This window comes from Sarcophilus harrisii, chromosome 2 (genome assembly GCF_902635505.1).
Source record: "Sarcophilus harrisii chromosome 2, mSarHar1.11, whole genome shotgun sequence".
Lineage (NCBI taxonomy): Eukaryota > Metazoa > Chordata > Mammalia > Dasyuromorphia > Dasyuridae > Sarcophilus > Sarcophilus harrisii.
In genome coordinates this window covers 17,566,141-17,710,319 of record NC_045427.1, presented here as the reverse complement: position 1 = coordinate 17,710,319, position 144,179 = coordinate 17,566,141, and the positions used below count along the sequence as shown (strand labels likewise).

Sequence of the window (144,179 nt, the reverse complement as noted above, 5' to 3'; positions counted from 1 at the left end):
TATGTTAAATTCAATATATGTATACATATTTATACAATTATCTTGCTGCATAAGAAAAATCAAAGAAAAAGAAAAAAAAAATAAAAGCAAAAAGCAAACAACAAAAAGAGTGAGAATGTTATGTTATGATCCACATTAAGTTCCCACAGTCCTCTCTCTGAGCGTAGATGGCTCTCTTCATCATAAGATCATTGGAACTGACCTCAATCATCTCATTGTCATGTTCATCAGAATTGATCCTCATATAATCTTCTTGCCGTGTATAATGATCTCCTGGTTCTGCTCACTTCACTTAGCTTCAGTTCCTATAAGTCTATCCAGTCATTTCTGAAATAAGCCCACTGATCGCTTCTTACAGAATGATAATATTCTATAATATTCATATACTTTAATTTATTCAACCATTCTCCAACTGATGGGCATCCACTCAGTTTCCAGTTTCTTGCTGCTACAAAAAGGGCTGCTACAGATATTTTTGCACATGTGGGTCCCTTTCCCTCATTTATGATCTCTTTGGGATATAAATCCAGTAGAAACAATGAAAAGTTTTAATCATAAACTTCTTAATACTAATGGCCAAAGGGAGAAGATAGTCTTGATGTAAAGTGACCCATTTGGCAATGTCAGGAAAAGTTTTCATCCCATCAAAACTGTCTCAGAATGTAATTAACTGTCTCAGGTGGTGAGGAGCTGCTTGCACTTATACAGAATTTTATGTAGATGTTTGACAATCATTTATCAGCAGAATCAGCAGAATAATCAGAAGGGATTCTCATTTTTCTGTGGTTAGGATGGATGGCCTCTGTGCTCATTTCCAATTCTATGGTTTTGTGATTAGTGATTTAGATGATGGGTAGCTGACCAACAACTTCCCAAATCAACTTTAATGTGTTCCTGGATTCCAAAATCTTAGAATTCTTGGGCTAGATGAGGCTGAGAAAAAGTTTAAAATGATTGTGGTTCTCTATTTAAAATGGAAATTTCATAGATTATTTCAGAAACGACTTTTTTATATGTGGTTTTCCCCCATTACAATATAAACTTTTTAAGGGTAGAGGTATCTTCATTTTGTATTTGAATCTCCAGTGCTTAGCACATAGTAAACACTAAATAAATATTTTTCCTCCCTTTCCCTCCCTCTTTCTTTTCCTTCTTCCTCCCCTTCCTTCCTTCCCTTCCTTCCTTTCCTTTCTTCTATATAGGGGAGAAATTTTCTCCTTGTTTATTTTGATATCCACAGTATATTTACTTAGCTTTCAAAGATGTCTTCTTCCTCTGAGAGCCCCTAAACTTTTTTTTCTTGATTTCTGAGATAGGAGCCATTGCCTTTTCTTTTCTAGATTTCTCTTTTTATAGATTAAATTTCATTTTTTTTTAATTAATGAGGATTTATGTTCCTACCTTCTCACCTCTTTTCTCTTTCTTCCATTTCCATTGGGAAACTAAGAAAAGAATGAAGTCCTTTGAACAAATATAAATTGCCAGCAAAACACATTCCCACAATGGTTATTATGTCCATGCATGTGTATCTCATTTTGCACATGGAATCCATCATCATTCAGTCAGGAGATAGCATTCTTCATCATTAGTCCCCTAGAATCATGGATACTCAGTGTATTCAGTCAACAGTCAATGAACATTTATTAAGCACCTGTGCCAGGTATTGCACTAAATACTGGGAAAAAGGTAAAGAAAGGATATACAGTCATTTCATGGGGGAGACACCATGCGAACAACTCTGTACACACAAGCTATTTTGTTTTGTTGTGTTGTTTCAATCATATCTGACTTGTGACTTCATTTGGGGTTTTCTTGACAAAGATACTGGAGGGATTGGCCATTTCCTTCTCCAGCTCATTTTACAGTTGAGGAAACTGAGGCAGACAGAGTGAGGCAACTTGCCCGTAATCACACAGCTACTGAGTGTCTGAGGCTGGATTTGAACTCAGGAAGATGAGTCATCCTCATTCCCTGCCCACTGCTCTGTTCACTATGGCACTCCATAGCAGTCTTTACACAAGCTATAGACATCATAAATGGAGTATAGTCAGAGGGAGGACAAGATTAAGGAGACCTGGGAAAGGCTTCTTCCAGAAAGTAAGATCGGTTAAGATTTGAAAGAAGCCAGGAGGAGACGATGGTCTTTTAAAGTTGTTGATTTTTATGATGTTTTGCTCACTTCATCCTGAATCAGTTCATATAAACTTCTCAAGAGTTCTCTGAAATTATTTCATCATTTCTTAAGGCACAGTGGTATTTGATTATGCTCATGTACTATTATTTGCTCATTTTCCAATTGTTGGACATCTTTTTTAGTTTCTTAGTCATGATAAAAAGAGCTGCTAAGAATATTTTTTTGTACTTCTGAGTCATTTTCTTCTTTCTTTGATATTTTTGGTGTATAGGTCCAGTAGTAGTATTGTAGGGGGTATGTAAAATTTATTAATTGGGGGGGCATAGCTTCAAACTGCTTTCTAGAATGACCAGATCCATTGGTCTAGCTCCATTAATTGTGCTCTAATGTGCCCATTTCCCGAAGAATCTCTTATATTAGTCATTTTTTTCCTGTTACCTTTGTGATCTGATAGGTATGAGTTAGAACTTGTGATGTGAGTTGCTTCAGTTTGAATTTATCTATAAAGTCAATCCAACAACCATTGATTAAGCATCTAATGTGTGCTGGGCATTGTGTTAAATACTGGGATCACAAAGACAGATTAAAAACAGTACCTGCTCCCAAGGAGTTCACGTTTCAATTATTAGTGATGAAGATTGATAATTTGAATTTCTTGTTTTGAAAACTGGCCAGTTGTGTCTTTTTGCCATTTATTAATTTGGAAAGAGTTGAATCAGTTCCTTTTTTGTCTGGGAAATGAGACCATTAGGGAAACTTGCTGAAAAGATTGCTTTTCTCTTAGTTAGACTCCATCAGATGTCTCTTGGGAGGATTTCTTATCCCAAGTCTTTCGGAAGCTACTGAGCTTTTGAACAAGTGGTTTCCCTCTACTTGACCTGCCATGCTCTCTTCCCCTGTCTTCTCATTCTACCTGTTGAAATCCTAGCTTCCTCCAAGGCTCATGCTTAAAGGTCACATCCTCTGTGAAGATTCTCAGAGGCTCATAACCCCGAAGCGAGGAAGGAAGGGATCTCTAGGATTCTGGGTCCATGAGCCGGACTTCACAGAGGATGTGACCTTTAAGCGTGAGCCTTGGAGGAGGGCTAGGATTTCAATGGGCTTTAGAACTGGAAGGCACCTTTACCCAGCCGTTCTCCACATCCTACTTCCCTCAATATTCACCCCCTCTTGCCCCCACTAGAGGGATTTGATAGTATTTTTGTGCTTTTCTTAATCAACCCACCAACTGGTCAACCAATCATCAAAAACATGGAGCTGAAGGGGACTTGAGAGTCCAACTCAGATTTAAAAAAGGGATTCCTTTTCCCCCTCTTTAAAGTGATCACATGGCTTCCGCTGGAAGTGTTCTATTGAGGAAAAGAGTCCACATCTCCTTCCTTTGGGTGGCTCTGATTGTCAAGTCGAACTCAAATTCAACTCTTGCACCTCGTGCTCCTAATTTGGTCCTCTGGGACTTAACAGAAGAAGCCACATGGCAGCCCCTAGGAAAATAGAAATCCATTATCACATTCCCCTGAACTTTTTCTTCTCCAAACTAAATAGCCCCAGTTCTCTTTAATGATCCTGGAGTGGAAATGAGGCACATTGAAGAGAGCTGGGGTTTACATTTTACTTTGGAATCCTGTGTTTGATACTTTGATACAAAGTTAAGTGACCCAAGGTCCCTGACACTCCCTTTCCCTCAGTTTCCTTATCTGTAAAATAGTAGTAATCATACCTGTGGCACCTACAATATAGATTTGTTGTGAGATAATACATGTAGAGCATTTTTCATACTGAAAAACCCACCATAAAGTCAGATATAATAATGATAATTTTGTATAAAATGGTAGAGGAAGGCTAGATTCAGGGGCTCCCTGTGATCCATCTTAAATGAGTTACTTGATCTCTTCTTGCTGTAGGCAGCCCTCTAAGACCACAGGAGGATGCAAAGTAGAGAGAACTCTGGATTTGGAGTCAAAGGACCTGAATTCAAATTCTGACCTTGTCCCTCACTCCTTAAGAGACCTCCATCTCTTCATTCCTCTTAAAAATCCTTTCAAACAGCCATTAAAGTTCCTTTATGGAATCATAGTGAATTAAGGAACTTGTACCAATTTGTGGTTACTATTACTAGAACTTCCCTGCTTAATGGGAGGGCCGGTCACTCTCTTGGTCATGCTGTTTCATTCAGGACCCTCTAGCCTAGAGATGCCCCCACTTCCCAGTGACTTCATTATTCTGGGTCCTCACCGGAGTCTCTTTCCTTGCTCCTGTCTAGTCTCTTTGTCCCTCCCAGAGCCCAGCAGGCTGAGGAACATTTGCCCAACATGTGCCCTGGAGGCTGGCTGGCTGGCTGGGGGAGCCTGGCCTTCCGGGCAGTGGCATTTGTTCTCATGATCACGGACATGCTTAAGTAATGAAAATGGCCTGTCGGACCGGGGCTCACATGGAGACACTATTTATAGATGTGCAGAAAAGCCCTGATGTGATGACTTACATTATGGCCCATGGAGAATGGAAAATTCTTCAGCTGAGCGAGACCAGAAAAAGCTTTTAAAATTAGGCTCATCAAGATTTCTTCATCAAGGGCTGAAATGAACTTATTCTGGTGAAGGAGCTAGAATACCTTCTCTCCCCCCCTTACCTTCACCCCCTTCTACCAATATATGTGTTTTTATACAAACCTTCCATTTGTAAGAGATAGAGTATTCTGGGAGCTGGAGCAGAAGGAAAATGGCTTTATTCTAGGCCAGAGGAACTAGTTTACCATTTATTAGATGTGTGATCTTGGGTAGATTATACACCTTTTTGGGATTAGTTTCCTCATCTGGAAGATGAGGTTAGTGGACTTATCATACTTCATACATACAATACATGCATGTACACAGACATACATACAGTGGACATACAATACTTCCAGAGTTGCAAGGGTCTTAGAAACCATTTAGGTCAAGGCCTTTGGCCAAAGAGGAAGCATCTGGCCTAGAGAGGAGCCCCTCTTGCCTAAAGTCAGGCCTAAGGCCGTAGCGCTGGAGCTGAAGGGACCTAGGAGGTTTCCATCTGGCAGCAGCTTAGTGGATCTGGAAAATCTGAGCTCAGATGTCCCTCAGACATCAATTCTTCAGCCTCAGTTAGCTTATCTCTAAATTGGAGTAATGATATCACTCATCTCCTAGGGCAGATGAGAGGACCAAATGATAAAACAGGTGTAAAGCATTCTGTAAATTTATGAGTGTCAGCTCTTATTGTTTTGGTCTGTTTTATTCTGTCTCTAATTCTCAAGACTAGGAAGTGGTGAAGATCTGAAAGGTAAGGAGGTCTTTTATAAGTCTCTGTAGGGTTATGATAGGATAGAAATGTATAAGATTTAGAAATCATTGGGTACACAAAAGAGTAAGTTCTATTATCCATAAAACTCCCCAAATCTGAAGAAATGGATTATTCCCGGAGGGAGAGAAAGTAGAGAGGCAGCCGGGGTCCCCCCCAAAGTCCATCAAGTTTATGAAATTTATACCAAAGGCTCTATGAAGATTTGGGGGAAGGAGAATGATGGAGATGAAAAACTAAGATTCCCAAGGGATGTGTGATTAGGGACATGTATAGCAGGCAGAGGTTTTCCTGAAGGCATAAAACTCTGCTGCGGGCTGGGGAAGTGAGGGTGGGGGAAGTCACTGCAGCTGTTTAGTGGTTTCTGCATTTTTCCCCAGGAGCAGCTGCATCCCGGAGCATCCCTCTTCTCTGCCCCCCTCACCACCACATGCAATGTCTATTAGCTAGAAAATCTGCAAAGAGCTTCTGGAATCCATCCAGATCCAAGGCTACTGTATCTCTGAGATGCGATTATTATCATCCTCCCAGTTTGGGTTTCAGGATTTAATTGGACAGGTTTCTGATCCTGTCCAGGGCATAGCAGTATTCCTTTTTCTTCATTGTTCACTTCCTCCAAACAGCATGGGACCTTCCCTTGGAGTGAGATTTTCTTCAGAAGGACCCAAAGAATTATATTCCTTATTTTCAGCAGGCTAACATGAATGTAGCCAGAGGAGGACCGACCCCTTTGGATCTAGAATCAGGGGTCCTGGGCTCAACTCTGCAGATGTGTGAGCTAGATCAAGACACTTACCCTCCATCTGTAAAGTGAGGGGGGTGGGATAATTTCCTCCTAGTTCTCTATCCATAACCTTGACCTTGTGACTAGGGAATACTGGCATGCAATGGAATGGGCTCTGGATTGGGCATTGGAAGACTTGAATTGGAGTGCTGGCTTTGTGATCTTGGGCAACGCCCCTCATGTGTCCAGTTTACCCTCATGTACAACAAGGGATTGGACAAGATGACTTCCAAGCTCCTTTTCAGCTTTCAGATTCATGGAATCCTGGAATTTGAGAGCTGGAAGACATGATTTCAGTCATCTGGCCCAAGTCCCAAATAAAAGGAATCCTGATGAGAACATTTCTGACAAATTGTCATCCGTGGGGTGATTGAAAACCTCCAAGGAGGGATGAGCCATCACTCCCCAAGGCAGTTCTTCCACTTTGGGTTAGTTCTAATTATGAGGAAGTTTTCCTTAACTCGATCTCATTGCCTCTCTCTCACCCATTGTTCCTCATCCTTCTCTCTGGGGCCAAAGGGGACAGCCGAAATTGTCCTCCACCTGTCCCTTGAGTTGCAATACTCTGTGTGTGTGTGTGTGTGTGTGTGTGTGTGTGTGTGTGTGTATGTGTGTGTGTGTGTGTGAAATCACACCATCCCTTGTCTTTTGTTGCTAGATAGACATTATTAACTACTATCACCACCATCATCCTTATCCCCATTACCACCAATTCAGATCTGGGATTTCATCAGACTGGCAAAATCCCAGTGAGGAAACTCCATCCACCAATGCAGTCTAGCAACCATTATTCAATGAATAGTCTTAAAAAATCACAGAATTACAACGTTTTAGAGTGGGAAGACTCATCAGTCATCTGGTTTAATTTCTATCAAAAAAGGATCTCCATTATGGTAGATCCAACAAGAAAATTGCCAGGGGGAGCCAAGAGGCAGAGTTAGGCTCCCAGTAAGTTTTAGAGGTGGAGCTTAACCCAAGGTTTTTTTGATTCCAAAGTCAACTAGGACATAATACTAATTCTCCTTCTTATTGTTTTAACTATTACTGTTATTATTACTTTTACTATATTATTATTATTATTATTATTTTTGGGTCACAGACCACGAAAATAAATCACTTATGTACACCGAGTTTCAGAGATTCCCTGAGCGAATCCTGATTTTTGCTTTGGGGCTGGGTATGCCCTGTTATTATCCTTCTTTGGGCTCTTGTCCCTTCAAGAACAACTGGTCATGCTGAGATGTCTACTTGATGGTCCTTAGCAGGCTATTAACCAAAGGGTACAGATAGATGATGTCCCAATAAAGAGCCAGCCTTGTGATGGAAACTGATCTTGCTTTGGTTGATTTTATAATCCTTCACGTTGTTTCTAAGCTAAGGAGCATTTAAGGAAGACACACGCAGAGTCTGGAGCACACTGAGCTTCAATCAGATAATTAGGAGGAGCCACACTGCTCTGAGTTGGTTTCCATAAGCAGGTAATTACAGCAGAAGCAGTGACCATCTCCCTGCAGGCTCCATTGGGAACAGCGTGTTCACCCAAGCAGAAAACTTAGTAATTTGCCAGAAGAAAGAGCTTTCTGCATACTGATGTTTCAATTTGCAGCAGCAGCAGCCTTGACTGCGTCCTACTTGCCGTCCACAGGGTTACAAAGGCATTCAGTGGTCAGATGGGAAATTCTGCCCATGGGCCAAATGACCATCAGAGACAAGGATGGACGTTTCCTTTGGAAAATGAGGTTCAGCAGAAGACTAGGGGGAAGGAACAGGGTCAAAGAAGAGAAAATCCAGGAAGATCACTCCTTTAGGACCTGAAAGCTGAGAGTGGGAGGGACTGTGAACATTGGCTAATCTAAAAGTTATCAGTCATTTGGCCAATATTGTCATTTCTCCCTGCACACTGTTCCTGATACGTGTCCCTTATTTTCAGCAAGCTAACATGAATGTAGCCAAGGGAGGCCCAAGCCTCTGGATTTGACCAAGCCCTTCATCCAGCCCACAGCCTCAATTCAGTCCCTCATCCTTCGGATCTTGGCCTTCTAGCATTTCAAAGTCAACATGTCTAAAAACTCAGTTATCTCTCTCCTTAAACCTCTCCAAATGCCTAACTTTTCAATAGCTGTTAAGGGTGCTCTCATTCTCCCAGTCACAAAAGCTCGCAGTCTGGGTGAAATCCTTGATTCCTTCCTTGTGTGCATCCCGACAGTCTGGGTCATCTTATTCTTTCTTCTTTCAGCAAATCTCTCATATGTATGCTCTCTTCTCTGTCCATACACCCCCTAGCCCATACTGCTCTGGGGTAGGCTTCATAGTCTCAGCTTTTGACTATTGCACTAATCTTCTGGAAAGCCTCCCTCCCTCTTCTCCTTACCTTACTCACCTGCTGGGGAGCCTCCCTCCCTCCTCTCACACTGTGCTCATCTGCTGGAGAGCCTCCTTGCCTCCTCTCCTTACTGCACTCACCTGCTGGGGAGACTCAGCAGGTTCTTACCTCTCCTTACTTTTTCCTTGACTCAGCTCCTAAAAGGCAGTTCTAATCATGGTACTCATCTGCTCACAGACTCAGTTCCCCATGGCCTTCCACATCAAATATTAAATGTTGTGTTGGACATTTAAGGACTTTCCCAACTGACTTTCCGTTCTTCCTCAGTTCTCCGTTCTCTCCTCTGTCCAGCTCTGCTATCCTATGACCTATTCCTCAGATGTGATCTCCCTCCTTACCTTGAGATTTCTCTAGAGACTTGGTCTCAGTTCCATGTTCTACAGGATATCTTTCCTGGTTCTCTCCCTTCATCCCTGCCCTACAATGAATACATATTGATACTGTGTACAACTTGTGCCTATGTAGTATATTTGGTGATGTTTCCTTATCAGAATGGGAGCTTCCTGAGCACAGAGGCCGCATTTTTTGACCTCTCTTTGTGTCCGGTGCTCAGCATGATGCTTGTGTCACAGTACTTGCTATTCAATCATTTTTCAATCATATCTGACTCTTCATGACCCCATTTGGGATTTTCTTGGCAAAGATACTAGGACAGTTTGCCATTTCTTTCTCCAGCTCATTTTACAGATAAGGAAACTGAGGTAAACAGGGTCACATGACTTGTCCAGGGTGACACAGAATAAGTGCCACATTTGAAAACAGAAAGCTGAATTTTCCTGACTTCAGGCCCAGAGTTGTTTCCCTTGTGCCATCTGACAGTAGTTCCTTATTGATTGATTAATTAACAGCCGCTAACTGGCCTTTCTGTCTGTCTCTTCAATCCATCAAATACTCTATTGACTGGTCATGTCACTTCTTAATCACTGAATCGAGATGGGTTTCTCTTACTCCTAGGATCCAAAATCATCTTCTCTGTTTGATACATAAACTCCAAATGAGCTTTCCATGCATATGATACATCATTCTCCTTCCCTCTTTGGTCTAGGAAAGTTGTCCTTTTTGACATCCCATCTTCAAGCAGCTGTTCAGCAGATGACACAGAAAAAGTAGAGAAACTCAGAAATCCATATACATAGAATTGTATAATATTAGCATATTTTATTTTTTACTACCAGAAACATACACAATTTCTTTTTAAAAATTAAAATAAGAAAAAAAATTAGTCTGGGAAAAGGATACAAATGCTAGCAGATAACACACAAGAGCTAACATTTTTACTTAACTTAACCTACATATAGTCTGTGATCAAATACTTAACCCACATTTAACAATAAGGTATTATAAGCACTCTATGAAAGAAAAAGAAAAAAATAAGACTTCTCTAGTGAAAAGGATGGGATAAAAAATTTTTATGTGAATTTTTTATATTGAAGAGATGCTGCACCCCTAACAAGCATAATATGGAAAGAATCAATGTCATCTTTTTAAGAGCAGGAAGTAAAGATCCAGTTTTGCTTTTTAGCCCCAACTTTAGCATAGAACCTGGCATAAAAATCAGTGTTGAATTAGTGTCTGTTGTTTGATCAAATAATAACTCATCTCTATGTGATGCTTTAAGGTTTGCAAATTGGTTACATTATGTGAGAGAAAGAGCCCTGAGTTTGGAGTCAAGAAAACATTGGTCTGAATTTTGGCACCAATGTTTATTAGCTGTGAGTCACTAACTTCCATTATCTGTAAAATGAATATAATCATCCAGAAGACATCTACTACACAGGGAGGGTCTAATGAATCTGTAAATGGTTTCACAAAACTTCAAGTAACACCTAAATATAAGCTACTGTCAGATATTTTTAATAACCCTGACTTGTCAGTGAGAAAGATTATTCTTATTTCATGATCCAGGAAACCTAAATTGAGAGGAGTTGTCACTTGTTCAGGATTATAAAATAGTAAGTGAAGAGGCAGGGATTCCAATCCAAGTCTTCCTGACTTCTCCATCTTTTCTTCTAAGTAGAGTCAGATTACCGACCCAGATCCTTAGATCCCAAATGCCATTTTATTTCCACTCTGCTACTGCTCTTCAACTCTGAGTGAAATGTAATACTAGTAGGTGATGGTATATATTCCGTGATTGATGAGGGAAGCAGAACCAAATTTCAGTGATCTCCCTGGAGCTCTTTCCTGGACCCCTTGGGAAGGAAGAAATCCATCAGCAACCTGTTTTTTTCTTGTTTTCCTCCAAATCCCTCTCTTCCCCACAGAAGGTGACATTTTTTCTGCTCCCTTTTCCTTAATGAAAGGGATGGGGAAGGAAGATGATTCTCATCTGGACTTTAACACCCCTGTCTGGCCTGCCTTCACCAGTTGCCAATCCTTTCTCACATTGGGGTCTGGAGAGAATCATCCTTCTAACAATTAGCTTGACTTTTCGCCTAGGATGATATAATCGTCCTCTGATCTATTGATTTCTTACTCTGATATTTTATTGGAAATGACATCAGAAAGGATGGTATTCATGCAATCACAATACCTCAGAGCCCTCAATATGGGAAATTTCCAATATCCAGGCAGACTTCTCTGTCCTAATTTAAATTTATTTTTATTTCCAGTTAAGCTTCAATGTTTGTATTTGGGAATTGATTTACAATGCAGGAGGTTGTTGCTGTTGATGTGATGCTATGACAAGCAAGTGAATTGGATGTAAGTGAGGGAGGGCTTGCAAGGTCAGCTGCCTCACTTTCCCCTTCAGAGCCATCTGGACCCAGTGGCCAGGTTAAGGAAGTGAATAAAGTATCTTAGAGATTCTATTGTTGAACAGCACTGTGAAGGGAGATTGGAGAAAGAATAGGCTTTTCTGAACTTCCCTAGTCAGTCTTTGAAGAGGTGTTTTCACCTGATAGCTTCAGTCAGGGAACACTTATGCTGAATTGCACATCCCAGAATGTAACAGTTTTCAACTTCCCCATTATAAATTACAAAACACAAATGTCCTTTTGTTATTGTTGTTTTATAAAGTAATATAGATTAAAAACAATAACAACAAACTTCTCAAAAGACAATTATTAGAAACGTTTTTGCCTAATTATGTGCTAACAAAACTGATAACAAAAAAATATATGCAAAAATATAAAGTACTTAAATTAATGAAAGAAGAAAATGGCTATTTAAATAGTCCCAAATCTGAAAAAGAAATTGAGGAAATCATAAATAATATGTCAAAGAAAAAAACTCTTAAGACCCAGATGGATTCAAAATGAATTCGATCAAACATTCAAAAAACAATTCATTCCAATGCTAGACAGATAATAATAAAAAAAAACCCTATTTCTTTTTTTGAAATACAAATGTGGTTTTGATGCTTAAACTAGAGAGAGATCAAGCAGAGATATAAAACCATGGCCTAATATTCCTAATGAATATATGCCAATTTTAAAATAAAATATTATTAAGATAAATAAAACAACATATTAGAAAGGTCATACATTATGTCCAGTTGAAGTTCATTGTAAAAATGCCCAGTAGTCTATAAATATAAACATCTTAATAACTGTAATAATAGAAATCTAACAAGGTGCAGAATTTTTTGAGAAAATCTAAGTCATTGTTATTAAAGACTAGAAATTATAGCAACAAGTGGATCTTTTCCTAATGTAGCAAGTAAATATATCCCAATCAAAGATCACTTATTGTAATGAGGGAAAAGTTCAAGGCCTTTCCAATAAGACAAGATGGGGGGGGGAAAGCAAAAAGGCCCATTATAATTCCTACTACTAACAATGTTAGAAATGCTAGTTGTAGCAATAAGAGAAGAAAAAGAAATTGAGGTAATAAGCATAGGCAAACAAAAAAATTACAGATTATCTCTTTCTTCAAGTAATATAGCAGGATACTTAAAGAATTCTAGAGAAGAAAATAAAAAAGTGATTTAAATAATTAATAACTTTAGCAAAGTTGCAGGATATCACATAAATCTGTATAAATCATCAGCATTCCTAAATATAACAAAAAATACAGCAAGAAGAGCTAGAAAAAGAAATTCTGCTCAACTACAAATGCCATAAAATACTTATGCCTTTCATCCAAAGACTATATAAATTTAACTATATGACAGTATTATCTAAATTAGTTTACTTTAGTATCATATCAAACTCCCAAAATAGTATTTTTTAGAACTAAAAAAAAAAACCAATTCATTGTTGTTCAGTCATTTTTTATTGTGTTTTTTTCTGACCCCATTTGGGTTTTTGTTGGCAAAGATACTGAAGTGATTTGCCATTTCCTTCTTTAGCTTGTTTTATTGGTGAGGAAACTGAGGGAAGCAGGGTTAAGTGACTTGCCCAGGGTGACACAACTAGTAAGTATTTGAGGCCAGATTTGAACTCAGGAAGAGGAGTTCTCCTGTCTCCAGGCTTAGTACTATGTCCATTATGCCACATAACTTTTCTTAAAAAAAAAAATAGAGAGATTGAACAGTGGAATGAAGCAAAATAAACAAAAAACTCCTGAAAATCTGTCTCCAAAGCCAAAACAAAAATATCATTCCCTCTCACCTCCCCACACACAGAATAATATAGTGTTTGATAAACTAAGAACTTTAATTACTGGGGGGAGATTTCCTTATTTACCAAAACTGGACAGTGGTTTGACAGAAATTAGTTTTGAGTCAACACCTCACTCTATAATACACTCAAGACAAGCTCCCAATGACTCTAGGACAGATATAATATGGAACATCATAAATAACATATTAGAGTAGTAAGGTAGAAATTTTGGATTTTTGAGTCAGGGAAGAATTTATGAATACAAGAGTGATAGAGATGTTCACATAGCATGAAACAGACACTTTTGATTTTATAAAAGTAAAAGTTTTTGCACAAACAAGTTTAATCTAGTAAATATTAGAAGGGAGAGACAACTGGAAAAAAGACTTTGTAAAAAGTGCTCTGATAATGGTCTCCTTTTTAAAATATCTAAAGAACAGAATCAAATGTACAAGTCTAAGAGCCATTTTCCAACAGATAAATTATCAAAGGATATAAAAAGTAGTTTTCAAAGGAAGAAATCCAAGCTATGAACAATTATATAAAAATGCTCTAAATTACTAATAATTAGAGAAATGTAAATGAAAGCAACTTTGATGTTCCACGTCCCATTTATTGGACTGGCAAAGATGCAAAAGAAAGAAATAACAAATGTAGGAGGGGCTGTGGGAAAACAGAAACATACTCCTGATGGAGCTAGGAATTGGTTCAGCCATTCTGAAAAATAAGTTGAACTTAAATGCTCAGAAACTTAATATACTGTTCTTTTTCTATACTTCTGCAACCTGGTTCCCAAAGAAGTCAAAGAAAGAAGAAAGAATCTATGTGTACAAAATTGTTTATAGGAATTCTTGTTGTAGTTGCCCAAACTGAAAACTAAAAGGGTGACTTCCTATTGGGGAATGGCTAAACAAACTATGATAAGAACATAATGGAATTTCTTATTCCATAAGAAATGATGAAATGGAACAATTTCAGAAGAGACTGGGAAGATCTTTATGAACTGATGTAGAACAAAGTGAGGAAAACAAGAATAATTTAAGGAATGATAACATTATTATACAGAAATTTTTTTTTGAAAGATCTTAGCCTTTGGTCAACACAGTGATAAATCCAGAACCCCAGAATGTAGAATGAAAGAAAATTCACTTTCCAATAAAGTGGTGAGGTGATGAACTTAAAAGGAAGATGTATGTACACATTTTTAGACATGGCTAATGTAAGAATATCTTTTGATGGACTATGAAGAAATGTATAGAGGGATTTAAAATATCACTCAAAGGGGGTGATAACAATGAGGATAGCTTAATAAACATTTTCATTTCTTGAAAATTAAAAAAAAAATCACCAAAAGCCCTATATTGCTACCTGTAAGGTTGAGAGTCAGGAAGATCTGAATTCAAATTTGGCCTCAGACACTTCCTAGATGTGTGATCCTGGGCAAATCACTTAACCCTGTTTGCCTTGGTTTCCTCATCTGTCAGATGAACCAGAGAAGGAAATGGCAAACTGTCCCAATATCTTTGCCAAAAAAAGTCCCAAATGACGTCCCAAAAAATTGGACATGATTGTACAACAACAACCAATACAAGAATCAATATGAATCAAAATAAGCATTTGTTAAACATCGATTCCATCCTAGGTTTTGTACTAGATGATGGAGATTATGGATAAAAATGGAATCATTGACATAATACATCTGAGTCATGTTCATTCAGCTTCTACTTGAAGATTTATAGGAAGAGATATCTATAATTCCCCAAGTCAGTTCTTTTTCTTGTGTGAAAGCTGTTAAGATTTCCTTAATCCCATTATCATAAACCTAAATTTTTATCTTTTATCTGTTGTTTCTGCTTCTGCCTTCTGATGACAAGCAGAACTAGCCTAATCCCTTGTCTAAGTGAAAGACCTTAAAATACTTAAAATATTCTTGTATATCACTTGAGTTTTCTCTTTTCCAGGCATTTTTGGCTCCTTCAATCCATCATCAAAGATTCCAGGTCTTTTACCAACCTGATTACCCCCTCCTATGAAGATTCCAGTTTCTTAATACTCATATACTCAAATGGATCTGTGGTCTCATTATTTAGGATGCTCCTACTGATAATGCAGGTTTTGGCCCATTCTATATGACTCTTGTCTGTATACTTCCATAAACTTAACACTGGGGGTTTTCTACAGTGTGATGTACTCAGTTTCTCTTGATCTTAAGAGAACACTAGTTGTCCAAGTGACATTCTTCACAATGTTACCAGCCTATTTAAAATTGTAATTTAATTAATTCTAATTCTTTGATGACATCTTTTACTGTTCTCCAGAGTTTTTAATTAGTTTTTTTATAGTAACCCAATTATACACACCATTTGCTTTGCCATTGTTTTTTTAGATACTTTTTACTTTTAAAAAACGATGGACATATTTCATATCTTGCTGATTTACATCAATAATGTTTGAATATTGCTATAAAAAACCCTTTGTTTTCATAGGAAACAGAATCATTAAAAGAACTTTGCACTCTCCCAAAAGCAATCTGGTCCATTCTCCTCTTCCTATTCAAAGCTGGGCTCAATGCATTATAGAAATCTATATTATTTGTATCAGATTCTATCCAAATGAATGTCATAATCTGAGCATTAGGAATTCTTCATCCACTTAGTGTTTCCTGTTTGGATGCTCATGTAAAACTACTTTGAGTAATTATGGATCTCTCCATAGGGATGGGGAAGGAAGATGATTCTCATCTGGACTTTAACACCCCTGTCTGGCCTGTCTTCACCAGTTGCCAATCCTTTCTCACATTGGGGTCTGGAAAGAGAATCATACCTTCTAACAATTAGCTTGACTTTTCGCCTAGGATGATATAATCGATAATCATAAATAAAATAATATAAATATAATAAATAAATAAAATAATGATAAACAAAATAGTCTTTGTATCCCTAGTAAAATATTCTGGGGCTTGATGTACTCAACATAATGACATTTGTAGATATGAAGGCACTTCCATCTTCAGGAAATCCTTTCTAATTACATTCAATGCTGCATTTCCTCTGGCACAATAGCAAATATTCTGGTGAATATATATTTTCCTGTTTTGTGACTTGCCTGATGTTTATGATCAGAAAGTCAATGAAAAGGAGTATCTTTCAAAGAATCTAGAATGACTTTGATGGGATGAGTAATAGTGGTCTTGTTTTACAAGAAGAATTTTTTCCCTACTGAATCAAATGATTTTTTAAATAATAAAAATCAATAATCAGAATGGATTATATATCCTCAACATCTTTCAGTTAGGGGAAGATGTAGTTCATTACCTATAGTACCTGCATTGAAGAATGTCCTCAATTTGTGACTATCATTAAAATGTTATATACTTGGGTCAGGTGTTACTAATGTTTTCTTGGATATTTTATTTCAGAATAATAATTCCCCTACACACACCTTGGTGATCATTCCCTTCCTAGGTGCCTCGAATATAGGTCTTTTGATATCTTCACAATTGTTTTGCCTAAAGTAGTGATCTGTTCTTTATATACTTGGTCCAATTTGACTGTATTTACTTTTTTCTCTAGTGCTTTTTCTGTCTCTCCTACTATCAGATCTAGGACTTTTTTAATGGAGTGTAAGATATAACTAGTTTCTCTTAATGTCATATATGTCACAGGCACAGCATGGAATAAATTTTAAACAGGTAATATAGTGCTGAATTGTGGAGGGCCTTGATGCTATGCTGTGATAGAGTTTTGACTTTTGTCTCTAAGCAGTCAAGAAACATAATAGGGCTTTTGAGATGAGAAATAACGTTATATGACATTACATTATGTTACTACGTTTTGCTCATAGGGAAGTAGATTGGCTTTGGAAGTGACCTTAAAATTCAACCATAATAGGAAATGGGAAATCAATGAGAATTATTTTCAGGCAATCTGTAGCAGATGCAGATTTCCAATCTTGGTTCTCTGCATCCATGGCTTATCCAGTGTTCAGTTTGCTTAGGCCAAGGATTCAAACTAAACAATCTTTTTACTAAAAACACAACATTTCCATACTTTTAGTTAAAGCAGTTTCTAAGACTGTTGAATATTGCTCAGATAGATAAACACAGTCAAAAAACATTCAGGACTGTCCTTATTGAGGAGGTTCTTTATGGTCTTTCTGGTTCTTATAGTCTCCCAGAGTCCTAAAAACTTGCTTTATGGTCTTCTTTAGAGGTCCAAAAGTCAGGTCTAAGATCAATCCATTTATTCTTCCCTCTAATTTTCTTGTTTATAATAATTTGAGGTGGCATTGTGGGAGTGTTGGTGGGGGAGTAATTCATTTCTCTCCATTCCAAAAGTATCCAGACCCATTACACAGTTTTGGAGTTGAGATTTGACTTTCTGGTTCCAAACTCGGGACTCTCTCCACTAGACTATTAGTAAGTAAAAGAATGCTTGAAGGGGGAAAATTAGAAACTGGAAGAATACTCAGGAGGCTAATACAAGAAAACAAAGTGGAAATGAGGAAATAGATGGGAACAGGCGGGATGTGATATATTTTGGATATAAAGTTGAAAGGACTTGTCAAATAAATGATCAGATATAAAAAGAAGAGGGGGAAGGAAGGTCAAAAATAACATCAAGGCTTATAGCATGTGAAACAGAGTGAATTCTAGTGCCCAGGGCTATGATGATGATGATAACTCACCCTTATATCATCATTATCACAACAATTCATTGTTTATAAAAAGCATTCAACTGATGGTTGAGTCATGTAGAATTGTATGTGGAAATAAAGAGGTTGATGAAGGTGTTTCAGGGACAGATCATTGTTATGAGGAACTACAGAAGGGTTATCCTTAAGAAACTCAGCCTTGTTGACCAATGCAGATTATACAAGGATACTACAGAAACTGTCCTACCCCTCATTGCAGACTGTCTAATGCCCATTAAATTCCAAGCAAGACAATTAGGTGACTAGAATTATATATCAGAAGCTCACAATGTTTCTTTTTTTTAAAAAAAGTTTTTATTGATATCTTGCATTTTTATATCATTTTCATTGCTCAATGTGGTTTGCAATGATTCAGAGTGACAGATGACAAATGTTCTTAACAAATCTGGACTTTAAAATATTCTGGAGTATTAAGCAAAGAAACTACTTTGGATCTGCAGAATTATCACATTTAAGCTAGTTGCCTGAATTCACCTGGAAATAACATTGATAAATACCTTAAGAATATTTTTAATTGAAGTCACTATTCCACATGGTCACAATTTTGAAATACACAGAAAAAGCAAGTGTTAGGCTTGGAGTTGGAAAGACCAGAATTCAAATTCTGCTTGACATTTATTACCTGTGTGACCCTAAACATCAATTAGCCTTCCTTGACCTAAATTTTTTCATCTCTAAAAATGAAGGGTTGGTTGGATTTCCTTCTGGCTAAAAAAAAATCTATAATCCATGATCTTGTGAAGGAGACACTTTAAAAATATAAAGACCTAATTCATGTGGGAACCTCTTCCCACATGGGGTATGCATCATCCCTGTTTCCTTATATACTACCTGAATTATACCAAAGGTGTTTGTAGTGAGCCTTTGAAGAATTATTTTTTTTTCCTTGTTGAAGCAATTAGGGTTGAGTGATTTGCCCAGGGTCACACAGGAAGTGTTAAGTGTCTGAGATCAGATTTGAACTCAGGTCCTTCTGACTTCTGGGCTGGTGCTCTATCCATTGCACCACTTAGCTGCCTTGAAGAATTATTTTATACCCTAATGCTTTGATATATCTTAATGCTGGGATTCTTCTCCTATCTGAACAATATTGTCTACAAAACATGTCATCAAAAAATGATGAGTAACATTGTGGGCTTGTTTCTTTCTGAACTCAATTACAAAAGATGAAAATAACAAGATGATGACAATAGTGATAAAGTAATGATGATGATGATGATGATGATGATGACGACGATGACAGTAATGGTGGTGGTAATGATAGCCTACGAATAGTCCAACCAAGAGGATCTGAATTTAGGTAGTTGTTATATGATCAGAGAGAAGGAGCCAAATGTGAGAAATGTGGAGCAAAAAAGATCTGGCAACAGATTTTCCTCCTGTGGCTAGCCTGTCCTAATTCCCTTGTTATTAAGTGATCTCTTTTTACACAAAGGGTGGATAGACTCTGGTCCTGAAGTCAGGAAGACCTGAATTCAAAGTTAGCTTCAGTGTGAACTAACTGTGTGACCCTCTCCATCTTAGTTTTCTCATCTGTAAGTAAGAAGTAGCACCTAATTCTCAGGGTTATAGTGAGGGCTAAATGAAATGTCATACAAAGCACTTAGAAATCTTTAAAGTGTTATATGTTGATTATTATTATCCAATCAATCAACCAGTATTTATTAACTGCTTACTATATTCCAGGAAAAAAGATAGTCCTTGACTTTGAGGGGATTGCTCCAATGGGATGACAACGGGCAAACAGATAAAACAAAGCAAAAGATAGACAGGATACTTAGGAAATAATTAACAGAAGGAAGACACTGGAATTAAGAGGGGCTGGGAAAGACTTCCTGTGGGAGGATTTACAGGAAGCCAGGGAAGTGAGTAGTAGGAGAAAAGGAGGGGAGTGTTCCATGCATGAGAGGCAGACAGAGAAAATGCCCAGAAGTGAAATTGTGAGGGTCCTGTTGGTGGAGCAGCCAAGGGACCAGTGCCACTGGATGGAAGATGGCATGTTAGGGAGGAAGGTATAAGGAGACTGGAGAGGCAGGAGGGGGCTGAGTGATAAAGGGCTTTGAATGAAAAACATTTGGGTTTTGATGTGCCTCCTTCCATTTATGCCCTCCCCCAGTCATCAACAAGCTCCTTGAAGAGAACAGGAATTATTTAATAAAATAGTCTTTGTCTCCCTAGCAACTAAGAGTATTGTTAATTGTTGTGGCTGTTGTTCAGCTTTTTTTCAGTTATGCCTGACTTTTTGTGACCTCATTTAGGGTTTTTCTTGGCAGAGATATTCCACTTTATTTTACAGATGAGGAAACTAAGGCAAGCAGGGCAAAGTGACTTGCCCAGGATTACATAGCTACTAAGTGTCTGAGGCTACCACAAGCATTGATTAATTGTTTGGCATTTGGGAACTTTGGAATACAATTCCCCCTACTGCTGCCCACCTGACTTGAATTCATCCCAAAATATAAAATAAAATAAAATAAAAAAGAAGATACGCCATCTTTCTGACTGTGACTCCAATTATGTGGTATTATCCTGATCTCAACCCAGCAGGTCCTGCTTCTTCCTCCGTCACATGTGCCTCTAGCCCCCAGATCAGTATCAGCATGGTCTGATCTCAGGGTCGGCTTTGATAAGGGCCTGGGTGTAATCACTGCACACACAGTTCTCTGGCTCTGACATAGCCTCATTTCCCCTCGTGCCTTTAGCGTTCCTGTTTATAATTAAAGGAAGACTCCTCACAGGGCTGAAGGCTCCATCAAAATAAACTAATAAGCCATAAAGTGACTGGCCTGGGGCCAAGAGCTCGCTGCTGCTCCTGTTCCTGGTAATGTTCCCATCCCTTGGTGAGACGATGTGGGGAGAGGACAGGTTCTACTGGCTTAGGGGCCAGCTCTGCAGATTTGTCCCCCAAGAAAACTGCCCCAATCAATGGCATCTCTCACTAATATTACAACTACCAAAGCAAGCCCATTGTGGAAGAATAATAGGTCTAGAATAGTTCAAGTTTTACAAAGATTTCTCATCTATGTAGCTAAGCAAGGGATACCATACAAGTATTAATATTCTCATTTTATAGAAGAGAAAGCAGAATTAGAAGATGGAGTCAGAGGCAGCATGCTACAGTAGAAAGTACAGTGAATTGGGGGTTTAATAGTCTGGGTTCAAATCTGCAGCTGTCCCTTACAATCTCCGTGACTTTGGGCTTGTCATTAAACTCTAAGATCTCATTTAGCTTGAAATATATGATATTATGATTTACTCATTATCCTATATGTAATAAGTGTCAGAGCTTGTAGCTGAACTCAGAGTTGAAGGCCAAATGCCATTTCTTTCTTTTACATTTTATATTGACGCCCATTGGCACATATGACATGGCCTGATTCTTGAACATGGCTGTCCTCATGACTCCTACCCAGTGGAACTAACTATCCCTTGAGAATAAAGCCAAACAAAACAAGTCAATACATTAGCCACCTTTGGAAACGTACGCCATGTTCTTCACCCATAGTCCATCACCCTCCTGCCAACTCAGGACTGGAGTTTATACTCTTCAGAGTGCTGAAGTACTTCAAAGATTGTTTTCCTTTATATTATTGAGATCATTATGGAAATGGTCCTCCTGCTTTTGCTTACTTTGTTTTGCGTCAGCTCATTTAAGGCTATTCAAATTTTTTTCTGAATTCACAACAAAATCATAGAATTGGAGAATTTGAATGTTGAAAGAGGCTTTGAGACATCTATACTAGAACACACCAGACATGTATGTATCCAGCCTCTTTTTGAAGACTTCCAAGAAAGGAGAATCCACCACACTTTGGGTGGACTTAGGCCCACCTACCCCCCTGTTGAACTGCTCTAATTATTAGGAAACTAATAATAAATAAATACTAATAATGACTAATAAATAAACTAAGAAACTAATAATAAATAAAACTTAATAACTAATAATAAAATTATTAGGAAACTAAACACCCCTCTTCTTAGCTTCTACTCATCGTCCCTAATTAAGACTTCTGGGGCCAAACCAAACAAGCCTCACTCCTCCTCTGTTTGACATCCCTTCAAATACCCACAGCTACTTATCGTGTTCCTCCCAACCGTGCTCTTTTCTCCTTCAAGCTGAACATACAATTACCATTAACTGATTTTTATGTGGCTTGGACATTTTTCATTTCTTATGGTTTAATATCTTCTATTACACACATATACTCATCTCTGTTGCTAGAAATTGTTTGTATATTGTATACAATATGTATACAGTATTGTTTGTATATTTGTATACAATATATATATTGTGTACAATATGAACAGTTTGTATATTGTATATTATGTATAATATATACACATGAATCATATTTGTCTTTATATACATGTATGTGTTTATAGCTCCATATACACAAAACTATTTCCATATAAATGTATATGTGTATGTGTGTGTTTGCGTGTGCATGTTTCTTTGACTCTTTTTTGAGGTATATGCCCAGGAATATGCACAGTTTGGTGACTTTGGGAGTAGAGTTCCAAGTTTCATTCCAGAATGGCTGAACCACATCCCGACTTCTTCAACACTGCATTAGATGCCTGTTCTCTCCCAGCCTTTCCAACAATGGTCATTTCCATTTCTTGCAACCTTTGGGAATCTGATAGAAATGAAGATATATTTTAATTTGTTTTTCTCTAACAATTAGGTAATTTAAAAAATATGACTTGAGAGTGTGTTTCTTTTCTTTTCTTTTTTCTTTCTTTCTTTCTTTCTTCTTTCTTTCTTCTTTCTTTCCTTCCTTCCTTTCTTTCTTCCTTCCTTCCTTCCTTTCTTTCTTCCTTTTCCTTCCTTCCTTCCTTCCTTTCTTTTTCTTTCTTTCTTTCTTTCTTTCTTCCTTCTTTCTTTCTTTCTTTCTTTCTTTCTTTCTTTCTTTCTTTCTTTCTTTCTTTCTTTCTTTCTTTCTTTCTTTTTGCTTTTTTACCCTGTTACCACCTATCTGTTGGGGAATGACTCTTGTTCTAACACATACATATCAAGTTAATCAATCCACAAATATTTAATAAGCATCTACTATGTGCCATGCTTACTATTTACTGGACACTAAGGATAAAAAGACAGAATGGAAGTGTCTGTGTCTTCAAAGAACTTATCTTTCATTGGGGAAAACAAAGATAAATGTAAATATATATACAAAATAGGTCATTATAGCTAGCTACCACTATTATTAAAATTCACATGTATAAGGTACTTCATAAATTTATAGAAGATTTTCCATTAGTATACTCCTATGAGGCAGATGATGAAAGTACAATTATCTCCTTTTGACAGATGAGGAAACTGAGGCTCTGGTTAACCTGAACAACTGGTCCTAAAGCTCCTTCTCCTTCTCCTGAGCCCCTAAAACAGTGGTGATACAGTTGATCCCTGTGGATGCATATTGGCTTTGATAACCACAGATCAACATCATCTATTATATTGTATTTCTTTAAAAAATATTTTAGTAAACATTTCCCAATTACATCTTAATCTGGTTCATCTGCATTCTGGCGTTTTGGGGCTTGTCTGGGATTCTCTTCATGAGTTTGAGACCTTTGTGATCATCAATTGCTTCTGTTTGAAAATTTAGCCTAGATTTATTTGCATATATTTATATGCAAATTTTTTGTCCACTTAGAATTAGAGCCCCTTGAAGACAGGGACCATGTCACTTTAAAATCTATCAATCATCAGTGTCTGGCACAATGCCTGGGACACAGTGGGCACTTACTCAGTGCTTGTTGATAGATGCAAAATCTAAGCAAGGAACAGGTCAGGAGAGAGGCAAGCCCCTATCTCCTGACTATAACTCCAAATTTTCGATAACTGATCGATAAGAAGAATATTTACATTTCCCTCACTACTAGGCATTTCAAAAACACGGCTCTTGATAATGTACATTTAATTGAAGTTGTCTCTTTTTGTCCTCTGCCCACTTTTCTATTAAGGAATGACTCTTGTTCTTCTAAGCATATCAGTTCAATCAGCCCACAAGTGTTCATTCCCAATGCCTGCTGGATTCTAGGTCCTCCATTAGGCACTGAGATAAAAAGTGAAATTTCCATGACATTATGGAACTTCCAAGAGAGAAGAGAAATAAATGAAGATGTCAGCCCCTTCTTGTCTTTTCTTCCTCTTCTGATCAGGTGACATGGATTGTGGGCAGAACACATAAAGTGATTGAGATCACTGGGAATCAATGAAAGGATCAGGAACGGAAGGATCCTTCATATTCAGTAAATGGACAGTTCTCCCTTCAGCTTGATCACTGTGATCTCATTTAGTCCAGCCACATTTTTGTCAGGATGAGAAAACTGGGGTGGAGATATACTTTATATAAAGACATAAAGCAGGAGTCTACCACTTAAAGTTAATCCTCTCCCTTCTTGCCCCCAGGGTCCACAAATCCAACTCCACTTATCTGAAACATCTAAGTGGGCAAATTGCCAGGAAACTCTGGCTATAACTTCCATAAGGTGCCTCTATGGAAGGAGGTTACATCCAAAGTTGTATTGACTGCTGACCTAGTTCTGAGCCACAGTCCTGCCACTAATTTCCGTGAATAAACAGGGATAGGCCCTTATTGTTGAGTCTTTGTCTCCTCATCTGTGAAATGGAGAGAATAATTTCTTTTCTCCTTGATCCATAGGGTTGTCTTGAGTATCAAGTGACCCTGAAATACTACAAATGCTAAATCAGCATAAACTTTTTATTTTTATTTATTTTTGAAGGGATGCCATTTATTTTTTTTCTAAAGCTTTTAATTTTCAAAACATATGCACGGATAATTAGATAACATTGATCTTTGCATAGTCTTGTGTTTCAGATATTCTTCTCCTTTCCCCACCCCCTCCCCTAGATGGTAAACAATTCAATATATATTAAAGCTGTTAAAATATATGTTAAATCCAATATGTATAAACATTTTTATGCAATTCTCTTGCTGCACAAGAAAATCAGATCAAAAAAAGAGAAAGTAAATGAACAAGAAAACAAAATGCAAGCGAATAACAATAAAAAGAGTGAGAATGTTAGGTTGTGATCCACATTCAGTTCCCACGGTCTTCTCTCTGTGTGTAGATGGCCTTTTCATCACAAGATCATTGGAAATGGCATCAATCATCTCATTGTTGGAAAGAGTGATGTTCGTCAGAATTGATCATTGTATGATATTGATGTTGCCGTGTATAATGTTCTCCTGGTCCTGCTCATTGACCTTAACATCAGTTCATGTAAGTCTCTCCAGGCCTCTCTAAAATCATTCTCCTGATTATTTCTTAACATAAACTTTTTAAGCATTATGTTGAAATTTCTTCGTTAAAGAGCAAAAGACCTGAGCTATTCACTTCAATGTTCTGATTATCAATCTGTAGAACTTATTTGCCTGTTCAGAAGGAGGTATCAGAGATAGAAGGAATGATAGAAATGATGTAATTCAAGACAAATGAGAAGGGGAATTTCCTCTATGAATTACATCCTTGATCACTGGTAGCAGTCAGGCATTGAACCTTACCTATAGAATCCAAGGTCCTTTAAGACAAGACCTATTCATCATCATTAGTATTTTTTGAGGCAATCAGGGTTAAGTAACTTGCCAGGGTCACACAGCTAGTCAGTGTCTGAGACCAGTCCTCCTGATGCTTGCTAAATGCTTTTTGACTGATGGACTTATAGCTATCACAGTCTCTTCCCTCAAGAATAATAATAATGCCATATCACGGAGTCTCAGAACTGGTAGGGAATCTAGTCATTGACCTGCACAGGCCTCCACTGCCCATCCAAAAATAGATCACAAAGGAGGGAAGCCTGGTTCACTGGGTCCAAAGAAAGAGTAAAATATAAATGAAGACGAAAACCACCTGAAATTCTCATTTCTGAGGTGGAATTCTCTGCAGAGCAAGTGGGGCCAAAGTGGGAAATGAAGAGCAAATGCAATGTTTGGGAAAGCAAGTGATTAAGGAAGGAGTCAGTGCACAAGCAACCATTGCTGGTGTCTGGTCTCGGCTCAGCCTCTACCATTCTTCCATGTCCACCCTGTAGGGCCCCAGGCAGGCCAAAGAGGAAGTCCCCTTTGGAAGCTGGCATCTTGGCACAGCCCCTCCCTCCCCCGCACCTGAGCAAACACCCTTAGGAAAGGCCGATGTGTAGATTACCTTGGCTTCCATGTCAGCCCACACCCAAGTGTCCCCATCCTGATTGCTTCTGGGTGAGAGTATTTCTTGCCTTCTTCCATTTAGCCAAAACATCTCAGCAGGAGATTTTTGGGACGAATGTATACTCAAGAATTCTTAAGAGAGTGTGACTTTGGAGAGGATTGGGTGTTGGTTTCCTGGGGCTGATCAAAGGGTTTCCTGGCTCTCTCTTAGAAGCTTGGAATGCCGGTATTTCCCTGGGGTCCATGCCCAGCAGTTTGTACAGCTGTCTTCTGCTTAGAGTTGGGTGTACCACATCCCAATGAGCCTCTTCATAATCACTGTGAACTGAGCTGCAATGAAATCTTACCACTTGGACATGGAAGGAGAGGAAGGGTAGGAGGTCTGGAAGTTCTGTTCAGGGAGAGAGAAAAAGAAATACAGAACTCCTGGCACTGGTGCAGACGCAGCTCCTGGAAAACTTCAGGGATTTTCTGAAGAGACATTAAGCTTAAGAAATGAATGTATGGTCTCATTCTGTTCTCGCTTGTCTCCTTTCCATTTCCAACTGACTCTAGAAATATCATATTTCTTCTTCTTCTTCTTCTTCTTCTTCTTCTTCTTCTTCTTCTTTTTTCTTCTTCCTCTTTTTATTCTTTTTTCTTCCTCTTCTTCATCTTCTTTTTCTTTATCATCTTCTTCTTCTTCATCATCTTCCTTCTTCTCCTTCCTTCAGTCCCTCTTCCTTCCTTCCTTTCCTTCCTTCCTTCCTTCCTTCCTTTCCTTCCTTCCTTCCTTCCCTTCTTTCTTCCCTTCTTTCCTTCCTTCCTTTCTTTCTTTCTTTCTTTCTTTCTTTCTTTCTTTCTTTCTTTCTTTCTTTCTTTCTTTCTTTCTTTCTTTCTTTCTTTCTTTCCTTCTTCTTCTTCTTCTTCTTCTTCTTCTTCTTCTTCTGCTTCTGCTTCTGCTTCTGCTTCTTCTTCTTTCTTCATGTACTTTTGGTTCTAGTCAAAATGGCCCACTAGCTTTTCTTTGGACACAGCTGTCCATTTCCCGTCTCCACACCTTTGTACTAGCAATTAATTCTTTGTTCCATGAATTCTCTACCTCAACACTTGTGCCTCTTCAAATCCATACTTTCTTTAGAGTTGTGACTCAAGAATAGAAGATCATTATAACTGAATAGAGAAGGGCATGGAGCAAGTAAGTGGTAGAACAGTTATAAAGATAAAAGGGGGCCAGGTTTTGAAGAGGTTTAAAGACCAAATAGAGGAGTTCCTCTTTGATTTTGTTAGTACTAGGGAGTTACTGGCACTCATTGAGCAGGAGAATGACAGGAAAGGAGTCAGGACAGCAGAGGCAGTGTGGGAGTGATATGTCAGGAAGAGTTTGGAGTGACTGGATCATAGTATATGCATGGAGAGGTGAGAAGGAGGGTAGGCTATAAAGAATGATTTTATATTTATATTTGGTCCTAATGATCTGACTGAGAAGGGATGTGTATGACATGGTCAGATCTGAGCTTTAGGGAAATCACTTGGTCAGTTGCATGGAGGCTGGATTGGAAAAGGAAGGAGACTAGTATCAGAGGCAAAAAAGAGAAGATTGATAATAATCCAGGAGAAAGGTGATAAGGGTTTAGGATCAGGATGGCAAAATGAGAATAGAGGAGGGGACACATACGAGAGATCTTGTGATATGACAAGACAGACATGAAATGAATATGTGATATGAGTGAGAGTGGAAACTCAAGAATGTACTGAAGTTGAGAGGCTGCTAGTGCTGTCAACAGTAATAGAGAAATTTAGAAGATGAAGGGTCTTTTTTTGCAGGGAGAGGGAAGGATTTGTGTTTTGTACATGTTGAATTTGAGATGCGTAGAGGACATCTAGTACAAAATATCCAAAGGCAGTTGAGGATATGGCAATGTAGCCTCAAAGACATATTTATTTATCTATCTATATGTCTGTCTGTCCATCTGTCTATCTACCTACCTTTCTATCTATCCATCTATCTATCTGTCTGTCTACCTATCCATCCATCTATCTGTCTGTCTATCTATCTGAGTATCTATCTGTCTGTTTATCTTTCTATCTATCTACCTATATACCTTTTCATTAATTCATCCATCTATCTATCAACCTATCTATTGACTGATTGATATAGTATAAAATACCCAGACAGTTGATGACATAGAACTATAGGCCTAAAGATCAATCAGTTGAGCTATCTATCATCTGTCTACCAATATATCTATTAATTGATTACTCTACCTGATGTATCTTCATCTACCTTTAATTATACTTATCTTTAATATATCTTTATACATATTTTACTATATATATATAGTTTTCATTATCTCTGAAGATATGATAATTGAACATAATGAAACTGATGAAATTCCCAAGCAAGATAATATAGAAGGGAAAAAAAAGGATCAGGAGAGATCATTGGAGAAACCCACTTAATATTAATGAGAATAAGATGTGTAAAATTCAAGCAAAGAAGATTTGAAAATGGATGTCACAAAAGATATGGGGAGAATCAGAAGGGAACAATATTTTGTTAGAGATAAAAGATATGTAGGAGAAGAAATCATCTATAGTGTCATGCTTCAGAAGAGTCAGGAATGGGAATGATTGAGAAAGGGCCATTAAAACTGGCAAATTCAAGTCAATATCTAGAAAAATATCCAAAGCAGCACTTTTTGTTATAGCAAATAATTGGAAAGCAAAAGGAGTGTCCATTAACTGGGGAATGACTAAAAAAATGGAACATAAGGCAATACTACAAATGCTATGAAAATATGAAAGGGATAGTTTCAGAGAACCCTGGAAAACTTTGTTTGAACTAAGACAGAGTGAAAGGATCAGAACAATTTGTACAATAACAGTGTTATAAATAGACATCATTTTAAGATATTGCAGAACTCTAATGAAATCACTAATCATGATTTCAGAGGACTAATGGTAAGATAGGCTGCCCATATCCTTAGAGAGGAGAGTGATTGATGGACTTCAGGTACAGAATCACACGTTCATGTTTATGGGCCTGGCTAATCTGGGAATTTCTTTTGCTTGATTCTGCATATTTGTTAGAAAGGTTTTGTTTTTATTTTTAAATCATGAAGCTAGAAGGTTGGAGGAAAAGAAAAGAAATGATTGGTAATTGAACAAAATTACTTCTTAAAAAGATATTTTTAAAGTAAAAAAATATTTTGGAGAAAATCGTTTTTGTTGAATGAAGTTGGATGGTAGGTATATTGCAAAGTGTCTGAAAGAGAGTTTCAGAAGAGAAAATGGAGGGACGAAAAGTACATTATTATTCAAGGGCGTTAGCTAAGAATGGGAAGAGAGACAAAAGATGATAATGAGCAGGGCTGGTAGTATAAAGAGTAGTTTTGGGGGCTGGATGAATTTTGAGTACGTTTGTAGGCACTGAGGGAGGAGCCAGTGGATGGGGAGAGAATAAAGATGAGCAAGATCATGGGGCTAATTGAGTGTTAACTGTTTATCAGCTGAATCACAATAAATAAAGATTTCTGTTTCAGTGATGGGATGAGTTCAGCCTATCCTGTGACTTTTGGAGCACTGTATTTAGTTCTAGATATTGTGTTTTAAAAAGAATCCAGGCAAACTGGAGTATGTCCAGATGGGGTGACAATAATGGCGAGAAGACTGGAGACCAAACCAAAGTCTTTCTTCACTGTTTCTTATTTCTTAGCTACCGGGAAACAAAGACAAAGCAAAATAGTACTTTCCTTCAAGGAGGTGACATTTTAATGGGAGAGACATATATATATATATATATATATATATATGTATATATACATACATACATACATACAGATATACATACTATACATATTTTAAACAGGTCCAAGGTAATCTCAGAGGAAAGACTCTCCCAGCTCATGGGAAGTATAGAAGGCTCCTGTTAAAGGTCAGGTTTTAACTGATCTGGAAGAAAGTGGGGGAATCTAAGGGTTGGGGGTGAAGAGAGGGAACATCCCAGGCCCATGGCATAGCCCTTGCAAGGGTACAGAGATAAAGTATTGTGAGTGATGTACAGCAAATGAACTTGCAAGATTAGATTTTAGAATGTGTGGAAGGGAGGGAGTAATGAAGACTGAAAAGATAGAAAAGGTCTAAGCTAAGAAGTTTCAATGACAAATAGAAGAGTTATTATTCTAAAAGTAGTAGGAAGACATTGGAGTTTTTTTTAAGGGGGCAGTGGGTCATGAATTGGGAGTAATCATATGATCAGTGTGATCAACCTTAGTTGAAAAGACTGAGGATACTTGTCCTGTAGAAAATAAAAGTAAGAGTCCTTATGAATGTGGGTTTGACCCCTTAGGCTCTGCCTGTCTTCCATTCTCAATAAAATTCTTCCTAGTTGCCATTACATTCCTCCTATTCGATCTAGAAATCGCCCTCCTCCTACCACTATCCTGAGTCATCCAACTATCAACTACCAACACTATACTTGCCCTATCATACTCCCTCATCATCCTACTCAAGGGCAGCCTAGCATATAAATGATTTCAAAAAGTTCTTGAATGAACTGAATAGGTTTTTAATCTAATTCAGACAATTCTCCTATGTCTCTGAGAACATGATAGCTCTTAAGTCTTCCAAGGATTGTCAGCTGGAAGTTTTGTTCTGTTTGGGCCCAGAGGGCAGAATTAGCAATAATGGATGGAAAGTTCACTTTTTGGTTTTGACTTGATTTCCTAAAAAGTGGAATTCTCTCTAAGTTGAATGACATGTTTAAGTAGTAGTCTGAAAGGATTAAAGATCCAAAGGAACTCAGTGGTCATTGAACAAAACTCCTTGATCTTAAAGATAAGGAAAGGGAGTTCCAGGGAAGTTAAGATTGGCTGGCTGACTTAAGTGCCCAAGGTCACATAGGTCACATATGACAGATGCAAATTTGCAGAATGGAGGTGTTCATTTTTGCACTTCAAGTCTGTGACCTTTCTCCCCAGGGACCCTGTGTGAGCGAGGGGCAATTGTGTTCCCAGTTGGGAAAAAATGGTTTTTATTGACTAAATACCTTTCTATACATCTAATTGACTGGATTTCTACAAATCTCTGAGTCTCAATTTTCTCTTCTGAAAAATATAATTTATGTTAATTATTATATTGTGATGTTATATTTATATATTACATAATCATACAATCACCATAATTATAAATATAATTATTATGCCAATAATAAATATAATAATAATAGCTATTGTTAGAATAAAATGAAAATATATATGTGTATATGTATTTATGTATGTGATGTACATATTATATAGCTACAGTACAAATCTTATAGAGCCATATAAGACTACTTAGCGCAGTTCCTGGCACACAGTAGGAGTTCAATAAATGTTTATTGATCGATATGTTGCAATTGTTATTCTTGTTATTTGATATCAAGCAGGGTTCTCCCTGTTTCATCTTGCAGGCTGTGCCCATTCTTAAGGCAGTGATACTTCATCTCGGCTTCTTTGACAGAGTTGATGTATTACTGTGCTTCTCCCAAACCATGTGGCATCTGTAAACCTTGCATTAATAAGCATATTTGTTGAATGGATTGCTCAAGGGGGAGAAGGGAGGAAGATCTAGGAGGCAGAGCAGCCAACGAAGCATGGAAAAGGTAATCATGAATCAATCCAGGGGTAGCCATCACTTTCCATCTCCGGGCAAAGGATGTCGATGACAAATACTCTCCCTGTCTCTGTCTTCTCTTATCCACTTCTATTCTTTTTCACTTTAGACAGATTCATAGACTTTTCAAGTTGGAATTCATCTCAGCAGGAAGCCTTTTAGCAATGTCCCTTATAAGTGGTCAACCAGACTTGGCTTGGAGAAAAGAAGGATGATGGATTGAGTCCTGGACTTGGAATCTAAACCTTGCTTCAGACACTATTTGTATAATACTAGGCAAGTCACTTAATCTCTCTGGGGGTCCATTTTCTAATTTATGACATGAAAGATTAGACTCATGGACCCCAGAAACCCTTTCTAGCTTTCAGTCTAACCATCCTGCAGAGATGTATTTATCACATCCTTTGGAGACAACCCATCCCGTGGACAAATGGCTTTAACTGGCAGAGTCATCCATCCACATGAATAAGCATCTGTTAAGTACTCACTTGGTAGGTGGTGCTGTGCTAAACTCTAGGGAATGTCCCTCCTTATATTGAATTGAAATCAACTTTCTTGTTATAACCATTCTTCATCCTAGTTTTACCCTTAACGATCCAAGATCTAGTCTAATCACTCTTTGCACTTGATTTGTCTCTCTTTAAAAGAACTCAGGCCCCCATCTCTGGACAGTTTCTCTGATATTCTTTATAAATTCAAATATCCTTTTGATTGTTCAGTTTCCCTTTCTACCTGATAAAACCTCAAAACTCCCTGTTCATCAGACCTTCAACTGAATCTCCACAAATCCCCCTCCCCAAAGAACACTCTCAGAGCTATTTTTCTTAGGCTCACTCATTTGTCTCATGCTTTTCCATTTTGCACCCATGATGCCTCCACAACCAATCTGTGATATTCAACTGAATAGAGATATGAAGGCTATGAAATTTTCAAGGTTAAGCTAGAATCCCCCTTATATGACTCGAAGTCATATCAAGAAAGGCATGACCCAGGAAGAAACAATTAGGGCTCCTCTTCCTTCCTTCTGAGAAATCGGTATTCATACAAGTGTCCCATTAGGGATAGAGATGGGTAATAAACTTGTGATTTCATTCCTCCCATGGGAGGAAACTTTTATGACGTGGATTGGCAACTTTTTAAAAATAATTTACACTCTGAGACTGTTGCTCAAATGTTTGATTAAAAACCCAATAAAACATTAGTAAATTGTTGGCCATTGTCATCTGTGCCAAAATTCTACCCACTAGATATTTGTGCCAATTATTTCACCACAATTGGAGCATATATGTGTGAAATGAATCAAATATCCCTCCATGATTGCTGTCCTCCTAATCCTTCAGCATACATGAATTCCCAAACCAAACTGGGGTGTTTTTTTCCTATTGTCCACTATGACGTTGGCCATTGCTGGAGAGCAGTGGAGAGATGGATATGATCCAAATGCATTTATGGACTCATTGTGCTCATCTTCTTGGAGGAAGCAAATATTGCTCACCCACCCCTCAATCAAGTGTGTATCCTGACTCATTTCCCTGGTAATCAAAATGAGTTTTCAAAAAGAATATTTCCATCCAAGTATAACATATGATAGTCATTAATGTAAAGGTCTTTCCCATGTTATACCATATTACTATTTTTTTTTTTGCCACAATCCTATGAGTTGGACTACACAGGGTTTTTCCTTTGCAGCCAAACAGAATCAATCTCATCCCTTTCCCACTTGACAACCCTTTAAAACATTGGAAGATAATCATGATAACGTCTTTAAGTTCCTCTTCCCTAGAGTAAAACCTGCCTAGTTTCTCCTGACAAAACTGTAGCCATGAAGGATTGGGAAAAGAGTAATGGATTTACTGTCAGAACATTCAGGTTCAGATCCTACCCCTCTCATTTAGGCATTAAGTGACCTTGTGAAAAACTCTCAAGGGTCTTTCATCTTCCAGATGGATTCTTTTGTGATGGCAAACTAGGCCATCTTTTGCCTCAATCCTTATCTAGTCTTTAAGGACTGAATGGGTATTGTCTCAGGCAAACTGAGATCTGGAGAATACCTTAGTTTAAAAAGGCCAAGGTCTCCCACTGTATTTGGGAACCATCTCCAGTAATCTTGACTTGTGCCTTGCCAATGGACTCCAATGACTGGGCTTATACAGCTCTGGCTCACTTAAAACCTATCCACACCTAAGTCAAGACATCACCGTTCAATGTCCTATTTCGACTTCCAAGGAACAAGAAGAAGAACAATCACATGACCTGGAATAAATCTTTGGGCTCTGTTTCAAGCTTTTCTATAAAATTAGGGAGGTTAAATCAGTTGACCTTTAAAGTCTCTGCCAGTCCTAAAATTTGTGAATTTAATTCAGTTTAATAAGCAATATAAGAATCTATTGTGTGTCAGGTGATGTTCTACAGGCAAGGGGAAGAACAGATTATGAAAAGTCTTGTCTTCAAGGGGCTTATATTTTATCTGGGGTGGAGAGCTGGGAAATCCCATGTATACACTCATATAAATGTAAAATATATACGATGATTCTGTGTATGAAATCTCTTAATAACTGTGGATCATAAAAAAGGCCTCCAGCTAAGCACAAAGAAGGACAGATAAATCCAGTGAGGACTTCTTAATCTGCTTTGGAAGTCTGATGAAACCTCTATATCTCTTCTCAGAATACAGTTTTTAAATGAATAAAATAAAATATATAACATTACAAAGGAAACCTATAATATGAAAATATGGTTATTGAAACATTAAAAAAATTCCCATTCCCAGATCAGGAACTCTGATCTGGAGCAATGGGAATGATTAATATTCTATTGCCCTCCAGAAGTAGGATCTCAAATCCCTGTCTATCTTTGGAACACCAGGTTTAGCCAATTAGGTTCTCTGACGAGGCTCTAGAGTTAACAGAAATATTATCATTGGGAGGTCCAGGGACTGACTACTGGGAGATAGCTACTCTTTAGACTGGAAAAGTGTTAAGTTCTCAGGTACAGTCCGATCTTGGGAAATGGCAAGAGTCCCCAGCCTGCTCCTGGGCTCTGTCTTCAGTTGTTGATTTATTGTTCTACTAATTGGACCCCATGACATGGTGTTTCCTGGAGCAAGATGCCCTGTGGTTGCACTTGGGAAATTTTTATACCTTGACCCCTCTGCAGATACCTCATATAAAAATCAAAATGCTATGTCTCTGGTTTTTATTATTTATTGAACAATGCTCCATTGATTCACAGATCCTCTCCAGACAGCTCATAAACAAGGCCCTTTCTTGTGCAAAGTTTTGGCAAGGACAAAAAGTTTGTGAAGCAAAGTGAAATCCTTTCCTCCCCAACTCCCCCAAACACACACAGACAACTTGTGTGAGGAGGCAAGGAAGGTCTCAGCAAATGTGCAGAAAGTTGGAGAGAAAGTAAGAAACTATGTTATCTAAAAAGGGGGAATGGCAGCATGAAGCTATCATTGGACTGGGAATCAGAAGACCTTGATTTTAGTTCTATTTGCATGACATTGGACAAGTCATATAACCTTTAAAGAACTGTTTTCTTTAGTATACAAAGAAATATTTGGATTAGATATAAAAAGTCATTTCCCTTCCCTCTTTCCTTCCCTCCCTTCCTCTCTCCTTCTCTCCTTCCCTCCCTCCCTCCTTTCGTTCCTTCCTTCTTTCCTTTCTTCCTTCCTTCCTTCCCTCCCTCCCTCCCTTCTTCCTTCCTTCCTTCCTTCCTTCTTCCTTCCTTCCTTCCTTCCTTCCTTCCTTCCTTCCTTCCTTCCTTCCTTCCTTCCTTCCTTTCTTCCTTTCCTCCCTCCCTCCCCTCATTCCTCCCCTCTTCTCCTTCTCTTCCTCTCTTCCTTATTTTCCTTTTTCTTTCCTTCCCTCCTTTCCCTTCTCTTCCTTCCTTTTCCTCCTCCCCCTTTTCTGTCTCTTATCTTTGTTTATTTATGTCTGTCTCTCTCTGTCTGATTCTCTCTCTCCCTTCCTCCTTCCCTGAAATCATCAGAACTAAATGACTGCCTCAGGACTGACTATCCTTGGAATGGTTAGCCAGGCCAAAGTAGAAAATATTTCCTAAAATAATACTTCCACATAAGATTTCACATAGAGAAGGCACTTGGTAACCTAAAAGTGAGTTCTGGTCATATTTTATAGAGATATTCTTACCAACACAATGATGATGCGATCTGTCCTTATTATGCCACAGTGATGAGCAAGCCACAGGTTCCAAGTGGCTTTCTTCTCCCTCCCCTGCCTGCTGCGAGTAATAATGAACTGTTGCTACATCCATAATTTAGAAAAGTCCAATGTTATTTATTTTTCTTGTTTACTATGAACTTAAAAACCCCAGTAAACATTTAAATATATATATATATATATATATATATATATATATGTTTATATATATATATATATATCAGAAAAGGGGATTATATGATAAAGTGTCAGTTTTTGCTAACTACAATTTTGTTCAGAACTCTACACACACATTTAAACAAGGCATTAAACACTTAAAGTTACCTTTTTTTTTGTATCCTCCTTGCCCCTTTCCCTCCTGGCCATTTAAAATAAAAGTTTTATAGCTACTGAGATATTCTCTCAATAGGTACTGTCAGTTAATTGTTTTCTTACAGAGACCCTAAATTCTTCTAACAATTTCCTTGAGCTGTGACTCAGCAATAGCAGAGCGCAGAGGCAGGCTGAGCCAACAGCTGTGGTGGCAGATGTCCAGTGACAAGTGTCCTGTGACAGGTGTCCAGGGGAAGACAAGGCCGTGTCACAATCACCACAGTGAACTGGGGCAAGTAACTTCACTTTCCCAATTGTCTGTAAAATGAGGGAGTTGGCTTAGGTGGTTATGTGTTTGTGATATTGTTAGGGGGATTCTTGGTCAGAGAAGAGGGTCCCTTCTGGTTGGGAGATTTCTAAGGTCCCTTCAACGTATAAACCTCATTGATCCAAGGCAAGTCTGCTGTCTCAGCTCTGACTGAGACAGAGGAAGTCCTCTGGGAACATAGGGCCAGCAGGGCCTTGGCTCAGTCTGGAAGGGGATAGTGGAGTCTTTGAAATCCAGGAGACTTGTTCTTTGGAAAGGAGAATTGATGGCTAAAAGAAACCAGGAGGTGGATCAGAGTTAAGGGACCTCAGAGGTCATATGGCCTACCCATTTTACAGGTGAGGAAATTGAGATTCAGAGAGAGTAAAATAACTTTCCCAAAGTCACACAAGTAGCAAGCACCAAAGATAGCATTTGAACTCGACTACAGGTTTATTCACTTATCTTTTTATAATAGCTTTTTATTTTCAAAATACATGCAAAGATAGTTTTCAACATTCACTCTTGCAAAACCTTTTGTTTCAAGATTTTCTCCCTCCCTTCCCCTCACCCTCCTACCCTAGACAGCAATTAATCCAATACAGGTTAAACACATGCAGTTCTTCTAAATATATTTCCACATTTATCATGCTTCACAAGAAAAATAAGATCAAAGAGGGGAAAAAGTGAGAAAGAACAACAACAAAAAAAAAAACAAGCAAAAAAAACAACAAAAAAGGTGAAAATACCATGTTATGATCCATATTCAGTCCCCACAGTCCTCTCTCTGGATGCAGATTGCTCTCTCCATCACAAGTCTTTGGAATTGGCCTGAATCCCCTCATTGCTGAAAAGAGCCAGGTCTATCAGAATTGATGCCTACATTTGACTATAATTTAACGGGAAAGATTGGGTGTTACTTGGGGTTACACAGGTAGAAATCGGCAGAGATGGTACTCAAACCAGAGACTGATTGTCTTTGTCATGGATATTCAGAGAATGAACAACAGAATTAGGCCTTGAAATCCAGATCCTTTGACTTCTAGACTCCTTTAATTAGGCCCTAGAAAAGGGCAGTGAAGACCCTGTATGATCTGGTCAAGGGAATGAGAAGTACTGCCTCCAGGCTTTCTCAGGAAAGCAGGGAGGGCAGGATCATGGTCTAGTATACAATGGGGAGCAAGTCCCCACCAAAGATATTGCCATTTCCTGTGGTAACACCCAGCTTCTAATTGAGCTTTCCTATTTCTCAAGGTCTGACCCCACTGAACATTCAGAGAATGACCTCCCCAGGGATATCCATTCTCTCTTTATGATGGAAGGCAGGTCAAGCTCCCTTCCTTCTCTCTTCCTGGTTGACAAATGTCATTTCTAATTTTTTGGCAGACCTTGACTCTGCCTTGGCTGGCCTTCCACATGCAGGGTCAAGTATTCATAAAGTACTTGGCTCTTCCTAATGTTCAGATTCACCCAGAGATGAATGTCATCAAGGGAGAAACAAAGTAAGGACCTTCGGGCACTGTTCTCTTGGTGTACCTTGTCTCCACCCCATTCTATAGCCTTTGATTCCACTGGGGATAAAGGGCTGGAGAAAATGGCTTGGAAGGACATGTAACTGGGATGATTCTTTGTGGGAATAATTTCAGAGAAGGTTTCAGTATCAAAATTAAGGATGAATGATGCACTGTAGCACAAAGAATTGGAAAGACTAGCAACACAAAGGGGTTAGAGATTGGCTCTGGAGTAGGAAGATCTGGATGAGAATCCTCCTTTTGATTTTAACTGGCAGGGCTAAGTAGAGAAGGCATTGTTGCTATAGGAGACAGCTAGTACAAAAGTGTGGGGTTGATGGGTAGAAACTGAACTATGGAAGTTCAGGTGAGAGGACACATGAACAAGTCAGATCTAAGCTTCTGGAATACTCTGGAATTTGTGCAGAGGATGAAGAGAAGAGGATGAGATTTCAGGAAGGGAGGGAAGGTCTTCCTTTCATTTTAGATGAAAGAATTTGCATGTACAAAGACCTTGAAACACTAAAATATTGAGAAAAAATCTAAGATAAAATGTAAATATGGGTCACTGTAAAGTACTATCCACGGGTTCATTAAGTAAATCATCTATAATGTAAAGTTACAGAGAAAGTCATATGTAAAGAATTCTGGGCAGGGATATGTGTATATTAGAATGCTATGGCTTTAGAATGAGAGGTAGTGGGCCATGCTAGCCCCCAGCCCAAAGCTGACTAAAACACAACTCAAATGTGATCAATTTTAAGGCTCCTTGGTGTTCTAGAATGTGGGATGGGAGTGAAAGTCCTTTTGGCCTGGTTAGACTGAATCTGATATGGAAGAACTAGTTATTGTATATCTACAGAAGGGAGACTGAAGGGCTTGTTGTTTGATGTTCAGTGATTTCAGCCATATCAATTCTTCATGACCCAATTTGGAGTTTTCTTGGCAAAGATACTGAAATGTTTTCCATTTCCTTCTTTAGCTCATTTTATAGACTAGGAAACTGAGGCAAAAAAGATAAAGTCACTTATCAAGGGTCACATAGGTAGTGAGTGTCTAAGACTGGATTTGAACTCATGAAGGTGAGTTTTTCTAACTTTACTCTCCATCCCTTTTTGGTTGAGAAATCTTTATATGACCCTGGGTATATAGGCATATTAATTGAACATTTACTGACAATAAATCATAATTTTGTGATTCCCCCAAATCATTTATAAGACCCAATATGGGGTCATGACCACCAGTTTAAGAAGCTGGTGGCTAAAGAAGGGCTGCAATGTAAAAGACTGAATTAATTTGTTAGAAGCAGACAGAAGGTACAGGAAGGCAGATTTCTGCTCCATATAAGGAGAACATTCTTATTAATCAGAGCTATCTATAAATGAGGAATGGACTTCCTCATTCTTCCAGTCTGGACTTTAAAACTAAGCCTCTGTCTGTCTCATTCTGGAACTTTGCTCAGAACTTGTAACTCTTCACCCTGGACCATCTAACCATCCCTTAGAGTTTTCTTAGCCTAAAATATCCTTCCATAAAGCATACTCCCTTCTCTGGTAAATGAGTTTTACTAGGACTTCCATTTTGATGAAGGGTCTAGGTTGACTTTCATTCCCTTCCCAAGCCCTGTTCCTAGTTTCCAGTGTCTGAAGCCACATTTGAACTTAGATTTTCCAGTACCAAGGTCTAGCAGTCACAGTACTTCAGATTCTTACTGAATTGAATTGACTTGAATGACCAGCCACTGAAGAAATTTTTAAGGGACAAAGCATAAAACATGGTCTAATGTCATATGGGTACATTAGAAAGATTACTTGTATTACTAGATTTTTTTAAATAACTTTTTATTGACAGAACCCATGCCAGGGTAATTTTTTACAGCATTATCCCTTGCACTCACTTCTGTTCCGATTTTCCCCCTCCTTCCCTCCACCCCCTCCCCCAGATGGCAAGCAGTTCTATACATATTAAATAGGTTACAGTAGATCTTGGATTCAATATATGTGTGCAGAACCGAACAGTTCTCTTGTTGCTCAGGGAGAATTGGATTTAGAAGGTATAAATAACCCGGGAAGAAGAACAAAAATGCAAGCAGTTTACATTCATTTCCTAGTGTTCTTTCTTTGGGTGTAGCTGCTTCTGCCCATCCTTGATCAATTGAAACTAAGTTAGATCTTCTCTTTGTCGAAGAAATCCGCTTCCATCAGATTGTATTAGTAGTTTTGCTTTACTGTTTTGTTATTATGAGAGACATCTCACTGGAATATCACTGCCCTATAATAAAGAACAAGGAAGATTGTTTCAGAAAAACCTGGGAAGATTTATATGAACTGATGTGAAGGGAAGTGAGCAGAATCAGGAGATCATTGTACACGTGACAATAACTTTGCAAGGATGATCAGCCACTAAAGAACTAACTACCCCTGATCAATACTATGATCTAAGATAATTCAGAACAGCTCATGATGAAAAATGCCATATACCTTCAGAGGGCGAATTATCAACTCAGTATAAAATGAAACAGAATTTTTTCACCTTATTTTTTTTGCTTAAATATTATTTTTATTATTTTGCAACATAGTAAATATGGAAATGTTTTGCACAATTTCATATATCATTGTTTTCTTTCTCAAAGGGATGGGCTATGGGAGAGAATTTGGAACTAAAATTTTAAAAAATGCTAAAAATTCATAATTCTTCAAAAAGAACAGAATAAGAAAAAAAAGATTATATGGCTTAAAATGATTCCATTAGAGAAAAATACTCTCAAACTTTCAGAAGTACTCCTAGAATTCTGTGAGAGGGAGATGTACCTGGCCTCTCTTTGGGTGAGTGAATTCAGTCTCTTGATACAGTATTGTAGACAAGAAGATATTAGGTTTAAATTAGGATGATGGAGGTGAAATTACAAAGGAGTCTATGGATGCTTATGATATTGAATTAATAAAATAAGTAATACATGACAACTGAATGAATTGGGGGATTTAGGAGGATCTAGGTGACTGGGAGGATGATGGTACCATTCATAATAGAGAAATTACAGGAAAGGATAGATTTGGGAGAGAAGATGAGTTCATTTTGGGTATATGAAATTTGAAAGGTCAGTAGGACACCAAATAGAAATATCTAACAAAGATCTGGAAATATGAGACCCAAGTGCTAGAGCAAGATTAGGGTTGGACATGTAGATTTAGCAGTGATCTGTAAAGAAGTGATAATTAAAGCCATGGGAATGGCTGAAATTATGAAAAGAAATGAAGAAATAGAATTGAAGTAAGCAGAACACAGAGTCCCAGGCAACTCTCGTATTTGAAGGGCAGAAGAAATATGAATAGACAACAAAGGAGATGGAGGAGGAGCAGTTGGTGTCAGTGGTCATGGTTTCTGACTTCCCAGAAAGCAGTTGGTTAGTTTTGTTGTTGATCCTAGCCCATGGTGGTCCCATGTTGTTCTCTAAAGGGCAAGGAGATAGAAACAGAATTATTTGCAACTGAGATCTTCTTTCCCTCTCCTATCATAACTCACCTCCCTTTATTGAAATTACTATAAATTTGATTCAGCTAAAAACAAATCCTGACTTACTTCAGCAAAGGAGAGCAAAGGGGAAAAAACAGAATGAGATTTTGCCAGTTTCTGAAATGTTTCCTGGTATCAGAAATACATTCCATTGTTTGTTTTTGTGAGAGTTGGATGTCTCTTTCCTTTCCATTTCTAAAATGAGATTCTTCTCTCATTCTCCCTCCTTTCTGTCTACCCATACTGCTGCCCACCCTTTTTTATAGGGTCACTATGCTATCCATTCAGCTACTGAGCTTCTTGTTTTTTCTCCTTATTCATCAGTAAACAAACAGTAAAATTCTATAAGATGTGAATATGGTTCTATGAGAAATAAATGGACTACCAGCTCATAGTCGACAATGTGATATGGCAGCCAAAAAATACTAAGGTTACTTGGGTTGCATTAACTTGAAGGAAAGAGGTTATAGTTCATCCTTTTTTCCCTCTGGTCAGGTCATACATGAAATAATGTACTCTGCTCTAGGAACCTCATTTTATTATACTCAGATGGTTTCTTACCCAGTGACCCCTCTCATTCCCCTCCCCCCTACATCCAAGGAGATAATTAAAGAAAAGAGAAATCAGAAAAGCAATTTCTGTTCCCAGCTAGAGATGGTGACTACTTCTCCCTGATTTACCTGGAGTTTTGAACAAATGTTGTCAGAGAGGCTAAATAATACTATTTAAAATATATACTTTAAAAAATATATTTATTTTAATACACATTGCTTTATGAATCATGTTGGGAGAAAAAAATCAGAACAAAAGGGAAAAAACTATGGGAGAGAAAATAAAAAAACATTCAATCTCCATAGTTCTTTTTCTATATGCAGATGGTATTTTCTGTCCAAAGTCCATTGGGATTGCCTTGGATACTTTTTTAGCTCCCTACCTAAAATCTTAGTTCTTGAACTTCTAAGAGTTCCAGGAATTCCTTGTCATGAATCTCATGACTGGCGAACTTGGGGTGGGGTTGCTTTGTAGCTTTAGTCCACGTCCTTTGATTGGGGAGGTCATACCTCTTTTATCCATTCTTTTCTACAAATTACAGGTGTGTATGTCTGGGATTCCATCCAATCTATTGAACATTTAGGTAAGACAAGGGAGAAGGGCTTAGATTATAGTTGGACGCCAATGTCTCCAGACAGGTGTTTGCCATATCATCTACCACATGGACTTGGCTGTGTGTGGAGAAGAACAGCCTGGGCGTTTGTATGATTAATCTTCTGTGACCATCAGGGAGACAGAAGCCTCTTAGGGAAGGACTCCTCCTCAAACATACAATAGATAGTAACAGATAACTGTGCTAGTGATCAAGTTGGGAGCCACCTAGTGGGCAACTCAAATATGACACTCCGCCAACTAAGCACCTTTGCTGGATAATTAACAGGTGTCATGCTGCGTTCTTCTAGTACAAATTTATGAAAGACAGCACCTGAGCCATGCAACCAAAGGCTATATAATGGTTAAATGATTATTCAGTAATGTGGTTGTTTAGATCCTACTCACATTAGAAAGTAATTTCTAAGTTAGAGTTTCCAGAGGATTAGTGTATGTCCTTGACGTTGAGTATAAGGGTAGTAGGAAGAAACAGAGGATGTTTAAACCTGGAGGTGAGAGATGGCTCCTCCTGCTGCGTACATCTCCCTCCGATGGCACCACTGGCATTTCCAACCCTTAGGATCTGCAGGCTGTCTGGCTTTGCCTTCCAAAGGTGCTATGTGGGGAGCTACCCCCCAGATCATCTGTTGGGAGCAGAAGTCAGGAGTAAGGTTCTAATTCCCATAGAAAGAGACTCTCAGGGAAGGAACACTTCAACCATTAGTTCTGACCAAGTTCTGGGAGTTATAAGGAAACAAGAAAATAATTTATGTTGGTTATTGTAGGAAATGAGGACCTATTGAAGGTTTCTGAGTCAGGGAATGGCTTCATCTTTAAAAAAAATGATGGAAAATGGCAATGATATGAGAGAAAGGAAAGGCTGAAATTGGGGAGACTAAAGCTCTATGTCCAGCATGAGGTGATGAGATTGGTGAAAGTCAGATGCAAAAAAGGAAGGTGAGTCTGAAAGGAATTGGTGACTGGCAATATTTAAGAGAAAAAGGGGAATGAGATAGACCAAAGGTGATTACAACTTTGGGCATGGGAACGTGGCAGGAAAAAGTTTGCTCTCTGAATTTAGGTACAATCCTTCCAGAGATGAATTTATTAATTGCATCAGTCTAGTCCTAAGCATTCCTACTAAGAGAGAAATACAAAAAAAGGGCAGGATTTTCCATGGCTTTGAAAAATCTCTCTCTGACACAAGCTATTTCCATTCATAATTCATAGTATTTCTAAACAAATGTTAGAGCCATGCCATCAGGTAAATTGTGGTTGCAGAGCTCAGGGAAAAGTTCAATAAACAGTTTTTATTCTTTAAACAAAACACTTGTTCCTTAAATTGCTGGTACTTTCTGGTCAAGGGTGAATAAAGTAATGACTTTAATGAAGTTAAGGTGTTGGCTTTATGTCTGGTTAGCACCCACTTCCATTATCCAGGAGCTCACTGAGTCTTAAATATTTACGTTATTTCCTCTCAGAAAGTGGTTACAGCATCTTTGCCAATTTGTTGTGTATGAGATGGAATTTCAGAATTGCTTTAATTTTTCTAATTAGTAGGATCTAGAACATGTTAAAAGAACAGCTAGTTGGTATAGTGAATAGAATGTCAGGAAGACAACTTTTTGAGTTCAAAGATGACCTTACAGGGTCACACTAATAAGTTGTGTGAGTATGGGCAAATCACCTAACCCTGTTTGCCTCAATATCCTTACCTGCAAAATGAGCTGGAGAAGGAAATGGACAATTATTCCAGTCTGTTTGCCAAGAAATTCCCAAATGGGTCACAGAGTTAGACATGACTGAAAAACAACTGTATGACAACTGGAAAAATTTGAAATGTTATTACAGATAGCCTCAGTTTTTTTTCTTTTGAGAGCCATTGTATATATCTCTAGACCATTTATTAACTGGGGAATGGCTTTTATTCTTAAGTTTATATAAAAGTGTGTGTATGTGTGTGTCACATATACACATATATATCTATATATCTTGAAAATGAGACTTTTCCATTTAATTGTTTCTCTTTTAATTTTAGCTTTCTTAGATTTATTTGTGCAAAGTCTTTTGAAATTGTATGTAATAAAAACAATCTATTTTATTTACCATGATTTCTGTGTTCCTTGTCTGGTCATGGAGTTTTTTCCCTGTTCCTAGACCTGATAGGAAATTTCCCCCAGGCTTCTCTAATTTGGTTTACTGTGTTATCACTTTCATTGACAAGCAATTCTCTCCTTTCAAAAAACAGAAGTGCTTTCTTGCAAAAAATTCATAGTCCAATAAAACACATTGGACGTGTATGAAAATGTCTGCCTCCATCTGTGCTTCTTGTCCATCACCTCTCTGCCAAGAGGTGGGAAACCTGGTTCACCCTTGTCCTTTGAAATCATGTTTGATGATTATGTTGCTCAAAGGACTGAGGTCCTTTGATGTTGTTTTACTTTTACATTATTATGGTTTTTAAGTAAAACATTCTTCTGGTTCTACTCACTTAAATTCATACAAATCACTAGATTCCTCTGAATCTTTCAAACTCATCTTTTTATAATATAATTTTTCTTTGAATTATTAGCTTTAAAAATTTCATTATTCAAAGAACAGAAAAAGAGAACTGCAATAAAATTTTTATTATGTTAATCATTTTAAAAGTATAGATTATATTAAACACAATAGCATTAGTACTTCCCCACCTTCCCATGACTCCCTCTGAATTTCCTTCTTCTATTTTCTAAATATTATAAATATTGACTTTTTAAATTCTTATTACTATCACTATCTCTGCATTTCATTCAAAACTATCCTCCTCCCGAAAAGTCTTTCCTTGCAACAAATAAAAATTATCATGCAAAAACAAAACAAAACAACCCAACCCACAGTTTCTGAAAAATGTCTCTCTTATTCTCCATTTCTACTCTAGCACTTCTCTTCTAAAAGATGTGATACATGTTTTATCATCAGTCTTCTGGAATCATTATTGATCAAAGATTTTAAGGCTTTAAATTTTGATTTGTTTTACATGATTGTATTCATTGTAAAACTTGTGCTCGTTCTTATGCTCAGTCAAGTTTGCAACAATTCATATTTTCCTGGATCTCTCAACTTGTCCTTTTCATTATTTTTTATAGAATAATAACATCCCACATTTTCAAAATGACTTACTTTGTTCAAATATTTACCAACTGATGGGGTACTTTATTTCTAATATTTGCTGCCAAAATAACTCCAGCTTTCTTCTTTCTTTGACCTCTATAGAATAATATGCCTGAGATGTTGGAATCCCAATGTCAACTCAACTTGAAACAAGGTAAGGATTCACTCTAAGATGTGAACCAATAAGCACTGTATCAATTCTATTGAGTTAACACCAGGATTCTGACATCACTCTTGAGTTTTCACCTTGTTTCAAGGTGAGTTGACACTAGGATTCCAACAATATTTTTGATTTCATTCCAGTTTTGGGTGATGTTTTAAATACAGTTCTAAAATGTATTTCCAAAATGGTTGGAATAATTCGCAGCTCCACTAACCAAGTAACAGTGTGCCCATTCTCTGACATTCCCTCCAACGATTGCTATTTTTATCTTTTGTCATCTTTGCTAATGGATGAGAATGAAGGGAAATCTCAGAGTTGTTTTAATTTTCATTTATTTTAAGATTAATGATTTGGAACATTTTCCCACATAGTTGCTGATAGCTTGCATTCTTTCCCCTACTCCTAAGTGATTATTCATCTTCTTTAACCATTTATCTAATTGAGGCTTGTTTTTGTTATTATATCCTTGTATCAATTTCCTTTTATCAGATAAATTTGTGGTAAAGAGTTTTCCTAGTTAATTGTTCCCCTCTGATTCTAACTTTTTTGATTTTGTTTACACAGTGCTCTCCAATTTTATGTGACTAAAATTGCCCGTTTTGTCTTTTATGATTGTCCTTACCGCTGGCGTAGTGAAGAATTCTTCCTTTGCCCGTAATTGTAAAAATATGTCTTTTTTTCATTTCTCCAGTGTATGACATTACCTATTATATCCCTCTAATCTCTCTACACATTTTTGCCTCTGTAATCTCATCCATTCCTAAAGCTTCAGCTGTCACTTTTATGCAGATGATACAGTGAACTCAATAGGGGGGTGGATTTGGTAGTAGAATTGAGGGGAATTTGGTCTCTGAAGGATCAATCATTAATTAAGCAGCTGCTACAAGCAAAGCTTGGTACTTAGTGCTGCAGAGAATACAAAGATGTATGGGACAGATTTCCTGCCCACAAGTAGCTGACAGCTTGCAGAGATCTTTAGTTCTATATGCAAATACTACTGACACAGCCTATAAGATGGAGGTCATCATTTAATCAATAAATTGGTTATTGAGGGCCTACTATGTATGGGGCAGAAGAGACTTCTCTCTTTCTTTCTACTGAATAGAAAGATCACTGGCCTTATGTCCTGTGGACCTGAGGTTCTGGTAGTCTTAGTTGGTGAAGAACTTTCCGGAGATGTATATGGCCAAGCTAGCTCATCCATGAAGATCAGTCTCTAGCTGTTCATGCTTGACCAGTTGGGAAAATCTTCCCTATAAGAAACAGAGTTAAACTGGTTGGACAAGAAATTCTCTTAGACCATCTGCTTTGTCTAGTCTGGAAATCTAGTCTGTTCTTCAAGGGAAATGGAGGGTTTCAGATCCAAAGTTTCCAAATGGCAGCCACGTGTTTCCATGCTGGCCAATGTTGCTTTGAAATCGAACATGTTTACAGGTCATTGTAGCTCTTGACCAGGAAAAAAAAAATCTTCAAAGATATGTGGCAGAAAACAAGAACCCCTTGGTGCTTTGAATAAATATTTATGATATAGTGAAAAAGTATACACATAGTCCATATTTTGACCTCTATTTGTTTATATCACAGTTTGGATTGAGAATTATGTTTTGAAATATGCTTTGTCCATTTAGGATTCGGACACACTGAAGGGCATTTAAAAATTATAACAGGGCTTGAGTTGATATGTGGATTTATAATTATGGACCTGGGAAATGTGCTTTCTGTGCTTCAGTTGAACAAATGGAAACTTTGGGGACTTTTTGAGATAATAAAAAATCCTCTTATTGACTGAGACTGGAGAGTCAATGACTTAATGGATTTTTTAAAAGTCGCTTTTAATCATCTCCAAAGTGTTCACTTCCCTTCCAGCTTCAAACCATGCTGGTACTATTTCAAGCCACTTGATATGAAAGGTCAAGAAGGATCGGCTTCCTCTTTCATGTGGCAATGACCACATGGCATCTAAAGCATATGTACTGCCTAGACAGGCCTGAACCCAAGTTTGGGCAGCCTATTTGTGTTCATTTTTTTGACTTTTATTTTTTATCTCAACATGAAGATAAAGGTCTAGATGTCTGTGGACCTTCTATTAGACCTCTAATCACAAGGGATGATATTTTAGCATATAATCTAGTACAGAGAAGATGATCATCAACAAGAGAATGAGGCCAAATGCTTAGTGAAATATAAATATCTAGTCAATAGAGCCACATTACTTAAATAATAGCTTCCTAAGAGATTTTAGCAGTAGTTGAAAAACAGTTTGGATTTCTCTGAATTAAATAGCTAAAGAGTCCATACTCTTTGATCAACAGATTTAATTGCCAGACATTTGCCCTAAAGGAACATTTTTTGGGGGAAGCTATACTTTAATATAATTACAGCAGCACTTTGCCTAGTAGCATGAATGTAAACAAATGTCATATGCCACAGGAAACAATGAATTGATGATTGCAAAGAAGCATGGGAATACTTCTATGAAGGGATGCAAGATGAAGTAAGCAAAGACAGGAAAACATTATTTTCAGTGCCTACTACAATGTAAATGGAAAGAGCAATGACAAAGTGATAAAAAAAATAAATGTTTCATGATCATAAAGAACAAGTTGACACTGAAGTAGATATCCTCCCACTTCTTTCCAAAGGTAAAGGGTTAACAGATGTGGAACATTGAATGAAGTAATATTTTTTGATGTATTGATTGTTTGGATGATTTTTTTCTCCTTTTTTTTTTTTTTAGATGCCACAAGGATTGCATTTGCTCCTTTCTTTAAATGACGCTGTGCCACCATATTTTTGTGTGCTGTAGCTACTCCATGGTACTATTCTATCCTCAATGTTATGATCTCATATTCGGAAGGGACTCGACATTGTGTCCAATGCAACCATTACTTGGAAAATAACTTATTCTAGGGTCACACACCAGAATCTGGTGGGTCTGTCTTGGAACACAAATTTCCCTTACACTAAGGCTTTCTCTTTATTCTCTATGTCAATCTGTCTTTCACCTAAGTAATTTCACAATACGAATGCGGTTTAATCAAACAAGAAGTCAGTAAGCATCTATTAAGCACCTACTATGTGCCAGCTATCAAGTGCTAAGGTACCTGCTCCTGTAAACTACATAAGACATGACTGTTGAAGACTCAGAAAAAAAATCCTTGACACCATTAAATGGTTCAGCATTAGAATATATATAATTTATCAGTGGAAATGATATCTTAAAGAGACATTATCATCTGACTTGAGGCTGTTTGGTGATACAGTGAATATAGAGGGAGGAATAGAGTCAAGAAGATGTGAGTTCAAATCTAGCCTCAGATACTTACTAGTTATATAACCCAGAGGAAATCAATTTGCCTCAGTTTTTTCATCTGTAAAATGTATAGGATAATAACACCAACTATACAAGGTTGTTACAAGGATTAAATGACATACTGTTTGTAGACCCTTAGTATGGAGATACTGTATAAATGCTTATTCCCTTCCTTTCCCATTTTCCCACTATCATAAAAACCACTGGATTTTTTTTCATAACTTGCAGCTGAAACCTTCTTGATGAGTCATCTCCCCTCTTAGAATAGGAGCTTCTTGAGAGCAGGAGCTCTCTCCCTTTTTGACTTGCATCTTTATTGTTTAGTAGTACTTATCACAAGAAAATCCTACATAAATATTTTTCATTTATTCATACAAAAAGTGATATTCTAGACTTTTTTTTGAAGATTTTGGGTGAGAGGTAATTCACACCTTCCAGAGACAGCCAGTACATTCTGCTTTTGGACAGCATTAATGGTTCAATTTTTAAAAAAAAATCTACTTCAAGATGAAATTTGCCTCTATAGCCTTTACTCATTTCCATTTGCAAGGACAATTTGTTGTTTCTAGGACTCTTTTGTGGGAAGACCCAAGTAAACAGAGCCCTTGATCTGTGGGTCCCATTGATGACTCCCATTGTCTGAGAACAGTTCAGTCTTGGAGTCGCCAAGTCACTGAAAATGGTATGCGGGCACTGGGCCATCATCACCACAGCCTGTTTGCTTAATTCCTTCATGGTCACTCTTAGTTTCCTACAATAGTCTACAAAGAATGGAGCCAGGCAACCCATGTCATGCCTCATGTGGAATATATTTGCACTCTGGACTCCCATGATTGAGGGCAGATGCTCTTAAGCTTCCATGTAGATGACCCCTCTAATAAACGCAGGGGCAATTTCTGTAGCGTGCTAAGACTTACAAATTGCTTTTCTCAGAAAATCTTTATTGGGTTGAGTACAAAGAGGATCATCCCACTTTTCCATTGAAGAAATGGGCTTTGGATGGGGAAGTGACTTGCCGAAGATCGTGTATGACCCTAAATAGCACATTTGAACCCAGTTCTGAATGGGAATGCAGAGTACTCTTCACTACTGTATGTGGTCCCTACAGATTCCAACAAGATGTATTATAGTATGTTCTGTCTCATGCTGCTGTAGACAATTCATTAGTGGGTAGTGCTGGGTTTTCTTGCATTTTGAAGTGGGCAGTGTTTTGTTACACACATGCTTTTCCTTTGGCTAATAGTTTGATGCACATAGTGTGATTTATTGCTTGCATGCTGAACAGAGCTGTAACTAGGGCAGGGTGACCTGTCTATGTCCTAAGGCGGGGAAATATAGAAGGGGCAAAAATTTATCACACGTACTCCTTAAGCAGCATAGAAGTCAGTGGTGGCTAATAAATCCTTCTGATCAAGGTTTCTTCGTTACTTAATTGTTTCCTTAATATATTATTTTTACATCATGTTTTTGTTTTGACCAGGTTTATAATTTCTTTACTATAGGGTGCTCCCATTGAGACATTTCTCCAAATTTGAGATCAATACCTTTTCTGCAAGCTGTGCTCTTTAGGTAGTTACATTAAAATGTTAAGTGATCTTCCTAGGATCCCAAGCCAGTGTGTGACATTCAAACCAAGTATTCCTGACTCTATGTCCTTCTTTTTCTCTTCTATGTTCAATTCTGTCTCATATAACATTTCATAATAGGAATGCTGTCCAATAAGTCAACAAGAAGTCAATAAGCATTTTAAAACACCTACTGTGTGACAGTCACTCTTTTTTAAAAATTGGGGATGCAATAAAAAAGAAAATCTTTGCCCTTATGAGTTCATGATCTACTGACTCTTTTCTTTTTAATTTGTTTAATATTTCCCCCAATTACATTTAAACTTATTTTTTACTTTTGTTTTAAAAAATCTTTTGAAGTGCAGATTCTTTCCCTTATCCCCATCCCCAACCCCCATTACAAAACCACATGTGAAATTATGTAAAACATTTCCATTAAACTCATGTCGTGAAAAAAAACAAAAACAAAAACATAGACCTCTCACCTTAAAAAGAAACCCTCAAGAAAAACAATCTAAAGAGGGACAGAAAGTATACTTCAGTTTGTGTTCAGATACAATCAGTTCCTTTTCTGGATATGGATAGTATTTTTTTTTTTATCATAAATCCTTCAGAATAGTCATGGATCATTATTCTGCTGAGAATAGCAAAGTCATTTACAACTGATCATCTCAGAATATTGCTATTACTTTGCATATAGTACATTTCACTTTGCTTGAGTACATGGCTTTTTCTGAGAGCATCCTGCTCATCATTTCCCATAGAATAATGACTGTCCATCATAATCACATATCACAATTTATTTATGCTTTCCCAATTATTAGCCATCCCCTCAATTTCCATTTTTTTTTGCCCTGAGAAGAGAGCTGCTATAAATATTTTTGTACATATAGATCCTGGCTCTTCATATACTCCCAGTGGAGTATGTAGGTCATTTATCAGTTGTCTTACTCTTCCCATGAGATTGGCTCATCACTGAAATCAAGAAGTTAGAAGAAGAAGCAGATTTGGGGAAGAAAGATAATGATTTTCATTTAGTGAGGCAGATAATAAGCAACATGTGTCAATGTTATCTACTATGTGGCAGGTATTGTGTTAAGTACTAGGGATCCAAAAAAAGACAAACACCAATCTCTGCTCTGAGGGAGCTCAAAGTCTAACCTGCAAACTATGCAGAACAAGAGATAAGATAACCGGGGGATCTCACCCATGAGAATGTGTTAGTATGAAGCAGGAACAAGGAAAGCTTCTTATAGAAGGTGGGGTTTTAACTCAGACCCTAAGGAATTCAGGGAAGTCAGAAGGCAGAAATGAGGGGAAAATTCCAGGCATGGGGAACAGCCAATTAAACTGCCCAGAGATAAAAGATGGAGTCTTGTGCAAGGTAAAGCTAGGGCAATGGAATTGGATTTCAGAGAATGTGAGGGCAGGAGGAATAAAGGGTAGAGAGAGGGGGGAGAAGGAAGGGAGAGAGAGGACACAGACAGAGGCATAGACAGACAGACAATGACAGAAAGAAAAATCAAAGAGAGATATAGAGAGAAACAGAAACAGAGAAAGAGGGAGAAAGGGAGGGAGGGAAAGAGAAAAGGAGAAAGAGACAATAGAGAAAGAGAAAAGGAGACAGAAAACAGAGAGAGACAGAGACAGAGAAAGAAAGGGAGAGGGAGGGAGGAAGGGAGAAAAAGAGTAAGAGAGGGAGAGAAGGGGGAAAAGAAAGAGACAACAGATAGAAAGAGAGAGGGAGAGAGGAAACAGAAAGTAGAGGAAGACAGAACGGAGAGAGACAGAGACCAAGAGGCAGAGAGAGACACAGAAAGACAGTGAGTGAGAAAGACAGAACGAGAGAGAGAGAGATTCGCATAGAGAGAGACAGAGACAGTGTTTCAGTGATAGGAGTAAGAGAAAAATATTTAAGATGAAAATAAATTTGTACCATTAGCAGGCATTCCAGTAGAAGGAGAGGTCAGCTTTAGAATAGGATGGAGTTGGATTGAGAGGGAGAGAACTAAGGTTTGAATAATAATAAACAGGGATTCAGAATCCCCGGGAAGGACCTGATGGGAGTTTGTTAGTTATTGAGAAATTAGTTTAGATTATCAGTGCCCTAAGAGGTTCAACCTCAGATGAATCACCTCCCAGTGAGTTAGCACTGGGAAGCTGGAAAGGAGAATGTGGGGGAATGGGAGAGGTTTAGCAACTTCAGGCTAGGGACTGGTGGGAGGAACGGGATGGAACAATGGTTCCCTCCTACTCTGGCAGGTCCAGGCAGGGGACAGGTAGAATGTGAGTGGTAAAATGGGACTCTGTAGCAAGGACCAGGCTAGTCCTCTGCTGGTTTATGTTTGAGAAGGGGAGGAAATAAGATGCTCTAGGTCCATCTAACAGTCAAGAAAAGGAAGTACACTTGGCAATAACAGGGGAATGATTTCACAGTGGTCAATATATTGATTTATCTGATCAGGACTCCTCAAACTGAATTGTTTTTAATGGACAAACATCAGGGAGAAGTTTTTTCTTCTCTTCATTTTCTGGCTTTTTGTATTTGGGCAACCAACAAATGATACCAATGGCCCAAATGCTCAGTTTTCTGAACCAATTAAGACTCAAATATATTTTTTCTTTTATTCATTAACTATCCCTTTAGTAATATGTTATACAATTTTACAAGACATTAAAGTTGTATTCATTGGCCCAAAACAAAAACAAATAAACTCAACTATGTTTCAAGACCTTTTGAGAACTAGCCAAGAATGTGGAGTGGTGGGACAAGGGGCAGTAGTAGTTATGATCGATAGTGTTTTACCATAGATTCACTACTAGATTCTTTTCCCACCACTGGACTGGAAGCTCCTTGAGGACAGATAATATGTCTTAATTATCTTACTATCTTGCTCAGAACCCAGCACAGGGCATTAATTGTATGGAGAAAGTACATAATTGAGACTTGTGCGATGAATGAACTTAGGCTGATGTTGACCTTGTTCATTGGCTTGTAGCTCACTGGAAATGACTTCTCTTCCATGTAAACTTTGGCTCTTGACTCCAGGAGTCAATGTTCCAGTTAAACAAAGCTTTCCCAGCCAGAGATGTCCTACTGAGTATTATTCCAAAAGGGTAAAACAACAACGTCTTTGCTCACTGACCTTTGGAAGTTCAGAGGAGGCAGTAGAGAAAATCCCCAAGCCTTAAAAATGGCATTATTCTTGGAGCCTAAACCACCAGGCTTCTAGCGTGGGAAGAGATCTCCGAATGGAGGAAACGGTCCATCAGCTGGTCATCCTTGGCAGGATCTGGGGCCATGTGTGTGTCTGAAGATGTTCTCTCAGCCTTTGGAAGGATGAGATGGTTGCTATGGAAATGCTTATTAGGGGAGAAGGAAACCAATTGGGTGAGCAGTGAAAGGGGGTCAGAAATTGCAGAAGTATGAGGAGTAAAGAGTAGAGTTAAACAAAATAACCAGTGGGAGCACATCAAGGGCTTGTGGCCAAAGAAGACAGTCGGTTCCCAACTCCCTCCACTGAGTGAGAACAGTGGTAATGTCTCTAATCCCCGTTGATGAAATGATTTTGTCCAGAGATGTACAAAGGGAACTGAGGTGGCCATCAATTTTAAATTAATTCTGTAGAAATTTGTGGCCACTCTGCAAGATAAACCATCTTTTCTTATAACCACCTGTATCAGCAGGAAGGGATTTATGAGGCTTGAATATTGATATTGATATTGGATATGCTGGATATTTAAATCTTTGACTCCCATGTTACCCCAGATCCACTTCCTTCCTAATGCAACCCTTCCTATTCAAGGAACTTGTGATTCGATCTTACACAATGCTGGAGGGTGTGTGGTCTAAGGGAAAGAAACCGATTGGAAGCCTGGGATGCTAGGAAGGTGAAGAGGTCATCTTGTCCAGTTTTACAGAGGGTAAACTGAGGCTTGAGGAAGTTAAGTGACTTGTCCAAGGTCACACAAGTAGACCACAGAACCTTGGAGAGCATTTAGTAAAATCATTTTCTTAAAAATTAGGAACCTGAAGCCCAGGAAGATGAAGTGGTTTGCCCTCATTTACAAAGGAATTAAGTAGCAGAGTTAAAATTTCAATCTAGGTCCTCTGACTCCAAACCTAGGCATTTTTATTCTGCATGGAGCCAAAGGATCTGGGTTCAAATCCTAGCCCTATCACTACTTGTGTGACCAAATCCCTTAGTTTCTCTGTTCCTCACTTTCTACAAAATGAAAAAAAAAATGGACTTGATGTCTGGTAAGGTATTTTTCAACTGTAAATCTCTGATGGAATGTAAGCTTCTTAAAGACAGATGCTGTTTCTGTTTTTGTTTGTATCTCCTGTGCCTGGTAGATAGTAGGCGGTTACTAAATATGGTTTGAGTGATCCTTTGTTCTATGAACTTGGCCACAGTGTGCAAAGACCTGGTTCAGGGCTTAGGAAAACATGAAATTAGCCATTTGCGTTCCTGGTGCACTATGGGAAAATACTGGGTAACATATTCAGGGACTCAGGTTTGGTGGTGAGACATACACAGGTACATCTGTGTTCTCACAGAGTGAGGGGAAGAAACAGGCAGAGATTGAGAGACAAAGACAGAGTCAGAGAGAGACAGAGAGAGCAACAGAGACAAAGACAAAAAGACAGAGATAGAGATGAAGAGGCAGAGACAGAGAGACAGAATCAGAGAGAAAGAGACATAGAGACACAGAAAGAGTAACAGAGATAGAGACAAAGACAGGGACAGAGACAGAATCAGAGAGATGGAGACAGAAAAAATCAGAGAAAGACAGAGACAGAGACAGAGACAAAGAAAGAGACAGAGACAGAGACAGAGAGACAGAATCTATGGGCAGTAGGGCTCAAGGTCACTTATTTTTTGTAGGAGAAGGGAAGGACCTGAGAGGTTCTTCATATTTCAGGTAAAAAAAACCAAACAAACTGAGGTCTTGTCCACACTCACACAGCAAGTATCTGAGGTAAGATTTGAACTAGGATTTCCTGACTGCAGAGCCAGCATTCTCTCCATGATGGTGAGAACTATTGATGGCACAGTGGAGACAATGCTGCATCTCGAGTGAGGATGATTTGAACTCAAGTCTTCTTGACTGCAAGTCCAGCACTAACACACACACACACACACACACACACACACACACACATACACACATACACACAGAGTCAGTCAACTTTGTAGAAAACTAAAATCCAGAATCCAGAACCCCAGAAAAATACTACAGTGCAACTGAGGAGAATTTCATAAATATTGCATCAAAGGGCAAAAGGACCACCCAGAATCCCCCACTGGAATTTACCCCTTTGTCTTATGTGTTCAGTAAGTGTAAACCCACTTTTCCATGGGCTCCATGTACTTGTGAACAGTTATGTCATATTAAGGAGAGAAGAACGTTTTGTAATAATTGTTCTTACTGTACAACTTCCTAACCAACCCCTTGTAAAAGCTAAAGTATCTAGATGACTAACATATATCAAACAATAACAAGGGGAGGCGCCCTGGTGGGGGCTTTTGACCTAGAGCAATACATAGCCATGCTCTGGGGATAGAGCTCTGAGGAAATGGAGGCTTTATCTGATGCCCTTCCCTGCCAGCAGGAGTGGATACGGAGAGGGACTCTCTAGAGCATGTGTTGTACTAGAGAAGTTGGAAAAATAATCTCTGCCTTGGGAACACCAAAATCGGGGCTAATTAGGATAAATCAGAAAGTCTGTTCATTTTAAGCTTAGAGCTGCCATGGCTCTGTCATTTTTTTTTTTTTTTTTTTTCATGGTACTATACTTTGAAATTTAGGGCCACAGCGGAAAGGAGACAGTGAACCAAAAGGCAGATTTGCTGAGTAATTCTCAGCCTGGAATCATGCTTTCTGTGAAAATTAGAAAAAATTTCACACTACCATATTGAGAAAGGAATTTGGCAATATATTTTTTCTGGCCAGGTCATTATGAATATCACTTAAGAGAATATCTGGTTTTAATGAAAAATAGCTTTTTGGAGTGGAGAAAAAAAAAATTTCCTTTCCTTTAAGAGGCAGCCGACTGGTGCACATTTTCCTGAATGTCAGAGACAAAGCCCAGGATTAGCAAATCCTAAGGAGTTCCTGGAAATGTCATTTCTCGGTGTCCCTCTCCAGGGTTAGCTCTAGGCAACGCTGGGGAAAGATCTAGGCAAAGATTGTCTTTAGTTCAGCCCACTCTTGATGCATTCTGGTCCTAATGCCTCAAGAAGGCCACTGGGTGACTTAGTGGAAAGATCCACCAATAAATAACACCGAGGTTCTTAACTGTTTTTGTGCCGGAGACCTTTTAAGCCATTTGGGGAAGCCTTATAGACCCTTTCAAAGAATTGTATTTTAAATATTTTCCATCTAAGCACACAGAGCCATTGAAATCTTTCCATGGACCTTTTGGGGTCAGTGAGTGGACTCCTTGAATGTTTCTAAAGCCTAGCTCACCCCTGTCCTAGAATCAGTGCTGTTATTCCGTCATGTCCAACCCTATGTGACCCCATAAACTTTGTTCACAGGGTTTTCTTGGCAAAGACACTGGAATGGTTTGTTGTTTCCTTTTCCAGCTCGTTTTACATATGGGGAAACTGAAGCAAATGGGGTGAAGTGACTTGTTCAGGGTTACACAGCTTGTAAATGTCCGAGGCTAGATTTGCATCCAGGAAGATGGGGCCAGTGGGCTATCCACTCACTGCACCCCCTAGCTGAGCCAAATCCTGCCTATGATTTCTATTCATGTGACTTTGGGCTAATCGCTGTATCTTCCTGAGGCTCAGGATGTCTTGGTCTCTTAAGTCTCTTCTATCCTCAGATCTGTCTAATGAGGCTGGATTTAGAACATGAATTTGAATTCCGGCTTTGGTACTTACTACCTAAGTGACCTCAGGCAGTTATTTAGCCCTGTGAGCCTCGGTTTCTCATATATAGATTGTGGGATTTGGATTACAAAACCTCTAAAGTTCCTTCTAGTCCTAAGCCCAGGATCCCCCAGCCTCCAGATGTTCAGTGTCCTCAGCCTCTCTACACCCACTTACTGGGTCCCTCTGATTGATTGTGCTTCACCAGTGCTTGTTGGGGGCTAAGGGTCTGCCCCCACATTCTAGCACAGCTGAATCAGTGTCCTAGAAATTCAGAGTTGATGGTACCTTGGAGGCTACAAGCCCCCCATATGTCTGGAAAAAGAACCCCCACAAGAGCATCCATGCTCACAAAGAGCTATGTGGGGTGGATGCGAGACCTCCTTTCCCAAATTAACTAATCAGAGACATCTTCAGGTACAAAAAGAAAGCATTTATTTAGTCCCTGCAGGGAGAGGCCCAGACACATAGCTGGGAGTCCTCTCAACTCCCGCCATGTGCCCCCAGAACCTGGCCAGCTGGAAGTAACAGACTGTTAAATAAGACCCAAGCCTTTTCATTGCATAGACTAAAAGGATATAACCATCCTTGACCAATGGTCATCAGTGCTATCCACTGTCACTTCCTTTAACTTCCTATCACTTCCTGTCTCACCTTTATACATAATGTGACTTCCTAGGGTCCTTTTTGGACCCAGAGTCTAAAGTCCAGTCTCCCGACTCTGGAAACAGGGATCATGTGACTCAATAGTGAGAAATATTTCATCCAATCAGACCCATTCAGAGCCATCCAGCTTTGATCTGAAAATGTTCAGGGAGAAGACCCCTTTAACCTTCTAGGTAGCTTATCTAGCTTTTTAATTCTTGGGAACTTTTTCCTTTCATGAAGCTTACATTTGCTTCTGCTACATCTCTCCCCTTTCTAGGTCCATTCTCTGGGTTCAAGCAAAATGATTCACAACAATCCTCCGACTATCTGGCACCTCCCCTTTATCTAAAATAAAATAAAAAAAATAATATGATGGAAACATAATTGAGCTGGAAGAGACCCTGGGGGCCATCTTGTCCAAATCTCTCTCTGTCTCTCTGTCTTTGTCTCTGTCTCTCTCTCTCTGTCTTTGTTTCTCTCTCTCTCTGTCTCTGTCTCTGTCACCATCTCTCTGTTTCTGTCTCTATCTCTCTTTCTTTTTTACAGATGAGTAAATAGAAGCCCAGGTAGCTGAGTAGTCCACCATCACACATATGCTAAGTGTCAATAGCTAGATTAGAACCCAAGCCCTCAGATTCCCTAACCACTTTTTTTTTCTCCAATGGATTGTATTGGCTCCAGTGCCATCACTAATTACTTGGCTCCTAAATTAGTCCAGTTTTTGGAGCCCCTGCTCGTTCTGGCGCCTAGTCCTTAGTGTCAGCTGATGATCCTGCCTCTCCTCTGATTTTCCTGGCTCGCTTGCCAGTCCTTGCACCAGCTTCGTGCCACTTCTAGTCTCAGATCTTGTGTCCTGTTGGCTCCTGGCACCGCATTCCATCTCGCTTCTCCCTCCTCTGGAAGCTGATTCAGACACTTGTTATCTGTGGAATGGGGCTCTGGCAAATCTTCCTCCCCCCCTTTTTTTATTAACCCTCACCTACCTAGTGCTGGTGGCCTGGACACAATCTCCTTCCCAGTTTCTCCTCTCTGCTAGGACGCCCATTATCTCTATTTGAAAGTCATCTCCGAGACTCAATTGTGCCTTATCCAAGAACCTTTATTAGTCGTATTTTTGACTAATGGGAAAGGCCAGGGTTACAAGAAGCTCCAACCAGAGAGCTCACTATGTCTTATGGTCATGGTAGGAAAGGAAGGTGATTTGTCCTGCATGGACACTCTGCCCTGGCATTTTTGTCCCCAGTACAACACTTGGGTCTGTCTTCTATACCACTGAAAGAAGTGGTTGGGGACCACTTGCATTTTCCATCAGGAAAGCCCAGGCAGGGGTGGGAGACAAGCCATCCATGCTAGAGCCTTTCCTTATACTTGGGCACCCCATCTACTGGAACAGCTTATCGAAGCAATGGAGAAATCAAGCAAGGTTTAACAGGTAGGTGTGGGTCCTTGCTCAGGCTCAATCATAATTGATTTCCTGTCTCTGATGTCAGATGTAGGTGAACTCTAATTAGCAAATCTGCATAGGGATTACAAGTTCCCAGTGTAGACTAGTGCCTGATTACAAGAGCTTGGAACTTTGTTTAGATTAATGCAGAACAAAGGAAACAATAGCCACCACTCCCACCACCACCTCCACAGCCACCACCAACAGAGTTTCACTTATTGAACTTTTGCACAAATGGGAAGGGTTCCTCACTCCAGTCTCTGTCACTCAACCTTGGAAAGTGATGGGAGCATCATCAGCCTGTTCCAACTCTTCAGTTCCTCTTTTCACCAATTTAATCCTTCCCTCTATTAACCAGTCTGAGTTCCACCCTTACAGAGTGGAGTGACAGAACAAGAGAAGGTGTAGCATGAGTCATCAGGGACCATCTACCCTTGACAGTTCATCACCATGGAAGAAGTTTCAAGTCCAGGTTCGTCTCACTTTATTAACAAAACAGGTTCTCTGTCATACATCTCATGATCCCTGAACCAGGATAGAAGTCTAGCAATTTAGACAGAAGGTTCGAACCTCTGTCCCTCTATAGTCTCACTCTTTGTCAGCCACTATGATCCCTTTATTTGCATTTCCATGTCAACCAATGATTAAGCCTTTAAGCCAAAGCAAATATGATCATTTGTATTTATTTATAATTTATAAGAAGAAGCTTTTTTTTTTTTTTAAAGACAAACTTTAAAGAATAGGAAACCTTTGGAATAAACAGCTGCCTTTATGGACTACAAGAAGGATGGATCATGGGAAAGAGAAAAAGACTGTCCTTTATCAGACCTCCTGAAGAGAAGATTCCATCAGCATTAGATATCTTCCTTCACATTCCTCCACACTCTTACAGATGGAGCTGACCTCACTCTTTAACCATCTCTTCATCATCCTTCATTTCTTTCCTCTCTCCCATTTCCTGGGCCATCACTAATCTCTTAACTTTTGTCTTATCTCTGGACTCAGATGATTCTGGAGGAGAGAGTGACTGCACGGTTCTGTATTTAAATCCAAATTAGGTGCAAGTCAACAGATCACCTTCCTGGCTTAATTGGTCTCTGTGAGAACAAAAAATGAGTAGCAGCAATAGTCTCTCCCCATTGGTAACTCTCTTCCATAGTATCCCAAAGTGCTCTAAATTGAAAACAAAACTGTTTGTACATTCACAATGGTAATCCTTTCATAGGATCAAAAATTTAGGCCTGGAAAGAATCTTAAAGGTTCAAACTTTTCATTTGACAGATGCAAAAAAAGGAGGCACAGAGAGCTCCCTTGGCTCTTATGGATCTGAGTTGGATTTGAATTCATACTCCCTCCACCATGCTTTACTCCTTCTCAAAATTCTTGATATTACCAGTTTTAGATAATGTGATTTTATGTTTTATGCAATTTAAGCTCTCTGAGGACAAACATGACTAATGAGAAAGTGATAAACAAGATAAGTAAGGCAACGTAATTGCCTAATTAATTAAGCAAGAACCTAATTGCCCATCATGAATTTGAGTTGGCTTGATTCCGATGACATACATCCTTGGCTACCGAGAGAGCTGAATCCTGAACCACCATCCGTGATATCTATCAGATCATGGAAAATGGAAGAGCTATTTGAAGATTAAAGGACAAGTTTTGTTGTCCAAAAAACAGAGAAGAGAGCTAGAAAAATATAGGTCAGTGAACTTGAAAAAGTTTCTGGTGAAATTCTAAAATAAGTCATTAAAGAGAGAGTTGGTGAATATCCAGGAAAGGAAACAGTAATTACAAAACATCAGCCTGTCTCCATCAAGAAGAGCAGCTCACGCCAACCCAATTTCCTTTCTTCACCAGATAACTAAACTGGAAGAAAAGAATGCTATGGGTATATTTTGCCAATGTTTGGGTAAAATTTTTTTGACAAAGTATCTCATACTTCTCTGGTGGAGAATGAGAGATGTCCAGTAATTTGGATTTATTTAAATGAACTCATAACTGGACAGACCCAAAGAAGATAGGCTAATGTTTAAATCTGAGGTCACCATTGGAGTACCTCAGAGATCTGTCCTTGGTCCTGTTCTGTTTTACATTCTTATCAATGACTCAGCTAAAGTCATAGCTGGTATATTTATCAAATATGTAGATGACATAAAGCTGGTAGCCAAAGTTGGGTATACGACACATTGCATGATGACTTCATATTAAAAAAAAAAAAAGCAAATCTCAACATACTAGAGCATTGGACTGATTCTAACAAGGTGAAATAAAAGAGGGATAAATGTGAAATCTTGTATTTGGATATAGAAAAAAAGAACCAAAACAAGAATTATGAAGGAATGGTTTAAGAACCATAGCAGTTGTTCTTAAAAGGGGGGAAAGGAAGGGGAATAAGTATTTATCTAGCACTTATTATGTGCTAGATACCGAGCTTTTCATAAATATCATTTAAGGTGTTTTAGTGAACCATAGTTTCACATAACAGCAATGTGATCTGGCAAATATAATAAAAAATGTGATTCGATGATGTATTATAAGAAACAAGGAGGTGATAGTCTCACTGTACTTTCCTCTCATCAGGCCATATTGGAGTATTACATTTAGTTCTATTTAACTACTGTTAAGAACACTGATAAGCTGGAGAGGAGGTCAATTAGGATGGTGAAGACAATTGGGTTCTTATCCTATATACTTGATATTTATCTGATGTCAGATAAAACTTCCTAACAAATTGAGCTGTCCAAAAGGAGATTATGCTTCCTCCAGAAGTTCTGCATTCTCTTTCCTTGGAAGGAAATATTTAAGCAGAGGTTGGCTGACTGCTTGTCAGATATATTATACAGTGGACATTCCTTTTGTGTAATGTTTAAAATTAGCTGACTGCTGAGGTTCCAGCAAACACTTTATGATTTTGGGAAATCACCTCACCTCTTGGTGTCCCAGGCAATGCTCTACGTCTATAAATTGCATATTTGGTTCTGATTTCAATTGATAGTGGCAGTTTCCATACCAGGAATTCCCTTAATGGATGAAATAAAAGATCCAGTTCAAAAAGAAAAAGAAAAAGTAACAAAACAGTAACTTTGATTTAATAAATGTGAAATTCTTAATTATCATTAAGGAAGAACAGAGCCTAAATGCTTCAATTTAGAATCTGGAGGTGAAATTGAACTCATGTATGAAGGTGATAGAAATATTTGTTTTTTCTGAGGTAATGCACATTGAATTTTAATAAAAGCTAGTAAGGAGTTTTGACTCTGTCAAGAGACTTACTGGCATCGTGAAATCAAAGCCTTATGGGAAGGATACATATAAAGCAAACATCATATATTGGGGACTGCAAAATGCACAATGATTGGTTTATAAAGTATCCTGATGAAAAGCCATATGATAGTAATTAACCACCCTATTATCCTAAGGCATCAAAAAGGAGCAAGAGAAATGATAGACATTTTTAGAGTATATAATAAATAGTTTAAAAACATACAGAAACACTCTTGGAACAAGTCGATATCATTTTACTAAGAAATGACTAAAGGTTGTTAATTGGTAGATGATATGGCATTTGTTGAATTCAACTGGAAGGATTCTTCTACAACTTCTAGATGTAGCCTATGGAAAACTAAGCTCCAGAATTGAAATCAAAGAGTTTTTCATGGGTGATAATCTGTTTGAATTTCACCACTGATACGACAACAAAGAAACATGAGATATATGGCTGAATCATGATAAATTATTTACAGAAACAGAGGAGTTTCTGATGGTGAGTTGAACCAGGTCATTAACACCATAAATTAAAGATGGATCACCCTAATGAGACTATACTTAGTGATCAAAGTAAATGATGCAAGCAAAAGGCAGAAATTGTACAATATAACATTGGAGGCTATAAAAATGGTTATTGTCTTTTAATTTTTGAAAAGGACCAAAATGGTATCACCAGTTGGAGTCAAGGTACAATGTGATTAATAAGACCAATCTGGCTCAGAAAGCTTTACCATAGATTGAGCACAAATAGTCCATCTGTATGAACATTTGTAATGGAGATGTCTCTAAATTTGCACACATCATATTTTTTTGAGCTACAGTTCTGCTTTGCTCATAGAGCATAATGCTTACTTTGGGCCAGGTGTGCCATGCTGGGTAGTTCTGTGTCAGTATTTTTCATGTCTCCCAACTGATTCCAAAGTTCTTTTGGAGCAAATTAGCATCTACCAAATACCTATTAAGATATGTCTTGGTATCTAGAATTATATGTAGTTTATGTTCTGAGGCAACTTTTCCAGTTTCCCTTCCCTCTGATGAGTCAGATCTCAACTATTGCTACTATAACTATCTTCTCAGAGACTTATAGGGTAATCTTGAAGGGTTAGAGGAAGTGTTTAATTTAATTCTATCATTTAGTTGGTCAGACTGAAGTACAAAAGAGTTAGAAAATTAGAAAGAAAAAAAAATTTACCCAAACATTGGAAAGTCTTTAGAAAAAAATTTTGCCAAGGTGGTACAATAATAAAAATTGGCCTTCCATCCCTGAGTTTGTGACATTTTCTCACATGTATTTATGGAGTCCAAAGGAAAGTAAGTTCACAATTATAAAACATTTAAAGCAAAAGGTAACATACACTTCATAAAAGTCCCTCAAGATGTTCTGGTAGGTATGTTAGGCCAATTTTCTACTGGATTTTTGGCAGATGTGTCAGTCTGTATTGAATTAGTCTTTGCCCTTCAATGAATCTACTGCTTTAAACTATTCCAAGGATGCTTCTGGGATGGGAAATCTTATAAAAGTGACAAAGGCTTCTTTTCATGTAGAATTGTGGAAAGAAGGCCAAGGTTGAAGTTAAGGTACTTTCCTTCTTACTTCCAATTGTTCCTTTTCAGACCCAGTTCTCCAGTTTCTTTGTCATGTGGTGTTTATTTAACTTTTGAATCTCCCTTGGGCCTGAACTGGCTTTCGTGGTTGATGCTTATAGCATGGTCAAGTTTCCTTAGTAAATAGGAACTGGAAATTGAGTGGATGCCCATCAGGTGCAGATGATTGAATAAGTTATAGTATATGAAGATGATGGAATATTATTGTTCTATATGAAATGATAAATAATTTGATTTCAGAAAAGCCTGGAAAGGCTACATGAATTGATGCTGAGTGAAGTGAGCAGAACCAGAAGAACATTGCCCACGGCAACAACAAGATTATGTGATGGTTAATTGTGATGGACTTGGCTCTTTTCAACAATGTGGTGATTCAAGGCAATTCCCATGGACTTGAGATGGAAAATACCATCTGCATCCAGAGAAAGAACTGTGGGGACTTAATGTAGATTGATCAACTTTTGATTTGTTTCTTTGTTTCTTTCTTGTGTTTTTCCCCTTTTGGTCTGATTTTTCTGCACAACATGACAGATATGGAAATATGTTTAAAAGCATTGCACATATTTAACTTGTATCCAATTGCTTGCTGCCTTGAGGAGGGAGAAGATAAGGGAGAGAGAGAGAAAAATTTAGAAAATTTAGAAAGTAAAGTTCTACAAAAATGAATATTGAAAATGATCTTTCCATGTATTTGGGAAATAGAATTCTATTGAAAAAAAGTTTCCTTAACTAGTCCAAACACTTGTCCCATGAAATGTCATTTGCAGTTTTTTCAATGGCTCATCAGAGATTTCTAAATTGATCAGGACTTTTTTTGGCTTAGCTGGAATACCTCTGATTGATTTGATTCAATTGAGATTTAAAGCAAAACAATCATAGCACAATAACAATTAGCCCCAGAATCAACTGTTTCTATCAGAATCCATCAAAGATGATGAGAAAAAAATAGATGCAATCATCATAAGAGTGATAATAATTTACATTTTAAAGTGCCTTTAGGTTTACAAAGCCTAAATTTACATATCCCATGCACATTCTCATTTGATTATCTGCATTCCAGTTGTGTAGGTGTTCTTCTTATTATAATATTCATTTTGTGGATGTGGAAAGTGGGGCAGAGAAATATTAAATGACTTGATCAGCATCATGCTAGTAAGGGACTTAATGTGGGATTTGAACTCAGTTTTTTCTGAATCCAAATCCAGGGTTGTATAACAAAGTAGTCGATCCTTGTCACCCATGTTATTTCAGCAGAGGCAGCATTACATTGCCTGCTACCTTCTTCTCTCAACACACTAGTAAATGCCCTATGAGTGACAAAAAAGTGATTTGTGGTTGCAAATGAAGGGTGAAACAGCAGGAAAACTGGCTCAGGCTTTTGCTTTTTTTGGGCAGGAGGACTAAAGGAAAGTGATCTGTTTTGAGTCCTCAAGGTGGTCCTTTGAGGACTGAGCCCTAGGAGGGTTTGGCTTGAGAGAGACTTGGCTATTGATATTGCCCCTAACTGAGATTTTCATAGGGGAAAGCCTATCAGATTTAGGGTGTGGGTGTTGAGGAATGGATTTCTCTTTGTGAAATTTTTCACCAAAGGAGGAGTTGCCAGTGAGCTCCCTTAACTCCACATTTTGAAATAGAATGTCCCATGTGTCCCATGTGTATGGCTTTGAATTTCCTCTGGGTATTGTTTCCCTCCCTTCAAGGTGGACTCCAAGAATTTTTTTTAAATGCCACTGAATTGGAGTCTTGAGAAAAAGACAGGTTCAATCTGAGGTACTTCTATTTTCTGGCTATGGAAGTCACTTTCTCAAGGCCTTGGTTTCCTCCACTGTAAAATTACATTGGACATGATAGCTCCTAAATGGTCTTTCCAGGTCTAGATTGATATTCGTAGATAGATAGAATTTCTAAATAAAATCTATTACTTGATTCAATCAATTTACAACAACCCAGTAATAGGAGGAGTGGTAGAAGCAGTTTTGGTAGTAGTAGTAGTAGTAGTAGTAGTAGTAGTAGTAGTAGTAGTAGTAGTAGTAGTGGTGGTGGTGGTGGTGATGGTGGTGGTGGTGAAATGTTCATTTTTTAGTCTCTTATGCTAATTAAGACCACATGACATAACAAATAAAATGATGGTCATGGATCCAGATCACCTCTTATACTTTAAAAATTATGATCCTGATATTATAGTCCTATGGGAAATGATGAGTAGGATGTTCTCAGAAAACCTGGGAAATCCTCCATGAGCTCAAGCAAAGCTAAACATATTGTGTATAAAATAATAGCAATGTTGTTGGATAATCAGCTGTGAATGACTAATCTCTCAAAAAAAACCTACAAAAAATAAAAGTTTAAAAAAAATCTTCAATCTATATATTCAGGCACAATCAGTTCTTTCTCTGAGTATGGATAGCATTTTTTATCATAAGTGCTTCAGAATAGTCATTGTATTGCTGAGAATAACAAAGTCATTCACAGCTGATTATCTAACAACATTGCTATTATTTTATACACAATATGTATATATATATATATATATATATATATTTGATTATTTATATAAAAGAGAGACAAACACACAGAGAGACACAGATAGTTACAGAGAGACACACACAGAGAAACAGAGAGACAGAGAGGGGCAGAGACAGATGGCAGAGAGGGACAAAGACAGAGACAGAAAAAAAATTCAATATTGAAGGTTCTTGCTAATTAAATATCTGAATGCCCCCCCGCCCTAATTCATAAATCATAATGCAGCAGAGAGGGGAAAAGGAGAAGAGCTTTGAGTGGAATTCATGGAGAAGAATTATTCCTGGAAAAACTAGTACCCTACTGGTACACAGGGATTGCATGTTTTGAATTCCTTTAATAGTGTGGGACTAATTAGGCTGATGTATTATTGCTTCATTTTACCAAATTCCATTAAAATGCTCTTGGTCTTAATTCTATTCTTTCTGAGTAACAAAAAAAAGTTTTAGATTAAATTGAAGTCTTCAAAGTTTTAAACTAAGCAGTTTTATCAGTGGTCAGACATGTAGCAATGTTAGCACTGAATGGAAGGAAGGATATGTAGACTTATTAAAGTGAAAACAAAGCACCTACATTTAATAGTTCTGGGAGGAATAAGCCAGCTGTCCTTTCAGGTTGCTCATTTTGTTGCTGTTGTTTTCAGTCATATCTAATTCTCCTTGACTTCATTTGGGGTTTTATTGGCAAAGGGCTTGGGTTCAAAGCCTGAATAATCTACGTGACCCTCAGCAAATTACTCCCTTTCTGTAGACCTCAGTTTCTCTGTAGGAAAGAGGTTAGATGATCATTAAATTCTTTTCCTATTCATAATCTCAGCTCCTTGGATCATTTTTAAAAGTAAATTTTCTTGAATTTTTGTTTTGTAATTTCTGCATATAACAGCAAACCCACTCTCTCCCTCTTGCCACAATGTTTTCCTCCTTTGTAATAAATAAAAACAATTAAGTTAACATTTCCTTCTGTAACTCATTTTAGAGATGAGGAAAGGGAGACAATAAGGGTGATTTGTCCAGTCACAAAGAATAAATTTGAACTCAGAAAGCTGAGTCTTGCTGTCCTGCTTTTGGTTTATAGATCAAATCCTCACATCATGCTTTGCTATCAGTTTCAGCATATATTGGGTGCTTGGTAACTTTGCTTCTTCTCCAATTAGGGTCAGATTTGTAGAGACCCTGTTTCAACTTGTTGTATTGAATTAAATTAATATTCTCACAGAGGTCTGAGATTATAAGGGAAGTTCTAATGTATCAGTGGGTCAGCCAGAAATATCTGTATTATATAAAGCTTGGGTTGAAATCAGAAAAAACCTGAATTCAAATTTTGACCTCAGACTCTGTAACCCTGGGCAAGATACTTAAATCTGTTTGCCTCAGTTTCCTCATCTGTTGAATGAGAAAGAAATGGCAAACCATTCCACTATCTTTGCCAAGAAATGCCCAAATGGCATTGTGGCCACTAAACAACTACAACCATTCTCAAGTGAGACTTGAGCCAAATTAAAATGTAATTGGGAAAAAATTCACAAAAAAAATTGCAATGCAATATAGATAGTGTTAATTTCTGGTTTTCTGTTTCTACTTGAGTTTGATCCTAGACAACTCTCTAATACTAAAAAGGGCAGAATGGGAATACTGATTTAATTCATTTCTTATACCAATGAAATAATGAACTCATAGGTCAAAATTTAAATGAAACAACCTCCCTCCCTTAAACTAAATCAAATCAAAATCTTAATAGCTCATACAAGTTAATGGATGAATGAAAAAGACAGGCATTTATTAAGTGCTTTCTATGTGCCAGGCACTAACCTAAATTCTGGGAATAAAAATACCAAAGCAAAATAGAAAAGGCAAGTCTTTGCCTTCAAGGAGCTTCCATTCTAATCAAAGGTAACACATGCACAACAGTGGTGGCCAATAGGTGGAGTCACAAAGATTATGACTGATGTCCCAGGGCAAATGATCAGCCCGGCTTTCAAGAAACTGAAGCATTAATGTGTGACTGTTTCTAGGGCAAGAGATGAAAAGTGTGGGCCTCCCAGCTGCTTGATGAGTCTGCAACTGGAGCTTGGGGTTTGAGGGGCAAAGCTGGGATTTCTGGCAGGAGGCAGAGGGCAGAGAGAAGTAGCCAGAATGAAGGAATGCTGGTTGGACCAAGGTAATGCAGAGCAAAGTGTGCCCAGTAGGATGAGAACTGAAAGAAGCTTTTTGATGGTATCTCTCAGCTTCTCATTCTAGAAATAAGTAGGTGAACTCTCTTTTTGATTATTCCTTTGAAAAGGAAGATTTAGACTGAATGTCATGAAAACATTTGCTAGCAAAGAGAGCTGTCCAAAAACCGCAGTCCTACCAAATTCCTTTTATGACACAGATATGGTGCTGATACCTAAACCAGGTAGGGTCAAAACAGAGAAAGAAAATTATAGACCAATTTCCCTAATGGATATTGATGCAAAAATCTTAAATAAAATGTTAGCAAAGAAATTACAGCAAGTTATTACCAGGATAATACACCAAAAGCATAGCCTGTTGCTCTAACAGGTCAGTGTTCCTTCTCACACGTTGTCTTTAGACAGAAACTGTGTGATTTTAGGCTGGGAACCTTATATGGAGCTAGATTCAATCTGGGTTGGCCTAGATAACTTCTGAAGTCCCTCTTAATTCGAAGATAATGTGATTAGATAATAGGAAAGAAAAACACCTGGTTTTGCTGTTAGGGGATGTGAGTTCAAAGCCCGAATAATCTAGGTGACTCTCAGCAAATCACTACCTTTCTGTAGACCTCGGTTTCTCTGTAGGAAAGAGTCAGATTAGATGATCACTAAATTCTTTTCCTATCCATTATCTAAGCTCCTTGGATCATTTTTAAAAATAAATTTTCTTGATAATTTTTATTTTACAATTTCTGGATATAACAGCACACCCACTCCCTCCCTGCTGCCACAATGTTTTCCTCCTTTGTAATGAATAAAAACAGTTAAGTCAAGAATACCATTGTAGTGATCACACTTGGATTGTTTGCAAATTTTTTCTTTTTTCTTTCTTTGTTTATTTTTCCTGAGGCAATTGTGACCCTTGTGGAGGGTCACACAGCTAGGAAGTGTTGAGTGTCTGAGGTCAAATTTGAACTCAGGTTCTCCTGACTTCAGGGTTAGTGCTCTATTCACTGTACCAACTAGCTGCCCCACAATTTTCTTTCCTTGCAGCCTCTTTCATTTTGCTGCTGAAAAGAAATAATAATTATTATTATAGTATTTAATTATTACATGTATGATATTTTGCTGTTGTTGAGCCATTTAAGTATTGTCTCTATGATCCCATTCAGAATTTCCTTGGCAAAGATACTGGAGTGGGTTTGCCATTTCCTTCTCATTTTACAGATGAAAAAACTGAAGCAAATGGTTAAAGTTATTTGCCTAGGATCATAGAGTCAATAAGTATCTCAGATCAGATGTAAATTCAGAAAGATGAATTTTTCTGACTCCATATCCAGACTTCTATCCACAGCTGATAATCGACCATTTACACAGTACTTTAAAGTTGCAAAGCATTTACAAACATTATTTCATTTGATCTTTAGAAAAAATCCTGAGAGATGGGTGCTTTTGTTTTCCTCATTTTATAGATGAGGAACCTGAGGCAGACAGAAATGATTTGTTGAGGGTCAACTACTAGAAGTATTTGAGATTGCATTTGAATCCAGGTCAGTAGAAGAATATTTCCATTAGCTGTTCTTCTGAGGTATTGTTGGTATTTCAGTCTTTCAGAGAGATTTTGGCTTGGTTTTCATGATTTTTCCATTTATATTGTTATGGTCATGGTGTATATATTCCTGGCTGGTTCTACTTACTTCTCTCTGTATCTGTTCATACAAACCTTCCTAAATTTTGCTGAAGTTTTCTTTGTGTAATTTTTTAATAATACAATTATATTCCATGGTATTTATATATCATAATTAGTTTAGCCATTCTAAAGATCCTATGATCTCAAGAGGCCCCTAAGCTTGGGATACAGGATCCTTCTCTGGCCACTGCCTCTTGCTCAAAACACTGTCTGAAAATAGTTTTCCCTTTAACAAGCCAGAGAACATTTTTGTTCCATGAGCTGTAAGAGGCTGGGTTTTCACCCAGGGACCACACGTTTTTCATGTGTTTGGCCCTGGGTGAATGCCATTTAGTTCAGATGTTTGCCTTCATGGAAAGTTAATGCTTGAACTGGATGATGGGGTCATGTAAGACTGACCAAAGTCAGGGTTCATTTCCATAGTGGGTGAGCATAGGTAGTGGGAACTCTTCTCCTTTTAATACCATGGAAAGAGTCTTGAATCTAGAGTCAGAGTGTGATCCCTGATAAGTTCCTTGTTTTAAGTCTTAAGTGTTAAGTCTTGGTTTAATCCTCTGGAAAACAATGGTGTTGGATGGGACAATTTCTGAGGTCTTTTCCAGGGCCAACTGGTTATTCTGTGATTTTCTGACCACGTTATAGACCTAGCACTTAGAGATCCATAGATTTATATCTAGACTTTAGAAGCCATCAGGTTTCAGAACTTCAGGTTACAGAGGGAAAAAACTGAAGTTGAGAGAGCTTAAGTGACTTACTCCAGGTAACAGAACTAAGTATCGGAAGACAGATGTGAACTTATATTTCCTGATTACAAGTCCAGTGCTCTATATCCATCATACACCTAGTTACCTCTAATACAACCAGGATTGGTTGCCTTAGGCACTTTTCCAAAGTGGGCCAATGTAGTTTTTGTCTGTTTGACTCCAGATTATAATCCTTCTTCTTGGAAACCAAAGATTAGAGTACCAAGGGGCAACAGCAATCCTAAATTCTCATGGGAAGACCAACTTATTTGTTCCAGTGTAAAGAGCACGAGGTTTGGAGTAAAAGGATGTGACCTTGTATCCTTGCTTTGTTACTTAATGGCAGTAGGACATTGGTCAAGTCACAACCTGCCTCAGTTTACTTATTTGTAAAGTGTGGATAAAGTAAATGTTGTATCTACCCCCCTGAGTTGATGTTAGAGAACTCATACAAAGTACTTAGAAAACTTTAATGTACTTTTGGAAATTCTTTCGAGTTCTCTGTTCTTTCCAAGGTATAGCTCAAGTACTACCTCTGGACAAAGTCATCACAGCTGAGGAATAGCTGAATGAACTTTGGCCTATGAATGTGATGAAGCATGACTGTACCATAAGAAATGAGGAAAGGGGGATTCCATGGTATGTGGAACTTGTAGGAACTAATGCAAAGGGAAGTCAGCAGAGCCATGAGAACCCTTCATACTGTAACATCAATGCAAAAATGAACCATTTTAGGAATTTTACAAACTGAGGAAGGAAGAAATGAGCAAAGCCAGGGGAGTATTTTATATAGTAATAATAATGCTATAAGATAAACAATTCTAAAAAGTGTAAGAACTATTCTCAATACAGACATATCTCTGAAATGTTAAGTGTTCAATTCTAGATGACTGCAGTAAAGTGAGTCCCATGAAGTTTTTGGTTTTCCAATGCATATAAAAGTCATGTTTGCATTATACTGTGGTCTATTAATGTGTGCAATGATATAGCCTTAAAAAGCCCCTAATGTATAAACCTTTTTTATTATAGCTTTTTATTTACAAGACATATTCATGGATAATATTTCAGCATTGACCCTTGCAAAACCTTTTGTTCTAACTTTTCCCCTCCTTCCTCCTACTCCCTCCCCCAGATGGCAAGTAGTCCCATACATGTTAAATATGTTAAAGTATATGTTAAATGCAATGTATGTATGTATGTATGTATACATATTTATACAGTTATCTTGCTGAACAAGAAAAATTGGATTTAGAAATAAAGTAAAAATAACCTGAGAAGGAAAACAAAAATGCAAGCAACAATAACAGAAAGAGTGCAAATGCTATGTTTTGATCCACACTCATTTCCCTTAGTTCTTTCGCTGGGTGTAGTTGGTTCTCTTCATTATCGAACAATTGGAGTTGATTTGGATCATCTCATTGTTGTGGGCCACGTCCGTCAACATTGATCATCATATAGTCCAATGTATATACCATAATTAAAAGAAATGCAAAAAAGGTTAACCATCATCTAAGCCTTCAAACTCAACCTTTTTTTTTTTTCTTTTCTTGGTTAGTGGATGCTCTTGCCTCAGTGTTGATGTCTGCTGAACGATTAGAGTTGGGGATGCTGAAAGTGGGGTTGACTGTGGCAAGTTCTTAAAATAAGATAACAATAAAGTTTTGACACATTGATTAACTTTTTCACTTGAACACTTAGAGGCCATCCTAGTGCCTATTAATTGGCCTAATTTCAATATTGTTTTATCTCAGAGAATAAGGAGGCCAGTCAGTGGAATCAACACAACACACACAACTTTAATCAATTAAGTTTGCCCTCTCATAGGAGTATGGTTTCTGGCACCTCAAAACAATGAGTATAGTAGCATCAAAGATTGCTGGTCACAGATCACTATAATAACGATAATGAAAAAGTTTGTATTATTGTGAGAATAATCAAAATGTGAATCAGAGCCACCATGTGAGTGAGCACATACTGTTGGGAAAATTGTGCTGATAGAATAGCTCAAGTCAGGGTTGCCACAAATCTTCAGTTTGTGAAAATTAAACAAACAACTCCCACCCCCCCCAAAAAATCCACAGTATCTGTGAAGGACAATAAAATCAGGTACAGGTGTACAATGATCATCTGTGATTCTAAAAGACCAGTGAGGAAACATGGTCATAAAAGAGAGAGTGAATTTCAGGGGAAGAATGATATATGTATATCTACTCATTGATTGTTCAGTCCATCTATCTATTCTCTATTCATCCATCTATCTACTTCCTATCTATCTATCTATCTATCTGTCTATCTGTCTGTCTTTCTATCTGTCTATCTGTTCACATAGAGCCAATGAAACAATTTATTTTCCTTTATTATGTATATTGATTACAAGGGATTTGATTTTTATTTTAAATTTAGTGGGTTAGAAAATGGGAGAGAGAAAAAATAGATTGCTGTTAATTTGCTTTTGTTTTCTAAAAAGAAAGTAAAATAGAGAAGTAGTGGAACTACAGGTGTGGAATGTTGTGCGTACTTTCAAATAAAGCCACTGTTTTGTTAAAGTTTTTGAAATTTTTGTGGTTTAGTCATTTCAGTCATGTCTACTTTTTTGTGATTCTATTTTGGATTTTCTAGACAGAGATACTGGAATGATTTGCCATTTCCTTCTCCAGTTTACAGATGGGGAAGTTGAGGCAAACAAGATTAAGACCCACTGTTATCCAACTAGTCTCTCAGACTAGATTTGAACTCAAATCCTTCTGACTTTAGGCCTAGCACTCTCTTTACTGTGCTGCTTAGCTACTGCAATCAAAAATACTTTCTGTGTAAAATCAAAACATCCAAAATGCTTTAAAAATGAGAGATATAATTATTAACAATAATGTACAAAGAAGACAAATTGTATTTGTGTTTGTTATAACCTCTTTTTAAAAAAATTATATTAAATTTACCATCATGACCCTAGTTCTTTCCTTCTAAATTTTCTTTTGTTCCTTATGTGAATTTTTAATATTTCATAAATTGTTTTTTCCTATTTTTAAAAATAAATTACTATCTTTTCTCTATTCACTTAATCACCCCAGTTTCCAGGATCTCCCCCAATTACTTTATATTTATTTTGATTAAATTTTGTATTTTTTACACATTATTTTCTTTGATTAGACTAGAAGTTCCTTGAGACAGGAACAATTTCAGCTTTGAATTTGTATGCCTAAATTTAGTTCAGTGCTTACCACTAGCAAGCACTTAATAATAAATGTTTATTGAATTTAATAATTATCATTATGGCATACTGGACAGAGAAATGGGTCTTTGCCTATGCATATACTGGACTGGCAGAGTGGTTCAGCTCAGGAGTTGAGGTTGGAACCTTATGATATAATTGAAGCTGCTTCAGTAATAACAGGAAAGAACATTCGGCAAAGACAGAACATTGGTTCAGGTAAATGCAGTTTCCCACTCCCCTGCATTTGCTGTGGTTGTATGTTCCAGCCAAAGGGCATATTGACTTAGAACCCCAGTGGAAAGCCCATCAATTATGAGGAGCACTAGTTGTCTAGTAGATGCCTTAGATAATCAGAAAACTAGGTCACTGGAACCAGTGGTAATTGGCCAGATTGATTAATTCTTAGTGATGAATTTTATTGACTTTTTAGAGAAAAAATTTACCTAGGTGGCAGGGATTTTCCTCTCTTACTCTCATGGACTGAAAACAGATGAAGAGTAGATATAGACCCCTGATCGACACTGGGGTTCATGTCCTGCCTCTAACATGACCATAATGCTTCAGTGCCCCAGGTAAATTTGCATAAAAGGTGCTGATCCATATTGCTGGAAGTTTTCTCAACAGGAGTTCCTTTTGGCAAACAAATTATAGTAAAAGAAAGTCCAGTAAAAAAGAAATCCAATAATGTAAGTATCAAAACAGGGTGAATTACTTTCCTTTTTTGAACTTCATTTTCCTTTATTGTAAAACTAAAGATTGGAGTCATTGGTCTTGAGGCCCTTTCCAGTCCTACATTCTTCTCTTCCTCTTTCTCTTCTCTTCTATTTTTCTCTTTCTTTCCTTCCTTCCCTCTCTCTCTCTTTTCTTTCTTTCTTTCTTTCTTTCTTTCTTTCTTTCTTTCTTTCTTTCTTTCTTTCTTTCTTTCTTTCTTTCTTCTTTCCTTCCTTCCTTCCTTTCTTTCTTTCTTTCTTTCTTTCTTTCTTTCTTTCTTTCTTTCTTTCTTTCTTTCTTTCTTTCTTTCTTCTTTCTTTCTTTCTTCTTCTTCCTTCCTTCCTTCCTTCCTTCCTTCCTTCCTCTCTCTCTCTTTTCTCTTTCTTTCTTTCTTTCTTTCTTTCTTTCTTTCTTTCTTTCTTTCTTTCTTTCTTTCTTTCTTTCTTTCTTCTTTCTTCTTTCCTTCCTTCTTTTCTTTCTTTCTTTCTTTCTTTCTTTCTTTCTTTCTTTCTTTCTTTCTTTCTTTCTTTCTTTCTTTCTTTCTTTCTCTTTCTTTCTTCCTTCCTTCCTTCCTTCCTTCCTTCCTTCCTTCCTTCCTTCCTTCCTTCCTTCCTTTCCTTTCCTTTCTTCCTTTCTTTCTTTCTTTCTTTCTTTCTTTCTTTCTTTCTTTCTTTCTTTCTTTCTTTCTTTCTTTCTTTCTTTCTGTCTTTCTTTCTTTCTTTCTTTCTTTCTTTCTTTCTTTCTCTATCTCTCTTTCTCTCTTGTTCTTTCTCTCTCTTTCTTTCTTTCTCTCTCTTTCTTTCTTTCTTTTTTTCTTTCTTTCTGAATGGTTGTCTTGGTTGTCTCTGAGAACAAAGGGCAGACAAGAACAACAACAAGAAGTCTGAGGATGGATGTGAAAGTTTTTCCTGACTCCACGCCCATGGTTTATTTACTGAACCACTTAGCTCCCTGACATTGAGGATTACAAACCTGGGAGATAAAGAGGAGGAGGAATTTGATAGTAGTAGGGAAGTTAGGAAGAGGGATGAGTTTTGGAGAAAAGATAATGAGTTCTATTTTGGATACATTGAATTTGAGGGGACATCCAGGAGGAAGATACAAGCTAGAGACCCAGAATTGGGACTTGGCAGAGGGCATAGCACTATCTTTACTTCCTCATCACAAGCATAACCAACATAACAGTGTCAATGAATGACCATCAGCAGTGGCTGTGCTAACAAAGAATGGTCATGTTATGATATCTTCAAATTATTCCTAACAAAAAAGATTTCAAAATAAACCTAGTGGGAAAAATCAGACTCGAAGGCGATAGTTTGCTTTCAGGAAGCTTTCAGAGGAGGAACCTACTTCTGAATATTTTTATTCAACTCTCCAAAGGAATCACTTTATATACTTGCATGAAAATCTTTTGTACATTAACTAAACAATAACATAGGAGAGTAACTCTTCCTACAATCACTTCAATATGAATTCTATCAAACAAGAAGAAAACAATAACAGTAACAACAGACATTCTAAAAAGTATTTTAGAGATGCCATGATATTTATTACTCAACAATCCTAGGAATATTGTCTTGTATTTATTATTGGCCTAGATAGGTTAAGGATCATATAACTAGTAAGATCCTGGTGTGAACAATTTGGCAAAGATTGTCATGGCAAACACTTCTGGGCCTTCATATTGCCTCTGGTCTAGCTGCAGGAACATCCCAAATGAAAATAGAGGGGAATCTTCATCAGTTCCCAGCTCCCAGTTTCTCTGCTGGACTGACAGTTGCTGATTATTAGAATAATAGAATCACACAATCCAACAATGTTAAAGTTCTTTGTTCCAGCCAAACTGGACTATTGATTGGCCCAGGAACTTGAGCCTCCAGGGCTCTCTGTAATCACATGAATTCTTCCTCTCACCCAGACTACATTTTCTTCTAATCTCAGTTTCTTACAAGCTTGGTCTTTTCTCAAAGCTCAATTTAAATGTTATTTACTCTGGATAAATATTAAATTTACCCAGTAAATTTAATTTATTTGGGTACTATTCCCAGATTTCTAAGTGAAAATAGGACTATAGCATCATAGATCCAGAGTTAGAAAGGCCATCATTTTTAAAATCTGACATTCTCATTTTAGAGATGAGCAAACTGAGATTCAGAGAAATTAAGTGATGTGTATAATAAGATCACTCATAGGATCACAGATCTAGAACCAAAGGGACGCTAGCTCATGCTTCAGAAATTCCCCAAACACTCTAATCTTTCCTTTTTATTTTACAAATGAAGAAAGAGAAACCCAGGGAAGTTGTTTCTTTCCCTTGGTGGCAAACATCAGAGGCAGGATTTGATTCCAGGTCTTTTGACTCCAATGGGCAAAGTACTCCTTCCACAGTTCTCTAAGTAGCTGAAACACCTAATGTGTACCAAGAACTAAATTATGTGTTTGGGATACATATAGTCATTCTTATTAGAATCAACACAGTAAATGGTATATAACAGGTGCTTAATACATGCTTGTTGAATTAAATTAGAAAGGAACTGAGAGATCATTTAGTTTGGGGAATAGGGAGAAACATAGGGCCTTTTGGATTTCCTTTCTGCAGCATAATCTAAACAAATACAAACTGGCATGTGATTTTGCAGAACAGGGCACTTGATAATGATAGAGTGTGGGATCCAACTGGACCCCCTGAGAGTGATATGGGACAGTTTTCCAAAATTGGTCTCTTCTAGCCCTCTCATCTGTGAGGCAAATCTTCAATTTGAGTCAACAAACATTCATGAAGTGCTTCCATTTACAGGGCCCTGTGCTAGCTGCTGGGTATACAGATTGGTGATGGTATCAATGTACCAATTTCCTCCAGCCTCAGGTGGTTGTTTTCTCATCCCATGAAATTCTTGCCCACTTTTCCCTATCATTTTTCTGTAGATCTATAAGAGATGCTGAAAGTTTTCCTTTTATTCTCTCTCTCTCTCTCTCTCTCTCTCTCTCTCTCTTTCTCTCTCTCTCTGTCTGTCTGTCTCTGTCTCTCTTTCTCTCTCTGTCTCTCTGTCTCTTTGTCTCTCTCTCTCTGTCTCTCTCTCTGTCTGTCTCTGTCTCTCTCTCTCTCTCTCTCTCTCTCTCTCTGTTTGTTCTCTGTCTCTGTCTCTCACGTAAAATGGCTATATTGCCCTGCGTCTATTTTATTCCTTCCTTTATTGTGTGCTTGTTTCCTCCTCATTAGAATGGAATCCCTTTGAAGGCAAGGACTATGTGTTTTTTATCCTTATACAACTTTTATAAAATTTGGACATAATTTAGAGATCTCCATCTTAATTCCCACTTTTGGCCAAATGGGTCCTTCAGAGCAAGGCTATTGACTCTCTATCAACTCAGCTTTTAGGAGTACCCATGAAGGATTGGAGCTATCATCCTCTAAGACCATCATCTCAAGCCTCTCTTTCAGGGTGTTGACTCTAATGGTAAATGCTAGGTATACTTGGCTCTTTTCAGCAGTGAAGCAATCCAGGCCAATCCCAATGATCTTGTGATGGAGAAAGCCATCTGCATCCAGAGAGAGGACTATGGGAACTAAATGTGGATCACAACATAGGATTTTTACTCTTTTTGTTGTTGTTTCTTGCTTTTTCTTTCTCATTTTTTTCCCTTTTTGATCTGATTGCTCTTGTGCAACATGATAATTGTGGAAATACATATAGAAGAATTGCAGATGCTTAACATTAAAAAAAAGATTTTTGTCAGAGCACTGCAGAATCCTCCCCTGCTTCCTTGTCTCACTACTCCTGGAAACCTAACATTTACTAAAGCAAAGACATCTTCTTCTTTCTTTACTTGGCTCACCAGCATTTCCTCCTCTTTTGTGGAATCCTGGGTTAAATGGTTACCTTTCTTTTCCCTGACTTGAAGTGCTGGCAGGGCTGCTTCTATCTCGGTTGGAAATCTGCTTTTGTATGGTGGAGAAAACTGTCTCCAGTAATGTCTTGGCCACAACTCCAAGACAAGGACTGGAATTTTCACCCGTTCTTGTGGCATGAGGAACATGTAGAAGGACATGCATTTTTATTGGAGAATTTTTTTAAATTGTTGTTAAAGTCATTGCAAATAGACAGATGTTCACTTAAGAGGAAAGCATATCTGAGTGGTTTCAAGGCTCCAAACAGCTGACTTTGTTTTGTGTAAACTTATGAACCGATGTGATCGAACTAGAGTCTTTATTTTATTTTTTATTTTTGTAATTTTGATTAGTTCAGTATGGTTCATTAATAGGCAAGAAAAAACCAGCAAATGACATCAACTTTTCAGTAATAATCATTATAATAGTAATAATTAATTACCATACATATGTCATATCTATTATACATGAGCATATATGTATATGAGTGGATGCAGGGCTACATGTAGGGAACAGCAAAAAAAAAAAAAAAAATGACTGAAAGCAAGGAGCTCCATTAGCAGAGCTTTCCAAAGGGCTTTTCTCACCTGACCCTGGGAAGCTGACAGTACCATGAATGCTTTTGTGAATCCCCTAATGTGAGTCCTACCTCCAATAGTCAGATTCCCAACCATTCTTGAGGTTGATCCTTGGCCATAGGGTATTTGCTCTCTGTGTCGGGGCTCTCCTTGTGTGCTTCTGCTTTTATGAGGGTCCCTGTGTCTCTAACTCTCATGGAGTGGGCCAGCCTATCTTCCTTTTATTTTATTCCTTCCTTCATTGATAATGCTGCTACTGCTGCACTACCACAATGACTACTACTACTATCACCACCACAACTACTATTACTATCACTACTGCTACTACTACTGCCAGTACTACTGCTATACTACTACTACTACTACTACTACTACTACTACTACTACTACTACTATTACTACTACTACTACTACTACTACTACTATCATCCCATGATGTCACTGATCCTCTTCAAAAGTAAATGTCAAAGAATAGCACCTTCTATATACAAGGCACTGTACTAAGTACTTTACAAGTATGTCATGTGATCTTTACAACCAACCTGGGGTGTGTGTAGGTGCTATGATTATCCTTACTTTACAGATGAGGAAACAGAGGCAAACAGGGATTAAGTACTTGACCAAGGTTACAATTAGGAAGTAGGTGAGTCTGGATTTGAACTCAGGTCCTTCTTGTCTCCAGGTGGGCTCTGTGCCATCCAGCTGACACATTTCTCTGAGGACACATTTTATGCTGCCTCTCTTATGTATTTCCTTACTTTCATTATATATATATATATATATATATATATATATATATATATATATAGTATATAAGTTATAGCCTCCTTGTTGCCCTTTAGATGCTCTTCAATATCAATTTTTGAGGAACCATGCCAGCATAGTGGTCTTCAAGTAATGAAGATCTTAGTTCAAATTCTGTCTCTGATGATTAATAGTCTTAGCCAATTGACTTAATTTGTTCAATTGTAGAACGAGAGGGTTGAATTGGGTGACTCCAAAAGTTCTTCCCAGGTATAAATTTCATGATCCAGTAATCTAGGACTTGTGGTAGTTATGAGACATGGAGTACTGGAGCTTCCATTATAGACAGTCTTTCTCATTATCATCACTTTCCATGTTTAGAAATTGCAGCCCAGCAAAATAAAATGATTCAGCTGGGGTTACTCTGTTCTTATTGGAACTGAAATCCAACTTTTCTAGTTTTGTGGTTCCTACCACCATGCCCTGATAACTCACATGATCTTTCCCATAAGAATTAAGTTTTCCCATGAATTAGTATATTGAGAAAAGCAAGGTAAGCCATGCAAATTCAGAAATATTCTTGGAAACTGATGCATCTATGGGAAGATGTTCTAGAATCTCAGCACTGGTGGGAACTTCAGGGATCATTTGGTCTGAATGTATATGTGAAATAGGAATCCATCCTCTTGACCACATTTCCTAAAAGAGATATTATGGCCTCTACCGAAAACTCCATATAGTGGAAACTCACTATTGATGAAGACAGCCAATTACATTTTCAAATACTTCTTATTCTTAGGATGTTCATCTCTATACTGAAATGAAGTCTATTTCTCTGCTTTCCAATCAATCTCCAATTTTTCAACTTGTAGCCATCTTACTCAAGAACTAATTTTCTTCCACATGACAGCCTTCCAAATAGCTAAAAAATAGTTTTTGGGTCCCTCAAATATCATCTCTTCTCTAGGCTAACAACTTGCATTTCATTCAATTCCCCCTATTTAAGAATGATGGTCCTAATTAATCACAGATGAACCAGCTACCTCAATTGAATAGATAAATTAATTAATTAAAGGGAAGTTAGCTGGCACAGTAATTAGAGTACTGAGCTCGAATCAGGAGGACCTGAGTTCAAATCTGCCCTCAGACACTTACTAGTTGTGTGATCCTGCTCAAGTCACTTTACTCTGTTTGTCTCAGTTCCTCATCTGTAAAATAAGCTGGAAAAAGAAATGGAAAACCATTCAATATCTTTGCCAAGAAAACCTCAGATGGGATCACAAAGAGTTGGACGATACTGAAATGATTCAACAACCACAATCAACCAAAATAAATTGATTCTGAATGTCTATAATCGATTTCAAAGGATCATAGATGGTTTGGGTCACTGAGAAAAGGTAGGTGATGCTACCTAGGATGAAACTAACATAGTGCCTGGAACATAATAAGTGCTTAAAATACTCTTTGATTAATTGAAAACGGGAAATAGATTAGGTTGTAGGTTTCCCTTCTTGGGCTATCTACAAAAAAACCAATTAGTTTGGAGTCGACCTGAATTTAGGAGCTAAGGATTCTAGGAAAATGTTAAAGGTTTGAGAAGAGGGACCATTTTCTCTCTCCTTTTGTCTCTTCATGCACTAAGCTACCAGAGAGATTGGACTACTGGGAAATGATGCATTCAGCCAGTAGAGAGAGACATGCTGAAGTCAGATAGAAATTCTCTTGGAGAAAAAGACAACTGAATATCCAGACATGCAATCTCTAAGGCTTCTGAGAAATTGCTAAGGCTTTGGACCTTGTGAAGTTGGAGAGGTTAGAAAACCTGGGGGTCCCTGGGGTGTCAGGATCAGCATCCCCAAAGCAGCTGTTGCTGACAGTGATGTCTGATGAGAAACATACAAGGATAAATGAAAGAAAGAGCAGCTTCAGGATTCTCCTGAAACCAAGAACAACCAAAAGGAACTTGGTGAAGATAACGTGAAGAGAGAAAAGGACTTCTGGTAACTCAGAGCTATGAATTGCTCTCATATACATATCTAAAGGTCATTTTACTGTAAGTAGGAACCCACTCTCCCCAGGGACCTTGCATGTGAGAAAAGGAAAATTGTGACTTTAGGTTTTGTTTTGTTTTTGGGGGGATAGGGATGGGAGTTATTTTATAACTTCTTGCTATATGTGTTTAATAAATAACTTACTAAAAACTGATCAAACTTGTGGGGATCCATGACTTATGATACTAGAAATCTCAGTGACCTTTAGGAAGTAATAGTGTCCCAAGTAGTAATTGTAACTCGAGTTCTGGACAACAAACTCAAGTTGTTCTTGGGAAAATAGCCTGGAGGAGAAGAGGAGTGTTATACTCATAACATGGTTCTAAGTCTATATAATCCTCTGGCTTCACCCTAGCTTGTCAGAAGTCCTCCTCTGTATCACCTGGAACTGATTATAATGTTCCAGCTGTGGTCTGACCAGGAGAGAGGGCAATGGGACTATCACCTTTCTCATTTTGGACAGAACGCTTCTGTAAATGTAGCCCAAATATCAAGTGAGTTTTTGTTGGCTGTCTTATCTCACTGTTGACTCATATCAAGCTTTCAGGTCATGAAACCCCCACAGCTTTTTCATTTGAAAGGGAAGGGTCAGTCCTGGGTCTCATTTACGCTGGTAGTTGAAGAGAAGGAATGGAATAGAATCTCGGTGCATTGCACTTTTATCAGTCAACCAATTAACATTTATTAAGCACCTGTTATGTGCTAGACACAGAACAAGGCATAGAGAAACAGAGACAAAAATAAAAACAAAAGATCTCTTCTCTCCTCATCTCCCCAAACAGCCTGTATTGCTCTCAAGGAGCTCACATTCTATGGGACATCAGAATGACTAGAACATTAAATCTGGTATAAGCCTTGGGTTTGCACCCCCAGCTCTGCCTTTACTGTGTCTTCCCCACTTTGGATAATGGCTTCCTCAGGATCCTTTAGGTGAGTGGCTAGATTAGATCATCTCTCAGGTTCCTTTCTGTGTCTTGCATAAAATGCAGATTGGTTGACTGATAAGTCCCCAGAGACCTATGTCCCCATAACTTATGCTTATTCTTATTAGTAGTAGCCACAGTAGAAGCAATAGTAGTAGTAGCAGCAGCAGGAGGATGAGTAGTGGTAGTAGTAGTAATAGTTATAATAGTAATAATAGATAATAGTCATAATATAATAGTAATATATATATAATATAATATATAATAGGTGATGGTAGGAGGAGGAGAAAGAAGGAGGAAAAAGAAGAGGAGAAATAAGGAAGAAAAAGAAGAGGAGAAAAAAGGAGGAGAAAAAGAAGAAGAAAAGGTAGTGGTAATGGCAGTATTAATAATGGTAACAATAGTAGCAGTGTCAATGGTACAAAAGGGTAGGTTGTGGGATGGCCTGGTAATTTTACCACATGTCAAACTAAAAACAATTAGGAAGTCCTTTCTGCATAAAATAGTGCTCTACTACATTCTAGGCATTTCTCTAACCTCTTCTTGAATCTGTTCATATTTTTGTCTAAACTGTTTACAATTCCATTGACCATAGGATTCCTGGTTCAGAGTTTTAATCCCTGAGAAGGATTTAAAAAAAAAAAGAGGAAAAGCACATGGTCAGAAATATAGTGGAGAGCAAATAAATGACTGAAGTAGGTGAGGTAAAGTGCCTTACCTAGTGCTTTTACATGTGTGATTTTGGGCAAAACACTTATCCTCTCTGATTCTTAGTTTTCTCACTGTAAAATGAGTGATTTAGATTTGGTGTAATAGTCAATGCTTAACTATTGCCTCTTCAAAACAAAATGCATTGTAGGACCTGCTTTTAATTTTAATCATTATTGTTAAACATATTTCCCCCATCACTAAGTCTAGACAATCAAAATAACAATAAAATTGGCCCTCATTTGTTGTATTGGCCAATTTGTAAAATTTTAACAACCGGCTCTAGGAGCCATTTCTCATGGGCCCCAAATCGTATGATGTCCAGGATTTATTCCAGTTCCAGAGAGCTTTGTTCTGTCTTAACTTTAGCTTTACTAACATTCCCTTGTTTACATGGCTGCTCTCAGTAATATTATTGGTGCCTGTATCTTATGAAATGCTAGCTTTTATTGTGTCTTGTTACGCTAATAAGAATAAACTTGAGTTATGGGAGCATAAGTTTTTGGTGCCAATCAGGTATTATGGTCACTTGTCAGTGGATAGGATTGGTCAGAACCTGATGAGCAGCTGTCAACAGGGGATGGCCACAAAGCAGACTGGGATCCATGGAATCATACTCTAGTATGTATGAGACTGAAGAACAGAAAGCTGCCCAGAAGAGTCAATAATGTTAATATGGGTGAAGGTGATGTGTACATTTTAGTCTAGACCAAAGATAATTATATCTAATTTCACATCATATTGTTTCAGATTTTTTTTTCCTAGACTGAATGGATTTACCATTTTTTTTTATCAAATTAAGATGAGAGATAGTGGAAAGTAGATGTATTTTGAGTTCAGAACATCTGAATTGAAATCTTATCCCTCTGACTTCTCGCTGTATGAGTTTGGGCAAATCATGTGTCAGATTCCTGGTGTCAGTTTTATGGTATCAGTTTCCTCATGAGTAAAGTGAAAGTTTGGATTAAATGACAAGACTCCTCATTCTAAAAAAATGCTTTTATTGATTTTTTTAAACTATAATTTCCCCAATATTTGTTCTTCTCTCTCCTACAGAGAGTCATCCATAAAACAAATAATAGTTTTAAAGGCAAAAAAAAGAAAAAAATAGAGAGGAAAAAGCAGAAAAAACCCAATATACTGATAAAGTCTGAAAATGTGTGTGATGTAAACCAGTGGATCTTCTTCCTAGGTAAGGGGAAGAGGTGATGTATCTTTTCATTTCTTATTTCATGACTTACTTCCTCTTTATCCTTTTATGATTTTAGCTTTTGATTTGGGGATGGTTGTTCTTTGCTTTTAAATTGTTCCAGTCATTGTGTATATTCTTTTCTTACTTCTGTTGTTTTCACTCACCTCAGGCCATGTAGAACTTTTCTTGCTTTTTTCTCATCTTTGCCAATTTTCAAAATGTAAGGTGAAATCTCAGCATTGTTTTGATTTGTCTTTTTTATGCTTAGTGATCTGAAGAATACTTTTATATATGCTAATAGTTTGTAATTCTTCTCTTGAGAATATTGTTTATATACTTTCAATATTTATCTATTGGGGAATGATTTATGTTTTTGTAGAACTATTCTTTATATATCTAGAATATAAAAGCCTTAGTAGAAAAATTTGATTTCTCCCCTGCATTTAATGGTTTTCCTGATCTTTGGTGAATTAGTTTTCTTTGTTCAGAAGCTTTTAAATTTCATATAATTAAAATTATCTGCTTTATTTTCTGTAAGCACCTTGTCCTTAGTTTGGTTAAGAGCATATCTTATTTGAAGAAATGTATGATGCTTTCTCTTCAATATTTTTAGAGTGTGATCTTAAACATTAAGGTTATGTACTAATTTAGAATGTGCTGTGAATAATCCCTCAAAAAAATCAACTTTTTTCTATGAAAATAACAAAACATAAGAAGCAAATATAGAAAAGGAAACCCCATTTCCAAACACTATAAAATATGGAAATATGCTTTGCATGCTTTCACATGTACAATAGTATCATATTCCTTGCTTTCTCGATAATTGGGGTTGTCCAGAGGCTGGTGGGAGAAAGAGAATTTGGAACTCAAAATTAAAAAAAAGAATTCCAAATCACTGCAAAATGCATAAAATAGATGGGAATTTATTTCCCCAAAACACACAAAAGACAGATCCAATTATAAAGTGTTCTTTAAGGATACAAAGAACATCTTAACTAGATGGATGAATATTCAGTGTTTATGGTTGGGCTATGCCAATATTTAAAAAAATGATAGTACTACCAATATTAATTTATATTTTTAACGCTATACCAAGAAAATCACCAAGATGATGGATACATTATAAAATTTGATAAATGGTCACAAAATTCACTACAAAAACAAAAGATCTAGGGATAAAAAAGGAATAGCACTTTCAGACCCCAAAATATATTATAAAGCAATAGTCATAAAAACCATTTAGTGTGGGATTTTTTTTTCTAAGAGAGACAGAGCCAGAGCTAGACTCAGAGAGAGAGACACGCACACAGAGAGATGGAGATATCAATGGAACAGATTCGACAAGAGAGAATGAGAAATAATGCATTTAGCTGACTCAGTGTTTAATAAAAGGGAAAACACAAATTAGGGAAAAACCCAACCTATACAATATTTTACAACCCATTCCAAGACCACAATGTTAAAGATCATAATATTTTAAAAAATTAGAAAAAAAAAAAACCAGAACAAATATCTCTGATAGGTGTGGGTAGGATATTTATTCTTGACCAAATAGGGAATAGAGGCCATTTCAAAAGATAAAATAGATAGCTTTGATTACATGAAACTGAAAAACTTCTACACAATGTTAATGCAGTCAGAATAAAAATGGAAATGGTCACATGGGAAAAAATAATCTTTTTATTAAATTTTTCTGACAAGAGTTTGGCATCCAAGATATACAAACTATGTATATATGTGTATTTGTGTACATAAACCTATTAAAACACATGTAAATATATGTGTATAAATATAGATAAGACAGACATAATGAAATGGCATTCTCCAATAGATAAGTGATTTAAGGATATGAATAAATAGTTCTCAAAAGAATTGCAAAATATTCACAATCATGTGAAAGAATTCTCCAAATTAATAGTATCAAATGCAAATAGAAACAGATGCCTACCAAGGGACATATTGCCTTAAAAAGCTATAAATTAACATCAACTATTCTGTATGTATTGTATTTTTATTCACTTTGTTAAACAATTCCCAGTTAAATTTTAATCTGGTAGTTATAACTTTAAATTTTTCAGTGGCAGCAAATTTGACATCGCTGAGACAAATTACTAACAAGAAGAGCAAATGAAATCAAAACAACCCTGAATTTGCCTTGCCTCTTGGAATTGTCAAAGATGGCAAAATGGATAATAGTCAATGTTGGAGGGATTTTGGAATGAGAGGCACATGAATACTTTGTTGGTGAGGCTTTAAAATGGTACAACCATTTTGGAAAGCAATTTGGGATTATGAAATAAAATGACTAAAATATTCATACCCTTGGAACTAGTGACTCCATTACTGAATATCCCAAGGAAGTCATTGATAAAAGAGAAAATTCCTATATGTATCAAAATATTTCACCAATAGTTTTTCTGATCGCAAAGAATTATAAACAAAGCCCAATGACTGAGGAATAGGTACAGATATTGTTTGTGACAATACTTCAATGTAATTCCGAAGGATTCATGATAAAACAAAAACAAAAACAAAAAACCTTATCCATACCCAAAGAAAGAATTGATTGTATCTGAATACAGGCTGAAACTGAACAAAAAAGGAATTGTACATGAAAGTAATGGAATATTGCTGTAAAAATAGTTGTATGTGTTAAATACAAAGCAGCAAGGAAAGATGTGCATGAATTGACTCCAAGTAAAGTTAGCAACACTAAGAAAACCATATACACAATAACTACAACATTATAATTAGCATCACTAAATACCCAAAGGTTATTCATTAAGAAATGAAGAGATTTGAGAAGACATCCTCCTTTGAGAAGGTAGGAAGTCCACGAGTATTACACGTTGCATATATTTTTGATTTTTTTCAATGCATTGACCAGTCATATTGATTTTTCTTTAAAAAAATGTATGCATATATGTGTGTATGCATATATGTACACACATACATACATATTGGCATATATACATATGATGACACTTTAGGAAAGATTATTGGAAATAATTATGATGATATAAGAAATAATATAATAATGAAAACTTATTTGAAAACACAGAATGTAGTATAGAATATAGTATAAAGTGTTGGTCCAAACCTAGTTTTGCTATATTTCTTTTGACTTTTTCTTGTCTTTTTGTGTTTCCTGGTTTGTTGAACATTGACTGGGTCATAGACTTTCATTATTTCTGAATCTCTTGTGTCTCCTCTGTTAGTAATCTATATCTCTGTTTTTAAACCAATATAAGATGGCTTTGATGATTACTGCTTTACAGTATAATTTGAGAAATAGAAGTACTATTTCCTCTTCTGTCTCTACTTTTTATTTTTATTTTTTTATAATTTCCCTTGATTTTCTAGGTCTTTTCTTTTGCCAAAAAGTTAATACAGTGAATAGAAGGTCACACTTGAACTCACCAAAGTTCTGGTATCAGAAACTTTCTAGCTGTGTGAACTTAGGCAATTCACTTCACTTTGCTTCAGTTTCCTTATCTGTAAAATGAGCTGGAGAAGGAAATGACAAACCATTCCAGCATCTTTCCTAAGAAAACCCTAAATGGTGTCATGAAGAGTCAGACATGACTGAAAACAACTAAGCAAGTTATTTTGAGTTCCGTAAAATATCCATTGATAATTTGATTTATATAGCATTAAAGTCACTAATTACCTCTGGTAGAATTGTCATTTTTCTGACATTAGTGTTATTCAGCCATGAACACTGGCTATTCTTCTGGCTATTTAAGTTGTTCTTTATTTTTATATATATATATATATATTATTTAATAGCCTTTATTTACAGGATATATGCATGGGTAACTTTACAGCATTAACAATTGCCAAACCTCTTGTTCCAATTTTTCACCTCTTACCCCCCCACCCCCTCCCCAGATGGCAGGATGACCAGTAGATGTTAAATATATGAAAATATAAATTAGATACACAATAAGTATACATGACCAAAACGTTATTTTGCTGTACAAAAAGAATCAGACTCTGAAATATTGTACAATTAGCTTGTGAAGGAAATCAAAAATGCAGGTGTGCATAAATATAGGGATTGGGAATTCAATGTAATGGTTTTTAGTCATCTCCCAGAGTTCTTTTTCTGGGCATAGCTAGTTCAGTTCATTACTGCTCCATTAGAAATGATTTGGTTGATCTCGTTGCTGAGGATGGCCTGATCCATCAGAACTGGTCATCATCTAGTATTGTTGTTGAAGTATATAATGATCTCCTGGTCCTGCTCATTTCACTCAGCATCAGTTCGTGTAAGTCTCTCCAGGCCTTTCTGAAATCATCCTGTTGGTCATTTCTTACAGAACAGTAATATTCCATAATTTTCATATACCACAATTTATTCAGCCATTCTCCAACTGATGGACATCCATTCAGTTTCCAGTTTCTAGCCACTACAAAAAGGGCTGCCACAAACATTCGTGCACATACAGGTCCCTTTCCCTTCTTTATAATCTCTTTGGGATATAATCCCAGTAGTAACACTGCTGGATCCAAGGGTATGCACAGTTTGATAACTTTTTGAGCATAGTTCCAAACTACTCTCCAAAATGGTTGGATTCGTTCACAACTCCACCAACAATGCATCAATGTCCCAGTTTTCCCGCATCCCCTCCAACAATCATCATTATTTTTTCCTGTCATCTTAGCCAATCTGACAGGTGTGTAGTGGTATCTTAGAGTTGTCTTAATTTGCATTTCTCTGATTAATAATGACTTGGAGCATCTTTTCATATGACTAGAAATAGTTTCAATTTCTTCATCTGAGAATTGTCTGTTCATATCCTTTGACCATTTTTCAATTGGAGAATGGCTTGATTTTTTATAAATTAGAGTTAATTCTCTATATATTTTGGAAATGAGGCCTTTATCAGAACCTTTGACTGTAAAAATATTTTCCCAGTTTATTGCTTCCCTTCTAATCTTGTCTGCATTAGTTTTGTTTGTACAAAAACTTTTCAGTTTGGTATAATCGAAATTTTCTATTTTGTGATCAGTAATGATCTCTAGTTCTGCTTTGGTCATAAAGACCTTCCCCTTCCACAGGTCTGAGAGGTAAACTATCCTATGTTCCTCTAATTTATTAATAATTTCATTCTTTATGCCTAGGTCATGAACCCATTTTGACCTTATCTTGGTGTACGGCGTTAAGTATGGATCAATGCCTAGTTTCTGCCATATTAGTTTCCAATTTTCCCAGCAATTTTTATCAAACAGTAAGTTCTTATCCCAAAAGCTGGGATCTTTGGGTTTGTCAAAGACTAGGTTGCTATATTTGTTGACTGTTTTATCCCTTGAACCTAATCTATTCCACTGATCAACTAATCTATTCCTTAGCCAATACCAAATAGTTTTGGTAACTGCTGCTCTATAATAGAGTTTTAGATCTGGTACAGCTAAGCCACCATCATTTGATTTTTTTTTCATTAATTCCCTTGAAATTCTTGACCTTTTGTTTTTCCATATGAACTTTGTTGTTATTTTTTCTAGGTCATTAAAATAGTTTTTTGGGAGTCTGATTGGTATAGCGCTAAATAAATAGATTAGTTTAGGTAATATTGTCATCTTTATTATATTTGCTCGCCCTATCCAAGAGCATTTAATATTTTTCCAATTGGTTAGATCAGACTTAATTTGTGTGAAAAGTGGTCTGTAATTTTGCTCATAAAGTTTCTGATTTTCCCTTGGCAGATAGATTCCTAAATATTTTATATTATCAGTAGTTACTTTAAATGGAATTTCTCTTTGTAACTCTGACTGTTGGATTTTGTTAGTGATATATAAGAATGCTGATGACTTATGTGGGTTTATTTTATAACCAGCAACTTTGCTAAAGTTGTGGATTATTTCTAATAACTTTTTAGCAGAATCTCTGGGGTTCTCTAAGTATACCATCATGTCATTGGCAAAGAGTGATAATTTGGTTTCCTCATTGCCTATTCTTATTCCTTTAATCTTTAAGTTGTTCTTTAAAGAATGCTTTGTAAGTGAATCTGTACAAGTCTTTTGTGTGTTTTAGTGTTTTGGGAGGTTGATTCCTAGATTTTTAATGCATTTTGTAGTGATTTGGAATGTTATTTTCTTTTCCATTATTCCCTCTTAGATTTTGTTATCATTACATAGAAATACTGTAGATTTTTGAAGGCATTTTTAGCATGCTATTTTGCTGAAATTATTGTGTCATATTGGCTGATTCTTTTTTAAAAAAATATTTTGTTTGAAAAAACAGAGAAAGAAAAAATAAAACCAAAAAAGGAATAAAAACAAAAGAAAAAATTGTCATGTGTCCAGCAGAACATCAAGGAGGATTCGAAATATATAACAAAAAAATACCAGCTCAAGAAAATACATATATTAGTAGAAGAAATTATATTCATGAATGTCCATTTTTTCCTTTACTTTCTTGTAAATTGGTCTTTGGTTCTCTGCTATGTAACTTATTTATTTTATTCTTTTTCCCCCTTTCATCTCTCTACTATGCCCAAATAAGTTATAGTTAAGAAAAGATATTTATGTATACATATATAAATATATACATAAATATGCACTCACACACACTCCACATACAGACATATGTCTTTCCTGTCACTGCTGATTGTTTAATTAAAATCTGCTCTGTAATTTGCCTTGCTATTGCTTAACTTACTCCTATCCATGGATCCCTCCCTTGTCTTTTTCCCTCACCCTTTCCTCATATGCCCATTATTCCCCTCTTATTTCTTTATAGATTTTGAAGGATGGTGTACCCTTCATGGTATATATGTAATGTTGCCTACTGAACCCATTCCCTATGTGAGTAGATTTTCAGAACTACAAGCCCTTTCCCCCCCTCTAATTTGGCTGATTCTTTAAGGATTTTTTAAAGTAAACTTTCTTGTCAACAGCCAGTAAAAACACTTCTTATATATTTCTCAGTGATCTTAATTTCTTGTTTTTTTTTCTGTTCATTCCTTTTGGGGTTTTAGATCTCTGCTTTTGCTTAATCAGGTAGATCAATTACAGCTCTTGCTTTAGATTCTCTTGATGCACTTTAGCAGTTTTTCAGGCCTCATTTTTAAATCTGTGTATATATTTGTTTTTAAAGAAGAGTTTCTTGTAAGTGATACATTGTAGTGTCTTCATATTTTATCTTGTTTCATTTTTTTTCTGTATATTGGTGTAGTTCTTTTGTGAAAAAATCCATTTTTTTCTTCTGTGTTTGCTTGTAGCTGTTATGATGTTACTTTCTTTGGGTGGAGCTTTAAATTTGTAATAATTTTTGATACTGGTTGGTGTTTTCTTAATTGAGGACTTATGTCAGTGCGACAGCTAGGTGGAATAATGACTAAAACATTGTGGAATCAGGAAGTGCTAAGTTCGAATAGACATATAACCACTAACTGCCTTAATTTTCTTATCTATAAAATGGGAATAATAATATTACCTATCTCAAGGTTGTTGTGAGGATCAAATGAAATCACAGCTTGGCATAGTGCTTAGCATATAGTAGGTGCCAAATAAATGCTTTTTCCCTTTCTTCTATGCCAGACTCTGTTCTCTGCTGTATTTTAAAATAGGAGTTGGACACATCCTACTTCCTTTTCTTACTCTGTGCTTCTCATTTTCTGTGCTGATCCTCACCTGCTATGCGTTAGGTCCCTCAGTTTCTTTGAACTTCACAGTACAAGAGCATCTTGGCTGACTCTCTCTCTCCTCTCATTTGAAGATGGAGTGTTGGGAACCTCAGGTGGGGCTGAGCTTGGTGTCTCCCAGTCTGAGGGCTGTGGTGTCCTGCTTGTCACTGCCTGCTGCCATACTCTGGGCTTCCAAAGTGCCCACTCTGGGGCTTTCAGAACACCTTGAACCTTTTTTCGTGGGAACCCTCCATTCTTTCTGCCTCTGGCTACCTATCCTTTCTGGCTAGGTGTCCACTACACAGAGAGGTCTTCCTGGGCTTGTGTTACTTTTGCTGCTTGCTCCCTTTCCTACTGCCCTTAAACTTCTGAATGACTTCTTGTGCAATTCTAGCAGGGGATAAGTCATTTACTTCAATTTGCCACTGGATATATTGATCATTTTTGGCCCAGGTATTTGCTGAAATAGGTAGGTATGTGGGAGCAGGGATATCTACATCCCCTTCAGATAGACCCTTTTCTTTTAAAAATACATGATAAGGGCAGCCAGGTGGAGCAGTGGATAGAGCACCAGCCCTGAAGTCAGGAGGACCTGAGTTCAAATATGAACTTAGATATGTACTAGCTGTGTGACCCTGGAAAAGTCACTTAATCATCTTTGCCTCCGTTTCCTTATCTGTAAAATGACATGGAGAAGTGTTAAGGTCCATGACTAGGTGAAGGGGCAGGTCAATTCTCTGAGAGCCTCCACAGCAATGAATCATAACATCTGAAGGAGTTGCAAAGTAGCCTTTGCTGACACAGGTGTTGCTTGTGGACTGGGAATGAAATAAATTGGAGGCAGAGAGAAGAGGAGAGAGGTCCGAGAGCTCGACAGCCTCTCAGAGGGGTCAGAGAACAGTAACTGCCTCTCAGTCTCCTTGGATCATTATCCTCCTTTCACATGAAGAGATCCATTCTACAGTCTGAGTTAGACCTCCAGCAGCCACAACAGAGAAAGAAATGGCAAACTCCTCCTGTGTCTTTGCCAAGAAAACCCCAAATGGGGTCAAGGAGAGTTGGACGTGACTGAACAAGGACAAATAAGGTAAAACATCCTGTTTTGTGGTTCTTCCCTTCCCTTGCCAGCTTTAGTCATCCTGATGCAATTGTTTTTGGTCTTCTGTACCCTTTCTTTGTTTCTATATTCTAAACATATCTTTTTGTTTCTTGAATTTTAAGTTATTTCGTGAATTCCTTATGCTGTCACATCAGTATTTTCAAAAAATCCTTCTCCATTTTCACTGGAGTTATTTCACTTGTGTCTACAGAATCTCATTATTGAGAATCTTTTATTTTATGTTTAACATGAAACTGATTCACAGCACTCTTTTTAATAGAGCCAAGCAAGTCTAGAGGTACAAAGAGGTATCTCAAAATCAGTACACAATAAGAAACAAGATAGGCAATTATGTCTAATTAAATAATTGAGTTTATGGCTTGGTTTCTACTTGTACCAGTAGCCTTTTTAAGGCTGCTGAATGGGTAGCCTTATGAAAAGTATATGAAAAAGTAATATGAAATTATCTGAAAAAGTAATGCCTGTTATAAATAAAATAAGGCTTAATCTGGGCCCCCCTAAGTTGCTATCATATAACTTAACTGTGAGGATAAGAAAGAGAATTATTTCTTTCTATCCTCAATGGAGAAAAAAATAGACTAAGGGTTTCATTTCAGGTAATATGGAAAACTGGTGAAATTTTATTATCTGTTTAGGGAAAAATATTTATTTTTTTCCCTACTGAAACCAACTAATATGCATGACATATGTTACAAAAAAAAAAACCCCAAAACAAAAAAAAAAAAACTAGTTGGTCTTTATTTTGAAGTCCAAAATGGGACAGCTATGTGGCCCAATGGATAGTATTGGGCTTAGGATCAAGAAAATTCGTATTTATAAATTCAAACCTGATCTCAGAGATTTACTAGTCATATGATCCTGGGCAAGTTGCTTAACTCTGTTTGCCTCAGTTTCGTCCTCCATAAAATGAGTTGGTGAACAAAATGGCAAACCACTTTTGAATCTTTGCCAAGAAAACCACAAATGAATTAATGGAGAAACAGAGATAACTAAAAATGATTGAACTGAAAGGTTAAAGTTCTTGAAGAATGTAGTTATGTCCTCCAAATCATAGGGAGAATAAAGTCTTCCACAGAAAACTGGAAAAAGTATTTCCAAGGGGAATAAAAAGAATGGGGGGTGGGGAAAGACATGAAGATATAGAGGGGGGCTATTAACTTAGACCATGGGAGAGTTATGGGATGGAAGACATGGAGATGTCAAGAAAGTAGAAAAATCACTAAAAATGTTGCGGTACATAATAATTATGAAGCTATAGAAAGAGGGAATTCAAGGAAAAAGCAACTTTTTGATCTCTGAGGAATGATCTGCATATGCAATCTGGAAAGGATCTGTTAAGAATAATAATTTCAAAACCAATGAAAGACTAGTGAAATAGGTAGTGTGTATATAATTCTTAATCTATGCAACACATCTCAAAAATATATCCTATTTCATTCTCATTGCACTCCTGAGAGTTAAGTATTATTACTCTTTTACAGACAAGGAATCTTCATAATAAAAATATAACCTAACTTCCCAATTAGCTTTTAGAAATAGATTATGATCCTGGGAAGCCTAGCAAAAGGAGCTGATTGGAAAATGGTCTCTTGACTATATTTCAGTCTCCTTCATGGAGGAATATTTTAGCATCTCTGATTCGTTGAGAACAGGGTTCCTTGAGGGCAAGTATTACTTCATTTTTTTTTTTTCTTCCTACCCTCAGTATCTAGAACAGTTTCTGGAACACAGCAAATATTATAATTAATTTGTTGCTAGGAGAAGTTAGAACTCTCCTATATAAAGGAATTTTCATTAGAAGAATATATTTCAGAGGTCTGGCCCCCAGGAATGAGGACCATGACTTTCTTGGGGAGGTAGATTAGGCAGATCTGGGGCATCTGTAAAAAAGATTAATGGCCTGGTAAGTGTTCTATAGGGACCACATCTATATTTCTCCTAATACCACCCAAATGGAGTTGCCTTAGACAATAGAATTTGTAGGATTTAACTTCATGAAAGAGAAAATCCAATTTTTATCAGTCATTTTCCTGAATAAATTATAATTACCAATTGTGCTCAGTACACTCAACTGGGAATCGGGATTTCTGAATTCTATGTTACTTTGGGTATGCCATTTTAACTCCTTTGAGTGACAGCTTCTTCTACTAAAAAATTAAGAGGTTTTGCTGTAGGAAAACATTTGGTTCAGAGTTGGAGTGAGAACAATTATACAGGATTCTTTCAGTCACTGCTGTATTTCATTGGAGCACATGGGCAACTAATTGGCTATCAAGTTCATGAGCAAGGATGCTCATATACCATAAATCCAGCTCTAAGCCATAGTTAGGAATGCTAAAATTGTTATAGAAATGCAGAGGTTGTTAGAAACAATATCTTTTTAGATAGTAGTCTAGCCATAGGATGTACTGAAAACAGAAATAGTCAAAACCGGGTTTAAGGGACGGTTACTTGGAAAATGTTCCTCTTGTGTCCTTAATAAATCTAAACATTTATATCGGTGATTTAACAAAGTGCTTTGTTACTAATTTCATAGACTAGCTTAGGGCCCAGAGTTAGGATCCAACATGTCCTTAGAGTTTGACTCAAAGACCTCTGATGTTTCTTATGTATCTTTTTTTTGTATTCACTCATCTATCTGTATATTGTTCTCCTCCAATACAATACAAATGTCAATAAGTTGAGGGAAGGGATTTTTTTAAATCTTTGTAGTTAAGAGAGATTATTACCTACTACTCAAAGTCTCTAATTACATTAATTCAGCTGGGGATAAATAAGCTGGGAAACAAAGACAAGACGCTAAGGTCTTAAATCAAATACAAACATGTGTCTGACTTCCCGTATTTTTAAAGTCACTCTATTATTCCATGCTCAATCTGTTCTAATCAGTGTTAAGCACTGAAAATACAAATGCTAGCAAATATATAGTCTTTGTTTTTAAGGAGGTTGCCTTTGAAATTGGAAAGACAACACAGGAAAAGGAGACAAATTGGAGAGGGAGGGAACTTGAAAAAAAAAACATGATATGGATGAATTCTGCAAAATTAGAAGGGGAGATGGGAGGGAAATCAAGATTACCATCCCAAATGCTAAGGGAAATTACAAGGTGAGGCTGGAGTTGAGGTATGGTGTCAAAATCCAGAACAGCAGAAAAATGGCCAGGAGAGAAGGGATGTCAGGAATGTCATCCAGAGAAAAATAAAGGAGTAAATGTGGCCCTGGATATATTCCTTACAGTGGGACTCCTGAGAAAAAATTCACCCATAAGAGGAAGGAACTGAAAGAATACAGCCATCTCCAAGATGAAAAGGTTGCTGATCCTGAGGAGAAATAAATGAGTCTGGAACAGAATCCAGAAAGGAATGGAATGAATATGGTTGACTGTTTCTTAAAATGGAAGATATGAAGTACATGATCAAAACTGATGGAATTATATGACAGCTAGCTAGCTATTTGGTTGGTCAAATTTCATAATACTGGTCTCTAAATTTAAAAAGTGAGACACTTTTGTTGGGAGTTTAATTTGGGAGCAGTTTTGAGAACTGGTAGTTCTGGTAGAAGAGAAGAGTCAGGAGGAACCCAACCCTTTGAAAGGAATAGTTCTTTGTCTCTGGGGAAATGGTCTTCTCTTTTCTCCCATACTCACTGTGCCTGATGTCTTGTAGCAGAGCTACTCATCCACTAATAGAAAATACCATTCCCCTTCAGAGACCAAACAAGCCAGAGGATAGTAAAGGTAGAAAGGAGATAGCTTTGAAAAATGTTTGTTTGTTCCATTTTTTCAATCATGTTGGACCCTTCTTGATCCGATTTGGAATTTTTGTGGCAAATGAAAAATGTTCTGCATTTCTTCCTCCAGATCATTTTACAGATGAGGAAACTGAAGCAAACAGGATTAGATGATTTGCTCAGTGACCCAGTTAATAGTGTCTGAGGCCAGATTTAAACTTGAATAGATGACTCTTCCTGACTCCAGTCCTACCACTCTATCTGCTGTGCCACATAGCTGCCCATTAAGAGTGTCATGTCTAAGCTAAGAAAAGAAGCAACTTTGGCTATTGGGAATTGAGCTGTAGAGAGAAAGGAGTCCAGGAACTGCAATCCGACCAAAAACGTTGTAATAAAAGGCAACGTGAAGTTACCATGAGAAGGGAAAAGGAATCGAAGCCTGGAGTCCTGAAGATGTAATATTTTTAGGCAATGTGTATTACCTATGTGTACCTCCCTACTAGGCATAGAGTAAAACTTCTTCTTTTTTAAATTTATTTTTAATGGTATTTCTTCTTCCCAAATACTTGCAAAGATAGTTTTCAACATTCATCTTTGAAAAAACTTGTGTTCCAATTTTGCCTCCCTCTCCTCTAGCCTCCCTCCCTTCTTCCCAAGACAGCAAGCTATCTGACTTAGGATAAACATGTGCAAGTGTTCTAAAAATACTTCCATATTCATCATATTGTGCAGAAAAAAAAGAAAAAATCTGATCAAAAGGGAAAAATGATTTTTAAAAAAGGGGAAAAAACAAGCAAACAGTAACAAAGGTGAAAATACTCTCCTTTGATTCACATTCGGCCTTCATAATCCTCTCTGGATGTGGATGACACTTTCCATCAAAAGTATCATTGGAATTACTTTGGATCACCTCATGGCTGAAAAGAGCCAAGTCCATCACAGTTGATCATCACACAATCTTGTTGTTGCTGTATACAGTATTCTCTTGGTTCTGCTCACTTCACTTAGCATCAGTTCATGTAAGTCTTTCTAGCCTTTTCTGAAATCAAATCAAAGCTTCTTAAAATTTGTGTTTTCTAACTCCATATGGGGTAACAACTGAATGTGAGAGTCATAAAATTTTGACTTATCAGTAAACGTTTGATTTTTTTTTTTTTTTTTTTTTTTTTTTTTTTTTTTTTTTTTTTGGTACCCGTTTTGTAAGCCCATCCTGGATCATGTAAAAATTTCTCAGTGGAAAAAGTTAAATCCTGGTATAGAATGTCTATACTACTAGTACTTACCCACTCTTTCCATTGTTACTGCAGTACATATAAGGGAAGTATAACCTAGGATTGTGTGGGGAATGTTTTCTTTATTATTCTTGTAAATCTACCACAGTAAACATCCTTTCTCTGAGCTACTTGAATCTATTTGCTTTTTACTAAATGCAAATATGCTGATAGTGACTTGTGAAGTATATCTTAGGAATTCAGAACGACAGTCCATTGATTCTGGAGCACTTTTTCATTCTCCTAGAGAACTAGGTTTTGATATTCAATTGGGGGCTAGTTCAGACAGGTTGCTACATCCAGGAGCTAGAGAAGGCTTGTCTAAATTAAACTGATTTGAATTTGCAGCTCAAAAAGCTTTTATACTTATAAGTTGTGCAAAAGATCTTTGTCCCTTCCAGGGAAGTATTCAGCAGCTAACTTTTTATTTGGCCAAGGTCTTAAGTTCAGAATGTCTTTCCTTGTTACAAATTTTGCTCCTTCTCAGAAAGGTAAGAATGATCTGTCACTGCTTGTCCCCCAGAAGTTGCTAAAGTTGTTGGGAAATTGAGGGAGACTCACTTTCCTGTGTTGGATTTATTAGTCATTTCATCAAAGTTGCATGTGATATAGAAAAACAGTCATCCAGGCAGATTTAAAAATCAATCAGTCATGAAGGGAAAGCTTGGACTTTTTTGCTGTGACACACCATGCATCTGTCTTTTAAATCAATGGCAGAGTCATTCAGCAGTTCATAAAATGACACAACATCATTTCCCTCTAAAACATAATTTCCTGTGACTCACAGAAATGAACCACCTTGTTCTTAATTAGAATCCCCCCTTCAATATTACAGAGAGTCTAATTGACTCTCCAGTTGAATCAGCTTTCCAAGTAGTAAGGAACTTGGATGTATATATTATGCAGACTGCTCCTCGCCTCCTTATTTTATAAATGAGAAGACTGAAGCCCCGAGAGGGGAAAAGTGAAAGAACTTGTGCAAAATCACATGAATGTAGATGAAGGAGCTAAGGCTCAAACCCAGATTGCCTTGTTCTTGATCTAGTATTGCATTTTCATAGAACAAAACAAAGCTATATTTATATCTGTATTTCCTTAGCTATACAATGAACTTGACAGTGATCAATATGGAGTCTGTAGTTTTTATGTGGTTTGCATTAATTTTAACATGGTAATACTGATACTACTTTTCTTCTATTTCTTTGCACTAGACTTGATTCGAACCTTGCTAATTTTGGGAACTATTAAACCAAAACCACTTTTTTTTTTGTTCTTGTATCCCTAGCACATAGCACAGTGCTTAGGACAGAATCCTTTTTTTCTATTAAAGGATTATTGAATTAATTATTGATTTTTAGATAAAGAAACTTGGCCTAGCTCAAGGAGTGATACTCAAGGTCACATGACAAATTAGGAACAGTCTGGTCTTCTTGAACTTAACAGCTGTAATTAAAAAGTTCTTTCTCAAGCAACAAAAATAATTGTTAGAGGTGATCAGGATGGGAGAGCTTAGCTGCCCTGGGAATTTTAGATTTATACTGAATAGTTATTTGGCTAGCTATATGCAAGAAGAGAAACAAAGAGGGGGCTGCCTCTATGAAGGCATCTAAAGGGCTTTGAGAAAATCCTCTTTGAAGGAACAAGTAGTATAGGGTAGTGGCTAGAGCCATGGCCTTTTTTGCCTTTGTATTCATGAAATTCTTCATTGACAATGCTGCCTGCTAGATTTTATGGACTTTGAAACTGCCACTTCTGTCATGAGCGTTCACTGTTTTTGTAGTTATACTTCCTTGGGTGAACACTGTTCTTAGATGTATATATTGTCTCCTCTTGGTATAGTTTCTGTGATCCTGGCTGGAGGTACTCTGACTGGCCTAGATTCTGATTGATAATGTGGTCAGTAGGAAGAGGGGGAAGGGTAAAAGAAATTATTCCTCCTTTCCCTCTCCTTCAAAAGTGATTTTTCTATCAGAGCCTTGGATCCAACCCTTGAAATGGAATCCTTTGAACTAGAACTCCTCTGTCACTCTAGTTTGCTGCCCGACTGGCTCATTGCTGAACTGCCTTCTGTTTTTTACATTTAGGCCCAGAATTGTTTCTGATTGTTTAAGCAATCACAAGATCTTTGTGTTTCACTTTGTGATGCAGGTACATGTATCAAAGCGGTATAATGATTTTAAATTGATTAAAGATGAAAAATAATTCATGTTATTTTTGCAACCTCCTGTTAAAAAAGAAAAAAAGGACAATTTTTATTTAAACACACACATACAGTTACAATAGTCTGAAGAATTATCTGCATCTAGAGGGAGGACTGTGGTAATTGAGTGTGGGTCCCTTAGTATTTTCACTTTTTAAATTGTTTTTTTTTTTTTGTTTGCTTTTTGTTTTCTCATTTTTTCCTTTTTGATCTGATTTTTCTTATTCAGCATAATTGTAGAAATACATATAGAAGAATTGCACATGTTTAACATATTGGATTACTTGATATCTAGGGGAGAAGGGAGGGGAAAAAATTTGGAACACAAGATTTTGAAAGGGTGAATGTAGGAAATTATCCATACATATATTTCAAAAATAAAAAGGTTCAATAGAAAATAGTGAAGAAAAAACAAATCTATGCATTTTAATGTTGTCAAAAATGCCTTCCTAATTCTGTACCTTGAGCCTAGCCTCTTCTCAGGAGGCAGGTAGTATGTTTCATCATCATTATGATGAGTCATTTCACTTTTCAAAATTCTTACATTTCATGAAATGTTTCATGTTTCAAAATTATCTTTTTTACAATATTGAGTTTTTTGTATATTGTAATTGGCAAACTTGATATAGATTCCCCCTCCCAGTTGATTCTTTCCTTTCTAATGTTAAATTGCATTGATTTTATTTGTGTGAATATTTTCAATTTTAGCTAAACAGTATTATCTGTTTTCATCTTCTATGATTTATTCTTTGTCTGGTCATGAATTCTTCTTTTAGCCATTGGATCTTCCCTATTCTTCTACATAGTTTATGATAGCTCTTGACATTTGTCTTGCTATTAGACTTGAATGATTCTGGGAGAAAATGTGGCTGACTTTGTGTAACTCTATTTCACTTAAATGTAATTTACCTGCAAGTCGAGATATCAGCTCATAATGTCATTAGTAATCTTCAAAAATGAAGGACAGGGGTAGCTAGATGGCACAGTCCTGAAGTCGGGACAACTTGAGTTCAAATCTATCTCAGACACAACACTTAGCTGTGTGACTCTGGGCAAGTCGCTTAATTCCAAATGAATAGTCAAAAAAAAAAAAAAAAGCCGAAGGGCAAAAGCCAAATTTAGGATTGACTTCTATCTAAGTCATGTGTACATTTGGAATTTATTATGTAAGCTCTTTGTCTAAATATAATTTCTGCTAGATGTATTTCCACTTTTCTCCAAAGTTTGTCAAAGAGTTTTTACCCAGGTCCTTGGTCATTGCTATCCTTAGGTTTATCTAACATGGTGTTGTATGTTCATTTCTGAATATTATATATCTAACCTGTTCTAATGACTTTTTAAAAATTTTTGGATGCAGTTGAGGCAAAATGAATTGCCTAGATCATATAGCTAATAAATGTCTGAGACTGGATTTAAATTTGAGTACTTCTGACTCCAGAGTCTGTTCTCTGAGACCCACTGTACCATCTAGCTGTTCCTCTAATATTAATAATAATAAAACACATCTATATAGATATAGATATAAAAAATCAGTTGGTGCTTTTACATATGTATATGCTTTCACATACATATCAAAAGTGTCCATTAATTTGGGTGACTTTTTTTTTTTTTTTTTTTTTTTTTTTTTTGCCTACCTCAAAATCTGGTACTTTTATGTTCCTTTCCAATCCAGACAATCTTTTACATTTTCTTTAGAATCTTGGTCTTCTGTGTCTCCAGATGAAAAAAAAAAATAAAGCTCTCAGATGCAATTCTTTCTTTGCTTGATTGGCATAGCATCAAATAAGTAAATTCATCTACGAAATATTTATAGCTTAAAAGTATTATTAACCCCCAATTATGAGAAGTGATTGTCCCTCCATTTATATTTTTCTGTCTTTATTTCTATAAAAAGCAATTCCCATGTGTATCATTCCCACAATAAAAATACACACACATATATATACATACACCTGCATATGCATGTTTACATGTATGTTTATTATATTATATAGATACTTTGCTGTTTCACCCTCTATTCCTTCTGGGCCTTATTGGTACTATATAGAAAGGCTGATAATGTGCATAACTTCATTTTATACTCTGCTATTTTACTGAAGTTTGTTGTTTCAATTAATTTTTATTTCATTTTTAAACTTTTTATTCCTGAAGATTTTCTCTGGTGACCATCATATATGATCTGCAAAAAGTAATAAATTTGTTTTGTCTTTGCTTATGCGTATTACCTCACTCATCACTGTGACAGATAATATTTTTTTGGTATTACATCAAATATTAATGATGATAAAGTTGTTCTTGGTTTATCCCTACTTTTATCAGAAACATTTTTTAATTTATTTGCATTGTATATAATCCTGACTCTTGCTTTTAGATACATAAATTCTTCTTTGCTTAATGTGAACATATTATTTCTATGATTCTTACTGTTTGTCACAGAAATGGGTGTTACATTTTGTTAAAATGTTTCTCCCCATATTGGTATAATAATGCTTTAAAAAAAATTCCTTGTTATACAGGTATTTTATAATATTTATAGTTTTCTTGATATCAAACTCGCTTTTCATTCCTGGTATAAATCCTATTTGGTCATAATGTATAATACTTTATATTTGTTGCTGTTGTTGTAGTCTCTTTGCTACTACGTTATTTTATTTTGTGTCAGTCACTCAATAAATATTAAGCATCTGCTATCTACCAGGTACTGTCCTAAATGATAAAGAAACCAACAAATTGTATTCTCAAGGAGCTCATAGTCTAAAAAGGGAGACAATATGGAAAAAAAAGGTAAATACAGGATAAGTCACTTAATCCCTATTTACTCCAGTTTCTTCACTTACAAAGTTTTGTTAATAAATACTACCAGCAGCAAAATAAATAAATAAATACTACCAAGGTTGTTGTGAAGATCAAATGAGATAATATTTATAAAGTGCCTGGCACATAATAATTAATGTTTATATAGTATCTGTGTTGTTGTTACTATTATTTTACACTTCCCCCCTTTTCTTTTTTCATTTAAAGTTTTCAAAATAGAAAGCTAACAGGGGAGCTGGAGCCAAGATGGCGGAGAAGGCACGTGCGACTTTTTAAGTTCCTCTCATCTCCTCAACCAACTATTAAATTCAGTCTCAAAAATAGCTCTTCACTGCTTAAATTCATGAAGATTAGAAGCATTACAACTTACCAGCCAAAGATGATCTGGAAGATCGCCAGGAAAGGTTTGTCCTGTGTGATGACCACATTTTTAAAATCAGCTGGAGTCAGGAATTCAGGTTAAGGGAAAATCTTCAATCTTTATTCTTAGTAGAGGTGAAGGGGGATCAAAAGTGAAAGGGTATCACGATAGCAATGTGTGCAGCTACAACAATAAGCCAGCCAGCAGTCTCTCCTCGCCTCTCTTCCTGCCTCTTTGCCTCCACCCACCAAAATCGTCATTTCCTATACAACACATCAGGACTTGCACAAAGAGTAGGCGGGGGCCATTCTTTCTCCAAGCATATATATTAATAGAGTATGGTCCAATTAATATTTAGCCTTACATGCTTAGGACCTCAGTGCATCAACTCAAGCCTCAGCCCCTTACAATCCTGAGGGGCCAGGAACAGACTAGCACAGGCAGCGAGATACTATTATCTCCTGAGCAGACCAGGGGCAGGGGCTAGAGAAGTTATAGAGACGCCTCTGCTATAGGCTAACTGTTCTGTCTTGATTACAAAGCAGTAAACTGGCAGATAAATTAAAACCTAAAACAGAGGGTACTCTAAAAAATGCAGAACCTAACAAGATCTGGCTGTAACCACTCAAACCCGGAAGTGACTCAGGCAGACTGTAACGCAGCCACATCCTGCATTTCAGTGGCTTTTTCAGGGGCAGTTACAAAGCTGCAGGGCAGGGGGGAATAGCCTGGGCAGCTTCTAATCAGCACAGTGGACTTGGCCTGGGGCGATGGAACTTCCCCAGCAGGACTGTGCTTCCCAGGGCAGAGACAATTCCAGTCCTGCAGGGCCATTCACTGTTCAGCTGCTAATATTCACAGCTCCAGGGTGGGCTTTGGCTTGGGGTAGTGAAACTCTCACTGCTCAGTCTCTAGCCCCAGGGCAATTATTATCCCACACAGCAGGGATTCTTTGCAGGGCACTTTCCCAGCTCAGCCCTGAAGGCCTGAGTTTCTGAGTGGGGGACTCTTTCCCAGAACACTCCAGTACCTTGCTGTTTTTTGTAGCCAGCTGGCAGGACAGCTAACTGTCCATACACCTTTCACTCCTCTGCAGAGGAAACTGGTAACCTCCTGGCCCTGAAGGCAGACTTTATAGGCTTTAACAAAAAGAGTTAAAAAAAAAAAAAAATCAAAAGGAGATAGTTTCTATACAGAAAAAGAGCAGCTTTTCAACCCTGAAGAGACTAATAGCAGATGATCTCCAGACAATTGTTGGTCCCCAATACAAAAGGCTCTCCTAGAAGAGACTATTAAAAACCTTAAAAGAGAACTTGAAGAAAAATGGGGAAAGGAAAGAGAAGCTATGCATGAGAGCAACAACTTCCTGAAAGGTGAATTGGAAAAGGTAAAAAAAAAAAAAAAAAACTCCCAAGAAGTGCAGGGAAACAGAATTTGTGAATTGGAAAAAGAAAATAACTCGCTAAAAAAAAACCCTCCATAGAGCAAAACAACTCATTTAAAAACTCAATTGAACATATACAAAAAGAAGTGTGTGTTTAAAAAAAAAAAAAAAAACTAATGAAGAAAATAACCCACTAAAAATCAGAACTGAACAAATAGAAATGACTGATTCATTGAGACCTCAAGAATCAGTCAAGCAAAACAAAACAAAAAATTAAATATTGGGGGGGAAAAATGTCAAATATTTACTTGGAAAAACAACAGACCTGGAAGAGAGATCTAGGATAGAGAACCTGAGGATCATTGGACTACCCAAAAATTATGATGGGGGGAAAAAAAGAGCCTAGATACTATTTTACAGGAAACCATCAAAGAGAACTGCCCAGAAGTAATAGAACTGGAAGGCAAAATAGGTGTTGAAAGAATTCATGGAACACCTTCTGAAAAAGACCCTAAAATAATACAGTTATCAAAATAGAACAAACTATCTTTTTTTTTTTTTTAAATTTAATAGCCTTTTATTTACAGGTTATATGCATGGGTAACTTTACAGCATTAACAATTGCCAAACCTCTTGTTCCAATTTTTCACCTCTTACCCCCCACCCCCTCCCCTAGATGGCAGGATGACCAGTAGATGTTAAATACATTAAAGTATAAATTAGATACACAATAAGTATACATGACAAAAACATTATTTTGCTGTATAAAAAGAATCAGACTCTGAAATATTGTACAATTAGCTTGTGAAGGAAATCAAAAATGCAGGTGGGCATAAATATAGGGATTGGGAATTCAATGTAATGGTTTTTAGTCATCTCCCAGAGTTCTTTTTCTGGGTATAGCTAGTTCAGTTCATTACTGCTCCATTAGAAATGATTTGGTTGATCTCGTTGCTGAGGATGGCCTGATCCATCAGAACTGGTCATCATCTAGTATTGTTGTTGAAGTATATAATGATCTCCTGGTCCTGCTCATTTCACTCAGCATCAGTTCGTGTAAGTCTCTCCAGGCCTTTCTGAAATCATCCTGTTGGTCATTTCTTACAGAACAGTAATATTCCATAATTTTCATATACCACAATTTATTCAGCCATTCTCCAACTGATGGACATCCATTCAGTTTCCAGTTTCTAGCCACTACAAAAAGGGCTGCCACAAACATTCGTGCACATACAGGTCCCTTTCCCTTCTTTATAATCTCTTTGGGATATAATCCCAGTAGTAACACTGCTGGATCAAAGGGTATGCACAGTTTGATAACTTTTTGAGCATAGTTCCAAACTACTCTCCAAAATGGTTGGATTCGTTCACAACTCCACCAACAATGCATCAATGTCCCAGTTTTCCCGCATCCCCTCCAACAATCATCATTATTTTTTCCTGTCATCTTAGCCAATCTGACAGGTATGTAGTGGTATCTTAGAGTTGTCTTAATTTGCATTTCTCTGATTAATAATGACTTGGAGCATCTTTTCATATGACTAGAAATAGTTTCAATTTCTTCATCTGAGAATTGTCTGTTCATATCCTTTGACCATTTTTCAATTGGAGAATGGCTTGATTTTTTATAAATTAGAGTTAATTCTCTATATATTTTGGAAATGAGGCCTTTATCAGAACCTTTGACTGTAAAAATATTTTCCCAGTTTATTGCTTCCCTTCTAATCTTGTCTGCATTAGTTTTGTTTGTACAAAAACTTTTCAGTTTGGTATAATCGAAATTTTCTATTTTGTGATCAGTAATGATCTCTAGTTCTGCTTTGGTCATAAAGTCCTTCCCCTTCCATAGGTCTGAGAGGTAAACTACCCTGTGTTCCTCTATTAATAATTTCATTCTTTATGCCTACGTCATGAACCCATTTTGACCTTATCTTGGTGTACGGCGTTAAGTATGGATCAATGCCTAGTTTCTGCCATATTAGTTTCCAATTTTCCCAGCAATTTTTATCAAACAGTAAGTTCTTATCCCAAAAGCTGGGATCTTTGGGTTTGTCAAAGACTAGGTTGCTATATTTGTTGACTGTTTTATCCCTTGAACCTAATCTATTCCACTGATCAACTAATCTATTCCTTAGCCAATACCAAATAGTTTTGGTAACTGCTGCTCTATAATATAATTTTAGATCTGGTACAGCTAAGCCACCATCATTTGATTTTTTTTTCATTAATTCCCTTGAAATTCTTGACCTTTTGTTTTTCCATATGAACTTTGTTGTTATTTTTTCTAGGTCATTAAAATAGTTTTTTGGGAGTCTGATTGGTATAGCGCTAAATAAATAGATTAGTTTAGGTAATATTGTCATCTTTATTATATTTGCTCGCCCTATCCAAGAGCATTTAATATTTTTCCAATTGGTTAGATCAGACTTAATTTGTGTGAAAAGTGGTCTGTAATTTTGCTCATAAAGTTTCTGATTTTCCCTTGGCAGATAGATTCCTAAATATTTTATATTATCAGTAGTTACTTTAAATGGAATTTCTCTTTGTAACTCTGACTGTTGGATTTTGTTAGTGATATATAAGAATGCTGATGACTTATGTGGGTTTATTTTATAACCAGCAACTTTGCTAAAGTTGTGGATTATTTCTAATAACTTTTTAGCAGAATCTCTGGGGTTCTCTAAGTATACCATCATGTCATCGGCAAAGAGTGATAATTTGGTTTCCTCATTGCCTATTCTTATTCCTTTTTTTTTTAATTTAATAGCCTTTTATTTACAGGATATATACATGGGTAACTTTACAGCATTAACAATTGCCAAACTTCTTGTTCCAATTTTTCACCTCTTACCCCACCCCTCCCTAGATGGCAGGATGACCAGTAGATGTTAAATATATTAAAATATAACTTAGATACACAATAAGTATACATGACCAAAACATTATTTTGCTGTACAAAAAGAATCAGACTCTGAATTATTTTACAATTAGCTTGTGAAGGAAATCAAAAATGCATGTGTGCATAAATATAGGGATTGGGAATTTAATGTAATGGTTTTTAGTCATCTCCCAGAGTTATTTTTCTGGGCATAGCTAGTTCAGTTCATTATTGCTCCATTAGAAATGATTTGGTTAATCTTGTTGCTGAGGATGGCCTGATCCATCAGAACTGGTCATCATCTAGTATTGTTGTTGAAGTATATAATGATCTCCTGGTCCTGCTCATTTCGCTCAGCATCAGTTCGTGTAAGTCTCTCCAGGCCTTTCTGAAATCATCCTGTTGGTCATTTCTTACAGAACAGTAATATTCCACAATTTTCATATACCACAGTTTATTCAGCCATTCTCCAACTGATGGACATCCATTCAGTTTCCAGTTTCTAGCCACTACAAAAAGGGCTGCCACAAACATTCGTGCACATACAGGTCCCTTTCCCTTCTTTATAATCTCTTTGGGATATAATCCCAGTAGTAACACTGCTGGATCAAAGGGTATGCACAGTTTGATAACTTTTGAGCATAGTTCCAAACTACTCTCCAAAATGGTTGGATTCGTTCACAACTCCACCAACAATGCATCAATGTCCCAGTTTTCCCGCATCCCCTCCAACAATCATCATTATTTTTTCCTGTCATTTTAGGCAATCTGACAGGTGTGTAGTGGTATCTTAGAGTTGTCTTAATTTGCATTTCTCTGATTAATAATGACTTGGAGCATCTTTTCATATGACTAGATATAGTTTCAATTTCTTCATCTGAGAATTGTCTGTTCATATCCTTTGACCATTTTTCAATTGAGAATGGCTTGATTTTTATAAATTAGAGTTAATTCTCTATATATTTTGGAAATGAGGCCTTTATCAGAACCTTTGACTGTAAAATATTTTCCCAGTTTATTGCTTCCTTCTAATCTTGTCTGCATTAGTTTTGTTTTGTACAAAAACTTTTCAGTTTGGTATAATCGAAATTTTCTATTTTGTGATCAGTAATGATTCTACTTCTGCTTTGGTCATAAAGACCTTCCCTTCCACAGGTCTGAGAGGTAAACTATCCTATGTTCCTCTAATTTATTAATAATTTCATTCTTTATGCCTAGGTCATGAACCCATTTTGACCTTATCTTGCTGTACGGCGTTAAGTATGGATCAATGCCTAGTTTCTGCCATATTAGTTTCCAATTTTCCCAGCAATTTTATCAAACAGTAAGTTCTTATCCCAAAAGCTGGGATCTTTGGGTTTGTCAAAGACTAGGTTGCTATATTTGTTGACTGTTTTGTCCCTTGAACCTAATCTATTCCACTGATCACCTAATCTATTCCTTAGCCAATACCAAATAGTTTTGGTAACTTATTCTTATTCCTTTAATCTCTTTCTCAGCTCTTATTGCTATAGCTAGCGTTTCTAATACAATATTAAATAGTAACGGTGATAGTGGGCAACCTTGTTTCACTCCAGATCTTATTGGGAATGGTTGCAGTTTGTCTCCATTACATATGATGCTTACTGATGGTTTTAAATAGATGCTGCTGATTATTTTAAGGAAAAGTCCATTTATTCCTATACTCTCAAGTGTTTTTAATAGGAATGGATGTTGGATTTTATCAAATGCTTTTTCTGCATCTATTGAGATGATCATATGGTTTTTGTTAATTTGGTTATTAACATGGCCAATTATATTGATAGTTTTCCTAATATTGAACCAGCCCTGCATTCCTGGTATAAATCCTACTTGATCATAGTGTATTATCTTGGAGATGATTTTCTGTAGTCTTTTTGCTAATATCTTATTTAAGATTTTAGCATCAATATTCATTAGGGAGATTGGTCTATAATTTTCTTTCTCTGTTTTCAGCCTACCTGGTTTAGGTATCAGTACCATGTCTGTGTCATAGAAGGAATTTGGTAGGACTCCTTCATTCCCTATTTTATCAAATAATTTATATAGCATTGGGGCCAATTGTTCTTTAAATGTTTGGTAAAATTCACATGTAAATCCATCTGGTCCTGGGGATTTTTTCTTAGGGAGTTGTTTAATTGCCTGTTCTATTTCTTTTTCTGAAATGGGACTATTCAAGCAATTTACTTCCTCCTCTGTTAGTCTGGGAAGTCTATATTTTTGGAGGTAGTCATCCATTTCACTTAGGTTATCAAATTTATTGGCATAAAGTTGAGCAAAATAACTCCTTATTATTTCTCTAATTTCCTCTTCATTGGTGGAAAGTTCTCCCTTTTCATTTTTAAGACTACTAATTTCATTTTCCTCCCTCCTTTTTCTAATCAGATTTACCAAAGGCTTATCTATTTTATTGGCTTTTTCATAGAACCAACTCTTAGTTTTATTAATTAGTTCAATAGTTTTTTTACTTTCAATATTTTTAATTTCTCCTTTTAATTTTAGAATTTCCAATTTAGTATTTGATTGGGGGTTTTTAATTTGGTCTTTTTTTAGTTTTTTTAGTTGCAAGCCCAATTCATTAATCTTTTCTTTCTCTGTTTTATTCAAGTAAGCCTCTAAGGATATAAAATTCCCTCTTATTACCGCTTTGGCTGCATCCCACAAATTTTGGTATGATGTCTCATCATTGTCATTATCTTGAGTGAAATTATTAATTGTATCTATAATTTGCTGCTTCACCCAATCATTCTTTAAGATGAGATTGTTTAGTTTCCAATTACTTTTTGGTCTATTTCCCCCTAACTTTTTGTTGAATGTAGTTTTTATTGCATCATGATCTGAAAAGAAAGCATTTACTATTTCTGCTTTCTTGCATTTAATTTTGAGGTCTTTATGTCCTAATATATGGTCAATTTTTGAATAGGTTCCATGAACTGCTGAGAAGAAAGTATATTCCTTTCTATCTCCATTCATTTTCTCCAAAGATCCAACATACCTAATTTTTCTAATATTCTATTTACTTCTTTAATTTCTTTCTTATTTGTTTTGTGGTTTGATTTGTCTAATTCTGAGAGTGCAAGGTTGAGATCTCCCACTATTACAGTTTTGTTGTCTATTTCTTCTTGCAACTCTCTTAACTTCTCCTTTAGGAAGTTGGATGCCATACCACTTGGTGCATATATGTTTAATATTGATATTGCTTCATTGTTTATGCTGCCCTTTAGCAGGATGTAGTTACCTTTCTTATCTCTTTTAATTAGATCAATTTTTGCTTTTGCTTGATCTGAGGAACAAACTATCTTTAAGGTTTCTGAATACCTGCCAATTAACATATATGATCATATAGATGCAGTTACATAATCATAGATGAAAGGAGCTGTGTAAGTGTATCTATATCTTGTGCGTGCACAGTTTGTTGTCCGCCACATTATAATGTGAATTCCTTGAAGGCCTTTCTTTGTGTATATTGTTACTGTTACTTGGTTTTCACTCATGTCTAGTTGTATGACCCTATTTGGGGTCTCCTTGGCAAACATACTACAGTGGTTTGCCATTTTCTTCTTTAACTCATTTTTTTAGATGGGGAAACTGAAGCAAACATCATTAAGTGAGGCACATAGCTAGGATGTTTCTGAAGCCAGATTTGAACTCGAGAAGATGAGCTTTTCTGAATCTATTCACTGTGCCCAAGAGCTGCTCAAAAATATACAAAGTGCCTGGTATATAATTAATGATTAATATTGATTTGACTTGATTTTTAATTCTGACACTTGTTCTATCCAGACCTTAATAGCTTCATTTCTTATTCTCTTCCTATAAGACTAATTACTCTCTCATCATATTTCCTTTTAACTTTTCAAAGTATTTAAATTTTGGGGTACAATTTGACTTTTGTATTTTCATTTCAAAGGTTTTAGTTAGTTCTATCTTTTCATCTGGAATTCAGGAAATTCCTCTAATTCACCAAGTCCAATTTTCTCCCTGGGAATAGTCTAAGTTTTGTTAAGTAAATTATTCTTGGTTTTAAGGAATTCTTTTGTATTTTGTCTTGACATATATCGTTTTCTTTTCTTTTTATGTGTAGTTGACAAGTCTTATGTGATCTTGACTATAATTCTTTAATACCTGAATTCTTTCTGACTTCATGTAGTATTTTTTATTTAACTTGAAATTTTTGGATTTTGACGGATATTTCTGTGGTTTTTCTTTCAGGAAATAATTCATAGAATCTTTATTTTTTCATATTTCCTTCACATTCTAATATAGTTGAGGGGGGTTTTGGCAATATTTTATTGGAATGTGCTATTCAGGCTATTGAGTTATTTCATAAAATTTAGTTTTCTGATGATTCCTTCATTATTTTTCTCTTACCTATTATATAGATCAGTTTTTTTTTTTTAAATAAGTGAAAACCTAAATTTCCTCTTTTCCTTGTCTTCTGATTTTTATTTTGCTTTTTAATATTCTTAATTCTGTAACTTTTTCTATTTAGTTCATTCTAATTTTCAAGAGTTTTTTTTTAATAATTAAAATAAATTTTATTATATTTAAAATTCTGAAATTTCCCTTCCTCTCTACCCCATGCTAGAGAAAGGTACCATTTCACACACACATAAGTATGTGTGTATATATATATATATATATATATATATATATATATATATATATATATATATACCAATACTTCTAAGTGTTTTTAATTGATTTCAATAAAGTTTTTTTTAAAAATCACATGATTATATCAAAAGCTTTTTTTCATCTATTGATATAATCATACAATTTAAAAGACTTAATTTTATACCTAATTCATTAGTTTCATCTTGATTTTATTGATATAACATGTAGATATAATTTTTTCTCTAATTGTTACTTTTATTATTTTATGATTTGGTTTTTTCTTTCTTTATGATTAGGCTCTTTAATCTCCAGCTAGATTTGAATCTATATTTACTTGCTCCCTTACTTAATGTTTTATTTCATTATGATCTGAAATGGATTCTCAATATTTCTGCTTTTAACTACACTTGTGTCTATTGTAAGGAAGATTCTTGTTCAGCTCTGGATTGCACTGCTGAGATTCTTTCCCATTCTAGAATCCTGTGATTCTATGTTCCTTGTTTTCCATCACTAGGATTTATGAATTGGGAGGATGGATGGTCACTTGTGAGTATATTGTAGAGGAGATTCATATTCAATTTGAATTTCACATACACTGCCTTAGAAGTATGGGATCTCAATCGTAGGGTCCAAAGATATAGGCTGGAATCCTGTTTCTGCTATCGCCTAGCATACGTCCTTGGCCATCTTCTTCTTTGACTTCTACTTTTTCCCTCTGAGAACTGCTAAATTTGGGACTAATAATAAATCAAAGGTAACAGAAGAAAAGTAGGTTACTCTACCCAGATTTTAGTGTTAAGGCAATCCAATTGAAGAAAATTAGGTTAGTTCTACTTGGCCCCAGATGACAGAACTAGTAGTAAAAGAGAGATTTAGCAGTACCAGATTTTAAACTGTATTATAATTCATGGATGGAATTTTTCAGCAAAAGAATTTTAAGGAAAAATCTTCTTAATAATGAGAAAAGGAAATAGACTACCTTAAGAAGTACTGACTTCCCCACCTCCATAGAGGTCTTTCAGCAGAGACTGTGACACATCAGCTAAATTATAATGGGAATTATTTTTCAAGCATGTGTTTGAATAAAAGTTGTCTTTTTGGAATCATTAGAAAATACCCAAATTCTCCCTATAGATTTTGAAGAGGGAAAGACATTGGAAGTGAGTAAGTCATTGGATTCATTTTACAAATGAGGAAAATGAGACTTTAAGAGGCTGACACTTGCAAAGTCATTAATAGGAAATGATTCAAACTCAGGTCATCTGACTCCCCATGTCTTTTACCATCACTTTAAAAATTCTGTGTTCTCTGATCTCCAAGCCCTTTTTAACTCTAAATCCCTCGAACTCTGAGATGCTTTTATTATGACAAAAGTAGAGTTGTCTGATCCAGAAAGTCCAAATACAAATCCAAGCCTCCTCCCAGAAGATTTACTAATCTTATACCAAAAAGATAAAATGCTCATGTAATTTTTTTGGGGGGAGGACAGAGATGGGCATAAAACTGATGGGGGGATAGAGGAGGAAGAAAGCATCACTTTGGAGCTACTTGGAATATAAATCTCAAGATTAGCCTCTTGAGACTGAGGAGTTCTGGTACAGAATGGTAACATCTGAGAATGACTTATGACCCAGTCAAATGGAATTTTCAGGGTCACTGACTGTTATTTCTGCCTTGTGTTGACAATACCAATCATCTTTATTGGGTTTACAAGATCATTTCTCTCCCAAAGCCAGGTTCAAATGCATTTCAAAAGACTACTGATGTGTTCTTTTTTCACATGAAGTTTTCCAAGAATAAGTTCAGGCCGCCAATTTCCTTAACATTAACCATTCCATTATTCCTCTTAGTGGGATTTGCTACTTTTCCCCTCTGCAAACCAACAAATCCAATAGAATTTTAAAGCAATAAAGAACTCTAAGTCAGGCACTGTACATCTGATTTCATCAGTACCATTAATACAACTCTAAGATGAGGACCTTCCACCAATGTTGGTTGGTACCTTCTCTACAAGCAGCATAGAACATTGAGTAACTAGACTACTTCCTCAGGTTCCCCATGTGTCAGAAATAGAATTTGAACTGATGCCTATCTTGGATTCAAGGCTGACTCTCTCCATTATACCAGACTTCCTTTCTTTTAATTGAGCTAGTTTTGTGGCTGTGATCTTAACCCAATGCTGAGTATATTCCCAGGATTCATGACTTCAAGATTAGTATTCCTTCTACTTCATGAGCTGGAGGACTGACGAGGCATTTATTCAGTGCTCATGCTTATAAACTTTGGTTTGTGAATCATGAATGATTAAGCATTCTTTAAGTGCTTGTTGTGTCCACTAAAGGAACAGAAAGAAAAGCAGAAGATAGTCTCTGTCCTCAAGACAATATGCACATACTTATTTACAAACAAGCTACATATAAGATAAATTGAAGATGGTTTGTTGCTTAATTTTTTTTTTTTTTTTTTTTTTTTTTTGCCTCAAGGTCACACAGCTAGGAAATGTTAAGTATCTGGGACCAGATTTGAATTCAGGTCCTTCTGACTGAGCTACCTAGCTGCCCCTGTTGTCCTTCATTCTTGAAGACCAAAATGAAATCTCTATGCTAGACTTAAGGTAGTGTGTCTGACTGTGGCTGATCTTGGAATGCTCTGCCAGAGGTCGGACATAAACGGATCCTGTGAACATTTCAGGTGGATTCTCTAATTTGGTTCTTCTGTGAGCAGCCAATTCTGCTTTTCTCAGAGCACACGCAGAACCTTCTCTCTTGTGCCAGTGTCTCCCATGACATACAATCAATTCTAAAGGTCTAAATGTACTTGTATTGTTTTTTCTGGCCACCTTGTGAGCATTTACCCTGTGGATAAATTGGAGATAGCAAACTGAGGGAAGGCCCTAGTATGAAGAGACTTTTTGAGATGTGATTCAGAACTGGCTGCCCGGCTGTTTTTTTGTTTTTTGTTTTTTTTGTTTTTTTTTTTTTTCCTCCATGCTAAATTCCATTTTTGTGCCTGTATTTTTCACTTATCCCTTCCTCCTGGATTCCTTTAAATCTTACACTCTTTAAGAAGCCTTTCCCCTTTCTTCTTAATGCTAGTATCTTCTGTCTGAGATTAACTCCACTTTATCTAATACATATCTGGTTTATATGTAATTATTAGCCTGCCTTCTCCCATTCCATTCTGAAGTCTTGAAGGGAAGAGATGTTTTTGCCTCTCATCATATCCCCGGCACTTAGCACCATGCCTGGTACATAGTAAGTATCCAATATCTACTTGTTGATTTGACTTGACTTTTCCTTGTATTATGACATCTTGGGATATCATATTATGCTATTATTTTTATTCAAAGTGACACAGCAGGATAGGATTCAAAAGAAACTAGGCCCCATGGGAGTGACTGATTGAACTTGGCTTGATCAAGTAACTCCTTTGGCAATAAAGATACTTGGATGGAAACATGAGCCATAAGTGGCTGGTGCAAAGAGACAATTTAAGGTTTGAAAGGAGGAAAAACGCCAGAAATTCACATGCTCATTTACAATTGGGCACCATGGCATGACAGATAGAGATACCTGCCATAATTCTTGCCTTTGACATATCTTGTGGGATCCTGGGGAAGTCACCCCACCTCTTAATGCCTGAGGAAACTATGAATTTAAGTTGCAGAGGAAATGCTGATGCGCATGGTTAAAGGGAAGTTACCATGGGATCCTATCCCCTGTCCCAATAACTAGATCTAATCAAATGTGGAAACTGATGCCCTAGTGGTAATCGGCTCCCATTTATTAAAGATCTTCAAGCAAAGTATTGTTGGTTAATTGTTGGGCATTATGTCTGGAGGTAAAGGTTGCAATTAGTGGCTTTTAACATTCTGGGATTCTGGAGATATGAAATCTGATTTTTTTTTTTTTTAAGAGCCTAAAAGGCTATCATAAAGATTGATCTTTTTTTCTGTTTTATTTTCAGATGGGACAACTGTAAACTTTGTGGAGAGGTTGATTCCTGACTCTTAGATACTGGGATTTAGTGCTACCCTAAATACAGATTTTCTCTTCCCTCATCCTTGGTCATCTAAGATTTTTCCTACTTATCTTTATTTGTCTATTCCCCCCATTCCATTTCTTCTGCACTGCAGGCCTTCCTTTAGATATTTTTATATTCTTTGGTGACCTGGGCAGGCCTGAGCCACTCTTTCCCTTACTTTTAGGCCAGTCCATTTTCTTTTTCCAGAAATACATGCATGCTGTGGGCATCTTTTTTTTTTTTTTCTTCTGCTATTTCTTGCCTCTAAGTCATTTGCAGTTGTCAGCAGAGATGAAGGAGAAACATCCCAGAATGACCTTCCTGATTGAAATGATAGCAGGTTATTTTTAGACAATTTCTATTCAACAAGCCTTTATTAAGCACTGACTATACTCAGTCTTCTGCTGTGTGCCATCTTGCTATATTAATTGTTCAGGCTCGGCCTGCTTCCTTTTCTGGAAAGGAAAGTTATTTTTAATTTATCGGCATAGAAACCTGATGATTTATGACATCCCCACTGCCCCTAGTCATGTTCCTGGAAAACCCACTGATGTGCTTTGAAAGGAAGGTTAGGGTTCAGCAAACAAGTCATTGCCCTTCATGAGATATCGATTGGTTTTTTGTGCATTGGATGTTAGTTCTCCCTAGGGCATATTCAGTTGCCCTTGGTCTGATGCTTTGGGGTCCCTGAGGAACCAGAGACCTTAGAAATGATTGAATAAGACAGCCATTGGGATATGAGGGAAGTGGTTTTGAGGAGGACATTGGGTGCTACCCTTGCCTCTTCCTCCTTCCCTAAGAATGGCCCTGTGTATAATTTTAATGGAGGTGGGTGGGACGTCAGAACCAAATCCCTAAGCCTGACACATCTTTCTAACTTTACTTGAAATTATTTACAGAACACCTCCATACTGGCAAGCAATGCAGTGCCTTGGTACAAAGTATTTTCATTGTTCAACCATTTTAGTCATGCCTGACTCTGACTCCTTTCTGGAGTTTTCTTGGGAGTGATACTAGAGTGGCTTGCTGTTTCCTTTTCCAGCTCAATTTACAGATGAGGAAATCGAGGTAAGGAGGGTTAAGTTCAGAGTCACACAGCTAGTAGGTGTCTGAGGTTGGATTTGAACTAGTCTTCTTTCTTCAGATCCAGTGCTCTATCTTCCACACCACTGGGTTGCCCCCAGTATAGAATAAATGTTTAACATTTTTGATATACTCTCCATTCCATTCAAACTGAATTACTCATCCATGAATGTTTTCCTCTCCCCTGCCTCCCATATTTTTGTTCACAGCTTTTCCAGACATACCACCCATTTTCTAATGAAGTTCTGTCCATTATCTAAAACTCAACTAAAATGCCACATCCCTTGGGAAACTCTTCCCAAGCTCAGAATAACAGAATTGTGATCCCCTTCCTCTTCAATCATCACTGATACCACAATTAGCCCAGTCTAGGTCCACATCACCTTGTTTTGATTGAACTGTCTGCATTTGGCCTCTCTTCTACAATCCGTTCTCCACACAGTTGCCAACTCTCTATTCCCAAAGCCTAGCTAGAAATGGTAGTTCATGGCTCCAGAAGCCTCAGTGGCTCCTTATTACTTCTAGCATCAGATAGAAACTCATTTGTTTGGTATTCATAATCCAGCTCTAATCTGTCTTTTAAAGGTGATTTTTTCCATTAGTCATCTTTCACATTTCTAGCCAAATTAGATGAATTACTAATCTCTGAGATCACAGTAGTTAAATGGCGCCATAGCTTATAGTACACTGGGCTTGGAGTCGGGAAAACTTATTTTCCTTAGTTAAAATCTGATCTCAGTCTCCTAGACTTACAAAGCTGTGTGACCCTGAGCAAGTCTCTGAATCCTGTTTGCTTGTTTCCTCATATGTAAAATGAGCTAGAGAAGGAATTGGCGAACCAATCTAGTATCTCTACCAAAAAAAACAACCTCAAATGGAGTTGTGAAGAATTAGACCCAACTGAAAAATAACTGCAACTCAATTATTCACTAATAAATAACCATAAAGTATTCATTAACAACAGTTGTATCAAGGATATGTCTTTTCTCTCCTAGGCTTTGTTTTATAAAGATCTGAGTCATGTTATAACGATCTTTTGCATCTTGCCTAGTTCATAGCAAACACTTGATATGTAGTTATTGAGTGACTAAATAAATAACTTTGATTCGAGTATGGATTCCTATTTTGAGGAAGAATCTTATTCTTAAGGAAGAGAATGAACAATAATTGCCCACAACTGACAAACATGGATGGCTTTTAATTTCCACAATTGATGGGAACTCCCAAACAAGAGCTCTCAGATGCATTTGGTTATCTCGATGCTCCTGAAATTAGCCAAAGTGGCTTAGTAGTTAGAATTCTGGTCTGGAAGTCGGGAAGAGATATTTTTTAACCCCTACCTTGAATATTTAACAACTGTGAGACCTGATCACTTCATCCTGTGAGTCTCAGGCTATAGTTAACTGAGGCACAAATGGGTTACATTCTGTTTTAGTGGAACGGGTATTCACATTGGGAATTATCAAATAGCCTCACGGATCTATCATGTCTTTTCATGTCATTCCAAATAACCTTTCCTGCCTGGGTTTTGCTCTCCCTTTCAAATTGAAGTTAATTCAGCTCCTCCTTTGCCTTGAGACATTGAGCTGAGATGACAAGGTTTTCCCAATCTGGAGTTCAAATCAGGGGAATTACACAAGACTTTCCAGGTTGACCCAAGTGAGTTTCTGAATTGGAATTTGGTTAGGAATGCCAAGGCCAAGTCAGGATTTCTTTTTTTTTTTTTTTTTTTTTTTTTGCTGCAAATATTTTCCATTTTCTCCAACTCAGATACAAATTCCATAGCTGATTCCTTGATTTCCCTAGAAGGAGGACTAAAGGGGGGAGTTCTTGCTCTCTATTGCTCCCCCTTGTTTTAAGTCAAACTGAGAAGCCGACTGGGAATGTTCCAGGTGACTTCTATTTGTTCTTGAGGCCCCCTTTTTCTTCTCCATTAGCCATTTTGAAGCTCCCGCCCCCCCATCCAGCTGCTGCATTTTCTTTTGGCTGGGAGAACAATAAACTCATTCATGCTAAGATGTTTGCGACTTAATGCTTTTTCATCCTAGGGCTTTTGAATGTTCAAATATGGCAACAACTGAAATCAATCTTTAATCCAAAGGAACATATACTTATATGACCACAGTTCTAGAATGAACTTGGCTAACTAGTTCAGCCCCCTCATTTTACAAATGAGGAAATTGAGTCCCAAAGAGATGAGATGACTAACCAAGGTCACACATGTATGAAAAATCAGATGCACATCTTCAACTTAACTGTTAGGTTAACTAACACAACCTTCAATCTCTCTTTAGAGCTTGGTAATGGTGTAATTTTAGGTACTGGTAGAAAAATATTTTCCTTTCCATCTAACAAGTTGTCAGGTGTTGCTTTCATAACAACTTTTATATCTACATGCATAAACCAAACCTTAATCCAGGTTCTCATTAATACCTGTCTAATCATCTATACAGAAACCAAAGTGGTATTTCTAAATAAGGGTATGGCCATGTGACTCCTGTGCTTAAGAAGTCTCAATGGTTCCCTACTACCTCTGGTTTAAAACATGGATTCCTCAATTTGGCTTAACTCCTATTGTAATATGGTTCCAGCACACTGTAGTCCTTTAAAAGCAAACCAACTTTTTTATTTTCTATACATGAAATTGAATCCCCCACCTCCAGGTCCTTGCTCAGGTATTGTATCCTTTACTTGTCTCTTGGGAAGCTCTAATTTTCTAAAAAGCTCTGATCATATGCTACTCTTTATAAAGAAAATATTCTATATCCCTTGATTCTCTTAATAGAGCTCATCTCTACATCAAAATTACTTTAAAAATTGACTATTTATGTTCATGTTATATCTTTTATAATCTCAAGAGAACATAAGCTCCCTGATGACAAGGAGTTTTGTCTTTGTTCTTTGTACATTCAATTCATAGCCCAGAGGGCCTTTCCATTTTTATTTTTTGCTTTTGCTTGTACTTTTTAGAGGGACAGCAGATCCAGATTTGTGATCTTTGTTTTAGGGAATTGACTTGGGGGAATTCCTTCTACAAATTGATTCCTGTTAGTTTGACTGAGTTACTTAAGGCGTCCATTGAAAGGGTGTGTGACTTGCCCAGAGTCATACAGCTAGAATGAATCAAAGGAGAAATTGAAATCAAGTCTTTCTGACTGAAGACAAGCTTGCTATCTTGAATGTCCTAGACACCTGGTACTTAGCAGACATTCAACAATCCTTCTTGAGTTGAATGTAATTGTTTTCTTCCAAGGACATAAATGATACTTTACACATATTTACTTGAATTAATACTTGGGTGGGATATTCTCTGTCTTCCAGTGATACTGTGGGTACTTCTTCAGCATTGAATGATTGAGTAAAGATTAGAGCTTGGGTTAATACCATTTCATCCAGGAAAAAGTCCCAGGTAACTCTCTAGAGCCCTAATTGGGCTTGGCTGACTGAGCTTTCCAGAAGGAAGCACAATGGACTTTATTTTGAAATTCTATAGCCAAGGGTTAAGCCTTTGATGTCTCTCCAGAAAAGGCTGGGAGTCTGGTTCATCTCTTCTGGGTGGCTTGATCTCACTGGCTTTTGGTGTATCTTAGTGTCTCTCCTGGGTACTCACACATGCTGGATGTTTGATCTCTCGCTCCTGATTGCCAGTGGTGTGGCTGTGCAATTTTCTTGTAGTCTTCTGTGCTGCCTTTTAATTACCTCAGTGATTTATATCACAGTCGAGAACCGGGGCTGAAAATAAGGATCATTCACATTTCTACAGGATTTTATAGCTGATAGAAAATTTTCACAATAACATTGGGATATGGGAAGTGCAAATAGCCCCTGGACTCTAAAGTTCAGGACAGTTCTCATTATTAGGAAGCTGGTAATCCATCCAGCTCCAAACTTTCTTCACTTAGCTATCCAGGAAAAGAAAGGATGACCTAACTTCCTTCTGGTTCACATAAGCTTAAAGTGTGGTAGTCTCTTGGATTATTCCTGTGCTTCAAATTCAGAAACAGGGTTGATGGATGATCAAATATCACACTTAACAGTTTTATCCATCTATTCAAACAAGCATTTATTAAGTACCAAATGTTTGCTAGATATTGAAGACAGGGATAAGTTACTTGTCCTAGGTCAAGTCATATGCATGAAAAGCATAGGACTTGAATCCAGGTAATTGTGGCCATAAGGCCACTGTTTTATGTACCACATTACATTGCCTCTTAGGCAAAATACAACAAAGTAATTTCTAGCTTGGGATAAGGGCACTAGTTTATAGGATCATAGATTTATAGCTGGAAGAGTAATTGGAGCTCATCTAGTCTAGCCCCTTTATTTCATAAATAGAAACTGAGCTCCAATAGCTTGGGTGATCAGGGGGGTCTTTTGAAGGAGGTAGTCCTTGACCTGGGAGCCCTGATGGAAGCTGACAATTTTAGTCCATCAGTTGGTCAACGAGCATTTGTGAAGTACCTACTATTTACTAGTCACTGAGATCAGTGAATACGAAGGGAAAAATAGTCAAAGAACTATATATCTACAAGATATGAGGAGATGAAAGATTATTTGTCAGTCATTCAACATACATTTATTAAGCAATATGTGCAAGGCACTGTGTTAAATGCTGGGAATACAAAGAGCAAAAAAAAGAAAGGAAAAAAGAAAAACACCACAAATAATTTTCAGTCATAAAGAATATCACAATCCAATGTGGGAGATAACATACAAATAATTATGTACAAACAAAATATAGATAGGATAAATTAGAAGAAAACCAAGAGATGGAAACTATTAGCATTAAGGGAAGATAGGGAAAGGCTTCCTACAGATGGGTTGTTAGGATCTGAAGGAAAATAGAAAAGTCATCAGGAGGAGAAAAGGAGGTTGAGAATTCCAGAACTATTGGCTAATCAATAAAAATGATCAGAATTGAGATGCACTCACACACAAAATCTTTGTGTGTGTGTGTATATATATATCCAATGCATATTTCTATATATGTGTATGTATGTATCTCCAATATAGAAACATAAACATTTATATAGGTGCATATATCAATGTATGTATATACACACATATATATATATATATATATATACACATACCCAATGCAAACATAGATCATATATATATCTAAGACACACATATCCATTTGTTATTTGTTGGTATTTTTAAGTCATTTAGTTGTGTCCAACTCTTTGTAAGCCCATTTTTATGGGATTTTCTTTGGCAAAAACATTGTAATGGTTTGTTATTTTCTTTTCCAGGGTCCCCATTTTATAATTGAAAAAAACTGATGTGCAGAAGTTAAGTGCCTTGCCCAGGACATACATCTAGTAAATGTGTAAGGTAGTTTTTAAAAGCTTTCTAATTTTCAAAAGATTTTTCATTATTAACCCTTGTAAAACCTTGTGTTCTACTTTCCCTCCTTCTCTCCATCCCTGCCCTAGATATCAAGTAATCCAATATATGTTAAACGTGGTAAAATATGTTAAATTCAATATTTGCATATGTATTTATACAATTATCTTGCTGCATGAGAAAAATCCAATCAAAAGAAAAAAATGAGAAAATTAAATGCAAGCAGACAGCAACAAAAAGTATAAGAATGCTATGTTGTGAACCACACTCAGTTCCCATAGTCTGCTCTTTGGGTGTAGATGGCTCTCCAACACAAAATCATTAGAACTGCCCTGAATTGTTTCATTGTTGAGAAGAGCCATGCCCATCAGAATTCGTCATCATATAATCTTATGTTGTGTACGATGCTCGCTTCACTTACATCAGCTCCTGTAAGTCTCTCCAGATCTCTCTGAAATTATCCTGCTGATCATAGAACAATAATATTCCATAATATTCATATACCATAATTTATTCAGCCATTTCCCAATTGTTGGGCAGCTACTTACTTTCAAATTCTTTACCACTACAAAAGGGCTGCTACAAATATTTCTGCACATGTGGATCCCTTTCGCTTCTTTGATCTCTTGGGGATAAAAGCCCAGTAGAGACATTGCTGGATCAAATGGTATGCACAGTTTGATAGCCCTATGGACATAGTTCCAAATTGCTCTCCAGAATGGTTGGAGAGTCCCAGTTTTCCTACATCCCCCCCCAATATTTGTTATTGTCTTTTCCTGTCATCTTAGCCAATGTGAGAGGTGTGTAGTGATATGAGGTAATATTTGAGCTCATGTTCTCCTGACTCCAGCACTCTATCCAGGGCACCACTTAGCTGCCATATAGATTTAGAAATGGACATAGACATTGATATAGATATCAATTTTGATATCAACATTGACATTGACTTTGATATTGACATTGACATAGATGCAGACACATAAACATATATGATATATCTATATATAATATATTTCCAATAAAGATATAACTATATGTGTGTATATCTAATTTATCTTACTATACACCCATGCAGTCCCAATAGACATATATATACATATATCCATATAAAATACCATATAACTATATATCCCAGATAAACAAATATGTATATTCCCATATATATACATATACACACAAAACACACATATACATATTTATACAGATATAACCACATATGTATGTAGCCTATTGCTTATCCATATGTAAAATAAGGCCATTTCTTATATATTAATTTATTAAATGCCTCATAAAATTCCCCTAATTTGGACTTCTAGAAGGAGAGATTTAAATTTGCAAGGCTCCTAAAAGATTATCTGGTTTAACTCCTTCATTATATGGATGAAAGAACATGGGCCCCAAACTTTCCCAAGGTTGTATAAATTATAATAGGCAGAGATAAGTTTAAAATTCAGGTCGTCCAACTTTGAAGCCAGCATTTTGTCTGGTTTGCCACACTGCTTTCCTGGCTAGATACCAAATATCTGAAAATAGTGACTAGGTCTCATTTGTTTTTCTATCTCCCAGGTGCATAGGCTGGGGTTTTACATGTAATATACTTAATGACCATATGTTAAATTGTATTTTCTATCTTCATGGGCTACTCTCTTCATTTGGAATGCTCTGTCTCTTAGCTTGTCTTTTTGAAGACCAACATCTCCTTTGACTTGATAATAGTCCTTTCTTCAAATTATTAATATTTACTTAGCTGTGTTCATGTTGAATCTACTGAGAAGAAAAAAGTTCCTTGAGGACAGGGACTCTTATTTTGTCTTTGTATCTCCAGCACCTAGGACAGCACTTGTAATTATAGGAGGCATTCAATAATGACTTGTTGGATTGAATAAATTATAGATGTATGGCTGATACATCTGCTGGCCAGCATCGAGAGCTTCTAGTGCAGACATAGACAAAAAAAAAAAAAAGAAAGAGAAAGCAAGAAAACAAGAAAGCAAGCAAGCAAAAAACAAAAGAAAGAAAAGATTCAGTGGGTCAGGGTTAGACCAGATGGATCCTTCCAAGTCTGGGATTCCATGTCACCAGAGCAATTTCATTCATTGCAAGGTTGATGTGTTGAAAAACACAGAACTGTTCTTTCCTAGGACATCCCAAGACTTTTAATAATAACTTAACACAACTGTGGAGTTTTAAATTTTGCAAATGTTTACTATACATTATTTCATTAGTTCCTCTTAGTGGAATTTCCATTCACCTCCATCCCCCAATATCTCAAGCGTTCTTCAAAGTGCAATTCACATGCTTCTTCCTATGGGGCTGGGCATTTCACCAAGCTGCCCCTCAGGAATTGCTTCCATCCTCCACTTAATTCTGCCTGAGCAAATATGCCTCGTGCCCAGTGTGGATTAAATCTCCACGGCCACATCCGTCTCATTTAACAGGCCAAGTTTTTCCTACACACATTCATTCTACTGTCCATATTGGCTAGTTTAAGGAACTAAGGGTTTTCTTTTCTTTTTTAAGACTCTGCAAATTTACTTTCCCTGTTCTATTTCCAGTGGGAAAAATTCTTCTTTAAATGAGAAAGCCAGATAACCATGTTCTTACTGAAGTATGAATACACTGACTGTATAGACATGCCATAGCATAAGGAGTGGGCACCCAGACTCTTCCACCTTCTACCCTCTATGATTAAGAGAGTCCTATTATTTGGCCTCCCTTGAAGTTGAGATTGAAGGAGGCTTATTTGGGTGGAGGATGTGGTGTTTCTGGTCTAGAGAAGAGAACTGTGTGCCAGGGAGCCCTGCCAACTGAAAGCAAAATGAACATGCAGAATTACGGAAGTTTCATTTCCTGCTAAATAATTCTCTGCAAGCTGTGTAAACTTTCCTCCACTGAACAAATACTAAGAATTAAAAAAAAAAACAGAGATGCTCTCCTCCTTTAGTAAGGAAATATTCACATCATTTAGAAGGCCAAGCCAAGGGCAGGAGGGCTGGTGTTTTTTAATGGAGTTTGTACAAGTCATCAAAGACATTTGGAGCTTGGATGAGTGGGCAAAACAACTCTCAAAATGAGGTTTGTCCTGGAGAGTTCCTCCTGACCCATGGACTTGACTCTTAAGTTCATTAAATAATAATATCTATTCAACTCAATTCAACAAATACTTAGGTACTTGGTTTTGGAGCTACATCAAAACAAAACTAAACACTCTAAACTTTTCCTCAAAAGGCTTACATTCTATTTATGGGGTACAACATGTATATAAACACAAGTAAATAAATACAAAGTCAGTGCAAAATAATACAAATATAGTAGGGGCAGGAAATGACTAGTCCTATTTTAAATAAAGCAATTTTAGAGGGACAAGAGTGCTGAACAATGCTGTTTTATCATAGTGGCCATGTGCAAATACCACTTTTTGATTTGTGTTAGTTTTGTTAGTGGTTATGACATTTCCTTAAGTACATATTAAGGTTCCTCTGGGCAGGGATTCTATTTTGCCAGGGTTTTGTATCTTGTTCAGTACTTAGTGAGCCCTATTGACTCAAAGACAGTTTTAGGGGCACAGTGGAAATAGCCCTCAAATTGGAATCAAAGGTCCAAAGTTTGGATCCTATTTCTATTCATTCCTATCTGTGTGCCATTAGGCAAGACCTGGGTACCTCTGGTCTACAGTTTCTCCTCTGTATAATGATGTCTGACAATCTCAAACTTCTGTTTTTGATGTGAAACTTTTCTTCAGCATACTTTATGTGGCTCATGGGCCTATTGGATCTCATGAGTCCCACATTTTTTTTTTTGCTACCAATCCCAGGGCTTTATTAAGATTGCAAAAGGCATTGGAAAAGCATATCAATAAAGGAAACCTTGCCACTTAGTGGTAAAACTGGAGGTATGGATGTGCAGGAGTAAATAGGTAGGTGCATGTATGTTTGTGCTTGCATGTCTATTTGGGGGTATAAAATCAGAGTATATACACCAAGATGGTTTTACTCCACTATATTTATTAGAAATAATCATTTCCTCCCTTTTGTTGATAAAAGGGATTTGTCCTTTCCCCATAAGTTTCTGTTGTTTGTACAAAACACAATATTCCCCTCCTTTTTAAATTTGAATTGCTTGAAAATTTAGGCTCATCCCACCTCCTGTTCATATTACTTCCCTTGGAGCACAACTCTCAAGTCAAAGTAACCCATGTACTGTTATGCATTTTTGTAGGCAGTACCCAATCCCTGGAAGGCTCCTTTTTCATCACCTCTGACCCGTAGATTCCTTATAGGTTTAATTCAGATGCCAAGTCTTATCTAATATCTTTTCTGATCCACTTACTTATTAGCATTCTCTCCCTCTTGAAATTGCTTTGAACTGACTTTGTTTTAGTTTCTTTTCCTCTGCCTTGTATTCCCTTATAAATTTATGTTCTCCTCTGTTGAACTGAATTGACTAAATGTGAGTCAGAGTGCAAGGGAGGGTCAAAAGCAGGTCATATTTTGGATGAAGTAGACCACAGGCCACATGAATCAACACTAGTGGTGAAGATAAGATGATGCTATCTTCAGAGAAATAGTGGAAGTTAGAGAAGGATGGCAGAAGTTCATGTCTTCAAAACAAGAGGCAAATAGATAATCATCAGTGGGACATGGTGGGCAGGAAAGAAAGGCCTGTGGGCCTGCAATACCTATCTAAATTGGGCTCTTTCTCTTCTTCCATCTTACATCGGCTTCTAGCTCATGTCCTATTGGTCCAACTTTCCACTTTTCTCACTGGCAGTGAAAAGTTCTTATCAAAAGAAAGACCATTTCTACCTTCTAATTTCCCCTTCTTGGACCTAATCCCAGGTAGAGGAGAATAGAATAGCTCAGTATTTTGCTCAAATGACCCTCATATCGTATTATTTAAGAACCACTTTGCTAGAGACTCTTGAAAAGTAAGAGACCAAAAAGGTCAGAGACAAGGGGAAAAGACCCCATAAAAATATTTTTGGTTATAGCAAAGAACAAGAAGCAAAGTGTGTGTCTATCAGTTAGAGAATGGATGGAATAAGGGAATATTGTGTTTTAAGAAATGACATATGACAGATTTAGGAAACTCTGGGAAATTTTGTTTGAGAAGTTGGCAACCTTTGAAAAAATTAAAAGAAAAGGAAGATTTTAAAATTGAAATATTTACAAAAAGATCTTAAAAAGAGACACAGATAAGCAGGGCAGTCATATTATTAAAGTGTAAATGATGATGATAACTAGTATACATATGATGTCTTAAGGCTTACTAAGAACTTTACAAATATATCATTTTATTTTCCATAACTCTGAGATTCATTTCTATTCTTTTTTTGTGTGTAAATAAGAAAACTGAGGTAAACAGAGAATGGGATTTGCCTGAGGCCACAAAATACTCTCTGATGTTGGATCAAATTCATGCCTTCCTGGTACCAAATCTGAGGCTCCATCCATTGTTCCACTTAGATGCTTAAAAAATGCTTATATGAAAAGTTTGTACTTTCATATACACTCATCTTTTCTATTCTTTGTATTTTGAAATATTCATATTTGTTGATGTCTATAAAGTTCATAAACTAAAATTTGAGAGGGTTTTTCTTCAGAGCTTCCCAACTAAATCTAGACAAGTAAAAAACAACCAAAACTATGCAATGACTATATAGTAATTAAAACTCAACTCACAAGATAAGAAGATAGAAGCACTAATGAAAAATTAAAAGTTACTGCACAGACATATTCCCAGGCTTGACATGTAAGTTCCACCTGACGTGGTCTTAGCATTACCCCACTTATGGCAATGACTCAATCTGAGTTGCTTTTCCTTGTTCACCCTCCCCTCCAGCCCACAAGAGGCAGAAGGAATTAATTTTGACTAGCCACATGAAGAAAAGGTTATGGGGCAAGGAGGCGGAAGATGAAACATTGAGAAATAGCTAGAGAAGGGGCTTATGCGTTCAAAGGAATGGTGGTTGGAAACTTAGCTACAATCTGTTCTTCCATCATTGAGTTTGCTTCCTGCAGGGATGCAGATAATCCTTCTTTCACAGTGCTTTCAATTGGGAGCATCTAATGTGGCAGGGGATTTATGAAAAATAAGATGTACATGACAAAGCAGTGAAAAAAGGAGGGCAAAGAAATCACAAGTAAACCCAGAGAAAATTGCTGGGAGTAAAAGAAAGTGTCTGGAAAAACAAAAAGGCCAAGAGAGAAAGGTTGGCTTTAAGCCTGGCTCTGTCAGATAAACCAACAGAGAGTGCCATGAAGAGGTTAGGTTGCAGGAGCAGGAGGGATGAATCAAAAATTAAGAAGGCCATAATACATTAATATTATATTCTGAAAGAAAATAAACTAATATTCCTCAAATAAAAAGAAAAACCTGAGGATTCTCAGAGCATAGAACAACAAGAAACTTCAATGTAAGAGAAAAGAACTAATTTTTTGAATAGAACATAGACTGGAAATCATAGCTCTCAAAAGAAAATCAATGAAGACAAGCACTTTAGATTGCAAGATGGAGAGTATCTCCCAAACAATAGAATATATAAAAATAGAGAAAGACAAGTTTGGAATTTAAAAAATATAAAAGGATATGAAATTTTGGAGGTAGAGAAGCAGAAGACAATTATTTTCAAAAGTATATATGAATTCAATAGACAATAAAGTGACTATTCTTGAAGACAACATAATAGAAATAGTTTAAGGATCATAGGCATGCCCCTCTCCCCAGATTGTGAAACATTTGAAAATTTGGATACTATGTTAGGAAATAATATAAGAAAACTTCCCAAGATTTTTGGTTATAGAATACAAATGACTAATTTGATTAGTAGATTGATGATAGAGATAACAACTGTGTTTGAAAGTCTAAGCAGAGGTCTTCAAACATTTTAAATAGGGGGCCAGTCCACTGTCCCTCAGACTGTTGGCAAGTCGAACTATAGTAAAAACAAAACCTTTGTTTTGTGGGCCTTTAAATAAAGAAACTTCATAGCCCTGGGTCAGGGGGATAAACATCCTCAGCTGCTGCATCTGGCCCGTGGGCCATAGTTTGAGGACCCCTGGACTCTAAGGCATATATTTTTATAATTCAAATATCAATAATAACCTCCCTCTAACTCCACCATGTGAGGTGCCAGGAGAATGGCCTTGAAGTACAAAGATACTTCGTTTCAAAAGTTTAGGACAACTACACAGTCATGACAAGTCATAGAAAAGAATGGAATAGTATCTTCCAGATCCAATCTGTTGCCAAGACCTGACAAGTTCATCTTTGCAATATCTTAAATATACCCCTTTCTCTTCTCTGTCACAGCCCCTACTCTGGTGCAGGCCCTCATTACCTCAGATCTAGAATATTAAAGTAGCCTGCAGCATGAAGGTGTCACTTCCTCAAGTTTTTTCCATTCCAATCCATTCTCCATTCAACCACTACAGTGATTTTTCTAAAGCACAAGCCCAGTCATGTCATCCCACTTCTAAGCCTCATTCAATAAACTTCAGTGGCTTTCTATTATTTCTAGAATCAAATATAAAATGCTCTGTTTGACATTCAAAACCTTTTAAAACCTAATCTTCTAGTCACTCTTTCTTTCAATTTGGGACATTTTCTCTGGCTGTTTCTATATCTGAAATATTTTCCCTCCTCTACTCTGAGGACTACTTACTGACCTGGCTTCCTTTAAATCCTAACTAAAACCCCATCTTTTACTGGAAGCTTTCAAATCCTCTTAATTCTTCTTCTCTCTATTAATTATCTCCTATTTATCCTGTCTGTAGCTTCCTTTATATATATTTGTTTGTAAATTATTTCCCCTATTAGGTTATTAGCTTCCTAAGGACAAAGAGTATTTTTAACCTCATTTTGTATCTTCGGAGCTGAATGCAGTAGTGGCAAATAACAACTGCTTAATAAATGTTTATATGTCAATTCATTACATAAAGCAAAGAGTCCAAATGGAACCAAAAACAACATAGCCTATAAATTTGAGCCTATTCATCAGGGGAAAAAGATGGTTCTTCTACTAAAGAAGAATCTGAGGCATTTTGGCATATAAACAAAAACAAAGATATATTAATATTTTACTTGCAAAACCTCTAAATAAAATAACAAACAAATAAATATAATATATAAACATAATATATGCATACTATATACGTAATATATAAACAAATGTATAATTATTAAGAAAAAGCTAATCAATATAATTCTCGTGTTTTTCGGGTATATTTTAATGTTGTGCAGATTCTGGACTTTCTCTCCCATGTCCTGTTTGTCCAGGCAGACTAGATCCTCAGAAGATGGTTATTACATTTTCCCCTCAAGGATTTGGGGTTAACTTTTGAGATAAGGAGAATTTTCCAATATGATTGCTTATGACCTCGGATCAGCATGACTCTGTATTGAGTATATTGTTGATTAACCAGCTAGGAAAAAATAGCTTCTAGTTAAGGGAATTTACTAAAATAGTTTAGCAAAACAGTTGATGCAAAAATTCTTCAAAATCAGGGACATGTTCCCTCAGAAATACACATGGAATCCAGTAGAAAATGTACTCTAGTAAAGAGAATGTGTGTGGCAAATGGATATCTTATAGCTCTTCTTTTCAGGAAGTTCTTTTCCCAATTCACAGGATCCTCATGATGTTCACCTTAGATTTAGCTTTCTGCTGGCATCCTTCCAGAGTCCTAGAAGTACTTTTCCTCAGAGTATCTAATCTAGCCTCTGCCATTGCTATATACTCAGAACACTTGTGCCAGTTCTTAAAGGAATCCAGTCTTCTGAACTTTGGAAGTGCCTAAGGCTTTCCTCTAGTTAATGGCAGAGAAGACATGTTCTTGTCTCTTTCTCTCCTCCAGTAAACAATTTCTTCTTAGTGGTTTGGTAGGAGATACTCTTTCACTAGGTTGACCCACCATTGGAATTCTGGATTCTAAACTAATTTTTTTTTAACCAAGCCGCATATGATGGGACTGTTTTTTTTAATCACTCGCAGTATACTTCCTGTTGAGGTATATCAATTTCATCCAATGACTCAAAATATTCTACTCCTTTCCAGTTTGATTAATTATATATTTGGAATAAACCTGATTTGCTGATTAAAAGGAATGCTCAGGATTTGGTTGCACCTGATTTATACCTTTAATTGATGGATTCAATCCTAAATATAGATTTTTTTTTTGTATTCAATTGGAGTGGTATATTCTAAAGTACTCAAAAATGGTAATCATCAAATTCCCATTCGTTGGATGAAGAAACATTTAAAATTTCTCAATAATATAGTATAAAATGCCTTCTTTCTTCACCATTAATTGTCATTGTTTTAGGAATGCTACCTTAAACTATAAGATAAGACAGACATAAACGGCATAGATATTATTAAAGAAAAAACAAAAATATATTTCTATTTCCATAAACTATGAAGTTTTTTAGTTTAAATAAAAATCCCTAGAATCAGTAAAGACATCCTGGGGATTGCCTATCAGATTCCCATTTTTCTTTTTATTACTTCTACAAAATTAATTTAATAAAACTTCTGAATCATATCTTAGGCTTGGCTAATGACTAGGTTCTCCCATCTATGGATAAAAGGATTTCTCTCTCCTGCACACTCACTCTATACAGTATAGGCTGTGGGAATGGTACAGACTTTATTGCATCAATCACAGAAAATACCCAAGATGTAAAAGAGTTAGGGATGAAGTTTTCAAATAGGCCAATGGGTTCTTCTAGGAAGATGAAGACATTTTGGGGATCTACTCAGATATTCGTCATCCTCTCTGACCTTCACTGTTTGATTAACTTATAACAATAGAATATTTGACAAGTTTTTGCGCTCTTCTCCCATTTGGTATTATATGAATCTCTTTATTCTGGAGTAATCCTCTTCCTTGTCCTTGATGGAGAAACATTCTCCCTCTGGGATGCCTGAACACAATGCTTGGGAACTCTTCATTTCAAACCTTTGGGAATTTGTGAATTTGGGATAATCCAATGGTAATCCCCTACTCTCTTCCCTGGCCCTAAACCAGGGAAAGCCCATGCTCAGGATCTCTCATCTCACTTTGTAATCACAGATAATTCTGCCATGTAATTCTACAGAGTTTTCTGCTCTGACCTTTGCTTAAAACAGGAAATATCTCATTTTGTATGCCAACAATAATTCTGGCATATAATTCTAAAGTGACTTTCGTCCCTGACCTGTGCTTAGAAAATGGCAGGAAGAGACCACAAATTTTAGTTCTTAAATTCTCTCGTGTCACTTAAACAAGCACAAGCCTACCTCATCCATTTTCTTCTGCATATAACTGGTACTACTATTAGGGGTAGAAATGATCTCTCTTCTCCCATTCTTGCATTTCAGTCTGAAAGTGTAATGGAGATAGAGGATGGAAATATTAAGTTTTTGTTACAGCTTGTCTTTCTATACCACAGAGCTGTACTTGTTTTTTATCCTTCATTTTCGAAGAGGACCAATGGCAATATGGATTGCATCTTGCCTTGCATTTGGTTTAGGTTTAAGTGAAGCAGACTTGCTCCAAGTTGTCGGTCTCACTCTCACCCTCATTCAAAAGTCAGGATGACTGGCCATGGCCTAGGTAGGATACAATGGATGACCTTGGTCTTATCAATTTCTGACCAAGCTCTAAGCATTTTATAGTGCTTTATATAGTGCTATTGGAACAAATTTGTTCTCAACCTCCCATTCTGTAGGGGAAGTCTTCATGTGTTGTCAGATACCCCCTCAACTCATTAACAGCTTTGAGGCCTGTTGATTCCCCTCAACCTGGTTTAAATCGTTGAGATAGTTTTATTGAGATGTGATTGCTTCATATGCTACAAAATTTTGGAGCCACGGGTGATAGTTGGACATCAAAAATGGATGAGCCACTGAGGTTGGGATAGCACAGAAGAAGGAACTTTTTTGACTGTTTTTCTCGGTCACTAATTATCTCGGAGGCAGAACCAATAATAAGTCAGTTACTAACTAATAAAGTGACTGAGTGCATGATTGATGAGTCTCAATGCACTTTATTGCAATGGAGAGTTCAATTCTGGGGGAGGAGAAATATGAGAGTTGGGAGACATATTCAGAAAGCATTGTGATATATAAATAAAAAATATAAGACCACCAGTAAAACTGATGTGAAGGTAGAGAGTTTTAATTGTATATCAACCATTGCAGTGTGATGAAGAGAATCATTTCAGTAAGGATACATAAGGAAGGTTAATTCTAATAATAACTATAATAACAATTTAAAAATGCTATTTGAGCATTTAACATTAATAATTTGGAAATAACTAAAATTTATATAATGCTTTAAGCTTTTCAAAGAGCTTTATAAATGATATTTTATTTTTAATAGCTTTTTATTTTCAAAATATATGCAAAGATAGTTTTCAACATTCACCCCTGCAAAGTTGTTCCAAATTTTTTCTCCCTCTTTTCCTCCCACCCCCTCCCTTAGGCAGAAGTAATCCAATTTATGTTAAACATATGCAATTCTATAGATATTCCCATATTTATTATGTTGCACAAAAAAAAAATCAGAAAGAAACAAAAAGCAAGCAAACAACAACAAAAAAGGTAAGAATACTATGCTGTGATCTATATGCAATCCCCAATAGGCCTGGTTTTGGGTGCAGATGGCTCTCTCCATCACAAGTCTATTACAATTGGCTTGAATCGCCTCAGTGTTGAAAAAAGTCCATGTCCAACATTCTTCCTATTACCATGATCAATGTTATCCTGGGTCTCCTCACTTCACTCAACCTCAGTTCCTGTAAGTCTTTCTAGGTCTCTCTGAAATCATCCTGCTGATCATTTCTTATAGAATAATAATATTCCACAACATTCATATGCCATAATTTATTCAGCCATTCCCCAGATGTTAAACAACCCCTCAGTTTCCAGTTTGTTGCCACTTAAAAAAAAAAAGGGCTGCTACAAATATTTTTACCCATGTGGGTCCTTTTCCCTTTTTCATGCTCTCTTTGGGATACAGACTCAGTAGAGACACTGAAGGTGAAACGATATGCACAGTTGATAGCTCTTTGGGTATAGTTCCAAACTACTCTCAGAGTGTCTGTATCAATTCACAAGTCCACCAACAATGTATCAGTGTCCCACTTTTCCCACATCTTCTCCAACATTTTTCACTATATTTTCCTGTCATCCTGGCCTATCTGAGAGGTATTATGTAGTGGTATCTCAGAGTTGTCTTATTTTGCATTTCTCTGATCAATAGTGATTTAGAACATTTTTTTATATGAATAGAAATGGTTTTAATTTCTTCATCTGAAAATTGTTCATATTCTTTGACCATTTGTGATATTATATTTTCACAACAGGAAGGTATATACTAGAATTTTCATTATTTCTATTCTACAGATGAGGAAACTGAGGCAGGTAGATTTTTTTTTAAAAGTGATGACCAGGGTCAAGTGTCTGAGACTGGATTTGAGCTCATTTTCCTGATTCTAGGTTCAGGCTTTATTCACTACATCATCAAACCCCTCTGGTATTATCAGGTATGGTGACAGATAAGAGACTTTGAACACAGTTTAGTTAAAGGAATATCCCAGCAGTAGTCATTAGGGCCAAAGCATGGATGAGAATGGTAGCTATGGACAGAAAAAAAATGATACATCATAGTTGATAAAGTATTCAGGTTTTTAGAACTCTAAATTTCTAACATTTCTTCACATTCTAGGAGTAATCAGGTTGGAATTTACAGATAGATTGTCCAGAATTAGGCTCTGGCTGCTCCAGAGCTCATTCCCTATTTAATAAGAACAATTAGGTGCCACATGGCTTGGGTTCCTCCCCTTGGTAATACTTTTATTTTGCTATAACTCCAATGTATGACTATGGGACTCCTTATTTAGTTATCTGCCAAAACTTGGCAGTCAAAGTCTCTTGGGGAATAATCTATAGGCCTGACATAAACTATAACTTACTGAAACCCTGTCCATGTCAGAGATCTGTGATTTGTTGCTGTGGGAGCCCTCTCCACCAACGGAGATGGCAACTTGTCCAGATCCTTAATGGAAGTATAAAAGAGTGATTGGTGTAGTCAAAGGAGAGCAGTGTGGTAGTGGCCACACAGCTAATGAGCTCTTAAGGTTGGATTGAGTCTGGCCTTGACTACAAGCTCAACACTCTTTTTACTACTCTGTCTTGTTTCACTGACTCCTGTATTTACAGAAGGTAAATTTATTGACTGTTTGTTGTTGTTGAGTCATGTCAGTCATGTATAAATCCCTGTGATAATCCAAGGCCAACTTTTGACTTATCCACATAATTACCAGGTAGGCGAATAGAGAACTAATGGTTGTAATCTATATTTAGCTGGGACTTTATGATATACAAATGACCTTTCTCTCAATTTGGATTGCAGCTAAGGTGGGCCAACCAAGACAGCCTCAAGGAGTTGACATTTGAGGGCTCTGACAGAAATATAGAAACATCAACACATTGCACTAGAAATAACATTAGTTCTATGATGAGAAGACCTGGGCTTAATTAAATCCCACTTTTTTTCTTTTAAAAGTTTTTTTTTATTTACTTAAACATACTTTCCTAAAAATAACCCTCCATTTTTCATTAAAGCTTTTTATTTTCAAAACATATGCATGGATACTTTTTCAACACTGACCCCTGCAAAATCTTCTGTTCCAAAGTTTACCCCTTTCTTCTACCCTCCTCCCCTAGATGACAAATAATCCATTATATATTAAACATATCAAAATATATGTTAAATCCAATATATGCATACATATTTATACGATTATTGTGCTGCACAAGAAAAATCAGATCAAAAAGGAAAAAAAATGAGAAAGAAAACAAAATGCAACCAAGCAACAACAAAAGGAGGGAAAATGCTATGTTGGGATCCACACTCAGTTCCCATAATTCTCTCTCTTCATCACAAGATCATTGGAACTGGCCTGAATCATCTCATTGTTGAAAAGAGCATTGTCTATCAGAATTAATCATTATATAATATTGATATTGTATACAATGATTTCTTGGGTCTGCTCATTTCACTTAGCATCAGTTCATATAAGTCTCTCCAGGCTTCTCTAAAATCATCCTGCTGATTGTTAAATCCCACTTTTGAAGGTGATCATCTATGTAAGAGCTTCAAAATTTTCTTCCTCTGTAACATGAGGAGGTTAGACAAAATGGCTATTTCTAGCATTAGGCTCTGGTTGTGCCAGAGTTCATTACCTACTTAGTATAATTGGTTTGGTACCATAGGGTCTGGCCTCCCTCCCCTTGATGACACTCCCCTGGGTAAATTGTGAGCCTGAGCCTGTTCTGTACCAGTCAGCAGATTCCCCAATTGTTTTTATGTTTTTTTGAGGAGACCTTATTCAGGGGTTCTTCCTTGATGACTAACATCCAAAATGGAATTTGTATTAAAAGGTTGGTTTAATATCTCATTTCATATCAATTGCTGTGGACACAAGAATTTCTAATTATGTCTATTCTGCCCTGTGAGGTAAGTGACTCTTGTATTCTTAGCACATGCTGACCTCTCAGTGCTTTAGGGGACTTTCTATGACTGTAAAGTACAAGGTAGTACAGATCTGCATTAGAGGAGGGAGTTTCCTCATTTGAAAGTTCCTTATATCAAGGATATCAAAGATTTAAATTCTATATTTTTGTCTATGGTCGAAGAAATTAGATCTCTGACTTGGGATGAAAAATGCCATCTGCATCCAGAGAGAAAACTATGGAAACTGGATGTGGCTCAAAGCATAGTATTTTCACCTTTTTTAGTTGTTGTTTTATTTGTTTTTTCTTTCTTGTGACTTTCCCCCCATTCTGATTTTTCTTTTACAATGTGACAAATATAGAAATATGTTTAAAGAAATTTCAAATGGGGGCAGCTAGTTGGTGCAATGCATAGAGAGCACCAGCCCTGAAGTCAGGAGGAGCTGAGTTCAAATCTGGTCTCAGACACTTAACACGTCCTAGCTGTGTGACCCTGGGCAAGTCACTTAACCTCCATTTCCTCAGGGGAAAAAGGATTTCATATGTATAACTTCTATTAGATCATTTGTTGTCTTTGAGAAGGAGAAATAAGGGAAACAGGGAGAAAAATTTGAAACACAAAGTCTTACAAAAATGACTGTTGAAAAATTTCTTTACAAGCATAATTTGGTAAAATGAAATACTACTGAGGTCAAAAAAATTAGATCTCAGAGAGATCTCATGATCACACAGATCATCAAATGCTGCCAGTGAGAGTAGGAACAAGGTCTCCTGACTCTTAAGATTTTATGCTGGGCTATTTTGGCTAAAATCCTGTATAGAATCACTCCTCCCTGCTCTTAGATTTTATGATGGACACTTTGAATGTTTTCTTATAGTCAATACTTAAACACAGGAATACTCAGCCATAGTGTTTTCTCTAGCTGACTTCACTAAGTCTTTCCCAATTTTTACACTCTGTTACTTCTTCTTAATGTGGTACAGCAGTTGGAGTGATGAACCTGAAATCCAGATCTGTGTCCAAATACCCTTTTTGGCACTTTCAAGCCAAGTGACTATGGACAAGTTGTGGGAGTCTTGGGAGTTAGGAAATCTGCTCCCAAGTTTCAGCTATAAAACACAATAGATTAGGTGACCATGAAGAAGTCACTGATAGCGTCTACCTAACATGTTGTTGTGAGTTTCACATGAGATAATCTTGATACACTAAGATGTTATTGAAAACTTTAAGATGATGTAAATATCAGTTATTATTAGTTTTAATAGTAATTAAGTTATCAATATTTTATTATATATTAATAATTTATGATAAACTATAATAATAATAATAAATACTGTAACACTCCATCAAAGTATTAAATACAGGAGAACAATAGCAGAGTAGTGATTATCCAAGACAATTTCTGTCTGAACTGCCTTAAAAAGGTGAGAAGATGACATTAATAGGAACCAAGATAGTTTCTCATAAATGTAATCATCTCAAGTTTCTCTGTAAGTCAACTGTTTCCTTATAATTCAGAATATTTCCCTGTAGACTGTTCTCTTCTGGGGCAGCCCTTCTAGGGAAGAACAGCTAGCTGTCTTTTAAGAATAGTCTTTGATCTACATATTGTAAGGAAGTACAGAGATGTGTTTTACATGCACAGACTGGAGTCAATAAAGCTCAAGGACCATCACGTTGAGCACTGATGGCAAACCATAGCTGACAGTGATCGATGAAGAGTGTGAGATGGAGCTTCTGTCAAAACATGGCTACCAGCAATAAAAGGGAGGGGGGGGGAAAGATGTTTCCAGCTACTCATTGATGCATTTAATTGTATTTTAAATGCTCAGACATGTTCAGTACAGGCTGAACCCATGCTCTTTGTTCCTTCTCTCTTGAACAGCATGAATCAATTCATAGGAAAAGGTTCAAATATGAGATTAGAATGGGGTACCGGTAGGAGGAGAGAAAGTGTGGTGACATGGAAAGATTTCTGGTCCCCAAATAGAACAAAATAGATTTGGGTTCCTTGTAGATCTGTAAATTTCCTCTCCTATTTGGATTTTAAATTCCTTTTCTCTGAAATGATGAGAATAGAATAGGGTACTTCTATGGTTACCAAATGATCTGTGACCTAAATGTCAGCCACAGTGGACTTGAGAAATCTTCCCTCCTTTTCTTCCTGCAAATATATAGATGTGTATATGTGTGTGTGTGTGTTTGATTTGGAGACTTATTCATTCACTTGTTCAATAAACATTTTTTAAAATTTTATTTTTAATTCATGGAGTAAAGCAAGAATTTTATAATACAGTTCAATAAAAAAAGATGATTGCCTATGGAAAAACAAACATATACTGAATGGCTGCTTCAGTCTCCTTCACTATTCAGTTCAAATCTTAAATCCTGCAAGAACCACCCCTTTCATCTCCTTACTAGTGCCTTCCTTCTGATACTCCATTTATTCCATGTATATTTTATATGTGCCTATTTGTTGCCACTTACCACACAGCAAGTTAGTTAACCACTCTCTGCCTCAGTCTCTTCATCTGCAAAATGGAAATAACATTAGTACTTCCTTCACCAAGTTGTAGTGAGGATCAAAGATGCTGGTATATGTAAAGTGCAATAAATATCCCATTTTTATGATGAGAGAACAGACCACTGGGCCCTGGATAGCTAGGAGGATCCAAAGTGAATCAATATGTGAGCACTCAAAGAGCTTTGGATTATTTTCCCAGCTGTCTCAGTCAGCTGTGTTCTCCTTTCAGTCACTTTTGAACATTGACAAGTTAGCTAGGCCTGGGAACCGAGAGGGACGTTTTGTCTGCAGTTGGTGATACTCATATGTTCACAGGCTGAAGGGATGGCAAGTACCTTAGAAATCATCAGACCAAATCCCTCATTTTAGAGATAGGAAAAATGAGGCAAAGAAAGCTTATACAATGGGACAGGTGGTGAGCTTCCTGTTCACTTTCCCGAGTAGGGAATGCCAGCATGTATTCCTGTCTCCTTCCCTTCTTTGCTACTTTTCTGGTTGACAGAGATCAAGAGCTTATAGGGGAATATTGGGGGGAAAAGCAAAACAACTTATTGCTCTCCTTATTTGTCCAACCAAACTCCCAAAGTTTTCCCTTGGCTTAGAGTGAGACCCACAGCAGCTCCTTCCCTGGGCTGGCCTGTTTCCTACACTAGCAGTCCATTCCTGCTCAGACTTTCCAGCAGAAACAAAGCTGCAACTGCCTCAGTGTTCAAGTGCCCAAAACCGGTGCCTGGTTACACTCCTTCTATTGCTTAGCCATAGGGGTACAGTTAGGCTTTAAAAAAGCACTGAACAAAAGATCATCTCCTCAGCTTCCAAATTTGACAGAAGATGATTCTACCTAACAATGGCAAATCCTTAGAAGAGAAAAATCCCTTTTACTTAGAGCATCCCTCTTCTCTCTGGGTCATAGAACTCTTATCACAGGCTCTCAGATGGATTAATTCAGCAAATCTTGTGATAACTGTCATTTCAATCCATCCCTTTTGGAAAAGGGAGCGCATTCATAATATTTGATCACTGGGTTAGGTGCCATTGGGTAAGAGCTGTTTGGGGCTCCTTCCAATTTCATAATACTTGCTTCACCTCTCATCCAGCATCCCATCGGGTCATCTTGCTAGTTGCCCTGCTTTTTCCAATCAAGGCCCATACATTGCACATTGAATTTGAGCCTCTGCATCCTAGACCTTTTAGAATTCATGCCCCCAATGCTTGGGGAAATGAATTCACTCATATTTGAAACTACCACTTTGGGTTCCCGCTTTCTTAATTTGCCACGGAGTGAGAGCAAACAAGACCTACTTCCCCAATTTGTTTATGATATCACCCTTTATGTTTAAATCATGTACCCATTTTAAGTTTTACGGTGGGAGATGTTGGTCTATGTCTAGTTTCTGCCAGATTACTTTCCAGTTTTCCCAGTAGTTTTTGTTAAATAGTGAGTTTTTACCGCAATAACTTGGATCTTTGGGTTTATTAAATCATCATTTATTTCCATATATTCTGTGCTTGATTTATTCCACAGGTCAGTATGAATACCAACTCTTGAGACTCCAATCCTCACTTGCCTCAATTTTCCCTGACTTCATATAGTTTATTAAACCTTAATTTAAATAATAATAATAAGGTTAAGTTTAAGGTTGCTCCCCCAAAATAAAAAGACATCCTTTGAGCAGTGTTGTCAAACTGAAATAGATATGAATCTCTTCAGATTGTATATTCACTTAGAAACAAATATTATCTATTTCATATTATATTTTTATTTATTTTGCTAAAAAATTCCCAATTATATTTCAATCTGGTTCTGCTTTGCTCAGAAGTTTTATGCCCTTTGTGGATCTAACCATGACACCTCTAATATATAATATTTCACTCTTGACATAAGAACAATAAAGAAAATAAACAATAAATCATAAAACACTTGACTATTTGTCTTTATTTCTCTGGCCTTTCCCAGATCCGTGCACATTGTAGGCAGTTCACAGACTACTCTTAACTCCTGTAGGAAGGAAACAACTTATTTTATTTAGTTTCCCATGGCTGCATTGCCAACAAATGAGGAGAAAAAAGTGTATAATAGAGTCTTTAACTAATGTTCCACTCTTACTTGTAGTACATAGTGTCTTTAGATGAAGATTCAAAAGTTCTGAACCTGAGAGACAGCTTCTTCTCACCACACAGGGCAAGGTTCTTGGATCTGTTACAGAGAAATTCCTATGATGTGTGCTTTTCTATTTGGCTGGTAAAGTTCTTCCAGTCTAGACAAAGACAAACCAGGCAAGGAAAAGAGCTTTCTCTGTTCCAGTCAGGACCTGGCCTCCTTAATTCTGTCTGATTCTGACCTTGAGACTTTCGTTAAAAATCTGAATGACTGAGAAGGATGTCAAAACCCCCTGCTCCTTCCAAGAAACTGTTAAGTCTCACTACTTCCTCCTTCTTTTATCTTATAGGGTTGGAAGAAGAGGGGGAAGAGGATGGGTTGGTTGGTTGTTGTCCTTTCTTGAAGAGGACCAAAATGACATCACTATGTTAGAGTCGAGTTACAGTGTGACCAACTGACTGATCAGACCAACATGGGCTCGAGATGCTATGCTGCAGGTCAGACACAAATAATCTTTATGAATATTTGGGATGGCTTTGTGCATCTCATGTTTCTTCTGGGACTAAATCAATTCTGTTTTGCATATAGAGCACAGCACCTTCTCTGAGGAAGGCACACCATACTGGGTGGTCCTGTGTCAGTGTCTCCCATGTCTTACAATTAATTCTAAAATTTTTAAGAGAGACCTTGAGAGGGAAAGGGACCCACGTGTGCAAAAATGTTTGTGGCAGCCCTTTTTGTAGTGGCTACAAACTGGAAACTTAATG

General features: G+C 36.9%; 1 long non-coding RNA gene across 3 annotated transcripts; it reads right to left on the bottom strand.

The window, feature by feature from the left end:
- Positions 1–40,127: 40,127 nt before the first annotated feature.
- On the bottom strand, positions 40,128–104,984 carry LOC116421234. Of its 3 annotated transcripts, none has more exons than XR_004231538.1 (3): positions 104,944–104,984; positions 103,394–103,472; positions 40,128–40,263 (listed from the first exon to the last, which is right to left on the bottom strand). It is a non-coding gene; the product is annotated as an uncharacterized LOC116421234 (long non-coding RNA). The 3 variants fall into 3 exon arrangements; XR_004231536.1 differs by lacking the exon at positions 40,128–40,263 and adding an exon at positions 90,063–90,099; XR_004231537.1 differs by lacking the exon at positions 40,128–40,263 and adding an exon at positions 96,239–101,783.
- Between the last annotated feature and the right edge of the window lie 39,195 nt (positions 104,985–144,179).